This window comes from Pungitius pungitius, chromosome 21 (genome assembly GCF_949316345.1).
Source record: "Pungitius pungitius chromosome 21, fPunPun2.1, whole genome shotgun sequence".
In the NCBI taxonomy this organism is placed as follows: domain Eukaryota; kingdom Metazoa; phylum Chordata; class Actinopteri; order Perciformes; family Gasterosteidae; genus Pungitius; species Pungitius pungitius.
In genome coordinates, this window is record NC_084920.1 from 12,202,014 (window position 1) to 12,335,524 (window position 133,511).

The 133,511-nt window shown below is 45.4% G+C and overlaps 8 protein-coding genes across 8 annotated transcripts; 4 read left to right on the plus strand and 4 right to left on the minus strand.

Annotated features, from left to right (window-relative positions):
- Nucleotides 1–30,015: 30,015 nt before the first annotated feature.
- Nucleotides 30,016–33,582, minus strand: LOC119212767 (solute carrier family 2, facilitated glucose transporter member 11-like). The gene has a single exon (XM_037463508.2). The coding sequence runs from the start codon at nucleotides 33,175–33,177 to the stop codon at nucleotides 31,564–31,566; it is 1,614 nt and encodes a 537-aa protein (XP_037319405.2). The 5' UTR covers nucleotides 33,178–33,582; the 3' UTR covers nucleotides 30,016–31,563.
- Nucleotides 33,583–33,684: 102 nt separating this feature from the next.
- On the plus strand, nucleotides 33,685–36,582 carry LOC119212769 (RNA-binding protein with serine-rich domain 1-like). Its single transcript, XM_037463510.2, has 7 exons — nucleotides 33,685–33,762; nucleotides 34,526–34,672; nucleotides 34,868–35,026; nucleotides 35,155–35,257; nucleotides 35,857–36,010; nucleotides 36,197–36,338; nucleotides 36,440–36,582. Coding segments are annotated over exons 1-7 (807 nt in total). The 5' UTR covers nucleotides 33,685–33,760; the 3' UTR covers nucleotides 36,540–36,582.
- Nucleotides 36,583–37,804: 1,222 nt separating this feature from the next.
- Nucleotides 37,805–38,787, minus strand: LOC119212770 (cytochrome c oxidase assembly protein COX19). The gene is made up of 3 exons (XM_037463511.2): nucleotides 38,529–38,787; nucleotides 38,270–38,381; nucleotides 37,805–38,172 (listed from the first exon to the last, which is right to left on the minus strand). Exons 1-3 carry the CDS (start codon nucleotides 38,608–38,610, stop codon nucleotides 38,079–38,081), a joined length of 288 nt encoding a protein of 95 aa, XP_037319408.1. The 5' UTR covers nucleotides 38,611–38,787; the 3' UTR covers nucleotides 37,805–38,078.
- Nucleotides 38,788–39,207: 420 nt separating this feature from the next.
- On the plus strand, nucleotides 39,208–55,572 carry LOC119212768 (arf-GAP with dual PH domain-containing protein 1). Its single transcript, XM_037463509.2, has 12 exons — nucleotides 39,208–39,335; nucleotides 39,422–39,575; nucleotides 47,175–47,302; nucleotides 49,456–49,547; nucleotides 50,964–51,046; nucleotides 52,605–52,717; nucleotides 52,817–52,963; nucleotides 53,920–54,003; nucleotides 54,132–54,194; nucleotides 54,771–54,842; nucleotides 54,916–55,144; nucleotides 55,429–55,572. Exons 2-12 carry the CDS (start codon nucleotides 39,485–39,487, stop codon nucleotides 55,455–55,457), a joined length of 1,131 nt encoding a protein of 376 aa, XP_037319406.2. The 5' UTR covers nucleotides 39,208–39,335; nucleotides 39,422–39,484; the 3' UTR covers nucleotides 55,458–55,572.
- A 2,315-nt stretch (nucleotides 55,573–57,887) lies between these two features.
- Nucleotides 57,888–61,945, minus strand: LOC119212535 (transcription factor Sox-8-like). Its single transcript, XM_037463039.2, has 3 exons — nucleotides 60,766–61,945; nucleotides 59,762–60,042; nucleotides 57,888–59,674 (listed from the first exon to the last, which is right to left on the minus strand). Exons 1-3 carry the CDS (start codon nucleotides 61,173–61,175, stop codon nucleotides 58,950–58,952), a joined length of 1,416 nt encoding a protein of 471 aa, XP_037318936.2. The 5' UTR covers nucleotides 61,176–61,945; the 3' UTR covers nucleotides 57,888–58,949.
- A 78-nt stretch (nucleotides 61,946–62,023) lies between these two features.
- On the plus strand, nucleotides 62,024–71,941 carry lmf1 (lipase maturation factor 1). The gene is made up of 11 exons (XM_037463038.2): nucleotides 62,024–62,265; nucleotides 63,082–63,391; nucleotides 63,959–63,969; nucleotides 64,259–64,407; nucleotides 66,971–67,036; nucleotides 68,160–68,327; nucleotides 68,433–68,613; nucleotides 70,220–70,373; nucleotides 70,495–70,678; nucleotides 70,781–70,893; nucleotides 71,477–71,941. Exons 1-11 carry the CDS (start codon nucleotides 62,064–62,066, stop codon nucleotides 71,670–71,672), a joined length of 1,734 nt encoding a protein of 577 aa, XP_037318935.2. The 5' UTR covers nucleotides 62,024–62,063; the 3' UTR covers nucleotides 71,673–71,941.
- Nucleotides 71,942–73,904: 1,963 nt separating this feature from the next.
- LOC119212537 (ras-related protein Rab-26) lies at nucleotides 73,905–117,082 on the plus strand. The gene is made up of 9 exons (XM_037463041.2): nucleotides 73,905–74,684; nucleotides 75,853–75,963; nucleotides 91,028–91,069; nucleotides 92,390–92,456; nucleotides 99,061–99,113; nucleotides 112,196–112,261; nucleotides 112,767–112,823; nucleotides 113,490–113,566; nucleotides 115,328–117,082. Exons 1-9 carry the CDS (start codon nucleotides 74,508–74,510, stop codon nucleotides 115,428–115,430), a joined length of 753 nt encoding a protein of 250 aa, XP_037318938.1. The 5' UTR covers nucleotides 73,905–74,507; the 3' UTR covers nucleotides 115,431–117,082.
- On the minus strand, nucleotides 105,048–108,974 carry LOC119212536 (uncharacterized). Its single transcript, XM_037463040.2, has 3 exons — nucleotides 108,799–108,974; nucleotides 107,358–108,320; nucleotides 105,048–106,238 (listed from the first exon to the last, which is right to left on the minus strand). Exons 2-3 carry the CDS (start codon nucleotides 108,280–108,282, stop codon nucleotides 106,180–106,182), a joined length of 984 nt encoding a protein of 327 aa, XP_037318937.2. The 5' UTR covers nucleotides 108,283–108,320; nucleotides 108,799–108,974; the 3' UTR covers nucleotides 105,048–106,179.
- Nucleotides 117,083–133,511: the final 16,429 nt, after the last annotated feature.

Genomic DNA, 133,511 nt, shown 5'->3' on the forward strand with positions numbered 1-133,511 from the left:
CATACCCGGTCACGACTGTGTGTGTGTGTGTGTTCCCCTTGGTTTTCATCCGTGTCCTTTAGCAGTTAATGTGTTCACTTGGGTGTACACGTGCTTGTACGGAAATACTGTGTTTTTTTTTTGTAGACAGGGTATGATGAATAATATAGGTAACCTGGGAGTGTCTCCACCTTTCTGAAGTACCTCCAACAGAGTGTCTCATGAACATCCTTGCACAGACTATTTATATATTGTCTATTTTTTGTAGACGGAGCAACTTCAGGCACACAGCAGAGAGGTGTCTATTGGGATGCAGTTACCTAAGCTGCTGTTTTTATTTCTCCTTAAATAGCCTCCAGTTTGTAATGAATACATGTGTTTGGCCGTGAGTGTTACATTCCAAAATTAAGAATCTGCCAGATGAAGAAACCAACATTTTCCATTATGGTAAAAATCGAATTTATAGTCATTTTGAAGGATAAGAGCATGTTTTGATTTTCAAATTTCACAAAGATGTATTTTTTTTAGCCAAAGTTTAAAAATATGTCCATGGTTTTGGAGTGAAACAAAGTGCTTGTTGTCAATTGGCCTTGTGTTATTTGGCGTGTCCCTGCTTTCTCTGAGTGCCTTTTTTCTTGCAACAATCAATGTTTCCCTGTGCGGTGCAGTTGTTGTAACGCCTGCTGGCTGGTTAAAGAGCACCCAAGAATGGAAAAAATAGTTATGGTGTCCATGAAAATACCCTATGTCTAACTTTGATACAGATCTTTAACCAGAAATACCAAATATACTGATCAAGACGTTTATTTTTTTCCTCTTTTCAATGTTCCTTTTCTGTTTTTTCCTGTAAACTGCTGAAGCGATGAATTAAATACAAAAAGCCAGTTCCGGAAACAACCACTGCAGTAATTTATTCTTGCCATGCTGGGAAAACGCAGTTAAAATGCCGTTCTTCAGTGAGGTCAGTCCCACTATTTAGTTTGATCAGGTGATCAACATGTCGCCTAACTGTCCTTTATCCTCATTCTGCTGTAAACGCAGGCCACCGCCGGTACCATGACCTTTGTAGCTATATATTGATGGTCAAAAAATGGGTTAAAATTAGCACTGGGCAAGTGAATCCTCACACCTTGGGTCACAGGATATTGATCAGTATTGGCTTGGAAGGGGCGTGATCACACGTCTCAACTGCAGAGATTCATGTGATTACAAATTGTAATTTTTTCCTAGTCATTGACCCATTCACCCACATAACTTCTCATTCGTACGCTCCAGCTATTACTCAGCCCCTGTTATCCAGAACTCTCAGTAGCCGATGGCTCTATTTATTTCCAACGACGCAGCCGTGCCCATCGACGTCTCCCCATCTTTTGTGAACGCAGCTGTTTCTATGAATATTCAAATGGGCACCCATCCTCAATGCGCCCACGCTTCGCCGCCTCCCATTCACCCATTTATTAGGGATGGTGCCATTCTCTCTCCATCTCCCTCTCCCCTTGGATGGAGCTAAAAATAACCAGGGCTTCAGTTGAAAGCGGGAGAAACAGACAGCGAAAAGGGCGAGCTGCCGGTTAAGAGAATGATATGTGCGAGTGACAGAAGGGAATCAGTCCAACACATACCTCACATTTCTCTATTTGGGAGGTGGACACAGGACATATCAAAATGCAATTGACTATTGTTTCAGTCCTATATCAAACTGCTGGGATTGAAATCAGTGCTATTTACCTGAAGAAGCTATAGGTATCGGTTTCCACTTAAAGAGACAGCCGCTAAAACCGTTTGACACTAGGTGAGTGCTGTGATATTCAGACAATACGAGAAAAATGCTGCGCTTTTCTTACATCAAAGCATGCTAACGGGATGAGGTGGGAACCCCAAATACAAGTAAGAGTCTTTAAATGAGCATGATATGTCTCCTTTAACTTTACGGTACCATTGTCATGAGTAAAGGCTTACAGCTTATTTCAAACTTTTAGCTCCTTTATTTAGTATATAATTTAGTTTGCCTTGCCAAACAAGACGTGTCTAAATCCATGCTGCCAATAAAATATTTAAGAGCACAAACGTTAAGACATCAGGAAATTCGATTTCCAAAGCCTGTGAAGAGATAAATGTTCAATGAGACGCAATTTCAGTAAACACACTTCACATCACTTGCTAACAATTCATAGTTTCTGCATACACATCATTTCCCTGATCTCTGAAAATACTTGTTTGAAATGACACGTATATGGAAGTAAATCTGTGCCATCGGGGGTTGAAATAAAAAGTTGATTGAATTTCTAGCACTGAATATTTATGCATTGAAATTATGTACCTGAATGTTTTTCAACATTAAAACACCGCAAAAAAATTCAACCTAAAAAAAAAAAATGTTGAAATATTCGAAATGGAGGCTACAATATTCAACCGCAAAAAATTCAACCTTGGCACACCAATATGCGGAGGCTACAATATTCAACCCAAATAAATTCAACCTTGGCACACCAACATCCGGGACACTAAGGAGGAGCAATCGATTCTAGATTCAAGATCAGTAGCGTGCGTCAAGCTGAAGGAGGGAGCACCCAAAACACCTTCGGCTTCGGATTGTATCCATGTCCAATAATAACGGGACTTTAACTCTTCTTCATGCCATCAGTGTGGCAACGTATGAAGAAATACATAAAAGAACATATAATGTTCACCCTAAACCAAAACGTTTGCTTGCCACTGACGATATACAACTCTATTAAAATATACAAATCAACTGAAATCGATCAAGCTCGGTTGGCCGAGTGGGTAGCACAGCCGCTCTGTGGCACTACGTTATTTTGCGCGACACGGTTCGAATCCCGGTTGTGGCGGACTTTTAATAAATGTTCTTTTATGTATTTCTTCATACGTGGCAGTGACGTAGTGCTCACTTATACAATCGTAATCGCTGCAATGGATATGGGATGCATTTTTGAACATTTTCAGAACAATATGTTTGCAAATGTGTGACGACTCAAGTGACGGAGGCAGACAACACCTGCCTGCCGGGGGGAAACAAACACGCACCCGTAGCCAAACCAGTAGGTTCAAAAACCAGTAGGCACGTAACACCGGGGGAAACAAACACGCACCCGTAGCCAAACCAGTAGGTTCAAAAACCAGTAGGCACGTAACACCGGGGGAAAACAAACACGCACCCGTAGCCAAACCAGTAGTTCAAAAACCAGTAGGCACGTAACACCGTCACTGAAAAATGGGTTCTCGTTTCAGACTTTACGAGCAAATACAGGATCCCTTTGAGATAAATTCTAAAGCCTCGCATTAAGACGTACATCCCTTTATGTAAGACTCTGCGCTACTTGCAGGTCGCTGTGTTGTGCCAGATCCTCAATAAAGTTTACCCATGGTCATGAAGACTCATTTAACGTTACGTGGACTTTGAATGTCGCTTAATACCCAACTGAGATCGGCTTGTGCCGCTGTGAAAAAGGACCCTTCCACCGACGCTACTGCGGTTATTCCTGCATGTCCTGTCGGGTTTATGCGTCTGCGCGCTCCGTTAAAGCCGCTGCCGCTGCCCCCCCCCCCCCACACTACGATACAGCGGCTCATCTGCCTCTTCAAGCGCGTTCCTGGTTTTCAAAACTCCGCCAATCACTCCTAACAGCTTGTCCAAGGATCTCAGCATCATTAAATGAATTCAAAACTAGAAGAAGAGGCGTATTGTGAGCGGCTGTACGCTCTCGTTTAACTTCCGCTTAGTTCATGTCCAACACAGTCTGTTAATGTACAAATGTCAGCTGTCTATTACGGAATCTTACAGAAACAAACCACACTGATGACATGAAGAAGAGTTAAAGTCCCGTTATTATTGGACATGGATACAATCCGAAGCCGAAGGTGTTTTGGGTGCTCGCTCCTTTAGCTTGACGCACGCTACTGATCTTGAATCTAGAATCGATTGCTCCTCCTTAGTGTCCCGGATGTTGGTGTGCCAAGGTTGAATTTATTTGGGTTGAATATTGTAGCCTCCGCATATTGGTGTGCCAAGGTTGAATTTTTTGCGGTTGAATATTGTAGCCTCCATTTCGAATATTTCAACATTTTTTTTTTTTAGGTTGAATTTTTTTGCGGTGTTTTAATGTTGAAAAACATTCAGGTACATAATTTCAATGCATAAATATTCAGTGCTAGAAATTCAATCAACTTTTTATTTCAACCCCCGATGGCACAGATTTACTTCCATACACGTACTGCTTAAGAAAAACAAATACTCTATTTAAGGAGTTTGTTGTGCAACACCCTGACTTTGGGGAACATCCAGCTCAAAAAAGAGCTTCTAAAACATTTCAAATGTGTGTTTTTCTGCCTTTGTTGCAGTCATTGATCATTTTCTGTCAATAATAATTATCACATTGTAAGGGGGTTATGTTAATCATTTCTTGACTTAAAAAGAAGGTAATTTTCACAAGGCCAAAATGTGCCTTTTCAATGGATGTAAAAACTACAATTTTGCTGTTAATTACTTGATTGAGTTAAAATGGGATATAGAGATTAAGCAACAGATAGTAATTGTGACTGGGGTGACTAATAGAATTCAGTATTTATGCCGTGTGAGGTTTGTGTTTGGAAGCTTAGAGGAAGCTCCGTGGGGAAAACTTCACTTTCCATTCCAAAATCTCTGTCTCTCTGCTTTCTGTCTCTATTTTTCTATTAGTCTATTGATTGAACTGACACATGATTACCGAATTGCAGATCACCTCCTTTGCCTGTTTTTTCTTATTCGGCCCGCCATGGATTCCTTCTGGTCGGTCCAGTGTCAAAAGGTTTGGCTCGTTACTGTGGCGACCAAGTTGCAAGGTTCGTCCCTCCACTTGACTCTATTTTTTTAATAGAGCGTAAAAAGGAAAAGCCACCTCTCAAGGACCTCTTCCACAGATGGAGTTCATTTCATCTGAAGCCGCCATCGTCCCCTGAGGGTTTCTTTCTGATTAACTGTTTAAAATTAAATTCCCCTGTAAACACTGTACAGCCCTTTATGGCAGGGACACAGGTGGGCAACTGGGAGTGAGTGCAAATTGCATGCGAGGAAATGAGGCGGGCCTCTTTTGGCTCAACTTTTCAGATCACGAACCCGACAGCAGTGGAATAGGCTGGAATATGTTCAGAGGAAAAGACGACACAACAGAGTTGGTAAAATTGGATTTGTGCAACAGCCAGCAAAACGCAAATTGTACGTGATGAATTTGGGCAGAGCCAAGCGGGGTGAACCACACAAGTCTTTGCTGTTAGTTTGCAAAAGTTAAACTCCTCGAAGCTACCAATTAGCTTCAATCAATCGGAAGGACATCTTTTCACCCCTTCAGAGAGTACAGCATTGGAATAGTTGTTTTTTCAGAGCTTGATTGAACTCCAGGGACCCCGTTCCTGGTATGTGGTTCATCTAAGTCAATCAATGTTCTACAGGAAGTCATCGTGATGTGAAAACGGATCTCGATGAGCTCTCTCCCTAATAGAACTAAAATAACAAAACAAAAAAAACTAAACCAAAAAATAATATTGCTCCTTCATCAATGGGATCTCTGAGGATGGGATGTGCCGTTTGGTTCTAGGGGAGTGGCTAGCTTATCCAGGTGACTTAAATTAGCGTTGGAGCAGGTTCAAACATTTGGATGTGTTGCCATGGTGATTTTGCCAAGCTTGCCTCGTGGCACCAAAAACCCTGACTTATGTAATTTTAATAAATTATTTTTGCCTTTGTTCCCCTTATAGGAATTGAAAGGTTGTTCTTTAAATGATTCCCAGACTAAAGAAGCTAACATGCCTGCACAAAGTACAGTTAAACTGTATTATGTTTTAAATATGTGTATATATTGTTACCATAAACCAAGGCTGGTACAAAGAGGATGATAACATATTTGAACCCTGCTATTTTATTCTGCCTGAACATGACAACATCTTCCTCAAGGGAAGATGGGGACAGCTACAAAAGCTGATGTGACCACTCAATATCAGTCAAATGATTAACACTTGAAACTAAAGCAATTATATGGTGTTGAAAATATTGTTATTATCTTGTTTAGGTGGTGCCAAATCATGACTATATATATTTTTAATAATCTGTAAGTCCTTTTTCATTTTTTTTTTTGCTTAATTAGCAGTACGTGTAGAAAATTGCTCAGCGTCACCTTGTTAGCTGCGATTTTACTATTTGTCATATTTTGAAAAATCTAAATTTGCATGCAAGTAGATGGTGACTGACAGACCTGAATATCTATCCTCTCTATTCATATCCCTGTGTGTTATCAAAAGAATCTTCAGGATTTTCCACCAGCTCTTATTGTGTTTCCATGCAGGTCCATTCTTCTTTTGAATGTGTGTAACACGAGCGAGAGGAAAGCATTTGTTCCCCTCTCAGAGGATGACTGGCAGGAGCACAAATGGAATCTCCTATCTGGTTCTTCATCTGATCTGTGTGTGTGTGTGTGTGTTTCTTACTGTTAGGTAGTAAAAGTAAACTAGAAAATTCTGCAGTCATTTTTGACTGCCCCCCCCCCCCTCTCCCACCCCATGAATGTACTACAAGCAGTATAATCAACATTTTAATTTCTAGTAAATTTGGAACTTTAGAAACATCAACAACAAGTGAATTAGCTATCTGGCTTTATGTGCACCTTTATACATTTATACATTTATTCTGTGCTGTCTCTGCCAAATAAATACAAATACAATTTAAAAGCCTTTGACCTTTATCAAACTAGAATTTGAAATACTATAAAATGTAGGCATACAAGTGTGCTATGAGTGCAAAAGTGCAATAAACAAACTAAAAATAAACCGTTCAAATAGGTAAAAATAGTTGTGACGGCAACTTCGTCCATCCTGTCGATGGGGCAGATCAAATCTGGATTGGTATGATATGGTCCTCTACGGACTAATTCAGGTCCCACTGTGCCAGACAGGGTTGGCCAGTCAGCAGATCAATGGGTTCTTCTCTGATGGACTCGTGGACATCAGAACTTGTTGTGGGGGAGAACGTGTCTGCAGGCTGTAGTGCGGAATCAGGGCGGGTTGTGTCTGTTGCTCCTTCACCTGAAGACAAATACATACAATTGATGTACATCAGATACATTATGCCAATAGACAATACAATGACTGATTTTTTCTCTTGGTCATTGAGATTTATCACTGATCTTGTGAGTCATAATACGACGTCCAGTAAATGCATCTAAATCATTTTTTTTCTTTTAACATGATCAGTGGTGTTTTAATAGAGTAAACAAGTAATCAAACATTTGAATTAGGTGTAAATAAATCATTGTTTTGTCAAGTGTAAAGTAAAATAAAGAGTATTAAATAAACATACCTGCTGCATGCAAAAAAATGTTATCTTCTTATCAAGTGAAATGCAGGATTTCAGGTTATTAAATGTAGGTTAGATTTTGAACCTGCTAATTTGTTCTGAAGTAGGAACAGCTACTTTTCTCACAATTCCTTTTGCTTTCAGTGTTGCTTTAAAAAAAAAAAACAAGTGCTTTGATTTATATTCCCTCTTTAAAATAGACTTCATGCTAGAATATATATATATATATTATATATATATTCTATATATTATCCACATGAATGAATAAGTGGATATTGATATATGTATATTTATACGTCATGACCTAGGGGCATTAATCTGGACCGAAAAAGTCTAGATGGCCACAAGAATCAACAGAGATCAACAGAGCTTTTTTCATTTTCTACATCACCACCGTGTCACTGTTCCTCACCCTCATCTTCATCGCATGGACCACTTAGACATGCAAAATAATACCGTGCTTCGGTTTTTCATATTAAACCTTTAAGTCAACACACGCTGTATGTTTTTAATGTAGAATCTAGAAGTTGTGCCATGTTCGGAAGTTACAATGTCTCATTGTGAATCGATCTAATTTAGTTTAAATGAGATAATTTTATTTATATTGGATTTGTATTTACTCTATTTTAAAGTAAACAAAGTAAGATTTAGGGCGACGGTTGCAAAGCTGCAAACAACACTAACACCCTTTTTCTCTTCTCCCTTTTCTATTAACATGTTCAATTTCTCCACAGAGCCGACGAGTTTAGTGCTTCTACTCATCTCATTTCGAAAAAAGGTAAACAGCAGGCTGTTGTTTTAAAGCCGAATGCTGTACAGCTTATCGTGGAACATTTAGGTGTGAGTGGATGAAAGGAAAAATGGTTTGAGGTTAACTACATTTTAGCACGGAACTTTTTCAAGGGGAGTTGCGAAAAGAAGCACATTGTTTTGTTTTTGAATGTACCGACACCGTTCGGTTGTGTAACGTTAAGTGAATGGGTCAGTTTTAGAAGGAATGAATGGATGCCTAGTATAGGCCTCAACCAGTTGAGGGTCAATGTATAGCTAACGTATATATTAGATACATAATGCACGGTGCTAAAAGCTCTAGTGGAGTTAAGACCCTCTCCACAGTTGGAACTGTTATGTTCAAAATGAAGAACCTCCGGAACAAAGGACATGGAGCAGCCAGGGTTGGAACAGCCGACCTTCCGGCTCCCGGCGCACCCTCGCAACTCCATGCCACCGTTGCCCCTATTTAATTAAATTCATAATAATCAACAATAACAATGCCTGGGATTCACTGGATGGATGGAATTTTCTCCGTTGCGCCGAGTACGTAGTATGAACCCTTTCCTACTTCCTGTTTCAGTGCAAGTGGAGGAGACGCAACTTTTCCGCGCGACGGTTTAATCTGTGCATGCGCATGACCATCGGTTACACTGGGTTTAATGATCTGTTGTTTGCATGTAGCACATGTTTCTACGGTGGCCGGGAAGGTCAAAGCAACATTACAAAGAATGAAACACTTTTACAAAGCTCGAGACAAATTGACATTTTGGAAGACAAATGTACATTTTAGAAAACACATTTACATTTTAGAAATCAAATTAACAAGACGCAAAACCCTTTTACCAATCCAGAAACAAATGACAGATTCTTCACAGAAAGGGAATGTACCACATACCCGAAGTGACATGGAAGTGTTGAGCGCGGTGTTTGAGTTGTCGTTCATGGTGACCGTCCGAACATGGACTGCGGCCAAGGGATGTTTTGCCCGTTTTGTGGCAAGCACATGAACGGCTTAACGCGGTTTTGCTTCACGTGTGGTCGGTGTTTGGAGTTTGGAGTTTTTAAAAGGACGCGGACCAGACGGAAACACCAGACATACTGCATCATTGCGTTCAATATTTTAACGAGAGCCACTCGTACGCTGTAATCGTGGACATGATGTCAAGTCCACACGGTGTAAACATCAGCTTGAGGACTCTTAAAAGTAAACAGAACGAAGCCGGGTTGTACCGCAAAAAGGATTATTCCTCGCCAAACGCCGTTGTTACGTGCCTACTGGTTTTTGAACCTACTGGTTTGGCTACGCGTGCGTGTTTGTTTTGCCCCGACAGTGGCAAAATGTTAATTTGTCTCGAGCTTTGTGAAAGTGTTTCATTCTTTGTAATGTTGCTTAGCACTTTCCGGCCACCGTATGTTTTTCCATGCGGTAGACTTGCAAGTTAGCTAGCCAAGCTGTTCTTAGCTTGGTAAATACTTAAAACAATTGATTTAAATAATAATAGTAGTGTCTTTTCCCCAATAATGTTCACTTGTGAATTTTGCGGCCATGCATGTGTTACAAAATTCACCAAAATACCCCCCACATCAGATTCCAATGTGCTTTTAATAGTTGTAACCGTTCGTTTGGAAAAGTTTTGGCATTGAAATGTCATTTATTTAAAGATCATCCAGGTCATAGGGAGTCAAGATGAAGGATGCACCAGCACAAGGACATTCACGTTAGACGTTTTATTGTCATTATTGCCACTCTGATTTCTGTACTATAAAGTGTGTGGTTGCCAACCGTCACGTATTACCCGGGACATCCCGAATTATGGGCAATTTAGAATTTTGATAGCTCCAGTCCCGATTTCCAATCACAGCCTCCTAAGTCAAAGACGCGCGAAAAACTCCCGGTTGTTGTGAAGTTGTGCGCTGCTCATTGTGCCATACCGCTAGCACCCCCCCAGAAAGCACAGATGAGCCACTTTTCCTGAAGTACTTGGCTTTGTTTTACCTAAAACTTCAAGCTATGACCTGGCATTGTACATCAGCCAACTCATTGAACAGAAGGAGTTCACTTACTTGCAAATAAATCAACAAATAAATCACTTACAATATCTTGGCAATGATGCCAATAACGAACCATGTGTTGTTAATCCTGGAAGTGAAAAATTAGGTGGACATGCTGTCCAGAATTGGACGCTACTCAGAGTTGCCAGTCTTGATAGGAGACAAGATTAAAAGTCCAGTTGATAATGAAGTGTGGCAACTTGTATTGCAGCTCAGACAAATTGTCGAGCTAATTTGTGCACCTGCCATCACCAGGGTGGTACTTTTTTTACATATTATGCAATCACTTTTAAAAACAATTTGTATGTTTTGACAAAATATAACCTTGATGATGTAATTGCACTTAAAACTGGAAATGAATAACCATACTGTAAGTTTTGGAAGGTGTGTGGTAACTTGATACTGATGATTTTTGTTACAGCATGTAAATATATTATATATAAATACATTAAATACAATATTTGCAATAAATACGATAATGAATTGTTATTTTAGTGTTACTGGGCAGTCTTGAAACCAGTCTTTAACTGCTATAAATCATCTTAAAATGCTCCAATGCTGTCTCTAACAGTAATTCAGCTTGATTAAACATTAAAAGTAACTAACTTTAAGATATACTAACTAACTAAGAAAATAAAGGAAAAATATAAAATAATCTTACACAATCTGTTTTTGCAGTGCACAAGGGCACAATGCCTAATCATCACCAGGAACGTGATAAGACAATACCCAAAATCCTTTGCTGATACCATGGACGATGGAGGCTATCGACATAGAGCTTCAAAGAATGACACAGGAGCCACCTCATCTAGAGGACCGGCAGACAGCTATGGGTGCTGAACATAGCCTTGAAGGTTTGAGACAAAGGATGCAAGATATCTTTAGCCATGAAGGTTTGGCAGGTGCAGGAAGGAAAATACACAATTTGATGGAGAAAACATATTCTCTGCAATGCAAATTTATCAATCCAACACCATCCTCCCCTTTGGAGGACATTAAAAGTCAGTGGCCCTACCTTTTTCTGCCGAGGAGCATTTGTGCACACTTTGAACTGCTCACAGACATTAGCGTCCTGAGAAAAGTGTCACGGTTTGGGTCCTCGTCCGGTTTTATTGTGTAGTTTCTTGTCTCTCGTGTCTCTGGGTGAGCTTCACTTCCTGTCCTGTCCTGTGATTGCCTGAGTGTAACCACCTGTGTCCAATCACCTGCACCTCCCTTGTGCATTTAAGCCCCGTGTGCCTGTTGTCCCTTGTCGCGTCATTGTCTATGTTACCCGGCGTCGTTGGTGCACGGTCCTTTTGATTTGTGTGTTTGAATAAAGAGCACCTCTTGGAAACCTCGAAACTCTGCATATGAGTCCTGCCTTCAACCTGCACCAGCACCTCTACCTGACAAAAAGTGGAGACATTTCGTGAAGATCGAGGCAGAATCATCTTGGCATACTTCAAGGCAAATCCCAGCAACGATGATTTGAAAAAAGTCCTTTCCCACGAAAACAATAGAACCTTCCCCTATATTCTGGATCTACTAATGGCACACTTCAAAGACCAGAGAGATGCCCTCATCTTGCATGCATATGTGAGTATAACTGATCATTTCAGTTTAGTCTTGAAAGGTATTAAAATATAATGAGTGGTCCATAGTTTATATTGTTAAGTAATTTTACCAAAAGTGAAATTGATGGCAACAATATTAACAATTGAATTAACATAAACTTAAAACTGCAATAATGCAGTAAACTGCAGTAAAAAAAGAGGTGTACTTATGTGCAGCATTCTCACATATTTACTCTAATATACATTATAAACATAAAGTAGGAACAATAACAACTATGCCAACAATATGTGATTGCTATTAACAATGGTTTAGAAGTGGTGTGACTGGCATTTATATCTTTTTGTTTTACCTTTCCATATGCTGTCTTGGAATAAACCCAGAGAGAGGATCAAAGGCACGTCAGGGAAAGGTGACCAGTAAAAAGAGCGGGAAAATGGTCCAATACTGGCTTCCTTAAATCCCCATGTGTGCACCCTCTTGAGGCAGCTGATGGATTTTGAGTGGGGCTTTGTATAACTACTTTGACTCTGTCCATAGTGTTTAGAATCCCCTCACACAAACACACACACATTTTTATTCTTTGTTTATTATTGAAGTTACCTAATTAATGAGCACACAATTATGTTTAACAGCATGGATGCATCAGGTATAAATCCCTTGCGTATTGGGGGACTCTTCTTTTGAAACTGATTACAAATGATGTTTCTTAAGTACAAATGTCAGTCCATCACTCACTTACATGAACACACTCTCACACACGCAACTTATCCATTCCATTTCAATTTGTTATTTGGATGCTATGTTTTCTCAAACTTTTCAAACTATTCTAATAAACAAGAAAGTTGTAAATATGTCCTATTGTCATGTTTGTTGTTGGAAATTATTATTTTTAGTACTTGTTAGTTTTAGAGATGCTTCCAGAACAGTTAAGGTTTTGGCACTGAAATAGTCATTTTAGAATTAGTTTAGAAATATAATTCACATTTGAAGTCTGACTGTAAATTGTACAGTATACTACAAGAGAAACGGTTAACAGTAATGTGTTGTACCTGTTTAGAATTACACCAGTTTACTGTACATTTCCATTACAATAACATACTGTATTATTTTCACAGTAGGACTGTATATTTTACAGTAAAGTACAGTAATTGCAATACAGTAAGTTGCTGTATGCCCTTGATGAAGTGCAGGTACTGTAAATCATACAGTAACTCACTGGCAGCAGTTTCACCTGTAAGTTACTGTAATTTTACAGTGAAAAGTTTTACAGTGTGTATTTCTAATACCAAGACACCAGCTGATGTACATTTCTGCTAAAAATCAGTAGCATAGTATTCTATGTATTGTATGCATATATTCAGTAGATAAGCGCCATTAATACAAATACATTCTGCACACATTTACTCTAAATGCTCATTTACTTTATTCTAGAACGCTTCATTGGGATAGAACGCTTTACTGTTCTCCGAGTTCTTGTTCCATGTTCCCTTCCCTACAGTATAAGAACACACTCGGTGCCACATTCAGTCAGTTAGTTTCAAGCTTGAGAAATTACCCACACTGAAGTTTTAAAACATTGCAATGTGTAAGAAGTCTGAAAAGCCAATGATAATGTGTTCTGCGGCCCTAAGAAGAGCTCGGGGTGAGTGAGGAATCCAGACAGTTTGCATTTACTGGTTTTAATGTATTTATTGGACTTATCAGGTGGAGAAGGCTCTAATACAAAGTTTGTACTTTGAGATAAACCTCTGATTCCTGTTATCGGGACCTTTTTCCTACTGTTTCTCTGAGTCTGAACCGTGACATGATGAAAAAAATGACCGTCTTTTGCAGTTAGTGACTTTAGTTCCCAAAAAAATCAACGATTCATTTTGGTTTTGTCATCTGTAGATGACGATTAAAACTCATCGGACCATAGTGTCGGATTCTTGTAATCAACCGACTCGGAGGGATAGGGATAGGAAATCAACATCGGTCATATGTTTATCTTGTAGGTCACTCTGCGTCTCCTCAGAGAGGGTACACACTGCCACTCTGAATGACCGTATATTCTGATCAGTGACGGTTTCTGAACGTACACCTTTAGCTTTTTGTAGCTTTGTCGGGCTGAGCCTAAAGGAAACACCATGCCGGTCGTGTTCTGGTCGGGATCAGATACTCTTGGACTTTTGGGTTGGGTTCTTCAGGTTTATTCTTTCTACTCACTATTACCTGTTCTACATAAGAACACGTCTTAATTCCTGAAATCTGAACGCACGTGAGACTGGACTTAAGCCTTTGTTGGATTTTCATCAGGCTAAATGGATGAAAAGCAGAAGGCTTTCCTTGAATTAAATTTCAAAACCTCCCTCGCAGAATCAACATCAAGTTAATTTCATGTCATTTATTAAATGTTCTCACCAAATTAGAAATAGATTAGAAATGGATTGCACCACTTTCACATTCCCTTATCTGCATTAGTCTGACTTTCCTTCTTTGCACTACACACAACTTTCAGTTGTTGCACACACTGCTCAAGTAAAATCCCAACCTGCAATGCACAAATATTCAAATGCTGAATTTTGTGTACTGTTTTATGTTGCACTATGAAAAAAGTAGGCCTACAATGAGACATTTTACAGAAGTAGAAATGGCTCATTCTTCAGAGTCATTGTCATTCATATGGGGTTTTTCTATTTTTTACCATCTGAATGCTTGGTAGTGTGCAACAAATGCTTAGTTGTGTGTACTCAATGAAATGAAGTTCCCAAGAGATTTAATGGCAAAGAGTCATCTTGCAAAGGGAGTGTCAGGTTAAGAATTTTGAGGAATGTGTGTTAACAATTGTAAAAAACTACTAACTCAAAAATTCCCGACAGTGAAATACAGTCTTAACTTCTTTGTTGCTTGTGTTGTGGCCTGATGGTGATGCTGACTCGCGGCTATTTTGCAGCCAATTCTTTTTTTTTCCAGCATGAACATGGCCGCATTATCCTGCAGACCAAAAGGTTGCATCTTACAATATGTAGCTGGTATTTGACAACTAAAACCAAAGTAAATGAATTTCGTTGGCGAAAAATATGACGAACAATATTCGTTAACAACCTTTTTCCCATGACTAAGACGAGACAATAAAAACTATGACTAAATCTATGCTAACTTTCGTTAACGAGACAAGACAAAAATGTTGGTGATGACGAAGTCACAATACTTTTTTTTCTTTTTTAAATTCGCATGCTCCTAACAGACATGGTCAACGTTTGTTACTAAGCAACAATAAACGCGCAAGCACAAGTGACAGGTGGAGGCTTTTGATAGAACTGGACAGTGCAGGTGGAGGAAACCCAGAGGACAGACACAAGAGAAAAAGACTGGTCATAAAACCAAAAAATAAAAAGTGAGTTTCCAGTTAAGAAATGAATAGCTGGTTCATGATCCAGCCCCGAAAATAATGTAATGCACCGATTGTAGGACGTTAAGAGGTCTCTTTTGTTGGGACAAGCAATTTCACAGTGGAAACGATAAAGGACCATGACGTTTCCGTTGGTCGTGTCAAAATCATTGCAAGTAAACAGACAAAGATAACAAAGTTTTGCGTTTAGGTCCCTGGTTCTCATGAAGTCAGCGGAGCTTTACACTCTTGCAAATTTGTTAAATATCCTTGCAAATAAATGCTTTGCTACTTGTTAAAAGCCAAAACCTTCCATGTCATGATTTTTCACATGTCATTTATATTAGCTTTCACAAACACTTCCATCCATTTGTTCCTGGCCCCTCTGTAAAATTTTAGAACCCATTGTGGCCCGTGAGTCAAAAAGTCCCCCCCCCCCTGCTATAGACCCATCCTAGGAGGGATATCTAATGGACAACCTAAGTACTGTAAGCCAGACTATTAGGCAGTTGTAGACAGAACACAGGGGGTCCCTGGGCCTGAGAAGGGAAGAAAAGGAGTTAAATATGGCTATTAAATGTGACTAAAACAAGACTAAAATGTATTGGTCGACAAAAACTAGAATAAAACTAAGAAGGATTAAAATGACAAATGTGACAAAAACTAACTAATGCATTTTCGTCAAAAAGACTAAATCAAAAATAGCTGCCAAAATTAACACGGGTAGCCTGTTGAGGGAACGTGTTTATAACCTACAATTTCTGAAAGCGGTTCCAAATGGTTATTGACATCTTTACCTACAAAAAAAAGCTACGGAGCCGCAGCGCTCCGCCAGAAGGACGTCAGTGGAGGTGATGACGTATTTCTGTGTTGACCATCTGTTGCTTTTGTGTTTCACTGTTTGTTCCAAAGGCTGGTGTCGTCAGTGACTCAAGACTAACTTATTTTTATTCTGGTATTATCGTTTTAATACATAAATGTTTCTCCCCAAATGACTAAGAGGGCTTTCGCGCAGTGTCGCATCTGCTTCCATTTTCGTTCCTTGGGGAAGTAGCCCCCCCTCTGCCCTGCTGTGTCCTTCCTCTGACTTTCACTCCCAACTTCTGCTCCAGATACGACAGCCTAAGGAGATGGGGGAGGGGGGGAGATGTCTGCTCCTTGTGACCCACATGAACTTCTCTGCACACAGTGGTTTTGAGTGGATTGTTTACAAGGCACCAGATGCATGCATATGTCTGTGTAAATGTGCAATTAGAGGGTGAATACAAAAAATACGTATTTGCTTTGAGATTTTCATGGTATATACATGGTTTTGACTTTTTGTACTTTTTTGGGGAAAAAAGTGAAGCGAAATAAAAATGTTGAATTTTGAAACTTCTTTTTGAAACCAATGCATCATGGGTTAGACTTTTGTGGTGAAACTTTCTCTGATGTATCATACATTCAGTCGGCCCCTGCAGGCTTGCCAGCCCCGCTAGTGGGGAGGCTACTTGTCACTGTCACTACATTGGAATGAGTATAAAAAGAAGACACAGCAGTAATAGAACAAAGTCAAATGTCTTTTTCAGCCTCTCTATATCATTTTTAGCCCACAGGAAACATGTCAAAGTAACGTCTGATTCCGGCTCATATGACAGAATCCAAAACAGGCATGTTACTTTCCTGCCATTTTATTGCTTTGACACTTTTATAATTGCCTCCGGGACCCCTTACACACTCCAGCTCATGTGTGTGGGTGTGTTCGACGTGCATTCCTTGATTGACTGGTAGAATGTCAGCAGACAGGATGAGGAATGAGAAGGAGGGAAACCGAGCTGGGGGTTAAATCGATCAGCCTTTTTATATTGGTGTGTTCGGTGTGACTCACCCATGTGTAACAGCGTGGGCGTGCACGCGTCTCCGTGTCCATGTGGTCGTGTACTTCACTTGAACAGCAGCTGCCGCACTGTCTAATTTGGTTAGAAATACTTATTAGAAATAACACTGTTTTACTGTTTTCACTGTTTTTTTTTAATCACCTTCTTGCCTAATTGAGCTATGAGAATTGGTTTCTTTTTTCCCCTCACAGAAAAAAACAAGCCTTAAGGGTAATAAAAATAAAGCGTAGGTGTGTGACCTAAATGTTTGTGGAAAGCAAGCTTTATTTCACACTAACTCAATGAGACCTTTCCACACTTTGATCCGGAAAGCGAAATTGTGCTTATTGACACGCGACATGCATGTAGATGTGTGGAGGAAAGTGCTTCGCGCTTTGTGTAACGACATTTAGAAACAATAAGAACAGATTGAATCTCCTCCCTCCTTTGTCTATCATGATATGCCCTTCTCCGTTTGCACCTACGCTCTCTCTGCATCATCTCATGCCGCGGGGGGGAGCGGCTCTTCTCGTGGTCCTCCAGCCCTCTCAGATCCTTCACTGGTCCTTTGCCGCCCACAGCCGCTGAGAGGAAGGTGTGAATGAACATCTATGCACAGTCATTAGCACTCGGGCCCTTGTCTGCCTGGTCGGCATATGTGCCGCATGGATCCTCCATATGCGGAGGGGAGTAATATAGTGAATCAACAATTAATGTAACTAGTTGTTGCACATGGGGCAGCTGGGATTTGAACCACCAACCTTGCGGCCCCCAGCGCACTGCACTACTCAATGTGCCACCATCGCCCCACCTGGACCTGGAGTAGCTGTCATTAGGGCAGGATTAGGAGTTTTAACCTTCTCTGTGAGGTGCCGAGTCATGCCTCTTACTCTGCCCTAGGGACCCGTTCCCTGTCCCACTTCATTTCACGAAATATGGATTGTGTCAAAGAGCTCGTTGTGAGTGGCAAATAAAAAACAATACAATAGCTTGGTTCTCCCAGCATAACTCTTTTCAATCTACCAACATAAATAGTAGATCACAAGCTTCAGCACATTAGAGGGAAGGAGGGAGGACACAGCTGCTGTATGAGCCGTTGAAGATGAAATAAACATCTGATGTAACGTTACGGTCTCCTTATCTGGACATTTTTAGCTAATTATCTGGTAAAACTTTTGATAAAAATGATGGTGTAATGTTTTCAGGTGATGTAAACATTTTTGAAACTGGAGTCGGTAAAACAACGCTTACGCCGGGTGAATTAGCCGTGCGCTGGTACCTGGACAGACGTCCATCGCCATTGTAAACATCGAGAAGATTTAAACGGTCACCAAAATTACCATCGATGCTGAAAAAATATCAGGGAAACCAAATTCTGGCCTTCGACAATAAAAATGAAAGCTCTTTCACAGTCACCCGAGTGAGTCTTACTACTTTCTCTCATCGAAGTAACCTTCCCCGCAGTGTCACCCATATATTCATGAGATCTGACGCGTAGATTCATTGACACGTATGGGCTAACATCGCTTACGTTTCCCGGGGCGATTTACGATTTATTTTACAGAGAGTGTCGGGGTCAGGAGCCCGAGGCGGTAGGTGAGTCTACTTGCGCTGTAGCAGCATACTCCCTCCATTGGTATTTTGGTACGTTTTAACTCAACGCAATTCTGCGAATATAATTAGTGCGACAACACTTTCTGCATAGGACCCACAGCCAAACAGTCCTGTCGGCATTCCAGCAGAGGCTTACAGTTTTTCCTCGAGTGTTTAGACACATTTTCTTAAAGCCTGCCTCATACTCTCAGAACTCTACACACAAATCAAAAAACACACACACAATGGGCAAAACCCCTCAATATTTTTTCTAGGACCATGTTTAGGATTTCAGTTTCCTGTTCAGGAGACAGAAGACGTTTCCGACCACCTTGTGTTGGTAGTCAATACAAATAGTGAAATACTGTAAATAACGTGTAGGAATACATTTCAAATACTTGAAACATACTTTATTTTTACAGTCCTACAGAACAGTCCACAGGCAATACTGTATTGATATGCAGTACTGCAATTTTCTAGTGAGTAGATGTCTTACCTGTTCTCATTCCGGAAAGTCCGAATGATCGATCCTACAGTGTACCTGCTCAAATTTGGCTGTAATCGTTGCCCAGCCTCTCTCATTGTTAGACCATGCTTGATCACGTGGTCAACCAAAGTGGCTCGGATCTCATCGGAGATTACGATCCTTTGCCGTCCTCCTCTCACTCCTCTGGCTCTGCCTCTGTTGTTGTCATCCATCGCTCCAAAACAGAAGAGCTCACCTGTTGCCCTTTTATGCTGAAGCTCTGATTGCTAATTGTAACACTGTGTGACAGGTGTTTTCCCATGTGACGAGTCAGTGTGCTTAGTAGGGCAATTGACTTTAGAATTTTGAATGACAGTGTGTTCCTTGTGAAAACAAAATCTGCAGAGAATTGTGTGTAGTGTTTTGAAAAAAGTGTTTTATAGAACTGCAATTTGAGTGTAAAGCAAGAATTGTGCTTGTAGTTTAGCAGAATTGGTCCAGGGGGTTGGTGCATGAGTTACATGCTGTGGTCATTGTGTGTCAAGTACCCGTATTTGTGTGTAATCAATCGAGAAAAACTGTAAGCAGAGGAGGAGGTAGAGGGAGAAGCAGGTGGTGCTGTTGGTTACACCTCCTTTTCAGTGAGATGAATATATGTGAAGGAAGGCTCAGCGACTCTTGGGGTTTCCTCTCCAACAAAGCCGCCTCACGGCCGTCTGAGGCGCTTCTCTGCCCTCTGCAGCTGCCCTCGCGGGTCACCCGTGGGCCTTGTGACCCGCTGTCACTAACCACACACGGGAGGCCTCCAACCGGGCTCTCGCGCGGGCAGGTTTGTCGGCCTTTGGACGCAAAGTTCTGTGTAGCTTGTTTATTGGCAGCTGGCCAACAGAGCGCCATGAAAAATGCCAATACATGCGTTTTTTCTTTAAATAGGGATAGTCCCCAGCAATATTTGCAAAATATATCTGTGCCAAATGAAGGCTTTTCCTGGACATCCTCTCCACCTGTCTGCTTGTCTCAGCAGTGCTGCGGGTCACGAAGAAATGGTCCACAGGAGATTCATGAATGACTCATCATAGCGGTTGTGGTGTTTGTGCGTGTGAAAGAGAGAGGAAGAGAAGGAATGAGGATCCAGGGCGTGCGAATAGCTGCATATTCTTGGTTCGGGGTTCTGTGCACGTGCGCAGGATGTGATGAGCACCAAACCTCTGATTTGGGTCTCCATCTGAATTTAAGTGCCTGGAGTTGCAGCTGCAGGCGAGCACTAATAGATCTCCCGCTAGGATTTTGTCCACCTGTAAGCCAAGAAAACCTTTCTGGCACAGTCGCAACATTTCCAATGACAATGTATGCTAGACAGTCTTCACTCCCTCCTCTAATACCCTTGTGAGAAATCAAACGTATCTTGAACCTGTTCGTGATTAAATATTCATTACATATAGGAAAATCAAACAAGCCTTAAGACAGGACTTCAATGAGAACTTCTTCAGTTAGAGAAGCAGGAAGGTCTGGCCAGACTTCTTCTTCTAAAGTTTCAATAGACATCAGAGAGGTCTATGTGTGTCCAAACAACACTCTACAAGGAAAGGGACTGCTTACAGTCAGTGATCGGGGACAACTGCGTTGCCACTCGTGGTAACAAGGCGCCTGTGTGAATTATAGAAGTCGCAGAGAAACCAAGAGAACTCACAGTGTGCATCAGATACATTTCTTCCCCCCCAAAAACATTTCACAAGCAATAAACATGCCATTTAATGTGCAAAAGAGGCAGCAAAATGGACAGACCTTTTGTACTTAAAGTTCTGCATACTGTGAAGAATCTAAATTGTAAAAAGCCTTTTCAACGTATGTTCTGGGGATCAGGGAGTCGTGTGTCTGCTGTGGATTTACAAGTTCCCTATTTTTGTGGACAATACAAAAAAAACACCTTGACCAAGTGTGTTTAACTAATAAAGATAAAATGGCCAGAAGCAACAGCTCAAAAAGGTATTATTATTATTATTATTTGTCTTATTGACCTGTTATTGTTGCTGTCGGTGAATGAGCATTGTCCTTGTAAAAAAAAAAGAAGAAGAATTGACATTATGACAAAGAATCAGCAGTTTTAAGCTATGTTTTCCCTTTTCTGTGCCCTCATGTTACTCAATCGATACTTAATATGATTCAAACTGGCAGTGATTGCTCACACCGATGTAACGCCCACCGGCCCGCCAGCAGCTTGGTCACATCTCTGAACGCAGTCACAGCAAATTTCTCAAACCGACGGTTTTTCTTTGAAAAAAAAACAACCGCATATCGGACACGTGACGGCTCACTCGCAAGCGTGAAAACATGAAACTCAACTTGATTAAAACACCGACAGCTGGTGTCAAAGCACCCGTAAGCCATGCATCGTGAGGCAGTCAATCACTCACCACTTGACCCGCCTCACCTGCCTGCAATCAACTCCTCCGGCGCACCTGCCTCTCGTGAGCTCGTCCGTGCAGGGGAACCCGCTCGGGACTTTGACGCCACTCGCTGCCAGAGGTCACTTCTGTGCAGCCGGATGAATGCGGCTCGCTTCAGAATGTCTGTTTGAACGCTGGAAAGTGCTGCTCTTTCAAAGTACTCAGTGATAAAATACAGCCCTCTGGGTGTTATTGATTGAGTAAAAGTAGCTGTTTGTCTTTCTTTCTCTCCTCATATTAAATAGGACATTCAAAAGGACTCAACTTTTTATGCCGCTAAAAGGTTTCCCTCCTTTGGTGTATTATTAATATCAATAAAAACACACACTCCCATGTGTTTCAGATTTGGTTTGAGTCTCTATTCCCTGCGTCTGCAGGTTGTTATTTATTGACTTGGAGTGGCACTAAGCCTGGTTGGTAATGCCGACATGCTGTTTCCATTAGCTCAAATCAAAAAGAACAGCGGGTCAACGCAAGCGTTCAAGATTCATTTCTTTTCATTGCCGTTGAGTGCAGTTTGGATTGGTGTGTTGGCCCCTTTTCAAGCCGCACATTTTGTTTTTGCCAATTTACATGAGGTGCAGATAACTAAAGTTGCACCTACAGTGGCTGATTCAAACCAAGCGGCAATCTCTCGGTTTGAAAAGTGAAGACAATTCAGAGGAGCCTTAAACTTGTACCCAGAAGGGTGGGGAATCGGGGCCTCAATATTCTCTCCCGACATTTAAAACCCTGCAAAGTAATAGCGCTTCTTCCTCAACAGGATTGTCCAGAAAGGGACGTGCCATGTTCCATAAAACACTTTTGTGTTTAACAGAACAGGATCTTATTTTGTTCATATGTGGAAACCGCGCTAAAATCTGCCTGATTCAGAGTGTGAATGAATGAGGAAGTGAAAGCGAGCTGTGTCATTGGCTGACTGCTGTCAGAGGGAGGAGCCTGTGAAAGAAACTCAAGGTTTCTTGAAGAAAACCTGCTCCCGACCAGGTTGGGTTCACGGGCTCAGTTACCATAGCGACTGACCCTCATCTCAGAGTTTCCACTAAACCCGCTTCTTAAAACGGACCCCAGGCCTACCAATGCTCCTTGCTTACCAAGTTGGCTCTATACTGCTAGCATTATCTTCTCATTTGCTTTTCAAATAGCACCTGTTTTTTAAAAGGAAAAACAAATCAGACCAGGATTCCCAGGAACAATGTTGCTGCTCCTTTTTAACCATGAACATCTGAACATTAACTGCAAGTTAGGGCGCTTATTCGTGGACCCCGCGTGAAATCTTAAATTATACATGTCCATCCACCACCAGCCAAGCTGCAGAATCATCAAATATGCGTGGCATGCCTCAAATATTGTTTAATTGTTGATCCAACCTCAATTGCCACACCTTTGTAATAGTGTTTGCAACTACAATTCAATTCTGAATTTAAGGTCTCATTCCACTGTGTGATTAGATTGTTTTTGTTTTGCTGCTGTATTCACCTTGCAGCATCTTATCATGACTGTTGTTTATCTTTATGCTACGATATGTTATACCAAGACAGCTGCGGTATCTCTGCTTATTAAAAAAACTCATTTCTATCAAATACCTAATTGCCTCTGTGGAGAAGCTAAAGAATGACATTGCAGATTGAAGACAATGAAGGCCTTTCAGATGACTCACACCCGTACCGCTTATCCCCCTCCTTTTGGTTTCTACATCAATGCCCAACAGAACTAGCTAATTTCTCCTCCTTTGTCATTGCCCTCATCAGTCCCCTCCTCGCTTTGCCTGCTCTGTCGAGCCGCCCCCCTTTCGCTTCACCATCTGCTGCCGGAGTCTGTCCACGCAGGATAAATGATTTCAAGCGGGTGCAGAATGACTGGGCACTTGAGGTTAATGCATACCAATAGTAAACGGGCCAGATGGCTGGTCACCGAGGGGAACACAAGGGCAAGCGGCTTCGAAGAAAAACAGACGCTTGGCTTCAACCGCCGACAGTAAGGGCAGACAGAAATCACACCGGGATTTAAAGAGTGGGAGCAAGAGTGAATACAATTACTACGAAGTGAGACATTTATACAATGCCTTATTTATTCATAACCCTTGTATGGCTAAAAATGAGTTTTTTACTAGTTCATGTTCCAGTGTGATCACTTGTTTTCACTTGGCAGTCACCTACCTGGCTGGTGTGAACCTCTAAGAAGGTCTCAATTGTTTTCACACAACGCGTCCCATCCACCATCGAGTTATGTTCACACTCTGTCCTCCATGAACCTGCATATAATTTGGTGTGAAATAAAAAAATTAAAAAAAGACCATGAGGACAAATTGGACTACGAATGTCAAGTGGGCTTCCTATCTCTGTATACCCTCGACCCCTTTGCTCGGACCACATCCACCTTCAGCCTTTGTTTCTAAACCTCCCACCTGTAAAGTTTCGTGACTGCATCTTGCAAAACCGTGACGCTGTTGCAATCGAAAGAATCTGTCCCCAGCAAAGTACACCCACGCTTCTGTGGCATCTCCCACGAAAGTGGGTGCCTCGGTGACCACGTTTTGCCATGGTTACTCACAGAAAGAGGCACAAGGTGACAACGAAACCAGCCACAGGCTGTCACAGCTGGTGATCACAGAGTCTCTGCAGTATCGCGGCCTCTGCGCTCGCATCCCTTGTTATGCGTGGCAGGCCTGCTTGTGAGTGACCCGGACAGGCAAGTGGAAATGGGAGTGGAACACTAAGCCACTCCAAAACCCACCAGAGGAAAAAAAAAAAGAAACGAGGCAACACAACTAACACAACCATCCCGCTCGGTTTGTTCGACCCCAACTACTGTCGGTGCCTCTCTGGCGCAGGGCGGGGGTTCCCGGACCGAGACGCCCCGTGTCTCCCAGCAGCCGCAGAGCGCGTCACCCTGCCGGGCAGACCTCCCCGGCTGGCGCGGCACACCTTTTCGGGTGGTCACGTTTTCTCGAACCCCACCGCGATCCACTGAGCTGGATACTTCGCCCTCTCCGTGTTTATTCAGGATAGATTTTTTTCGCCTTCCGATTCTAACGTCAAAATATTCTGAAGAATCAAACATTCTTTGTTCTTTTGAAGAGCGTACTTGCATGATTATGCTATTGTCATGTTGTCACAATGTAATCAGTGGCGTAAAATGATCTGCAAATCACCATCAATATTGTTCATCGAAATTCATTTTGGTGCAATAATGGCACAACAAAAACGAGTTATGGTGAGAGCTCTTTCTGTAGGACCCAATATTTCATCAGTGGTTTAATACACGTAAGACTGGTTCTTCGGTCCCAGCAAGCCATTAGCCCTTCTCTGAAATTAAAAACAGTGAGCGAGCGCAGCTCCAAAACTGATCAAAAGTATTTTTATCTCGCTCTCGCAAGACACTCTGTATTCAACAGAAACCAAATTCCACCACAATGAGCCTTGATTAGCTATATCGCCTACGACGCATCTACTTTCTTATTGATTAGATTGTGCAGTGATTTTTAATCATCTCATATGTGACATTTAGAGCTGCCGTGATTTAAAGTGTCTGGTCATGTGTTGACCATAATCCCTATTATTATTATCCCCAGAACTGTTAGCGCTGTTAGCTGTTAGCACAGCTGCCTGTTAGCCGTAGGCTCAGCCGTGACCACGTCGACCAGCAATGAAAAATCTCTTTTCCTGCCCCTTTTCCAGCTGCAACTCCTGTAAAAAGGGGTCTGACATTTACGCTTCAAGGTTATAGATCATGATAATAAATCAAGGCTAAAGCTGCGTAACGCTGGTAGAGAGTTAGCATCCTTGCTACGACTGATTTAGAGCTCATTAATTAGATGGGTCAATCACGTTGACCTCGTCAACATTTTGTCTCTTCACTCCGACCCCGGTCATGTGCCGGCACATTCTGCAATAAATGCTATGCGAACTGCTTCAGCTGGTGAAAGATTGTGAATTGGTTTTGAAGCTTACTGTGGGTTTATAAATGAACATCATCCATCCCATCTATTCCTCGTTGTGGGTCATTTGCTGTTACGGAAACGATGACGGTGAGGATTTATTGTCATCATCTTCGATGGTGATGGTGTGATTTCAAGTGGGATTGCTTTTCCCCGACACCCAAAACCGATTACAGAAAGTAATTGTGACAAAAATTGTGATTAAAACTTTACATTGAATAATGCACCCGTCCTGGAAATCACACCCTTTTCCCATCATGTTGCTATCCTATGAACACCATGTCACTTTTTACAAGGTAGGAAAAACTGTTTTGATGTATTCAGGTCTGTATGTTTAACACAATTGATATATGTTATAGCTTTGTCATGAAGGAATATTAAAAAAAAATCCTGTAGTAGGGGCCTTAAATATAAGCATGTCAACATACATTAAGTGACTAAGGCTAAGGCGACATATCCTGGGCGAGAAGTTAGCATCCTTAAAGGTTAATCACATAAAATAAAGAAACAAACATTGTAATCCAATAATTGTTGGGGTTTTTTTTGCAATGAATTGGCTTTTAAATACATGTCTTTGAATGGTTGCTTTTGTTATGCGGGCTTTCATACAGAGACTCAAACATTACGTGCCGAAAAACTGCATTCTTTGAATTTTTCTGAGCTTTCACATTACCTGTAGCATGAGACGTACAAAGAAAGAATTGATTACTATTTTTGTCCTTACAACTAAATGTTATTACTCCTTTCAACCTTGACCAAGCCAGTATATACCAGATCCAATTCAGCCATCCTTTTCAGAATATAACACCTGGGTATACATCGAGTAATTACTTAACAGTATTTTTCTAAAAATGAACAGTAACTCATTCTATTATAATAAGTTCAGGCAGCAAAACCTGTTGTTTTTACTGTAAACTGGTTTGGTTTAGGAAAACCACACGAACCGAACCAAAAGTTTTTGATTTGAGAACTCCTTTGTTGTAGCCGACCATGTGTCCTCCTGCTCGCCACAAAAATGACCGTAACAGACTTTCCATTGGTGTTATTTTCCCCCTGAGTTACACAGGAAATACAAAATAAAAATTCAAGAAAGACCATTCTTGTGCATGATAACAAAACCAACACATGCCTTTTCGTGTCCATTTCACAGAGTGCCATGATACAGGCCTGTAATATCCCTGTGTCCCAACTCCAAAACAGCATTTTAGGTCCACCAGCAAACACATTTCCGACTCCGTATAGACTTTCCATTATGTTGAGCTGATAATAGCTACGGACAAATTGAATCGAAATCCGCTGTGCTGTATCCGAGTGCTCGCCATGTGCCTCGGTCTCTGCTAAAGGCCTTCTCGGTGATGTGTTTTATCTCCATCACTCTGTCCTGATACACGTGTGTGTGTGTGTGGGGGGGGGGGGGACCCACATCTGTCCTGGATCCAGCTGTATCTGCCCCTGGGTTCCTTGGCTGTCGGTCATGATGTGAGTGAGAGATAGTGTCCATTTGCCTGCCCTGCAAAGTATTCACATACAGGCGACATTTCGGGAAAGGGTTTGTTTGGTTATTTTTGGTAACACTGTTTTCCTCATTAATCTTCATTTACCCGTGGTAAATAAGACCATTAGAGTAATTTAAAATGAGGTCTTGTTTGCCCTAAAGTCCTTGAGTGATACCTGCTGACAAATTAGGGCCAAGTCTCTCTCTCAGTAGCCAAGTAGCTTTGCATTCACCCTGTTTCACCTGCATGGCTGTATTATGGGTAGAGACGATGCTTTTTCATTAGCTGGCAGGTGTCCACCAAAGTCAATTATCTACACAACACAGCTTCGGGCAGTTTTGTAAACACTCTTAATCCCACGACAGTTCTGCCTTTCGCATGATTAAATTAGCTACTCACTCTGCCACCGGAGATGTACAATCCATTATCTTTCAAGACACCAACATAATGAATCAAAATGAAACATCTGGATACCGCTTAGATTTACATATTTCTAAAAGGTACTAGTGGAATCTAAGATTGAAGATTCTATATTCCCTCAATGAGCTGAGTCGTAACGATCAATCACTCGTAGCTGATGGTTTCCCAGAGTACTGGGACCCCCCGTAGGAAGTGGTCCCATGGCGGGGAGGGGGCTGTGACAGGTTCTCTGTTACCGTGGGTTACCTGGCTGTTGGGCCCCAGTAGGCTGATCTCTTGTCGCTCCCAGCCCAACCTCTGGGTCTGCTGTTCATAGATCAAGGGGAGATGTCAGATTGGGAGCAGGGCCTCGCCGCCACAGGTGCCTGAACAGGATGACCTTCACAGCGGTGACCTCTCAGGGCGTCACCATCTGCCAATGACTCAGTCTGGACCGCCTTATTCACAATCTGCACGAATCGATTTCATGTTGAATGCACAGCCCATTGTGAAAGTTAGCTGGTTACCACCCAAATCATTTGGTCCATACCGTTAATTGTTACTTCTTTTTTTTTTTTTTTAAACACCATTTTCACACTCGTGTTTCATCTGCATTTGATTTACAGCCCAAAAACAACAAGTAACACAAAAAACAGGCAGCTGCAGTGCAAATCAATTCAATTGATTGCTTTAAACATTCAGAGTATATCACTCACAGCACACAGAGGGATGAGGGTCTAAAAACAGGAGAAATGCAAAGAACAAAACAAAAGAACACACAATTACGCTGGGGCCGTGATTTTGGAAGCAACCGTTCACAGTTTGAATTTGGATGAGTGAAAGAAAGAGAGATATGTTCGAGTAGCTTTAAAGTGAAGACAAGAGAGCAATTTCTCATCCTTTAACTCTCAGAATGCCAACAATCAAATGAACAGATCAGAAGGCGGACACGTTAATTATATGTGTTAAAGTTCACGCCGCCCCCCCCCCCCCCTCCCCCCCCTTTCTCGGGACAAACAGTCGAACGGCAACAAAGACTCCGTCGGCCCGTCTCTCTGCTCGTGTCAGACTGGCGAGGACGATGCGCAGCGTCATTAACGAAGACCACAGCTAGACAGCTCCTCTGATTCCAACTCTTTGGTGAGTGCGCGTCACAAAACTCGGCAACGGCCTCCGGTATTGTTTCTCTCGTAATCATGTCGCAGCTCAATTTCCCCGGCAACACCCTCACGTACCTTCACCAACAAGGCTGAGGCTTTTTACTCCTCCAGTATTTCTGTACTCAACCTCTGGTTGCCCGGGGAAACCTGCACTCCACGTATAAGAAGAACGAAGCAAACCTCCATCAAAAAAGAGAGAGCCACCTCTCAAAGCCCCCCCCCCCCCCATCCACCTTCAAGAGACGCCGAAGCACCACTGGGGAGCGGAAAACGCATGGAGCAGAGAGAAGGAGCACCTCTTTGAACTCGTGTGACTAAGGAAAATGAAAAGCATTAAAGAAGCTGGAAGCGGCTCCTTGTAGGACGTGGCTATGCTCTTCAGATCAAGCCGTCTGCCAAATGCAATACATAACGCCAACAAGTCCCGCCTCGAGAAATAGCGGCCATCCCATTGGATACTTTTGAGGAGTCTGAGCGCTCGGCTGAGTCAACCACCTCCCGGGCCGGCTTTATGTTTAACGGACTGCTGTGAGAGTGGGATGGATCTCCTCATCTAACACGAATAACACTATTTCAAAATGCCAAACTGTACCCAACTGTGAGACCTACCACTGGGCTCAGTTTTCCCGTGCTTGGCGAGCGAGTGTGTTGGTAACAAATGTCACAGCGCCCCCCTCAGTTGGAAAGGTGAATTGTTTTTAACTTGTGAGTGAACCCCTAAATGCCCGGAGGACTCATTCTAAAAGATGTGGCGACGAGCACAGGCCTGGGATCAGTAGCCTGTGCTCGTCATGTAAATGAAGCTCCAGGCGTATTTTCTCATGCGTCCCTAAACCCGTGGATTATTTCTGATACATCGGCCTTTCTCTCTTCATTCTTCGTCATTGCTCGGGGCTTTGAATCCTGATATCGGCCGTTTAGATCAGCTGTGCTTCAACCAATGAAGCACAGAGTAACGATGACGTTGTTGGTCTGTCCTCTTTCTGCTGTGTCTATAATATAACACACATATGATACATAAGATGGCCGCTCTGCCTTATATATTCAGGCCCCTCCCCCCCAGTCTTCATCAATTCATTTGTTGTCGAACGTTATGTAAATGAACAATTATCTTTTCTTCATGTGACTTTTCTCTCCTGATTGAACTTTTTCTCACAAAAGAAACCCCTTCAAGTGGCTAAATTGGAGGCCAGCGAGAGAATAAATATGCAAATGCTACCTGCTGTGGTTGTAACAGAAACACAGTATTCTGTCCGACACTCGCGCACAACATGCACTTGTCCACGCGTGCACTTTTGTTATTAATCCAATTGTTCACTCGTCTCATTTTAAACTGGAGAGACATTACTCAATTATGCTGAAATGGTGCGATACAGTTCAGTGGAACAGCACACTTGACCCGTGGCCCCACTTAAGAGTGACATGTTCTATAAATAAACGGCATTGTTTGAATAGTTTTAATAGGAGGGAGAGTGAGCAGTTGGACTGAGGTGCATAGGAGCTAGAGTAATGTGAGTTAATGTCATTTGAATCACAGGACACAATGGTTTAGGTTCAGCACTTTGATTATTGTTGTTGCATTCATACAGTTTTCATTGAATAAATATCATAAATAGTTGCAATTTGCAAAATGTATTTTCCTACAGAAATAAGTAAAAACACAGGAAGTCATTGCACCGAACCCTTAAAATCAGAGAATTGTCATCACATGCTTTTCTCTTCAATTCATCGCTTTTTGACCGATGCAGGCATATGCGGACCGAGAGGCCGACCCTGGAGATCAGGAGGACAAGTCGTCTGCGAGCTGCTCTCGGTGTGAGAGGTGCTCAGCCGCAATACTACGAAGGAGCCTTTTTGGAGGGGAAAGGCGTCAAGGATGCGTCATACAACACCAATAATTTGGGTAGTGCAAAGATTGCAGCGCGCTACAGCAGTGACACCCAGCAAGCAAGGGGGAGTTCACAATACGTGGGACGCAAAGATTTGGATCATTCATTTTCAGAAGAAAAGCACCTTAAATAATAAATATGTGCAGCATCTTGATCAAGTCATCAACAAAAAAAAGAAAAAAAAAGGCAACACGTCGAGGCTGTGACAGATGGTCAACAGAAGGCCCGCGACAGCTGACAGCTGCTGAATCAAAACGTGTCATCGCGGCCTGGGTGTTACATCTGTGAGCCGTCTTTGATATCACGCATCTTCCTGTTGGGGCCCCGAGGGGACGGGACGAGCGATGACAACGGCGACATCTGCTGGCCGTCAGGAGGAGCTGCACCCGGGAGCAGGAGGACACTTCCACAATTGGAACCATGCGGTTCATGGCACTGATAACGTCTACAGTTTGGTTGATGCATAAATAACAACAGGATTGAAGAGGCTTGCAGTTCTGTGAAATTGACCGTCTGCCAGATTTAGAGAGGCAATGTTCCCACTCGGGTTGCTAAGCCTGGAAATGGCACGAGCCTGAACCAATGGGCTGGACAGAGGTGTATCATCAGATTACACAGTATACAAGCGCCGTTATCTACCCGGTGCAGACATGCTGAATTAGGACGGGGTCATCGTTAAATAAACACCATCTAAATCCTGGCCCGCTCTGCCTCGGTCTGGACCGCTGTAGGGATACTGGAAACAAAGTCTTATCTCAAACTCTCAGATAGTGCTGGACTTCAAAACGTTGAGCAAAACTCCAGCATAAAGTCACGTGTGAGAGGGCGAATCGAGGTATTACAAAGAGGGGATGGTTTTGGTGCAGGCATATACGGACCGAGAGGCCGACCTCCCGACTTCCCCTCTGGAGATCGGGAGGACACGTCGTCTGGGGAGCTGCTCTCGGTGAGAGAGGCGTTCAGCTGCTATGCTACGAAGGAGCCTTTTTGGAGGGGAAAGGTTGTCCTCTTTTTAACTGCCCAGATGCTTTTTCTGTGTGGCACACACTGTCGATAATTATTACCAGAAGGTCAGTCAACAAAAAAAAAAGCACCTTCTGCGTGAACAGAATACTTTGCATTGTCTTAACTCAACAAAAAAATTACAGAGGTCAATTTACGTAAACAGGACACAAGATTTCACATTTGGATTCACTTGCATTACGAGGCGAAGAAGGCACTTTGTCCTTTTTCACTTCTAACGTCAGTCCCCATCTTTGTGATCAGAGTCGAGCTCCTGCGTCAGCTGAGTGAAGGGGCAGGCTTGACCCAGCTGGTAGTGCTCACGAAGGGGCTCCGACTGCACGTCCGGCCTCTCCTCCATCGTCGTCGTCGTCCTCGCGCCGTTCATCCTGTCGAACTCCGCGGAGATCTCGGCCAGCGTCTTTCCCTTCGTCTCCGGTAAGGCGAGCCCAAAGAACACGGCCGACACCAGGCACACGGCCAGGAACGGCAGGAAGCAGTAGCTCCCCAGGGAGTTGACGATAAAGGGGAACAGCATCCCCACCAGGAACAGGCCGATCCACATGCACGAGCCGGCCACCATGTACGCCGCCGGCCGGGCCGCCTGGTCGAAGATCTCCGCCGGCAAGATGCCCGTCACCCCCGCGGGGCCCAACCCGAAGCTGAGGATGTAGCCGAACACGCACCCCATGCTGACGTAGGCCATGGCGCTCACGCCGCTGCTCTGGAGGATGAGCGCCGCGGTGAAAACCACGGACCAGAAACACATGAGGCCGTACCCTCCCACGAGGAGGCACTTGCGGCCCACGCGCTCAATCAGCAGATTGCTGAGGATGGACGCGGTCAGCTCCGACGCCCCCGTGCCTATCGTGATGTATTGGATCTTTTCTGGCGGGATCCCCGCTGCGAGGAAGATGTACGAGGCGTAGAAGTAGATGGAGTCATTGCCGCAGAGCATCATGGCGCTGCTGGCGGCCATGACGGTTCCGAGTTGACGTCGCAGGGCAGGATCCTTGAACAGAGACCAGGGCGTCTTGGCAGAAGCTGCACGTCCAGACTTTAAGGCAGCAGATTTCTGCAACTCCTGCTCCTGCAGCATCTCCTCCATCTCCAAGGCGGGGGCCTCCCCACCGCGAAGCCGGCCGAGCGCCCGGACACACGCTTCCCGGTCTCCCCGGTCGATGAGGAGGTACCTGGGGCTTTCGGGGAACCAGGGCAGGGCGAGGAGCTGGACTAACCCCGGCAACGCGTTGCTGGCCAGCAGGTAGGGCCACAGGGGCTCGGAGCCCAGAAGCCCGGTGAGTCCCACCACCTGGCCCAGGAAGATCCCGAAGGCGGTGAACACGGCGGAGGTGAAGGACACGGCGCCGCGGAGGTGCTTGGGGGCGCTCTCCCCAAAGTACATGGGCTGGACGTTCATGCTGACGCCCGAGTTCACCCCCACCAGGAGACGGGCCGCGAGGATCATCTCGAACGAGCGCGCCGCCCGGCAGGCCAGCACGAGCGCGGCGCCGACCAACAGGAAGGAATTGTTCAGAAGCAGCGAGTGCTTCCGGCCGAAGCGGACTGACAGGGGCCCCGCCAGCAGGGCCCCGAGCAGGCCGCCCAGCGAGAAGGCCGACACGATGAGGGTCCACGCCAGGGTCACCTGGGGCCCGTCCAGGCCGACCCCCCAGCGCTGCGTGTAGGTGTCGTTGATGAAGCTCTGGATGTAGGTGGTGGGGGCGTTGATGATGGAGATGTTGTAACCATACTGGAAGGTGCCACCGATGGCGGCGGAGCATACGGTCAGAGCCAGGGTCCTGGTCCAGCCGCGGGGTTTGCGGGTTTCATCTGGTTCGCTGGAGGAGTTCATCTAAATCAAAGAGACCCGCTGCTGTTCCGGAGGAGAAGCTAACGCGTGCGCCCTTTCCTCCTTGTCCCTGTGGCATTTAAAATGACCTCCGAATTGCTTCAAATGAGCGTAATAGATAACTTTCAGTGTTAATAATTGGGGGGCATGTTGGAGGCGCCTCGCTTTTACAGTAACCATGCTAATGTTGCTGCTGCAGTTCCGGGACCCTTCGAGGAAGAGGGAACTCACCTTCTCTTCTATAAGCCGGTTATGCGAGGCTATTTCTACGCCGCGTAAGATCTCTTAGGCGATAAACTGTCAACCGCCAAGCCAATGAAACCGTTCAAACAGTAAATTGCCAGCAGTGTTACCACGTTCAATATGGCTATTACGTATTAAATAGTGGCAACAACATCTACACATCATTCGGCAAAAAGAGAGATGTTACCCTGGCAGCCAGAATTGAGGGTTAATATTTTGGTCACCTCGCAGGTCTCGGTATCTGCCTCTTAATATCCAGTCATTTGATTGGTTTATGTCGACGTTAGCCTCTTACGTCATCTCTATGCGACAATTGGTGTCGGAGTGACAGGAAGGCTAAAATATGTGAGTAAACGCAACCATTTTCCATTGCTTCCTTTTAAATATTGTATGCCTGGCCAATAGATAGTACGACCCTTTAGTTATAGCGACGCTAAGTAAAAATATTTCTATCTTAACATTTTGGTTTAAATAGCAGCGCAGTATATGAAGCCAACATTAGCTCACTCCCGTTAGCTAATGCTAACATGGTCAAGTGTTTGGCGAGCTAAACGTTCGAACACCTTAATCATCGATAAAACGTAACGTGTTTTCAGTTTTCCGCTCCAAGTTAAATTATTGTAATCAACTTCAATTTCTTCTTTAGACTGACCACAAAAGCTAATTCATGAAATCACAATTTGCTATTCCCCTAGTGTACGTTCTGTACAAAGCGATGCATTAAGGTTTAATCTCCCGTAAGGATTTATTCATGACATGACACGAGTCAACTGAGCTGTCACATCTTGTTATCAATTGTGACGCAAATGTGTTATTGATTTGTTTGTTAAAGCTGCAATGGACCTTCACATTAGAAGCAGTATATCTGGGTTTTTTAAACCTAAAACACAAGCTATAAGAGGGATCATAAAAGTAAACACTCTGAAATATAATATCCTAATGTTTCAAAGTGGCAACATTGTCGCGTTACTTATGCACTGAAATCCGAGAAAATATCCTGCCACGTTACCCTCTAATAAACAGTTTAGAAATGATCATTTTACGGTTTTAACACATCAGATTACAACACAACGTTTTTGGTCTCTGATGTTTTCTTCTCCTTCGACAGGGCGCCATCCCCAACGAAGAGGAAGGAGGACGACAAGAGTAAGCCGCGAGGCAAGGACAAGTCAGGGGCCCCGAAGGAAGGAGCCGACAAGGACCGCGGCCGAGACAAGAACCGCACGAGGCGCAATGCTTCCAGCGGGAGCAGCAGGTCAGACGCTGTTCTCAAAAAAAATAACACCAGACGATTGCAGTGTCCCATATTTGATCTGTAAGAATGTTTCACTGGATGCAAGTGAATTGACTTTGACTCAAGGTCAAGCAAGTGTTTATCGTTCCTATTTACTTGCGGACAGCAAAGGATGAACGGACAAACCTTCCTCCCCTAAGCTGTGCTCTTGTTTAGCTCCAGCAGCAGCTCGAGCTCGAGCTCCTCCAGTGGCTCCAGTTCCTCTGCCTCCAGCCACTCGGGCTCATCCAGCTCCCGCTCCTCTTCCTCCTCCTCGTCATCCTCACCGAGCCCCAGCCGCCAGCGCCACAACAACAGACGGCGCTCCCGCTCAAAGTAGGGAATGTTGTACTTGATATTTGTGTAATTCTCTCACACTGTAGTCAGGGAGGCATCATATTGTTCTGGATGGGAGCATTTCATTGATGACTAAGATAGTAACTGAAATATTAATGTCCCTCTAGGTCCAAGTCCGCTAAGAAGGATGAAAGGGAGCGACGGCGTCGGAGCCCCACACCCAAACCCACCAAGGTCTACCTGGGCCGGCTGACCAGAAATGTTATCAAGGTGAAATCTTTAAGTCTGCTTCCCCTTATGGGTACATTTTAGCTTGTATAAAAGGCCAAAAGCCCCAAATAGATAAGGAAACTGTGTGTTCTTCCTCACACATAATTAAGGAAATAAAGCTAATAGTCAGAACAATTTTCTTCCGTTGCATGCAGTGACTAAAACATCCTCATTAACTAAGTTTGCAGGAAGTGATTATTAAGTGTTAAGTGTTATGTAAGGGAGCCACCAGGAAACAATTAGTGACGCAGTATAAGAAGGAATCCATGATTAGAGGTCTGCAGGCTCCATCAGCTTGCTTGAGCATAACCACACAATTATAAACTATTGAATTAAATTGAAATAGAAGATTAATACAACAACATAATAATTCAGTTTTGTAATAATATTAAGGTCTGGTTATGATACATTACTAAGCATGCCTGTAATTATTGTTATAAACCATAGCAGACAGTTTTGTGACAAAGTGTTTAGAGCATCAGGAAGCTGGACTTTTACTAGCCGCCCTCATGTGGTGTCCAGTCATTTCCTACTAGGGGCTGGAATGCTCCAAGCTTCAGAACGAGGCTCCTCTTCATACAAATGTGTCTGTTTTGAAGGAACACATCCAGGAGATTTTCTCCACTTACGGCAAGATCAAGATGATTGACATGCCAGTGAACCGCATCTACCCTCACCTGTCCAAAGGCTACGCCTACGTGGAGTTTGAGACCCACGGGGAGGCGGAGAAGGCCCTGAAACACATGGACGGAGGTAGGAGGGCGGGGAGGAGCAATGATTGGTACCCTGGATGAATGACTAACGCTGTGTAGAGGCGATGAGGGGCTGAGAGGTTGGTTCCGGGCCCTTTATGTCTCAAAGTAATCAGCCTGGTTTTAAATTATCTCCACACTCCAAAATGTTTGCTGTTCTTCATTTCTTGGAGGTTTTCTCTTTCAGGTCAGATCGACGGTCAGGAGATCACGGTCACAGCTGTGCTGACTCCCACAGTGCGCCCTCCCCCACGCAGGATGTCGCCTCCCCGCAGGATGCCCCCTCCGCCACCAATGTGGCGACGCACGCCACCTCGTATGAGGAGGAGGTAAACAGCTTCTCTGCCAACTGTGGTTCGCAAGACATTCACTGTATATATATATATATATATGCCATGTTCTTTGCAATCATTCTGTCTCTCTCTCCTAGATCTCGGTCTCCGCGGCGACGCTCTCCGGTCCGTCGCAGGTCCCGTTCGCCCGGCCGCCGCCGGCACCGCTCTCGCTCCAGTTCCAACTCCTCCCGCTAGTGAAAAGGAACCTCCCCCCCCCCCCCCCCCCCCCCCCCCCCCCCCCCCCAGCCTTCTTCCCCTCTGGATCTGCTCTTGCGATGTGTCCTCAGTGTGACCAAAAATGGTCAATCGTGAACCATTTCATGATGAGAGCATTGACACCAAAATCCATCACGTGTCGACCTCAGGTCATCATGGAGCCAAAGTTCTGCTGTGCTCTGATGGTTGACTCCGGCGTCTGTGTCCTCTGAACTAGTCTAGAGAAATCCTGCAGTACAATGTGGTGGTCAGTCATTTCCATCTGGCAGGAGCCAGAAGTTAACCGTTGGAGCTGTCTAGTGCAATAGAAGACTATAACTAAATTGCAGATTTGAAATGGTGCTATTGGTCATATTTTAATTTGAAATCAGTATTTGTGTTTTTAAAAACCGCCCCTCCTCTATTCTTCCTCAAATTATTTTCCTTTTTATTACTGGTTATGGTCAATTCCAAGCGCAGCTAACAGTTAGAGCCATGTGTCTGGCCCAATAGAAACCTGAAATGGCGCAGTCATATATCTTTAGTAGATTCGGAGGGTTATTGCGTCATCACTGGCAAATCAGGTCACAGACCTTCTGATTCAGATTTTGGGGGTTTTTAGTGTGACTTTGTCCGTTTTTCCCACACATCATGTCTTGTATAGCTGGCTTATGGAGTGACAATAAAGTTCATGTTTTGGACAGTCAATGACTTGATTTCATTACACCATAGTTCAATTTCTTAAACTTTTAACTGTTTTTAGGAAGGCTTATGAGCATGTGTTGCATTGAAGGGAAACTTTAGCAGGCCACACCTCTTCCCCAAAATAAACACGTATTCCACGACAGAATCAATCAATGGTCGAAACCAGGATATGGGACTAAGCCGATATTAAAGCACTACTTTCTTTAAAATGTTTGTTAAAGTTGTGGTTAAGGTTACATTTCTTTGCAAAATGTTTAGTTTCTATAGTGACTCCAGCCGACCCGTTTGAAGATGGATGGATAGTTTCTATAGTGTAACAAAAGAGACGCAAACTAGTGGTGTGTTTCATGAGTTATTGACCGGTTAGATAAAAATCCAAGATTCTAAAAATGATGAAAACATGACATTGTTCTTGGGTTTTTAATTCCACTGATGTCTATACCAGAGTCATACAACCACCCACTTGTATCCCTGCTAACAGAATCATCATGAAAAAAATCTGCCAGCAGGTGCCACTATTTTGATCGTGTCAAATGATAGGAGTCCATCTACACACCCACTTTACCTCAAATACAAAATATTTATTCAGCATCTCCATATATTACATCTTATATACAAACACACGCAAAGGACTGATGCAATTAGTCGGTTGTCTGTAACAAACGGAGCCAAATGAAAACCACAAAATGCTCTTGAAAGCCCACCATCGTCTCAGCTCCGCTCACAGAAGTCTTTGGCGGCCATCTCATCAAACAAAGGCTATAGCAAGGTGAACATCCCCTCTTCCTCTTCTTCTTCTTCTTCTTTGGACCCCGGTCGTGGAGGAGCAGCAGGTCAGGATTTAGCGTCTCCATCTGCTTGGCTGGGAGGAGGCTCCATCAGGTCTTTGAACCCCAGTTTGGTCAGAGGCTCCCTGGCCATCAGCTGACTGCAACATCACAAAGCAGAAAGGACATCGGCGTGATGAAAACTGCCCCCGAGTCGCCAGTGGTGCGGATTATAAGGAGGCGTGTGACGCTTCTCACTTCTCCATGCGGCATTCCAGGTAGTCTTTGGACTGCAGGCGGCACTGGGAGTTGTCAAAGTCTTTGTCCCTCAAGCATTTCATGAACGTCTCCTTAAAGGCCTTACACTCGCCTGAAACGGACACGGACCACGACGTTTGATATTATTCCTTGACACGAAAGCAAGCTATCTTAGATAGATTTAAAACCCAAAGAACAACAAGCTAATATGCATCAATGAGCCCACGGACGAAACACGACAGTCGGTGTCGTGGCTTACCGAAATGATCCAGAGGGAACGCGCCTTTATCGGGAGCCCGAGGTTTAAAACTCTTCGACCCGAAATTCATGGCGGTGGACATGTTTTGTTGTGTATATTTTTTTCTCTTAAATCGCTTTTAAAAAGAATGTAGCCCAAATACAAGGTCCGCAGCAAGCACAGTTTCACGACCCCCCTGTCGCGTATATATGACGTAAGGATGCGTTTCAGTAAACAGACATCAACAGTCGATTGAATCGCATCGACCATCGATTGATTCTGTTTTCTTATACATTACACACATTCTTATAAGAAAGAAGAACAGAAAAATAATCAATAACCCTGTGTAAATCAAGAGAAAGCCTGCTAACAATGCACTATATGACACAACGTCATAATTATAAAAATATTTTAAAAAGGAACATACTCACATGCACCTTAATACTGTCTCGAGAAATATGACAGAAATGAATTGCACTAGAACATGTTTTAAATTTAAAATATTTAAAAGAAAAGGTCATTATACTGTTAGAGATGGCTTTTTCAAAGTCATTTTCAGGGGTGCGGAATTAAACGTGTTCTTATTGTCTACCGCAAGATGTCTCACTTTCATATAATATGAGGGGCGGAGAGGAAGGAAAACGAGGTGGGCAGGTGGGGGGAGGATGGAGGGAGGGAGAGGGTGACGGGAACGTGTTTTATTATTATTCAGCGAGAGCGAGCGAGAGAGAGAGAGAGAGAGAGAGAGAGAGAGAGCGCGCAAGAGAGCACCGGATCGGATCCTCCTGTATTGTCCCGTCTTCCCTCTGCTTAACTCTGAGGTGACAGGTGAGCAAGTCAGTCAGTCACTCTGTCTGCCTGCCTGTCTGTCTGCCTGTCTGCCTGTCAGTCTCTGTCTGTCTTTCTGTCTCCAGCAGCGGATGTTCTTGCTCGGGCTTCTTCCCGCTGCAGCGAGGCTGGACGCATAAGCGCTGACCATGTCCCTGGAACCGGAGGGGAGCAACCGGCTCCTGCAAGACGTGCTGGCGAGACTGGGCAACGGAACGTGCGCGGACTGCGGCAATCCAGGTAGGCAACTCCCCCAAGCCCTCGCCTCCGGGAGCCGATCCGAGCCCGGTGGTGATGCCGGCGTAACCCGACGCATGCAGACGCGGTTCCACTGATGCGTGTAAGATGGGTGGACAAGGCGGAGGAGAGGAGGAGGGTGGGGGGGTGGGGGGGGGGGGGGGGGCAACTGGTGCTGCAGAAAGCCAAGCAAAAAGGCTCGAGGGATGATTTCTAAGGCTTCATCTACACCCATTTTCTGCAGGTATTTTACGGCCTAAAGAGACTGGACTCTGGACTCAGTCAGAGGCATAAAGACACCAAACACTCCCCTGTGTGTGTGTGTGTGGCTGTCATTGTGTGTAAGGGTGTGCACAGACACGTCAACTTTCCCCTCCATGGTTAATGTGTGTGTCAGTGTTGTGGTCTGGTGTCATCATGTTCTAAACTGTCAGCAATACTAGGCATTAATTACTAGTGGTGTGTGTGTTTGTCTGTGTGTGTGTGTGTGTGTGTTTGTGTGTGCGCACGTTTGTTTTTCGTTCAAATGGCCCTATTTTATATATTTTATACCAGAGCCATGCTGTTCTCCATCAAGCCGCTTCATTCCTTTCTTCATCTCTCCATCCTCTACCTCGCTCTCTATTCTCTCCCCATGCGCCTCCCCTCACCCCCTCTTCCCACCCTCCTCTTTCCCTTCCTTTTTCTTCTCACTGAAATGGCAATACACCAGTGAGTGGCCACAGAGGCTCCAGTACGAGCAGTACACCCAGCGTTTGGAGCCGAGCCCGCCCAGGATTCTTGTCCCTCGGCCCTAGTCAAGGCTCCTCTAAGGGCCCGGCTCCTTGGGGGCAGCTTTCGGGGCCAGAGGATAGAAATAAGGATAGAAATGGCTTTCGCCGTGGTGGATGCTGTGTGTGTATCTACAAATGGTAAATGGCCTTTTGATTGTCGGTACCATCATATTACATAGCACAGTTATACCCAGTTCATTCACACCTGGTCTAAAGTATCTTCAGAACTATTGCATCTTAAACTGCCTTGGAACTTGTACATTTTGGGGATCGCCTCACTTTCCTTTCAGCACCACCAACAGCTAATAGTATATCCTACAAAATGTCTGAATGGATTAGCACAAGAGTTTTTCCAGAAATTCGAGGGTTTTATATCGCAATGTCTCAGCAACATATGGATGGATTGCTGTGACATTTGGTGCAGATGTTCAGGCACCTCGCAGGAGGAAATTATAATAATTTAATGATCCCTTCATTTTTCCTCCATCAGGTTAAAATAAACCAATTTGCTTATTACCCAAATGCTGCAAAGTGATGACACTAATTAAAGGTTCTCTTTACAATATTCTCAACATTAATATAACAGCTAATTATAACATCACAATGTTGTGAAGCAGGGAATGAGGTCTCTCTCTCTCTCTCTCTCCGTGTTAGCAAGCGTGCCATTCAGTGCATGCGAGCGCACCCAGCTGGTTCACTCATGGACATCGCTCTGCACAGCGCTGTTATGGCTGTTACCGCTTGTGGCGGCCGGCAGTGTAGTCACGGAGGCTCAGCGCCCGTTCTTTGGTTCCCTGCCAGGTGAACAACGTCCGCTCTGTTAGCACTCAGGCCCAAGTTCGCGCCGTTAGCTTCGGGCCGTTGGCACATACGTCGCTATGTCGAGGGCCATTTGGAGACACTAGATATACTTTGAATTTCTTATTAAGCATGCTTAGTTGCTACTAAGTATGGTGAACATGGTTAACATTACACTAATCAAACATTGGCATGTGAAGATTATGCAACTAATACTTTGCTAGCGTTAGCATTTGGCTAAAAGCACTTTACACTATACACATGGCTGCAGACTCTCAGCCCTGTTAGGGTCAAATTAGCGCAACTAGCGATATGGCCACAAGGCTTTTGTTTGACCGAAACTGTTGTGCAACGATCCAAAGTGCCTAAAGGAAGCATTGGCTTTAATTATTCATCAGGTTGTGAAAAGCAGGCATGCCATTTTTGCTTTTATAATTACAACGTGATGAAATTTAGCCTTGGTGAAGCAAAGGCCGGACAGCTGTCCCTGTGGTGGGCAACAGCTGGAAGGTAATTGGTAACTTAAAGGGGACTGATCACAGCTCATCTCCGCTTACTGGCCGACTAGTGCCACTTTGCATCCAAAAGCTGCTTTTAGCGCATATTTGCATTTGATCGGCTGCAGTGTCACAAAAAACGAGAAATAGGGAACAGGACCGTATCTCAGTAAATTCTTCAGAAAGAAAACCATCACAGTTTCATTACAGCTCAAAACACCACATATCATCTCAACAGAGCTAAGTTAACAGACATGCAGTGTACTTAGGAGAAAGCTAAGGATACTTGGGAGGATGTGAGGAGGAAAGTTAAGTTGTGTGACTGGCAGTACCGACTTATAGATGTATCCTTTAACATATGAGCTATAGGGTAATGTTATTTGATTGATAAAGGTTAATAATACAGTATTAACATTGTGCAAAAATCTGGTAACGTCTTGACTCAAGGATCACGTCTATTACTCTCTAAAAATTTGATTTACCTTTAATAGGAACTAGTGGTAATCTGATTTTATGTTTAATACGGTAACAGCTTTTATTGTCAGCTTCTAAAATATTTATTGGCAAAAATATTAATAACACATATGTAACACTTTTAATGGATGGGTCACTCCTCAGAGACATTTGGTTTAGACTATGTAATTTAATGTGAATATCCAGGCTTACAGAGCAAAAACTTTGTTAAAAGTGACATGACTATCATCCTTCCACCTTGTGACCTTCCGGTCACAGATACAACTTCCATTGACTTCACAGAAAACCAAACTACCCCCCCCCCACCCTTTTTTTTCCCCCTGCATAGTCATTCTCACTCTGCCCTTCCTTACCTTTGCGGGTCCCCACCCCCCTATCTTTTCTCTGCGGGTGTGCTAATATGTATCCGTAAGGCTTATACGTCACAGTTTCTCCGTAGCTCAGCATCGTTGTAGTTCTGCCCTTCGCTAAGGACACACAAACGAGCAACTCCCCCCCGGAGAGGAGCCTCAGCGGTCCTCTGAGGTGTGAAACAGCAGGAGCTACCATTAGATAGGAGGGGGTACGTTAGTCTATTCAATGTTTTTCAAAAGAAACTAACAAATATGTTTCTCAGCCATAGCAAATCTGCAGCACTCAACCTTTTTTTACCCCCCAATGCAGTAAATTGATGGATAGACCTCATGCTCAAATCCCTTTGATACTTGTAGCAAAAAATGCTACCGTACGTTTTCCCAAAGCAACTTCAAGTTGCACTCCTCCCCTAATGAAAATGGCAGAGTTAGGATTGTGTTGTCCTGTTTACGGTGTGGTCGGCTCTGTTCCTGCAATATTTCTTTCACAATAAGAATAAGAATATTTCACAGAAGTTGTCACGGTGTGGGTTTGTTCCCTGTGGGGGAATGAAAAATTGTTTTAAAGTTCACATAAATGCCAGAATAGAGTAGTTGCTTTTTTAAAGAAGCTGCATAACCCCTGACAGGGTTTTAATGGCAACCTTAGTCTGGAATACCAGACCCATTCCCTCCACACATACTTTAAGGCCCCCAGTGAGGCCAAACCCCCCCCGAAAAGACATGGCGGATCTGTCTAGGCTGTTCAAGGATGTTTACCGACCTACCTGGACCCACCCATGTGATCGAACCAGGAAAGGTGAAGCTTTGACCATATTGCATCGCAAAGGGAAAAAAGGGAAACCAAGAGGTGAGATAATGGGAATGGGGGTAATTGAGGAGTCCCATAGTGCGTGTTGCAGATCGATTGTTCTCACACCGACGACACAGGGATTCTGCAATGATTTTAGTTAAATTAAATCTCAAAATGTGATGCCCGAGTTGCTCAAACTAAATTAGATCCAGCCTGGTTTGTGTTTGTCTCAACAAGGGTTACTGGCAGTTTCCCCTCCCTAAGAGGGAATAACTACAAAGTCCTGCCCTTCGGAGTCTGTGGCGCGCCAAATCAACATTCGATGGTTGATGGATCAGGCGCTCCGCCCTCATCCGGAGTATGCAGCGTCCTACTTAGACTGATCACGTAGACCCCCTGAGACCCCATATCTTGGGATGCTTGTTTTTACAGTACGCTCATTCAAAAGCTTAAGCATAAAAGTCACCTCTCATGCAGGTGACACTCAGTTTTACAACATTGTAATAGGCCAGTCAAACTGATCAGTCAACGCTAGCTCAGATTCTACTCGAATGACAGACGTTACCCTGATGAAGATGCAGTAGAAGTGTTATGTTGAAAGATTGATATGGTACATATGGTTTGTGTTGTCCCAGGTTGTCTCGCCTTGTAGTTAACTTGTTGGTTTGGTGAGTACTGGGTTTCCGTACAGGCTTCATCAGATGCTGGCCCGGAATAGTCTTTGTGTACTGTAATGCCCCAAGTATCTGGTCCGGCTGTGTATGAGTGTCTGTCCACTGTAGCACTGCTTGTGTCTCTCTCAGCGTACCTATTTCATTCGGAATCTTTAAGCGACGGATCACCGCACCCACATTCCCCACCAAGTGTGGCAACCCAGGCGAACGTTTCTAGAATAAGAGGCCGTAATCCTCCAACAAATAGTGTCCTTTAATAGGTTGAATCGGGTTACCTCCTGTTCAATGTTGCTCCAGCCCATTGGCTTGGCTCCTCCCCCTGGTTTGCTGCAACAGCCATTGCTGCTGAAAAACATAGCCTGTGGTGCTGAGCCAAGAGATAAGGGGGTCACAACCTCTGCTGGCCCCCACTGTCTGGTTATTAACCCCCCACCACAAATGAGCCACAGTCACACTGATGTGTACACATCCAGACGCACAAACAAAAAGGCTGTAGGTGCAGGAAAGTGTCTGCGTATGCTCACAGGCACAGGGGCAGCCATTGTATAAATTTCCCCCCCGTTGTTCATTTGTCCTGCATCGTCCCTGCAGTAACGCCACAGGGCCTTCTTTCTCTTCAGACTCATGCAGTCGGAATCAAAAGCTCTGTTGTTTCTCCAACAAACGAGCCGTCTGACTCTTTTTGAATCCACTTTCTTCCAACAGTTCCTCGGAGACGGAGCAGCAGCTCTTTAACAAACAGCATATGCACCGAAAAAACAAACAGCGGAGTCACGCCACACCACGAGTTCCCCCGGCTCCTGTTCACTATGACAGCCGTAATCCTGATGTGAAACATCTCCAATGAACATGTAAAGGAGGGGAACCCTGTGTGTGTGTGTGTGTGTGTGTGTGTGTGTGTGTGTGTGTGTGTGTGTGTGTGTGTGTGTGTGTGTGTGTGTGTGCATCGTTAGTCATCCATTGCGGGCACAGTAATCTCCATGAGTGCTGTCTGCTTCTCCATAAGGCCTGACTCAGAGAACGATGACCTCACCTCCGAATGACTGGTTGTGTGTTTTTGTGTCAGCGGCGGTTGTGTGCATTGGTGTGTGTGTGTGTGTGTGTGTGTGTGTTGCTGGCAAGATGTAAGGAATAAAAAAAAGCAAGTGGTTTGATATTTGTTCGCATCAAAGCGCCATCTACTGTGCTTTGTACTTGATCGCAAGCCAGAGGGATTAAAAGTCGAGTTGACATTTACATTAAAAAAGAATAATTAGCAGTTGTCATGGATTAAGAGAGATAAATCAAGGAGAGATTATTGTGGATGCCAGCAACGCCCCCCACGGGGATCTTGTGTACCTCTCCCTCCTTCATGGCTCCTACTTCCTCCTCCTCATCTCCTCGCCCCCGCCGCTCTCCGCTCTCCGTCTCCGCTTTTCTCCAGCCCCTAGAGGAAAGAGAAACGCAGAGTTGTATTGCCCCCCCCCCCCCCTCCCTCTCTCTTTTGACTCTCAAATGAGGAGATCCCCCATGAGTATCACACCCTCTCTCTGCTCATGTACTCACGTGGCGTGAGGAAGGACGGCTGCAGAGAGGAATTGAGGAGGAGAGACAATGTGGTGGCTTCTGAGCGCCGCCCTCTTGCCCCTTGAGCCACGCACACGCGACACATGCCAGCACGTGCTAAACATACGTGCAGGCAATCCAACGTGCTGGATGGAGTCCGCCTGATACGGCAGCATGGCAAGACCACGTCGCGTGCAAGGCGTTGGCCTACAACCAGAGAGCTCATCCTTTGCAGCTGGCAAGGCCCCAATGAATGTTACGCTTGTAAACTGAAATAATTTTTTTGCTCATACTCGTATGTCTGAGCAACAGTTTTGCTCGTCAATCAATCAATCTGGATTTATTGAGCAAGGGGGGGTTTGGCAGCGCTAGCAGCTCTGCAGGCCTTGCTTCCTTTTTCTTTTAGATGTTGAGACAGATAAGTGAAAGCGTCAACTTCTGCTAAATGTCGAGGCGGCACATCCGACAGTGGTTGAGATATTTTCACCCGACCCAAAGCAAGGGGGTCGACATATTCCGATATCCGACCTCATAAAGCAGCCTGTTCCCCATTGTGCTGTTTGTTCCCTTGCAGCCTTGCTGCAGGAGCTGCAGGCGGGCGGGCCTGTTACCGACGCCATGTGGGCGTGCCGTGAAGCGCTTGCGTGAAGTTGGGTCATCTAACGAAGACCTCCACCCTGAGCTGAGCATCGTCCGGTCCAGCAGGCTGCTGCTCAGGCTGCTGGAGGAGGTCTGTGTTCCCTGCCAGAAGTCAGAGCAATATCTGACCAATGGGACGTTGTGCACATTTGGCGGCTGATAGACGTTCTGTGTGTTCATTCAGAGAGGATGCTCTGGTTCTTCTGCTTTTATCTGATCTTTTTCATACTGTATGTATGTTTTGGGTTTGTTTTATAGTTATATGATAAACAGTAAAGCTGAACTATGAATAAGGAAACTGGACTCTCTCTCTCTCTCTAATTTTCTGCTAATTTTTAGCTCTCACTGCACCCTGTCTTTGCCTCTTGGCTTCATTTGCACGGACAGAATCAGAGTCTGCGTGTGACACCTTTGCTCAACACTCACGGATGCTGCTGCTGCTCTACCAAGACGTTCATCCTTGTTTTTTGTTGTTGTATTTTTGTCTGTTGCTGATGAAGCTGTAGAGCTGCAATGCAAAGTGTGCGTTTAGTTACATGCACGCGTTGGCAGAAAGCACATGGCGTGTTTGTGTGCGTGCATCAAACCACGTGTTTGTCCTTTTCCATTGCCTTCTTTTAAAGCCACACACACACACACGCACACACACACAGCTGTGAGCGTGTCTGCAGGGATCAGTGTGTGTTTTGGATTATGGAGATGTAACAAACCCGATAACTTGGCTGAGTTTTGATCAGATCTCACGCTGCCAGTAAACTGAAAAAGGATTTCCCCACAATCCCATTTTGGTGCCCTGCTCTCTTTTATTACTCTTTGTTGCAGCACTCTTATGACTAAGATTTTCTCACCCCTCCTCCTTTTTATCTCTTCCAACCCCACCGCCGCCCTCTCTGTCGTCCTTTTGTCCCACTTTGCCCGTTTTAATTTCCTCCCCTGTTTTTCTCGCTCTGCCAACCTCACCCCCCCCCCTCTCCTTCACCTCCGTGCGTCTTCTCTCTACGGCCTCTCTCTCTCTCTCTCTCTCTCTCTCTCTCTCTCTCTCTCTCTCTCCTGCAGAGCCGGACTGGGCGTCGCTGACTTTGGGTGTGTTTGTTTGCCAGGCCTGCTCGCTCCTTCACCGGAGCATCCCCCACATCAGCAGGGTCAAGTCCGTGCAGGACACGTGGGACGCCAGCGAGGTCGAGGTAGGGCAGTGGTGCATGCATCCCAAAAAACTCTATCCAAAACAGGTACACGGCTTAAATGAAAGGGAGCTTTCTCTTTGTTCAAATCCATTGAGTTTAAGGGATTAAAAATCTCAAGTCGTTGCGTTTTTGCCTTAAATCAGCCGAGAACCCATTATATTTTGTTTTCTTCATTCAAAAAAAAGGTTTTTGTGCTCGATCGCTTCTTGGTTAAAGACCAACATAAAATGTTGGAACTATTTCGTTCAAAATTAGTTCTGGCAAACACAATGAAAAAAAAAAATACTTCACATCACATCACAGTCAAACGCTTCACATTTGAAACAATCTTTTGGTGTTTAATATGTGCGTCTCTGATGCGTTATCCACATTGCACACGCCTTTAATGACATTTTATCGGCTTGTAAAAATCTGGATTCCTCAGGTAGTAACAGTGGTGATTCCTGCTTCCTGTCAGCTCAAGAGCCTGGTGATATGAAAAGAAAATGAGGCATGGACTCAATGGTTACAGTCTTAAGCTGAAGTATTATTTTTTTTTTGTTTCCATGGAAACAAACTAGTCAGGGTACATTTGAAACATGTCTCTGATTTAAAGCCGGAGTAGTTTTAAAGCCGGAACGGCTTGGCTTTGTGACACACGTTTTTTTACAACAATTGGTTATAACAAAGAATGAAATATCTAATTTGACTAATTATGACCATTACAAAGAAATGTGCTTTAGATCTTGCTCTTCAGCTGACAACCTTTGGGAGGACAGCTCTCCTTCGCAGGGTTCAATGCAGCGCCATTACATGAGTCAGACTGTTTACTTTCTTTTGTTGTTTTTTGTTGCATCCTTGCACACTGCGGTGTGCCCGGCGAGGATGCTTCCTTCAGAAATCGGCACGAAATACAAGCTCTGTGAGCAAATTCGTAAAAAATGAACACTCTCAGGTTGTCGTTTGTTAAGACTATGGCTCTACATGTCGCTATTGAAGTGGTCCCTGTAGTGAATCATGTCAGCGGTTTGACACCAACAACACTCGGTGACAAAAAGGACGTGGGGGAGGCGATGCTGGCATGAGTCACAGTTGAAAAAAAAAAAAAAAAAAACAGAAGTTGGAGACGAAGGCGGACAGTAAGTGTGATTTTAAAGGGGAGTTGAACGGGGGTCCAAACGTGAGAGCAATGCATTGGAGTGGTGGCTGATTAAATATGAGAGCACAACACAAGAGTCCTAGTCGACGCGTCGAAGGGAAAACGACAAACGGGACGTCTCTGTGTTGAATCACCCCCTTTCTTAATGGCAGTTCTAGGCTTTTTTTTTGTTGAGGCCACCGCAGCTGCACAACTACACTCATGGGAGACAATTTAGTGAAAAGGCCACGGTTGTATTCACTGTTATTCTTCCGTCTGTACATGGGCCTGCATGTGGACAAGCATATGGCTGTGGAGCAAATTGGATTAGTTATAGTTATTACTGGGGTTATGTTTTGATTAATGAGGCCCCAGCTTTTTGGTTTTGAAATGAGAGAATAAGGAGCTGGACTTTAGTGGTACCATTTGTTGTTGCCATGTGAAACACGTCCTCTTGAACACTGGTTTGATTTGTTGAAGAATATTTGTACCCTAATTCTCCATCACAAGCATCTCGCAGTCCCTGTGGAAGCAGAGGTAACCTTGAATGGTGCCTGATCTTTTGCCCTGATGAAATCAATATCCCGTTCAAATTGTCACATCCGAGGTTAACTCCTTTAGAGACTTGAGTTTTGGTTGACATTTCTGCTGCTGCTGACCGTCACAATAAAAGTCCCATTCATGCATCCCTTCCCAGCGCCCCTCTGAGCCGGATTGGGCTCATGGATTATATCTGGATGAAACATTTTGGGGAGTACGAGGAAAGAGAGTGGACGCGCCCCAACGCAGTGTCGCCAATTCCCCAATTAATCCTGGTTCTGAAGATGTTCTGTCGTACCTAATATTGTGTATGATTAAGCACATTTGTCAACATTCTCCAGGGGTTATTTCATTGAAACGGTGCTGTTAGTTCAAATTGTTTCTGGACATAATAAATGCTGCATGGCGGAATCTACTCTATATTCCAATAAGCTGAATAATACCACTTTAAACAGTATTCAGTGTTAAATGACAGTGTTTCTGTCCCCTTTTTCAGTTGATGGCTACTACAGGAAACAATGCTGCCAAGGCCAAGCACGAGCAGACGGTCCCTGCTTTCTACTACAGACCAACACACACCGACTGCAAGTAAGCGCTAGTTCTCTCTCTCTCTCTGCGGGACTTACAAACACCAACACTCGAGGTGAAGCCAGTATGAAAACCCTCCAAGCTGTTTTCTGAAAGAAGAGAAATGCGTGCTAACAAAATTAGCCTGCTCGCTAGTTAGCCAACATTTAACCCCTCTGGTAGGCTAACTGCATAGCTCAACCATTCTCTAATGAGCTTCCATTATGGCACCAGTATAACCTAAAGGTCGCGTGGCAATGTGCCATTGAACTTTCATTTGACGGAATATCAAAGGCGACTTGTAAGTTCACCTACATTTGGGGATTTGGTTGTTATTGTCTGCACGAGTGCCCTTTTTTTAAATGAAAGACATCTTGACATTTTCTTCACATGAAAAGCGCAGGTGTAAGCAATAATACGAATGATGCATGAAGAGAACGGTACCGTCGTTAATGTTATTAGTAACACCTGCGCTCTTGTACCATGACAAAGTCAAATATATATACAGAGAGACAACACCATACGACAGTCTGTTTGTGTCCTTTTGCGTCTCTATGCAAAGTTTATATGAGCTTTATTTCAGTCAGTTGACTGGCCGACATCTTGGAGTCCAGTATCCACTTCTTTGTGTATATAATATTCATGCTACAGATACGGATTTGAAGTCCCATTTCTCTCTATAATTGGCCCTCGCCGAGCTCCCCTCCGCTGCATGCTGATTAGTGCTAAAGCGATGTACACCACGTTGTGCAGTGGCTTGTTGTGGTTACTGTTAATGAAGATATATTAAACCGTTAGATCTCTCTATATAGTGTTTTTTTACTTTTTATTGTTTTGTAACTTTGAATCCCAGTTTCTGGTTCGTGAAGCGGCCAATTAGCACGGAACCAACAAACAGGATGTACTATCTTTTGTTGCTCAACCTTTTTCCTACCTCGTGCCCCGAGGTAGTGAAACAGATCGTCTCGGGACATCTTGGCCTCGTCCATCCGTCTCTCTCTCTCTCTCTCATGTATCCGCTTCCCTTTGAACAGAATCCGATTCAAAGAGACACAAAGAGAACAAAGAAAGCGGTGTCTTCTTCCTCAGCCTGTGTCTCTGCGCGTTCCCTCACTCGACTCCCCCGAGATGGGCGATCGGGAGGGTTTTAGTTCCAATCCAGTGTCACCAGAAGGTGTCACTCAAAGAGTTGATGGAATGGTTGTTTGGAGCCTGAAGGGGAGACTGGAAGGTGGAGGCAGAAACAGGATGAGAGAGATTGTTGGCATGGTGATTCTCCTCACACTGAAATGAAGAGCGAGGTGGCTTCCATTGTCGGCTGCATCGCTACGCTAGCAAAGTGCTGAAGAACGTGAACATAACGACCTAAAAAAGCAATAGAAAAACAATTACTGAACGCTAACTGTGTGGGTGTGTGTGTGTTTCCTCTGTCTCCAGGATGCTGAGAGAGCAGTGGATCAGAGCCAAATACGAGAGGAATGAGTTTGAGTTTATCGAAAAACAGGAGCCTTACTCTGCAGGTACCTTTTTCATTACTCTTCCTCTGAAGACCCTCATGAGATGTGCGTTAAAACCATTCACCCCGATGTAAAAACACTATGAAAGGAATCCCAAGCACCTCGGCGTACCAGGCTTCTTTGGAAGAGGATGAAAAATGGACGGCCTGTTGTCGATCAGGCGTTTTTAACAGTTGGCTAAACAGAACCTTGAAAACCTCTCGGACAAACATTTCCCAGCGGATTCAGTGAGCTGCAATGAATTTACCCTGAAACATCCATCGAGGACTTTCAAACGTTATTTTACTTCTACGGGTTTTGTGTGTCAACTCGTATGCATTTCACGCGGTTAAAGATGCAGCTTTCTGATTGGCTCGCGGTGACCTCATTCGCTCATTGTTACGATGGAAAACCAAGCACACTCACAGGCGGGCAGATTGTAATAATACAAGTCCTTCTGTCATCTCTGTTTCTGCATTCATTCTTTCTTCATTACTCATTTTGGGGCAGGTGGCATATATGTGAATGTGTGTGTGTGTGTGTGTGTGAATGTGTGTGTGAGTGAGATTGACCACTGGCAGCAACCTGGCCTCCGCAGCGGCCAATGTTGATATTGATCCGGTATGCAAAAGATAGGATGAAGAAAATGTGTCGGGGAAGGAGCCGAGGGTGGGGACAAGGAGGGCTATTGATCGATGAGGTAATGCTAATGTACCTCGGTGAATGTTTCATGTTAGTACATCACAGCCGCAAAGACACACACGCACACACACACACATGCAGAGAGGGCGTCCATGGCAGTGGGCATGGAGAACGTCGCAGTAGAGGAAGCAGTGTTCTGGATTAGATTACGATACTTGTAAGTGCCTGTTACTTTACATATGCCCCGCCCCCCTTTCTCTCATTGCTTCCTTTTTTACACACACATACAAAACATATCGTTTTATTCTCTGCTTTTTCCACAAAACTATTCAGCATGAACAAACTTGTCTCTGATCTTTTTGAAGTTTTTTTTTTTTTTCTGACATATGTTCTCATCATAAATCACTCTGGATAATCACAGTTTAATTACCAGTCACATGGCAAGAATGTAAATCAGTCCCCTGGTTATATACCGAGGCATCTCCCGCCCATTAAGCCACCAAAATAGATCCGGATTAGAAAGAAAACACGTCAGAAAAAGATGAAAGACAGAAAAGGAGGCAGTGTGGGCGGAGCCTGTTACCAAAAATAGACGGCATTGAAGGCTATGAATAGAACAGCGTCTCATTAATTTAAAAAATGGAGGTTCTTTGGTCTTTGGAGGCAAATAAAATCTCTGTTTTGCTGTCTCATGCTGCATTTCCTGCTAAAGTCTCTTATCTGTTTGGCTCTTGTATTTTCTCTTTTTCTCCCCCTTATTTTGAATGCAGTTCCAAATTATATTAGATTTCTGCTTGGCGGTTTCCCTCAACCACAAACCAGTCACTCACAACATCTCACCGTTGTTTCAGCTCTTCTCTGATGTCCTTTTTTATTAAAAAGCCTCCAAACCGCAAACACCTTTTGGTTTTTTTTTCACCCCCCTTCACTCTCTTCCCAGGCTACAGAGAAGGGTTTCTATGGAAACGAGGACGAGACAACGGTCAGTTTCTCAGCCGAAAGTTCATCCTGTCAGAGAGGGAGGGTGCGCTGAAGTACTTCAACAAGCAGGATGTAAGTGAGGTGATTCAGCTGATTTTAAGCGGTGTTTAAAAACCAGCGGCATGGAGGAAAACAAGTCCCATTGGTTGTCCTTGTGTCCCTCCGCCTTAGGCCAGGGATCCCAAAGCGCTGATGAAAATCGAGACCCTCAACGCCACCTTCCAGCCGGCCAAGATCGGCAACCCCTGCGGCCTCCAGATCACCTACTTGAAAGACAACAGCACAAGGAACATCTTTGTCTACCACAGTGACGCTAAGGTACGCCCTTAAAACGCCGCGGTGACACATTGACCTTCGTTGGCCTTGATCCATTTCAAAGCCCGAAGCCCGTCACAAATAGCAGTCGCAGTCCTGCTTCATTGAGACCGCTCTGCATCGCCCCCCCCCCCCCCCCCCCCCCAACGTGAAGTAACTTTTCTTTTATTATTCTGCCTTTTTGTTTTTGTTAAATGGATTTGAATTTAATCATGAAAACCCTGGAGGGGAGGGGGGAGTGGGGGGGATTGGGGTTGTCGTCATCACTTCCCACTCCCCGCTGTGCTCAGCTCGGTGCCCCCCTGGGGAACCTGGATGGGGTTACTGAAGTATTTTACGTGGTTTCATTCGGAGGGTCAAATTGAATTATTTTGTAAACGCCTCTGCAGCATCATTTCCTGCAAAGAATCATTTCTGTTGAATGAAAGGGGATTTCAGACCTTTTCTGAGCCTGTAACTGGCAACATTTATTCAGATTTTTCAGTAAATTTTATGAAATGTTTTATATGTGTGTTTAATATGTGTGTATATATATATATATATATATATATATATATATATTATAATTTTCCTTTTTATTTTGAAAGCAAGCGAGACAGAGGGTTTGAGTGGATGAGAAAGGGAAATGAAGAGCAACTGGAGCCGGGAAACACAAGCAGCGCTGCTCCCCCAGCTGGTGGAGTAGTGTGACTGCAGGTGGTCACCTGGAGGGGGGGGGGGGGGGGGGGGAGAGTTCACGGGGTTTGTTCGGTGTCACTGTGCCTCAGCTTCTGCAGTATCCACCCGGGCACAAGATGCCTCCGACCACACCGCGCCGCTGCCTTCGCTGTCGCGGCGGAAAAGCACATCTCACCTCATCTGAGCCCAGAGTGCAGACCGCGGGGACCCAACCGGCGAGGGGGGGGGGGGGGTCAAGCATGACACGGCGCCACTGAGGGGGTTTGTTTTGTTTGGTGCAGGAGATGGTCGACTGGTTCAACGCTATCAGGGCGGCAAGGTTCCACTACCTGCAGGTGGCCTTCCCCGGAGCGAGTGACGAGGAGGTGAGGAATGGTTGGGAAGGAAAGTGATGGTTAAAGGTGACGCGTCGCCAATCACAAGGTTAGTACTAGTAAACACATGCGTTTATTTCACGTGGCCCTTCACGCCCCGTTTGTCTCTTCCCTTCCAGCTGGTGCCCAAACTGACCCGAAACTTCACGAAGGAAGGATTCATGGAGAAAACGGGTCCAAAGGTCTGTGCTGCATGCAACTCGCTGAAGACTTTGCATTTAAATCATTGTTGATGTAGTTATTTGAGCTGCTAAGGCTTGAATAAGTCAAATTATCTGGTATTTTACTCAAACAAATTCAAAGTTTAGAGATTAGTTAGAAAAGGTGTCTAATTTTGAATACCAGACTAATTGTGAATTAGTACATCTTTCGCCGTAAAGTAAAGACACACCTCTTCAGACTACACCTCGACTAAAAACACTAAAGCCTCCAATTAATCTTATGTTTGTGCCCAGATTGGAATCCATTGCATGATACTAAACACAATACATTTATTCATTTCAATTCAAATTTGAGTTCACAATCTGTTGCTTGGAAGAACTGAATCCACTTTCATTTCATACGACGTGTTTCAAACTATAGATCACGCATGGCCAAAATTATTTATGAGGAGCACTCTTCACTTTTAAAGGAATACTAACTAGCTAAAACTGTACCTGGCAACCGCACCCACAAAAAGCTGGAAGCACGGATGTGTTGTGATTGTCCCGGTGTAGTGGCGTCACTTCCACTGAATGCCTCTGTCGCTCTGCCCGCAGCACACCGAGGGCTTCAAGAAGCGCTGGTTCACCATGGACGACAGGAGGCTCATGTATTTCAAAGACCCCCTGGTAAGATGCGCCCCCCCCCCCCCCCCGTCGCCAAGCCCGTCCCCCGCGTCACTCTCTCCGCCTGTCTCCCAAGGACGCCTACGCCCGCGGCGAGGTCTTCATCGGCAGCAAGGAGAACAGCTACACCGTCCTGTCCGGCTTGCCCTCCTCCACCCAGGGCTACCACTGGCACCACGGCATCACCATCGTCACGCCGGACCGCAAGTTCCTGTTCGCCTGCGAGACCGAGGCCGAGCAACGGGATTGGATCTCCGCCTTCCAGCGGGTCATCAACCGACCAATGAGGCCGCAGGAATACGCAGGTGCGGGACGTTGGCGCACTGAGCGTATTTCTTTGCGGGAGGGCGAGAACCTCCTTTCTTTTAGTTGTTTAAATACAAACCTTTTTAGTAGTGATCTCTGCTGCGTAACCAGATTTTTCCTTTTGTGTCAAGATGCCTACTACGTTTCAAGCTTTAGGGATTCTCCTCCGGCTCCACCCGAGTGCGCAGTGGGAGAGTAACATTTAGCAAGGGGGGGGGTGTAAGGGGCGGGGACAGCGGTGGCTCTGGCTGACGACGGCGTTGTTCTGTGTCTCTCTCTCCAGTGGAGGCCCATTTCAAACACAAGCCTTGAAGACGGCGGGACGCCACGACTCAGCCGGACCGGCCCAGTCTCATTCAGATCCGAGACAACCCCTGTGCGTCAGCGGACACCCGCGGCTGGGGGGGGGGTGGGGGCGGGGCGGGGGAGGGGCGAGAGACAGAGGGGCTCGAAACCCATCTGTGTGCGCGGAGGAGTTGGGACTCTAAGCGGGGCCCGGGGGCCCGTGGAGGGGGCCCCAAACGTCGGGAGACGTGGAGCCGAAGGGTCGACGATGTCATCACGATTGCGCCTGCCAAACGTTGTGCTTTACATCATCACGTCTGCCATGTGGACCCCCCCCCCCCCCTCCATGTAATCTAATGTAATTATGTAATCTAGAGTCATTTCACTGGTCGCGTAACGATTGTCAATTGATTGAATGTACAGTTTTGATGACAGTGGCGTTATGTGTGTGTGTGTGTGTGTGTGTGTGTGTGTGTGCGTGCGTGCGTGTGTGTGTGTGTGGGTGGAATGGTGATGTTTTCCGTTGAGGACCCTATGACGTTTTTGAACCTCTGGCACTGAGACCCTGTTAAACCTGAAATCTACAAAGTGCTGTTAAACAACAAATATGCATTAAACACACACACACACACACACAAGCTCCGAGTGCAGGGGGCCGATCTGCACCCGGGCGGGGTTCTTCAACGACCTCAGTCTGACAGCTGTTCTCTTATTTATTCGTACCGTCGACAGTTACCGCTGCTTTAGAGGATTGTGATTTATACAACACTTTGACTCTACAACTGTTTTTTTTTGGGGGGGGGGGGGGGGGGGTTTGCATTGTGCATCTTGTTTTAAAGACACGTGGTTGTGTTGACGCTTGGATCACAGTGGCAGGTTGTCTCATCGTGAACATGAATACAGATGAATCTGAAATGAAGCGGCATCTATTGTTTTCATTTTTCTGCCGAGCGCGTCACTTTTACTGAGCAAATATGATGCTTGTCAAACTCTCATTATTCAGGTTATTCAGATCTAATTTTCATATCTTCGGCCCTTGAGTTCATTTGGCTCAACACCCGAGTTTAAATAATTAAAAAAAATCCTTTAAACCGGATGCTGAAAGTCTAGTTTCGTCCATTTTTCCAGGATTCTCTGACGTTTCCTTTAATCGGGAGCTCGCTCATCGGACAATGTTGATAGAGACAGGTGACAGGATTATTTTGGCATGTTGGTCCGGTCAGAGGGTGTCTGCAATAAATCATTGAGTGCGACGATGGCGCTGCTACAACATTGTCACACGAGCAATAAAAATAAATGCATATTTAAATCGACGCAGCAAAACCCGGCGGGGTCATCTGTCTGAGGATGACCCCGAGGAGATGAGGAGATGAGGAGCAGGTCTGCTAAGACCATTCCTCTCTGAAGCCAGCGGGTTCTAGTCTAATTCTCCAGTAAGTCACCTTTCAAGGAACAATAGGCTCATCAGGCTTCGGTTGATTAATTACTATTACTACATGATAACAAGTTAAACTGTTCAGTTTTAGAAAAGACAAAGCAAAGCTGAGGAGCTCGTTGCTCCAGGTGCTCCAGGTGCTGCGCGCCGTGTTCACTTACTTCCTGTCCCCGTAGATGGCGCCCATCAGTCACCTTGCTAAAGGAGAACTGGCCCGGGGGCTGTACATGTCGCCCGATGATCTCGCCACGCTGACACTAACCTTCCACATGCTGGCTTCCTGGGCACACCCCCCCCCCCCCCCACTGAACTCTGGGGTAAAAAAAAAAAAAAAAAAACTCAATGTGGCCTCTGTCTGGCCCCTCGTTGTTGCCGTTGGCGAGCCAGGTCGTCGCGGTGGGAGCCGCTTGGACAGTGAGCCACTGAGCTGACGCAGGCCGGCGGGAAGTGGTTCAAATTCGGCTCAGCGGCCACCTTGTTTGTGCTGAAGATAATATTAAGAGCAGCTAAAAATGCTGCTTCGATTTTTTTCTTCTTTTATTTCTGGGATTCCTATGTTTTGAACCTTTTGGGGACTACACGTTACTGTGGTGTTAACCGGTGTGACCCCTGAGGATCGGATTTTAAAACCCATTTAAAGTCAGGCGGGATTTGTGCGTACAAGTACACTCCTTTTTCCCATGTGTCATAAATCAAGTGAGCATTTCTGCGCTACAATGCGTGAAAAAACCCCAATCCAGCTGTCCCGTCCATCAGGGCCCTGCTCCCGACACCCCCCCCCCACCCCCCCGATCCGGGGCCCGGGACTGTGAAATCGTCTAATCTCCGCACAGGAAACGCAGCGGGAGCAGCTGCTGGCTTGGAAAGCAACTGGAGAGAGGGACGTGTCAGCAGCAGGAGCGAGAACATCTGATCTGAGACGTCCGCTGTCCGCCCGAGTGCCGTCCACTCGCATTCCTTCGTTTTAGCGCCGTGTAATGTGGAGATCGACACGTTTTTTTTTACGATACGACATGCAAAGCACGTGGTCCCAGTACGGGACATGGTGGTCCCGTAGTTACAGAAGTGGTACATTATTGATCATATGATACCTATTAGATAAGGTTTGAGGGATTGTACTATTTAAACTCCAAAGAGGATTTAGAAAGCCCAAATTGATAAATCCGGCCCCCAGAAATAACACCCCACATTTTTTTTTTGGTGAATGGATTGATATGTGATCTTAAAGCGGCTATAACCTCATTTATGTAATTGAATGTATCAAATGACAACGTGAACACAAAGTAAAGGGGTCCTTGTAGGATTCAACCTGTCAATGGCAGCTCAAACCTTTGTATTCAGTGAGCAGACATGCCAGTGCTATCAATCTTTCCATTGAAATCTTGGCACAAAAAGCATATATACAGTGTTTTGCAGAGTTTAAAACCGTTACAATCACTTTCTTTAATCAGATTATTTAGAAGGAGAAACCATCTCTCGGCTTGGATGCGGTTTGGAAATCCTCACAGAACAATGCAGACCCTTCATATAATTCTGCCCCCCGAAAAAGGGAAAAAAAAACAAGAAACTCCTTTGGATTCAGTAGACTGAAAGTAACACTTTTGAGTCTGAACCCCATCAATGTGAAGGTGAAGGTAAAGAAATACTGTGTTTTTTCCGTGGAAAAGAAAATGTTATTTGACGTGAAACGGCCCGTCTTGAATAGGTGCTGCTCACATAGCGAAATCTCATTAGTGGGGAGTTCGAGTGGAATCTTTTCATGTCCAGTGCAGGTTTGAGCTTCACGTCCCGTAGACCGTGTGTCCTTTTCACTCACAAAAAAAGAGAAACCTTTCATAATCTCATCCTTTTCTTTCCATGGAAATGATCAAATGTAACTACTTCTATCGACGGAGAATGTGAGACTCTGGGCCAACAGATATCAGCGGATTCCTTCAGAAATCCACATTCAAAACCTCCGGAATGAACTATTCTAAGTCGTTAGAATCTCTCAAAAGTCATTAAAGCTGGCTACTGCTTGAGAAGTCACTAATGGATTTTTTCCTTTTGGGTTCTTTGGGGGGGGTGCTGTAGTTTCCTCTTCTTCAAGGCCGGCTCAGTGGCGTGTAGGTGGGCTGCTGCTCCCAGCCGGGGGGAGGGCTGTGTGGAGGTGGCGCCAAGGTCAGGCTGTTGATAAGAGGTGTGGAGTAAGGCCTGCGAGATGAGTGGAAGTACGGGTACTGGTACAGGCTGCCAGGGTACCCGGAGAAGGCGCCGTACATAGCGGAGCTCTGGAGGTCGCTGTAGTCGGCCTGGCCGGCGGAGGACGGGGGGGGGGAGGTGGAGGAGCCGAGGGACAAGTACTTGGGCGGCGGCGGCGGCGAAGTGGAGGAGGAGGAGGAGGAGGAGGAGCTGCTGCAGTGACCCGGGCTCATCTGCTCGGTTTTAATCTGAAGTTTGTCACGACCGGACGAGGACGCCGGCGTCCCAGTGGGACCCGCGCCCTTGGCCGTCCAAGCGGGGGCGCCGGGGCAGTGAGAGTGGATGGCGGGCGGCAGCGGGAGGGAGCCGTGGGGGTTGCCGTCTGGCGGGGTCAAAAGGGCCGGGCCGTGGCTGTTGGGGGGGAGGTACTGGTCGAACTCGTGGACGTCGAATCCGCCGATGGCGGCGATGACGTCGGTGCTGAGCTCGGAGATGTCCACGTTGCTGAAGTCAATGTTGTGGCGCCCAACGGGGGGGGCGGAGCCGGCGCTGCTGTCCCCGTGTTTGCTCCCCGCGTGGGGGTCGGTTTTAGGGGTCGTGGGAGGCGTCGGAGGTCCGTGAGACTGACCTGGGAACCAAAAGCAATCAATATTTTCATACTCAAGCAATTCCATCATTATAAGTGGAAACACAGGCACCTAAAGCGTTATCTAACCTGTCCTGTCTGGGTGGTAATGATGGTGCACTTCCCCCATGTTGGCCAGCCTGCCCCCTCCTGGTTCTGTCTTATACAAGCCCTGCTGCAGCTGCTGCTGCTGCTGCTGCTGGGCCGCTCCGGGTCTACAGTCCCCCTGCAGGTCGGTTCTAGGGGCCGTGGGCTTGGTGGCCTTGCGTCTCCGCGGCTGGTACTTGTAGTCCGGATAGTCTTTCTTGTGCTGCATCCTCAACCTCTCTGCCTCCTCAACGAAGGGACGCTTCTCGGTTTCAGAGAGGAGTCTGAGGAAGAAGGTCAGGGGTCATTGGATCAGGGGGCACTTTGAAACAGCAGCGAGAGCATAGAACACAGTACACATGTTGCCATGTTCTGTGTTCACTGTGTGGAATTCTCAAAAGGAGTGTCTTAATGTCTTATTACCTTTTGACATTTTGTGCTATTTACTCCTCCATAATTCATCCTTTAGAGTTACTTTACAGACCATGAAATAACACACAACACGTGTGTTGAGATAATAAGGTTGATGTTTTGTTGTAGTTTAAACCACCCATAAAAATAGAAAAATATTACGTACATATTAATGCAACAATAATGCTAATGCAAACATATATGATATATTTGTATATATATTATTTATGTGTATATTTCGTTTATTTGATAAAGTATATAACCAGTATGAGTACTGTTACTTTTGATACACTGAGCTAATAATTCGCAAATTCAGATATTTTATTGCACAAGCTTTTTATTGAAGTTGTTCGAAAATGTCAGTCAATTAGCAGCTTCATTTTCAATGCTTAATAACTTAACCAGCACCTTTACTTTGTACATCCAATTTTATCAGGAGTCAAGGTCCGCCAAAAAGGTAAAATTCCCATTTGGGATGATAAAAAAGAAACTGGGGGACGAACCAGGATTCATCAGTGGTGCTCTTCGAACGGGATGAAATACAATGGCCCTTTGGTCAAAGCTGAGACTTGAGATGTTGTAGATGTTGTACCCACCGCCACAGTTTGCCCAGCGTCTTGCTGAGCTCGGCGTTGTGCAGGTGAGGATACTGGTCCGCCAGCTTCCTCCGCGCCGCTTGCGCCCACACCATGAACGCGTTCATGGGCCGTTTCACCCGAGGTTTGCTCTTCAGCCCTCTCTCCCCTTGAGAGTGCACCGGCACCAGAGACCAGTCGTAGCCCTTCAGCACATGGGACACCGCGTCGCGGATACACGCGGGGAAGCGCTCGGACTCCACGCTGCCCTCCGTTTTGGGCGCGACCCCGAGGTGGCGCGCTGCCTCCCGCGCGACGGACCCCGCTGGAGAGGTCGGGGACGCCAGGTCGGCCCCACGCTGGGACACGGAGCTGTCGCTGCCCGATGGACTGCACGGATGGTCTGTGAAGGACATGCTCTCGTCTGTCATTGCTGGCGGGTAAAACGTTGCTCGGTGGCTCGACTCCCGAGGAACTCTCCGAGTGCGTAAATGCGCACGGCTCCGCCGGAGCTCCCGGTTCACCCGCGAAATTACGTAATATCCCAAATGTCTTGTCTTGAACTTTTCCCTTCTGCGTGCTCTGCCACAACCGGGAAAACTTTGACCAGTTTAGATTTTCCTTTTAGTACTTGTTTTACTAGTCCACTTGCATCTCTCCGCCCCTCGCGTCCTATTGGCTTTTGCAACATTTTACAACCACAGTTCCTCCTATTTTGTAAGAATGGAGCAGGCAGTTGCATTGCAACTTTAAAACAACATTGCATGGTGGTTCTGATAGCAACTCGACCCGGGTTGTATTTTTTTGTCCACATTCAAAGAGAGAAATTATTATTTTTGCTTACGTTTCCATTGTAAGGACAACATTTTTAGGGATATCTAAATACATAAAATATAAATTAAATACATCATTCTTCCAGACAAATAATAGGCCTTTATAGTGAGTATGAATCATTTTTATGCACAAGATTGGCGCAAAGTATATTGTACATTGTTAGATACATTGTCAGACACCAGATACTGCAACAGTATGAATGTGTAGTGTTACCTCCATCTTGAGAAAGAATGACATTACAATGCTGCTTAATATTACTTTAAATAAGTTATTTATTTGTAAAATATACAAAAAAAGAGGAAGCCCCAACATGTTTTTCCATTTTTATTACCTTACTTTATAGTTACTTTATTCAGTAACCTTTTAAAGTCAAACAATAATAAAAATAATACTATTAATAATAATGTTATTTTATTAATAATATAATTATTTTAAAGAAGAACTTCCGTGTCCCTTTAGTCACGTGACCATGCGGCCCCGTCAACATGGCAGCCACCGCTGACAGTTGGGAGAGCTCGGTGCGGAGGAGACGCGTTGACGGCAGAAAGACGCAGTCAGAGTGTGCCGACAGCAGCGAGGAGCATGGAGCCGAGGACCCGCAGGAAAAAACGGCACCTCGGACGTTACGGACCGGGACTCACTGGCTCACTCGCATCGTGCTGCTGCGCTCCGTCGCCTTTATTTACCGTAAGCACGGTGTAGCGCTGCTGGTGAGGCGTTCACTGGCAGCGGGTCCTTTTCTGCTAACGGATATGTCGTTGTTTTATTCATAGCTAGTTAACTGGTTAAGTTAGTTGGTTAGCGTAGTTAGTTAACTTAGTTAGCTTGCTCGTATTGTCCCTTGTGCTGATGTTTAAATATCAGATGACTATATTCATTTGAAGATTTAACGCGACTCTTTACAATCTGTTTTCACCCCCTTAGGTCGGAGTTATGTTAGCTATCACCTGACCCACTGCTCTGTAATTCTACAAATAATTCATTTAAAACGTCCCAAAACATCTCTGAATGGGTTTGACATGTTGGGGACACTCTGTTACAAGTGGTCATTTAGATAGTGATGGAAGTGTTGATTTTGTTTTGCCATTAAACATACTTTTCAGTTGTTTCTGTAAAGTAGTAAAACATCGGTGCAGAAATCCTGCATTTTATTGAAATGAAATGGTGTGAAGATGTTGTCCACCTCCTCATCAGGGGCATTCCGGTGCTCCCGTGGGCAGCTAGAGATGCAAATCCCTCCATGGTTTCCAAGATTTGTCCACCCATTCAAAGGGACCAGGGATCCCTCAACAATATATCTGACCAAGATCGCAAGAATGCAAGATCGTTAGTCAGAATGATGGCATTGTCTACAAATCACATCTCATTGTCTCATTATTTGACCCTCCTCTGACCTCAGATTTCCCTCAATACAGGACAGGTGCATGCATGAATTAAATGATTCACTTACTTGTTTGTGTCCCCCCCCCCCCCCCCCCCCCTCCGGCTGTTTTCTCTCTACAGTTGTGGCTTTCAGTGTCGCGTACAACCAAAACAAGCAGCTGATAGGCGAGCGAGGCTTAATGCCCTGCAAGAGCTACCTCAACAGCGTGAAGCGCTATGTGGGCGGGCGGATAGGCATGGCCGCCTTCGCCTACACGCCGTCCATCCTCTGGCTCCTGGACTGGAGCGACATGGATGCCAACCTGGACGGCATTGCGCTGGTGGGGATGGCGCTCTCTGCATTCGTCCTGGTGACGGGAATGGCCAACATGGTTGTCATGGTTACTCTGTGGGTGCTCTACCACTCCCTGGTCAGCGTGGGACAGCTGTGGTGAGTTTGATAAACGAGGATTAACAAGAACTCTCTATACGTACAATTTACCCCATTTAATGTCCCTGATATTGTGATTATGATTTACAATTCATACACTAACAAGCATTAATTAAACAGTTTTTTTTCTCTTTTTCTGGCCTGCAACTCTGCTGTCCTCAATATTTTTTGCGTCTTCACTGCCAGATGTGGAAAAATGCATTTTACTGCTTGTCCCCAAAGTGGGCAAAATATAAATAAATGAATACAAATAATCTTCAGTTTTGTCAACTTAAGTTAATTTCCCCGCCACTCCATTCTAACACTTAGTTTGTTGGATCAAGGAATGCATCACAAGTGTTCATTTATACCAGACACTCTGACCATAATTATATTGCATGTGACCACCCTTATTTGTCAAAGTCTGCTGCCCACATTGAGGCCTAGTCCTATCGAAAAGCAGTATGATAAGTTGCTTTAATTGCTGTATATAAATGTGAATATTAGAGAGGACTGTTTATTTATTAGTTAAAAAAATGTCATTTAATATTGCTGTGTCCTTTTTGTTTTGTTTTCTCCTCTCACTAGGTACTCCTTCGGTAAGTGAGCTTTGCGGTTTTTAAGCTTAACGCCGATTACGGACTGCCCCATTTCGTCTTCCTCATCTAATAGAAGTTCTGAAATTAAGGGGAAGTATTTACCTGAGTGTTAAAAAGTCCTGCCTACCGTTGTTTATCACAAAGTCAACCTGTTTACTGTAGCAGCCACCCATAGCCCCACAAAATATGTGTTCTGTGTGCAGCTAATATCATCAAGCATCATTTCCTCCCCTGTGACAAATGTCTTTGTTTACAAGACCTTAACTTAACGTATTGTTTACTTTTCCAGGTTGGGAGAGTCAGCTGCTGGAGACGGGCTTTCTAGCCATTTTCCTGTGTCCGCTGTGGACTCTGTCCCAGGTCCCCCGCCGCTGTCCCCCCTCCCTCGTCTCCATCTGGACTTTCAGATGGCTCATCGTCCGCATCATGCTGGGAGCTGTGAGTAACAGTTAGCAATTACATGCACAGGTTTGCTGCACGGACATAATGGTATTCCACTCAAAGGAGGCATGTACTACACACACACACACACACACACACACACACACACACACACACACACACACACACACACACACACACACACACACACACACACACACACACACACACACACACACACACACACACACACACACACACACACACACACACACACACACACACACACACACACACACACACACACACACACACACACACACACACACACACACACACACACACACACACGAACGAGTATCCAACATGGAGAAATAAAGCAACAGTTTAATTCCTTTGGGTACTTCAGTGTTTGTGCTCCTGACTTTGGAACGTTTCTTTTGGAGCAGTCCTTTGCTATAAAACACTGCCAGCATTTAGGAATCCAACCCAAATATATGCGCGGCTAAACAACATGTCTGGTTGTTTGACAGTTTCCATGGTGAATTTTAGACCACCGACTCTGTTTGATCTGCCAATCACTGCAGTCGCCACACATCCAGCAGGGTTTTTTCCTACGAGAACCACTGAAATACAAGGGGAACCAACCTGTTTGATTCTAGAACCTGATCTTATTTTTAATTTTAGTAATAGAGTTAGAAAGCCGTCCTCTTTAATCCCCTCGTCTGCATTTACTAATATCTGTTGAACATTATACTTTGTTTTTCACCAGTTCTGCTTGTGTTAAATAATGGTTGATCTCCATTGACAGCATCAGAATTCACCCTGATATTTTAGATCACCCAGTAAAGTTTCTGCCCAATTGGATCCGAACGTTACATTTAAGAAATAATCTAGATCTGGCAATCTCACGTTGAGATTAAAACGCTTATTTGTAATAATGGCAAACCCGACTGCAACCTTCCTAGAAACAGCTTATCCCATCTACAAATCCACTCCAGATCACAGGATGATTGGTTGGGGGAGGGGGGGGGGGGGGGGGACGAGGGGACGAGATGGAGCTGAGCCTTGGTCACAGTGAATGAGCAGCTCAGCAGCGTGAAGTACAGCGCAGCCCCTCACTGTTTGATCCGCCCTGGTCTCAGTCGGGGGGTCACCAACCATCCGTCAGCATCGCACAGTCTCTGCCTGTGAGGACAACATGGCTCCGCGCACAATTCAAAGGACCCCCCCCCCCCCCCCCCCTCGCAGGAAACGGGAGGTAGATGGCGTGTATGAGCACACCCATCAGGTCCGTTGAGTTTTTTTTTAAGTGGCTCTATGAAATGTCACAAATTGTCCCACTCTAGTTTTTTTGATCTCTAATCTGTGAAGGGATGCTCCTTCTTTGCCCACATCCGGGGGTACTGGTTGTCATGGTGCCATCTGTCACGTGGATATTTTGTAACAGCATTTCCATTTGTAACTAACGTAAGCACTGAATCAGCTCAACTGCGGAAATAAACCTGAGGGAGTTGCTGTGGGAAAGTGTCCCATTGGTATTAAAGGAATTCAATGGTCCCGTTCCCTTGGTTACCTTTTGATAATAAGCCGCTAACGTAGATAAATCCCCACCTCTAAGGAGGATTCATCAGTTCTTACACACACACTCACGCTGAGGGCATTGGTACAACATCATTTCATTATAAATTGCTTCTGGATTTTCCTTCCCGAAGTCTGCTTTTAACTGGAGGACGAACTCGAGCTCTTTACCTCACTTGTTTTGAAAGGCCAAAGTTCCCTTTTTAGCCAAAGTGCAATTCAATTCTTACCGTGACTTATTGGTACGTCATGCTGATGCCTGTCACGGCCTCTTTTAGTGCTACACATTGAGAATTCACCTTTCTATCCTTCTTTTAGCCACCGGTTCACATGTATTTAGATGCATGTAGGTTTTTGATACTCTCTCCATTAAATCTCAACGTTCTTCCTGTTAAATCGACATCACTGTCTCTGGTCCGGACTCCTGTCAGGTCAGAGACCCGTCATCTTGCAACCGTTGACATTTCAGGGTCTCATGACCGAATTGGATTACCAGCAGCATCTATTGCAACAAGCCAGCAGCTGCAGTCAACAGCGACGCTCACAATCAAGAGAGAAATGTCCTGGCTTGTGTAAATCTGGTTAGAGAAGTTAGCAGACGATTTATTCTGCATTCCATGCGGCCGGCTCATGTGTCAATATTGACAGTCTGGTGCCCTGGATGGCTTTATTTGGTTCACTTGGTGAAAAACAAGCTCGGTACCAGGGATACATTCAGTATTTTCCAAAGTATGGGAGCAATTTTTGTGTGTGTGTGTGTGTGTCCATTTTGCTTTTCACATTTGGTCTTAAGTCACCTGTCCTCTTTGTATTGAGCTTTCTACAAAGGGCCATGCATAGTTGGGAATGAAGTGGCAGAGGTCAATGCATTCATAGCACCAGCACCAGCTGGGCGAGGTTGAATCCTAATCCTTTGCGTAAGAAAGGGATTCTAGTGGAAGCAATGCGATCTTCTGATAGGTTGGTAATGGTTGCTTATTTGACGTGATTTGCAACAGGACTCGTGAACCGTAAACCGTGTGTTTTCTGTCTTTTTCAGGGTCTCATAAAAATCCGAGGCGACAAATGCTGGAGGGATCTCACCTGCATGGACTACCACTACGAGGTGCGTGCACACTATTACAGGGAACAACATTATATTTGACTGTATATTAACTACTGTAGGTGTTTGCAACTATTTCATGGTTCAATTTGAATTGACTGAGCCTGTTTTAGGAGTGAAGTTGGGAGGTGTCCACTGAGAACTTGTGCTCAGGGTGCTGGTTGTTACGCAACCAGGAACTTTCCCCGGGATTTCACTCCTAACCTGACCCCCGGGCGTATTTTGATGGGATGGCCGAGTAGTGTATCCACTGTACTCTGAAAATGGCGGCGGTGTGGGGGGGGGCGCGCGATTGTTCTGATTGCGCCGCCGACAGGTGTACAGAAACGTTGTCGCCTGCATGTCGTCTTTCATTCTGGACGCGTTCCATGCCGGGTCGTTTTTTTTTCCTCTGACCTGCTCCAACTGTCAACGGCCAAGGGGGCGAGGCAGATTTACACACACACACACACACACACACGGCGCCGGAAGCCTCTGGCGCCATTAACCCCCTTCTGACCACACTGCTCTCATTCAGAACGCCTCCTGCACACGCGCGTGTGTGCTCCGGTACAGGCGGCGTTTTGTTTGTTGTACTGCAGCCAGGTGGGGGGGGGGAGGGAGGAGGAGGGGGTTGTTTGGTCATCTGAGGTTGATGGCTCCTTGCGCCCCCCTCCCCCCTTCCCCCCTCCCCCCCCAACCTTCATTTATTTTTCTTCCATTCCAGAAAAAACAACAAGAGTGTAGACTAGCGCTCCAGTGTCTTGTTTTCTTTCCCTCACCACCTATTTCTGTGCTGCATTTATTTTCACCAGCTCACCTGAAACTAATTGCATGTCCAGCTATTACACCTCTCACACACACACACACACACACACACACACACACTCAATCATACCTACACACTGCACAGCTCTGTGTGAGTGTTTTGAGGTCGATGTTGCCTTCATTTAAATAAAGTCCCACCTTTTATTGACGGATGGAAATGTTTCCTCTTTCACTGCGACTACATGCGGCAAAGTGAAGCTCAGAGAGTCTCCGTTATTAGAAGAAGTCTAAAAAAAATAAAAATAATAATTCATCGCTCAAAGGACGTGATGTTAACAAAAAACCGCCCATTCAGATCTGTGTTTTTTGTGTCTCCCAGACGCAGCCAGTTCCCAACCCCATGTCCTACTACATGCATCGCTCGCCCTGGTGGTTCCACCGCCTGGAGACGCTCTCCAACCACCTCGTCGAGCTCATCTTCCCGTTCTTCACCTTCTTGGGCCGGCGGATGCGCACGTTCAACGGAGCCACCCAGATCCTGTTCCAGGCAAGCGCCCCTCGTGCCTGAAACCCGTCGACTCCAGCTGATTTTAGCATGACTGAAAGTAGGTCTGTGCTTTTGTTGTAATGTCTCCCGTGTGTGTGTGTCCAGGTGGTTCTGATAGTGAGTGGGAACCTCAGTTTCCTCAACTGGCTGACCATCGTTCCCAGCCTGGCCTGTTTTGATGACGCGTCGCTGGCCTTCTTGTTTTCCTCTCGCGGTGGAGCCAAGGAGGCGGCGCTCCAGATCCAGAACGAGGAGTCAGCCGGACGCACGGACAAACCCACCAAAGGTATTTTCAAAAAACTCTGAAGCCTGAGTGGCCGAATGAAGGGATAGCTCGGGGGGGGGTAGTGTGTTACCTGCAGTGCATGCCGGTCATCAACCTCCCACCAGCACGGAAATTGAGCCCTGTATTATTGCAGGAAAACATAATCAAACAACCGAAAAATCGACATAAATGGTTGTTAATGATATCTCCACAGCGGTACCTTGCCATCTGACAGCAGATATCCATGCTCTGTCATCACTAGAGCCTCTAGACTCCTCCGACAATAACAGTGATTTTGCTGCTCTGTGGCTGCATCCAGTGTTTTTAAACGGTTTAATTAGGTCAAATTCAGCAAAGTCACACGAGGACACAAACCAACTGACCGATCACCAGGAGGAACTGACCGGCAAGGAGGGAAAGCTGTGTAAAAGGTGGCTGGACTTCATTGTTCTGCCCCCTGTCTACTGCACTACAGGGCTGCCCCCCCCCCAAGCTGGTACTCCGGTCAGTTTGGATAAGTGTCGATACAACACTACATGAGAAAATCTGATTCCATAGACTCCCCAACGAGAAGGGGCCATGTGACCTGGTATGAACGTTCATTCACTCTTGAAACATGGCGTCTTCCATATTGTCAGACCTGGCAGCTATAGGGGGAATATTTTATTGCCATTCGGGAGGTAAGATAAGATCTGTTTGTTACTGTCACGTGACCCCAGATTCAGAAATCAACTCAATGGCATACGTAAAAAGGGTCCAGAGGCTCTTGTTCTCTTGTAGAGCACGTTGGTATTGATGCTAATCTGTAAATCATCCATTTTTACAATACTGACGCTTTAAAATGTGTAAAAAAGAAAATCGCTAATTGATCTGATAGGACCCATGAGTGTCTTTGCTCCATTGTAGGGCACGAATATAAAATGGGCTTCTATCTGGAGCGCAAGCGTTCCACCATTTAGTGAAAGGGTTTTAGTTTGATTATGTATGTATTTATTTAACATGCTTAGACCGACTGGTGGAACCACTTCCACCCGTACACACACTGCAGGAGCGGCCAGTAAAATCAACGTGCATTTTCGTACTGTCACTTCAATATTTGTTTCGTTCAGCGAAAGAAACATAAACAATACTCATTATAAACTGAAAATGTAATGCGAAATTCACTGACCGCTCCTACAAGAAGTCGAAAATAGTTTCTCCTTCCGCCTTAAAAAATAAAACACACCTGGCTTTATACAGGTGACATTTAAATAGTAACGCCCCCTGACGTCACCATCACGTCATCACAGGTATTTCAGCCATACATCGACAAAAAGGCGGGTTCATTATGCACAATGGAAGTTAATGGAATGGCTTCTACACACACACACACACACACACACACAGCCACCAGCCAGACAAAAACAAATACGTCACCTTGGTGTCAGCTGTAATTGCTGTTTTTGTGGAAACACAAGATGCCATATTTCCCAAAACGTTGAACAAGGAAACAAAATGCTGTTCCACATTCTAAAGGTAAAAGAAGACCTGCAGCACCTGTGACAGGCTGAAGATCATACATACAATTCCACTCTTTGTATGTGTGCACAATGTGTGTGTGTGTGCTGACGTAATGTTTGCATTGCAGGTATGTTGATGCGCCGGGCAGTGAACATTTCTCTGGGCCTCCTGATTGGCTGCCTGAGCGTTCCCGTGGTGATGAACCTGCTCAGTTCCAGGCAGGTGATGAACACCTCTTTCGACCCGCTGCGCATCGTCAACACCTACGGGGCCTTTGGCAGGTACAGCAGCTGAGACCACGTCTCACTGGGAGGCCTTAAGATGTGCTCAGAATGCTCTTGAAAGGAACGGAAAGTTGACCTCAACTCCCCCCCCCCCCCCCCCCCCCTGACCTCTGTCCAGCATTACCAAGGAGCGTACCGAGGTGATTTTCCAGGGCACGCTGAGCCGGGATCCCAAGGACCCGCAGGCGCTGTGGGAGGAGTACCAGTTCCTGTGTAAGCCGGGGGACCCCCACCGAAGGCCCTGCCTCATCTCACCGTACCACTACCGGCTGGACTGGCTCATGTGGTTTGCTGCCTTCCAGGTGAGAGACATGGTGCAATAAAACAAGGGGGCGTGTGGTAGAGTCTGTCTGCACCTTTGTCTGATTTCCGCCACCTTTTTAACGTGTCGCGTTCCCCCACAGACCTACGAGCAGAGCGAGTGGGTGATCCACATAGCGGGGCGTCTGCTGTCCAACGACAGCGCCGTCCTCTCGCTGCTCGACCACAACCCCTTCCAGGGCGGGGAGACTCCCAGGTAAAGATCCCCCCCCCCCCCCCCCACCACCCCCTTTTTAGGAGCACGAGGCACTCTACAACGATTAATGATCTGGTTAAATGTTGGCTGGAATCAAGTGACAAACCCACGAGCACTCACTCTGTGCTCCGGGGACAGCAATGGAGACAAAGTCATCTGTGAGGACAATAGTTTCAAATATAATAATAAGCAGAAAGTTTGGTTGAAGTCCTTTTCTCGACTGTGCCATGATCCTTTTCCAAAAGTTTTACCAGGTTAAAAAAGAACTTTTTTCTATATCTGTGAAAACATTGTATAATTGGGGCATTTCGCTGTGGTTGTGGGACTTATTTTGTCCACAAGAGGCCGTAGTGCACCACTGTTCACAGAGTCAGAATCAGAATAAATGGCCATTTCCTTATTTCAATTAAAAAAAACTTGCCTCAACACTTATGTTTGTAGATTTATCTACCGTCCAAAGCGGTAAACGGATATGGCTGCAAGCATATCAGGTCCAAAACTGCTCACCATGACAAAGAGGCTGATTCTGGGCTTTTATGATCAGATGCACACACTTCCTCCTCCTCCTCCTCTTCCTCCTCAGGTGGGTTCGAGGGGAACATTTTGTGTACAAGTTCAGCCAGCCGGGCAGCGCCAGCGCCGCTCAGGGGAAGTGGTGGCTGAGGAAACGCATCGGGGCCTACTTCCCCCCCGTGGACCTGGAAGGACTGCGGGGCTACTTCAAGTCCCGGAGCTGGCCCCACCCACACATAGCGGGGAGCGGGCGCCAGGCGCCGTGACGCCCGACTGAGAGAAAGAGGTCAGGTCCGCTTCGGAGCGATGCGGAACACGGCTTCACAGGACCAAGGATGCCGCCATGGTGCTTTTTTTTTTTTTTTTTTTTTTTTACAGAGAACTGCTTCATAAACACTGATGTACTCTGAAGCGATGTGATGCTTCTTCTTGTGTCTCACAACACAATGTCTGTTTTCATATTTCGATGACGCAGAATAAAAAAAAAGACGAGATCTTTTCTTGAATGAAAGGAACGTTCTTTTGATGGAACGTCCCAGTCGTCCACTTTCTTCTCACCTTCTCACCATCTAATCAATCATCGACTCAAGTAATATTTTCTTGAAACACAGCAGGTGTGTATATTTGTCAAAAAGATCAATTAAATTAGGACTTGAGAAATTAGATATGTATTAACTTGTCAACAACTTGATATGAAGAAAAAAAAATGTGTACAAAACGTTGAGCCGATCTACCCATATCGTCCTCATTAGCATGACGTAGCAATAGTAGGCGGCCACTAGATGGTGCTGTTGTCCAGATAATTCACGCTACGTGGGCACGCTACGTGCTTCACATGTGCATCCAAATTCTTTCCTAAAGTTGGAGTTGGGTCGCGTGTCCATTCCAGTAGCAGCCTTACATCTTTGTCTGTGTATGCAAATTAAATGAAGCACAATTGTCTTCTTAATTCAACAAAACCTTCCCGGACCCTCGTCTGTCAAGCCGGTTTGGGGCTTTGAATTCTTCCCACCTAAAGAAGATGTTTATCGAAGCGTAGCCTCAATCGTGTCCATCTAGTTCAGTATGTGCGGTGCAGCTCAAATGTGGATGCTTCTACTTCCTGTCATGTGTCACATCATCCTCACAGTAGATTCACAATTACTTTGATGTTGTCGTTGCTCCACATAAAACCGCGTGCAGCAACAAACGTTTTTCTTGCCGTTTGACAAATGGTCACATGGCAAGTCCACGGACCGACGGGACGGGCGCCTGTCTCCTCCTGTGATGTAATGTGGAAACGTGTGGGCTGCGGCAGTGCTCAAAGACGGGTTAAGACCGAAAAAGGGTGGAGGTTTGAGATTTGATTTCCCCCCTTAGTGAGTAAATGAATCCCATCAGAAGCCTTCCAGACTACTCAACGATGGCTACTGGTTGGGCAGCTCTCAGGTGTGGAGGCTTCTAAGTAAAAGAGGGATGTTGCAGGATAGGAAGAGTCAGCAGGCCATCCCCCGTGTTCATGGTCACAGTGGATGCAGAACCAGGACAGGTTATTAGAGCACACGCCCCTCTGTATGCTGCTCTGGGTTTGGTTTATAGCCAGAAAACGCCGTCCGGGCGGACAGCGCCCACCTTCTCCATCACGGTCACGTCTGAGGGCATCTCAAGCATCAAGCTTGTTTACTACCTATGCTGAGCTCTACATTTCTTATTGAGGATTTAGAACATTTCACATCCGACCAGGATTCACCCTATAGTGCCACAGCTAGCGAACAAGGTGAAGGTTGGGATGCAGAACCGTGTGTGAAGCGTTGCTGGTAACAGATGCTACCTATTGATGTGAAGTCTGGAATTTGCCATGAGAGATGTTAATATGCAACAGCTGCGTGGGTGTTCTCTGGGTACTCCAGTTTCCCATCCTGCAAATGCTTGCAGACTCGGATAGTAGTGTGCTTTTTGATCAATGTCGTTTTTTTGGGGCAATTTAATGAATTTTACACTGGTTAAAATATGGAAAATACGAAGGACAATGCAAATTTAGCTTGACAAGAGAAGCGATGCCGCAGATTGGCCCGATCATTATTCCTGTTTTTCTCCAGCACATCAGGTGACACGCTCTTATGTTTCAACGCCGCCCAGTTACCAGTGTACCTTCCCACAGTGCTGTTGAACGTTGCCATCAGTGTGTGAATGGGTGAATGTGTTAAAATCCCGCTGAGGAGTCTGCAGACTAGATGAGCGCTACAAGTACGTGTCCATTTGAGGTGTGTAACACATAAACCTGCAGGCCGAACTGTCAAAAGGGTCCTCGTTTTACAGCACGCCTTGCCTACTGGACGTCTGGTGGACTTGTGCAGCGTCACCCAGACGGCCGAGGGAGCGGTCTGAAACATTCTGGGGACCAGAGTAATGCATCAGTTCATTTGAGAATGTCAGTTTCCCAATACTGAGCCTTCACAAGAAAAATCCACCCTAAAAGTACAATTTACTTTTGATATTACACTGTATGACTGACGAGTGATTGGTTTGATGAGCTTTGACTGATGAGTTTTTACATAATGGATTAAGCAGTGATGGGGATCTAAATACCAGAAGCAGACATGTCATTATAAAACCATTATGGTGATTCGATCAAGAGTTATTCTACCAATCGTTGATCATCAGCACAACAGTGGCATCACAAATGTCACGTCATCCGTCTAGTAGTTGTCGTCCTAAGCTTAGAGGGGACAGCGTGTCTTTTTTTGGGAGTCAACATTGTTAGAAAAAGTAGCTCATTTCCGCTTTAGGGTGGACTTTCCCATAGAAACCCACTGAAACCAGCGTGCCTCCACGCGCTCCCAGCATCACAGCACGAGGGAGGGAGGGAGGGAAAAGAGGAAGGGGTGAGGGCTGTTTACGTTGTCATCCATCTGCACCACGGGGGACAACAGCTGTTTCGCGCTCGAGCCAGAGTCCGCCCGTTCAGACCGTCTCCGCTTTACGCACAGCCATGACTTTGACGCACAGGTGAACTTATTTCCGCCTCGGAAACACAACTCCGAAAGGAAAGGAGCCCTCGCGTGCGTTTGTCAAACTGTTCCCGTCTGAGCAGCTCGGAGCACGAACGGGTCCCCGCAGCCATGTCCAGGAAGAAGGCAGCGAAAGGCAAAGGGAGCTCCAGGAGCCCCAAGCCGTCGCCGGGCGGCGGGAGGACGGCCAGAGGTCTGGCCGCCGCCGCCGCGCCGTCCTCCGGGCTGGTTTATCCCAGCAGACCGTCCATCAGCAACAGCGGGGAGTTCTACGACGTCGCCTTCAAGGTGAGCGCGGACACCGCGTGCTTAATTGAGCGCGCGCGTGCGTTCAATTAAGTGGTCAATTAGGGGACGACCTCGGGTGCGACGACGTCTACTCCCTTCAGGTTGCGCTTTGAAAGGTTTCCTCGTTTGAAATGATTCAAGCAAGGGGCGTTAGTTTTGTGAACACTTGGTGCACGTTTGAGACCAAGTGCAGATAGATAATGCCTAAGTTTGATGTGATAACAAATAAAAGTAACACGAAGTAGCTATCTGGTAATATTGCTTTGTTGCACTGTATATTTTACATTCACGTTCAAATTGGACTCATTCTAATAATTGGGTCATAATGTGGCATGCATGTTTTTATTCTCTATTATGCATATATTTAAATCTCTGCTCTTCTTGGTGAAGATTTTTTCCCATAAATGTGCCTGTGCCTGTGTATGATTTCACCACTTTTTCTCACTGATTGCATTGTCCTAACATGAATGATGAAGCAGATCATTTTGTGTCTTCACAAAACTGAAGACACCAAATATGAGTCGTATGCAAACGCAAACCTCTGGAAACAACAGCTTTATTCCAACAGGAACTAGTGCAGCATTAAGTGACCCACAACTACAATCCAGCAAAATAACACAATTAGATGGAGGGCGGTTTCTGTTATTTATGAGATGAATTATCAGCAGCACAGTAGGTGGGCTTTTTGTGTTTATCATTGGACATAATGACAAAACATCTGGCTGCTTTTCCACATTTCCAAAATAGATTTTCAGTTGTTTTTTTTAACCAAATCAATACATTTGCAGAACTTAAAATAGCCAAGTACAACTAAAATATTTTAGTAGAATGCTAAAGAAAAATATCCACCTTTCATCTTTTTATAAAATCTAACATTGAATTCCAAAATGAAAAATATTTACTTGCATGTTCTCTTGCAAACCTCATGGTTTATGTCCAGACATGATGAAACTCAACAAATAATTGACAAATGAGCCCATAAATGAATCATGAGTTGCAGCCCTATTGGCCTATTTATTAGAGCGACACAAAGAATTCCAAAAAGTGTCACAACACCGGTGCTAATCTGCACAGATCATATGCTAATGATCATCATGCGCACAAAAGAGAGTTTTCTCTCGACAGACACCCACGTCTGACCCTGTTCTCGGCCGTCCGTCCGTCACAGGTGATGCTGGTGGGGGATTCAGGTGTTGGGAAGACCTGTCTGCTGGTCCGCTTCAAAGATGGCGCCTTTCTAGCCGGCAGCTTCATCTCCACCGTGGGCATCGACTTCAGGGTAAGCCAACGCAAACCCCAAAACAATGCAGTACTGCGTGACAACTGGATTCAGAGATGACACCCAATTGTGTGATGAGTTGATCAACGTTTTTACTTTACTTTGGTAGCATGCTTCTCTAAAGTGTTATTCAAACAATATCAGGACAGCCCTCCAAAATGTCTCCATATGAGCTGTGGTTCCTCATCCACACTGTTTATTTACCCCTTTTTCAGGGCATTAGTGCCAGATACAATTGGCTATGGTTGCACAAAGGGAGCGTTGTGTTGGGGCATTCACACAGCACACTCGTATTTCACAACATGCGCAGACACCCGTCTGATAATTCCTAATAAAAGAAGAAAGATGGTACTCGATGTATACGGATGGAGGCCAACCGGGTATACTTCCAAAGACGTGTCACGCTACCGTAACAGCTGAGCTTCAAGTCCGTGTGCTGCAAAACGCGCTCTCGCCGCCAGTGGCTTTCCCGCTCTCTGCTTATCGGGCCCTGTGGGGAAATTCGAGCCAACATCTGCGCTTTTAATGTCACAGCCGTGGAGCCGAGGCAGCGATCCACTCTGTCGCCGGATGTAAAGCCGTCCAGCAGGACGCGTGTGTGTGTGTGTTTACTGACAGCCGGAGAACAAACCGAGCCCCTCACCTGGGAAGCCAGTCCCATGAGCGGCACATCAGCGAAAGGTCAAGGGGTCAAGTACAAGAAGCAGGATGTACAAAGCAAGGGAGCTTTTTCGTCTATAGATTCCAATATATATTTAATACTTGGCGAGCTCAGTGGAAGTGTGTGAGATGCGTCTTCCTTGAATGCGTTGGAAGTATGTCGTGGGGCTGCCTCGCCTTGTTTCTTCGCCGCGCAGCCCTCTGCCCTGGTACCGCACCGAAAGGTGACACTATCAGCAGATCTGTGCTAAATGAATAATTGATTTGGTCATTTCCCAGGCACGTCGCACACAACCGTAATCACAAGCCTTCTTTGGCATTTTCTCTGTCATTTAGTGTAGACGAGGATGGCTTTTTAAATGAATGTTTTACTCACTGAGACAATTCCTGCCTGTTTCATGTCTGTATGACGAAGATGAAACTGTTGGACTGAAAATGCATCTCAGCGTGAAAGAAGCTAACGAGTGTCTGACCCCAATAGGTACAGAGATATCGGGTATTTAATCCACACAATAACTCAAGTGTACAAATGGAATATTTGGTGAATGCCCCTCCACAAGGGGGACAATAATGGTGTCTTTCTAAAAATGCGCTGAGCTCGTGTGTTTTCACTCCCTTGGCTTATCAGCAGCAAATGAAGTTGTTCCCAATCTGAGCCCAAAGCACTTGGGGGCAGTTCTTCGCTCCTCTCTCATTTGACTCTCTCGGCCTTGTGTTTCACAACGATATAAAAGTCCCGCAATGCTGGGGAGGCAAATGGATCTTGGCTGGATAGAGAGAACTTCGTGAAACACAATCGCCATGCCATGGATCATAGAAAGTTGACAGGAATTGGATAACAATGGAGTAAAAATGATTCCATTGATCTATCACATCTCAAACCTTTTTTTCTGATGGAGGTGTTTGACCTCTGTTGGAACGACGACTCGATGCGTGCGGGTTTTTGGAGATTGTTTAAAAGAAAACCGGCTTTTCATTGTGGCCTGGCGGGTTTTGATGGTAAATTGAGGCGTGGTCGTTTGTGCTCCCTCTGCCCTCGTTCAAATAGGGCCTCATCCATTCTGTATACAAAGCTAAGCCCTTTTTTAGAAAGATATAAATGAGAAACACAGACAATGTGCTTCCTCTTTAATCTCCTGCTTTGTGTATATATATATATATATATTTATTTATTTATTAATATCTAGAGCACTTTGCAACCGATCCGTTGGTTGAAAGAGTTCTATTTTTAGAAACTCTTGGGTTGTTCAGACTGCAGAACACTCTCGGAGTCTTTTTTTGAAATGGCGACGCTTCGCCGGCTCACTTAAATCATGAAAATGACGAGCACGGTCAACACTTTGTTTTAGTTCTAAAGATTTTGCAGACGTGGATTCAGTGCCAAACCTGCGAGTTGGATGTTCTATTTTTACTGCGTGTGTCTTTAAAGAAGCGAAGTCGGGTGTGGGGTTAAATCACCAGTGTTGCATGTGGATATATTCACATATTGTTGTTGCCATGTGATTGCAATGTGGCGTGCTGCAACAAGCCTCGCGGGGCCTCATCCACAGGGCAAAGAACCGCAAAGTGCGTTGTGTTCATTCATTCGGTGCAGCGATACTTGAAGAGATGTAATTCATTGTTGGCAGTGAGTTTGCAGCCTGCAGCCCACACGCTTTAGCAGAGGGCATCTTTGTGATTAATTATAGCAGAAATGGAGGGGAAGAAAAAAACCAGTCTTTGTCTGAATTGCAATGTTCATATAGAAAATGTTTGAAAGTCGGCGTCATCTCTCACACACTGGATATGAGGTCAAACTAATTTGCCGGAGCTTTTGTGTCCGTAGGGTGGTGGTGTTAAACGTTCTTCACGATAGCAGCTGATGTTCTGATATCTGCAGAGATATGCTGCTCCTTTGCTGAAAGTGCTCGTGTTTCTTTTGTTCAGCTCTCGGGGCTCTAGAGTTCGGATGGCGGGTCCGACATCTCTGCGTCTGCACGCCACGCGCGGTACAACAGCACGCCGCGTTTCTGCTTCTCGTCCCCGCGGTTCGATGGCGCGTGCTCCGTGTTTATCTAATTATGCGTGCTGCCACTCATCCTCCACAGTGGAGCCTTTTCTCCCCTTTCATCACCTTTTCAGCCTGCTCGCCAGGATGCAGCACGGCACCGCGCCGCTTGATCATTAAACAACAGCCTGCAATGACGCAGATGGTTTCTGTGCGTGTGTGTGTGTGTGGCCTGTTAGAGCATGACAGGAGGATCATATTGACCACATTCCCCGCCCTTTAAAGCTAATTGGCATGTGGCTCGTTGTGTTTGTGACAACTTGAACCCTATTCTGTCAGGAGTAACAGCACTGGGAAAGGGGAAGCATTGATGAATAGCCTTTCGGCACAAAACCCCAAAGAATTCATTGTTGTTCTGGAGTTCAGGTTTTGTATTTTCTGTTGAAAAGAAAGAGGATGGAAGAATTGAACATAAACTGGAGAAATCCCCTTTTTTATACAGTTTTGACTAAACTAACAGACCCTTTGAAGCAACAGCACTTTACATCCAGTGAAATAATAATATCTTATTGTTAAATAATATCTATACTCCGTGCTTCGGTCATTTATTTCCCCTCACATCAACAGCAATGTGTGCGTTTCTGTTAGAACGCGGCAGACGCCCATCAGTCAGCCGAGGACTGATGATGATGATGATGATTTCAGTCCCTCGGAGGCCCTTCAGGCTCCCAGATGTCGCCCATCGATCCCGGAACGCCTTTTTTGTAGTGGTTGTGAATCTCAATTGTCACGCTAATGACTGTAGCTACCCTCAGATTGCCGGGATAATCTAATAGTTTCCTTTTAAAAAACTCTGTCTGCTTCCTAATCTGCCGCTGGATGACCTCACCGGACAACATTGGTTGCTATGGTCACGATGCAGAGGTAATCCCGAAAAGGCAGTTGGAAGTCAGTTTTTTAATACATCATCATTTCCTTCAAATGAATTTGACCAATATGAATAGAAAAGGTCAATGCACATTGCATCGTCAGCAATCATAGATGTCAAAACGCCTCCCGCGGTGTCGGCTGGAAGTTAAGCCCTGTGCAGATGCGCTTCAGTATTCAAGCAAAATGATGGAACACGCTCGCGCTAATAAAGTTGCCACGGGGCAAAAACAACACCAGGAACAGTCCAAAGTCCAAGCGACGCGTCCTCTACTCTCCCACCTGCGATCCCGATCCCCTTTGCTGCAGGGTTTCATGAACGTTGCTTGGTGAAATATTCTTTTTTTATGTACTATGATGCGGTGGAGTGGCCCCCGAAGACCTGGCGGCAGATCCACATTGGACGAAAGGCCACTCACTAAGGCAGACCTATTGGTCAGTCTGTCTGTCTCGCGTTTTTTCTTTTCTTTTTTCTTTTTTTTTGCGTCACACAACTCCTCAAGTCCTCGTTGGGTTCCCAGGAAACCGTTGTTATGGAGCAGGAGCCATGACGACGATGCAAAGCAACGAATGCGTGGAAACGACTCCCGCCAGATTCCGGCATTTCGGAGGGCCGCGGGGGGGGGTTGACTGACCGCTGAATTTGGGTGATGAATTGAATTCTCGTTTTTTAGCCCGCGTTCGTTGGTGGGGCAGCTCTCTCTTTTTTTGGGGGGGGGGGGGCTCGGCGTCGCTTCGCTTCACGCCCTCTCAGTTCAGTGCGCTCAGGACAGGAAGCTTTCCAGTTCAATCACAGCCCTGAGCTCTGAAGGCCACGCGACGGCTCCACTGGAGCAAGGCAGGGTTAAAGTGTTGATCCGTGACTTCTTGGGAGGGGGCGCGTGGGGGTTTGAATCCGCCCCAAATGCTACACATTTGAACATGAAACAAAGGTGAGCATATTCATTCTTTCGGAGTATCCACCTGAAGGAGATATCTGTTCTACGGCTAGCTGCTCATTGAATCTGTGCTGAGCAGCGAGGTCACCAGAGGTCGCGATGTCATTCAGCGCTTCCTCATAGATTTGGAAGGAATAAAAAAACTAATTTAGTAGCTTCCCAATTCAATTAATCACATCCATGCCTGGTTAAAGCGCACAACATTTGAATTGTTAAAGCAGAGCACCACACTGCTCCTTTGCTACCTTTTCCCTCCGGTTGCACCGATCCAAACCCGCCCATGTGGGTTTATATTTGTTTTGCTTCATTCAGTGTTTGATGTCTTTTTTTTTTATAAATGCATCTGAATTCGACTTGCCCCGCGGGTTACTGTTGTTGCCGGTGAAGATTACATTTATAATTAGAAAGTTGAAAGCAAGGAGACGGTGATAAAATAAATCAAAATAAAGGCTTTCCAATTTTAACGACGACGGCAGCGTGTCATGTGCAACTTGCTCTGAGATGACGGATGACGTCTGTGTGTCTGAGCTTGAGTTTCCTTTTGTGTGTGTGTGTGTGTGAATTTGCAAAAGATGGATAGACGGAAGAAGGTTGTTAACAAACTCTCAATTCAAAACGGTGTAAAAAAAAGAGTAAGTCTCAGTCTGTACTGAAGAATGTGAACACAGTGTCCCTCATGGTCCGTCTCCTCTGAAGCACACCAGTGCACAGCTTCACACTGCGATGGTTTCAACCAATGATTTACACGGACGCAACACTTTGAGGTGGCCCGGAATATTTGTATGACACTTCCCTCTTCCTAAAAAAAAAAAATACAAATAATTACACCCTAATCTGGTCTCATTATATATGCAAACCTCAGTCTGCACAGAAGGAAGACAGAATGTACATCAAAATGTCTCTTTGTCCCCCTGATGATACACCATTCCCTTTTGAAAGAGGAAATATGGTCACATTGAGTCATCCTATTGTCTGGTTTAGCTTGAGGAGAGCAGCTAAAATCTGAGATGATCTTATTCCTTCAAGAAAGATTTAAAAGAGGGAATGCAGGCTACATGTTTCCATTGAAAGACCTCGGATATGTACAATAGTTGAGTGAAAGTGACAACAGCATTTACTCCGACCATAAATGTCAGCATGCGGTGGTTTTGTGTTTTGTAGAATAAAATTGATGTCCTTTTATTATCCTTTGGGAACATGGAAGGAGACGATTAACAGCTCTACACTGATCCGGAGTTCAGAACAACCACCAGACAAATTTTAGAGGCCCCCCGAAGTAAGTGCATCACAATGATGCATATTCATGGCTGTCTCAGGCATTAAAATAAGTAAGAGCAGGTATGTGGCTCGATCAATCAAAGCAACCCTGTGCTGATTCATTGGACACAAAGTAGAGGGTACTTGGACTGGAAGTCGTCGCCATTAAGTGCTTATGCTGAGAAAGGGAGCAGACAAAGCACGACCGACGTGTATTATTTCCACACTGCCCTTATTTACATGAGGAGCGAGGTGGAGGCGGGGGTGTGCGTTGTCTGTCACTCCCACGCGTTTCGTGCCATAGATCAAACTCCTTAGTGCTTTGATTTAAAGCGCTCGTAGGGCGCAGGTTAGAAATGATATGTGCAACAATCTCATCCCACTACTCGCACATTCACCAGCGGCGGCTGGAGTTGTACTTCAGTTTTTCTTTTTTTTTTGCTTATATATTATAGCCTTTAAACAGATTTTTTTACTTTTTATTAAAATATATTTTGAAACAGAGTACTTTTACTCTATAGTAAGTAAATAGTAAACAATTTAGTCCCAAAAAATGGGTTGAGATCTAACAAACACACGCACATACGTTTGCCTAAGCGTATGTCCCAGTTTCCATGGACTGAGTTTACAGAATATTGAATTAGTGTCATAGCATTCTTCTTATTTACAGCTGTATTATAGTATTACCTTTTAATAGAATATCAAGGTGTTTTTCATTGAGCTTCTTTGTTTCTTATAACATGGAGCTCCATGTCATATGATGTTCTCGATGGTTATGATCCCAAAATGAAAGCTTCACGAAACAGGAAGTAGCCTCTCACAGAATATTTGAGTAGTTGACAATTGACTAAAAGGACTTTTTTTTTTTTATTGCCTCTTACTCTGTGACGTCGGAAGCCGTTCTAAAGTCTGTTTGGTTTAAGATGTGGTATTACGTAACACTATCCTCTTCCCCACGTTACGATCAAATAACCATGTGACACTTAACACTTTACGCTCTGTTTGCACAATCAGAAAAAGGCATACATTTTATCTCATTTTTACCTCATTAACATTGTTATTACTTCTGTGTATTTTAATCTTGTACATTGTTGTTGTGCGCTGCTAATGGCTGGCTTGGGGCTGACGTTTCATCTTCATCTCAAAACCAGTCTCCCAGCACAGAAATCAACGACCAATCCATGTAACCTTAAATTCGAAGATGGTAGCATGGTCTTGTAAACAAAATTCTACAGACCTCAAATGGAGACAAGCTGTGGTTGAGTATAACTCAGGGGCTCGGGAAGAAGAAAGTGGAAAAGGAATTTTTGACAAGCACATCAACATAGATCCAGAAATAGTTTCTCTGTGTTGTAGCTATTTCAAGGGTAATCCATCGCACAACTCTGCCCTCGGTGACAACAGCGCCATGGTTACTCTGCCAATCACCCCTCTCAAGTTATCTCCATCATTGGCTCCCAGTAGAGCCATGAGGTCCACTGCTGGAGCCCCAAGCAGGACTCAGGCTTCAGGGCCTCCAAAAGCATCTGCTGCCCAGGTCCGGTCCGTCTTGACACCCCACTATAACCACTACAACTGCCACCCATGTAACCCCTTGAGAGATCAGGGGTTCAGCGTCACTCATCCGGGCAGCCAGGCCCGCCCACCAGAAGCTTGGCTTCGAGCCCGCCTTCTGGGCCGGGGTCCAGGTTCTATCCTCCTGAGCACCAACTGCAGTATCATTTCTGCCAAAATATACTTATTATTATTATTATTATTATAAATAGGATGCAATGTTATTAGTTGTAGTAGTACAAGATGTATGTATTCCACTGTAATAATTTGATTGAATTTAATTTTTATTTAATATTGAAACCAAGAGTTCATTTTATTCCCAGTTTGAGATTGTCTGATACTAGAACAACATTGGATAATAATTATAATAATTAAAGATTCTTTTTTGTATGCTTCTAACTGTAGTCCAGTTACTCCCTGGATTTTTGGCTTGTTGGCAGTCAACAAATCCCAGTAAAAGCGTCTGGACCAGAACCTCCTGGTAAATAAATTTGATTTATTTCACTTTCATATACAGAAATAGAAAAGATATTCAAAAGTTGACAAAATGTGTCCAAGCCTTTGACTGGTTCTGTATCACCACACATTGAATGAGAGCGTATTAGTATACACACTCACACAGTGAGGTCATTCTGGATTAGTTATTAAGTCCAGAACGGACTGAAATGAACAGACCTCGGGGAACTTCTCTATAAACGCTTTAGAAATCCTTGTGGCTTTGCAAATAACACTCCACACACTTTTCGAGCTTAACTCACAGTGTGTGGTGACTGTGTAATGCTGTTCTGTCCACTGACCCTGGAGAGTGAGGCCCGAAACCGAGTTAGGATGCTGTGACGCCGTCCGCTGTCCTTTCACAGCTTCACGTCCTTCAGCCCGCTTTCCTCTGTACGCAACCTCGGCGTCTCTCTCTCTCTCTCTCTCTGAATAATCAAACTCCCGTAAAAAGGAACCGCAATAACGAGAAATCATGAACTACAACAACTCCCGAGATGTACTAGTTGGCAATCCAATTTGCTCTCTGCTTTTTGCTTATACAGCGCTTTATCCCTTTCACGTACCAGAAAGCAGAACGGCCTCTACGAAACCCCCCCCCCCCACACCCCTCATCGTTGTTAAAACACAGAGACACACAATGGATGTCCATCAAGCTGCTTCATACTCTACAATGCCAAAGCCTCGACACAGTGTGACAGCACAGTGTGGTAATAATACCACACTGTGCTGTCACACTGTGTCCTTAAAGTAGGGCAGAGATAACACTTTAAAACCCAGTACGACTCATTGGCAGAGTGCGACTCCCTGCCTGTTGTTTGGATCACAATTGGTCTTATTGAGTGTATTATACTGAGATCCAGGTGTCTTACAGAAGAGTGGACTAGAGGAAGCAGTATTCTGTCAGGATGACCGGGGGAACGCTACGGTTCAAGTACACATCGTGACTTTTCAAAATGGCCAAATTTCTATGTGAAAGAGGGATTGTCCGCGGCAATGAACCCTCAGGTAATTGTCCCCTGACTGTAGTTGCCTGCAGCTCGTGGAGCGATTTAGAGCCATTAAGCCCATTTTGGGGGTTTTACAGCCTGCTTTTTCAACAAAAAGCTCTGATGAACTGACTAATCGCTAACTGCAGATTGGCAAGAATGAAAAGTAGGTGAAAAAAGCCTGACTTGTTTGCCGTGGGGCTGTGAAGGTGCTCTACACAGGAGGCGGAGGCAGCTCCCATGTTTTCATGCTCTTTAATTTCATGGAATTCAAGTCACGTAAAAAAAACAACTCTTGATATGGGATGATTTTCTTTAGAATTGACCGTGATAACCGTGAATTGTTGCAACTGAGGCCTACAAAAGTACAGCTCTGCTTGCTGATAGGGTTAGCATGGATGGAATATCGCTATGCAATTACCCAGACATCACAGAGGTAAGGCAAAAGCAGCATGCAGGACCTGGGGAGGAAGAAAAGGGGGCTGAGGAGGGAAGATGACGTTTTTTAAAAGAAAGCCGGAGGGGATGAGACAAAAACAGAGGAGAGGTTGATGGAAAAGGAGAAACAGAGCGGCAGAGGGTGACAAATCCAGGATTATCTGGTTTTATTTCAAGATGCAGGGTGTAAACCATTGTGCGACGTAAGCGGAGTGGAGGACACGGGTCGGGGGAGAGTTTTCTATACATTTGGAACCGGCCATTTCATCTTTTATTGAAGTCATTTTGATCATCAGTCCGTTAAATAAACACTCTGTTTAATCCACAGCAATTATAACCGATGACAAGGCTTTCATTTGGAGTTGTCCTCAAAGTTTAAGGCCTTCCCAACAAGAACTGGATGTCATCACAAAGTGGAAGGGAACAATGCTATTTATGAGCTAAATGCTCAAATGTGTTCAATACTCTTGTGAGCTATTTGGGTCTGGATCCAATTGGATGAGCAGCAACATGTTTCCCTGCCTCCTAAATTGCCAATAACAAAGTAAACGAATCCTGTTAAATGAGTGGGGATACTGTGCTTCTTTCCATTTTAGGTCGGATATCTCGTCTCACACCTCATTTTGCAGCTGTTACTTCTGATTGAAGGTCTGACCCTTTGTGTTTGGATCGCGAAAGAACTGACGGCACGTAATGATATGATTATATAAAAAGCTTTGTATGATCACAGATCCTAATCAAAATGAGCTGAGCAAACCGGGGATTTATCGATTTTAATTTTTCTCTCGACAGTTCCTTCAGACCAGTCTCTTCGACAGAGTGTGCGTCCATGCTACAGTGCTTCATTTGAAGCCGAGGCCAGCGAGAGGAAATAACTTTCTGAACTTTAGATCTCAGTGACATCACTGTCCCACGGCTTCCCTGCAGTGGTTTCTGTGCTCTGGTCCCGTCCAACCCCCTCAGGGTTTGCTCTTCATTTGTCTCCATTTGCCTGAGCCATCATTTCCTTTCGCCCCTAAAACTTGAAGAGCCAGCATGCTGGAATAACGAACCCTCATTAAATCAGCACTAATTAGACGGTGCAGTGTTGACACATGCATGGGTGGTGTGTAGGTGTTTTGTTGTGGTAAATGCTTTTTGATGGGAGAACACAAAGGGCCAGTGGAAGCCAGACGTCGACAGTTTTTGCTTTCTGTAAAGTTAGTCCGATCTGCCGCTGAGGCACCCGGGAGGACAAAAAATGTATTTGACTGCTTAATGTTCCAGTTTTACCCGTCTTCCTGAGCTCATTAGAGTGCGCGGCTATTTTGAGATATAAAAAAACGGAGCTTACAAAGTAACAATCGAGGTCAGGACACATGAAAAGGCAGAAGGCCTGCAGAGTGGAAACAGCCAGCGTCATGTGACACAACCTCATACCAGCAGCTCTGAAGCTCTCTGATCAACACACCGTCGTTCCATTCAATGGATAAGCACTTCATACCTTTAATCACTGCCCCTGAAATGTAGTTGTAACTTGAAGTTGGCATCATCATTGGACTAATCATTCATCATTGGAAATGTGACATGTATCCAAGTTCAATTGTCGTCTTCGTTCACTTATTTACTTTCTGAAGCAGGTGGCTGCCTCGGTGAGCTGCGATCCTCAATGAATCCTGATTATTTTAACGAGCTGTCTCGCTTTGACCCACCTCCCAGTGATCCAGTTTGGGATGTGGCTCAAGGTGTGTAGGCTGGACTGCAGTCGTCCCTGAGCTCCCACTTTTCGTCTTTCTTTTTTTCGTCAGCTCATAATCATCAATTATGTAAGGCTACAGCTCGGAGCCGTAACAGATGGCCGTCGATGTATAACGGGGGAGAAAAAGAAAGACGAGCTCTCCTAATCCCCACTCCGCGTAAACTCCTTATTTTCAACCTTTAATGCTTTCGAACCCCTTTTTGCTTCTTTCTCCGTTGTCGCTTCTCTCCCGCTGGTCTCCACTTTTATTGCTGTGTTTATTGAGCATCTCAGGCAGACCTCAACATTAACGTAAGGGCATGGAAACCAGAGGCACAGCGTAAGCAGACAGAGTAAGTGACCTTGGGTCACTGGGAAGTGATCAAGTCGGTGTGCTGAATCCAGCTGGAGTCTTTGTAATGAGGGGGGATTCTTCAGCATGAATGCGTGAATGTTAGTTTCCGTTGCGAGTGCATGCAAAGATGCAACTCGGCCATCTTCGGAGGCACTGAGCGGCGACGGTGGCACCTGGGGTCGTAAATCCTGGGGAAACACTGCTAAGAAAGGTCATTTAGGGCTATTTAGGACTGGATTCCTGCTTTGAGACACACATTGTTGTTTTGTGTGTGTGTGTGTGTGTGTGTGGGGGGGGGGGTTATGTCTACATGAGTACAGGTGTGTTGGTTCCCAAATGCGTCCCTGTATGTAAAACCAAAAAGCCCGGCCTGTTTGTTTTTTCCAGGTCAGCAACACAGTAGGTATGAGCACAGCCTGCCTATAATAAACACAGGTCATGTGACAGAGCTCCATGCCTCGCGTCTGTTATCTGCTTGTCTGAGTATGACCAGAAATCTGCAACACGGGGACCAAGCAACTATTTCCTGCAGGTCTTCTCTCATCTCCGTCTGCTCGCCGACAGATTTCCCACCAAAGCTGAAACGTCGTGCCGCATGGCGTCGTGGGCTCGTGGTCATATAAACAGCCAGCCCACACACAGCGGCGCTCACGCGCAACGCACAACACTCGTAACGCCTTAGTGCCGCCGTAGCACTCCGTCATCGACACGCGCGACCCCTGCCTCCATCAGACATTAACACAGACAACACCCCCCAGACCGCATATTGTACCAAACCTTCAGTGACTCACAATAACTGTTTGTGGCTACTTATAATAGCCCTGAAGTATAAGCTCCTAACAGCTGGTAAAGGGATTGGCAATGGCTGCACATGCACATCTCCCATGTTGTGTGCAGTTGTGTTCCCTTAAGCGCTTTGTCCTTTAATCAGAAACAAGTCATTTTGGGGCACCTGCTGGATTGATCTCTTTTTTTGGTGAAGACAGTGACCTGTTTTAGCAAAAGTCCACATTTCTGCCGGAGGAGCCTTCTATTCTATGCCGTTGCACTCTGCTGCTTCCGTAGTCTCATGGAGACATGGAGCATAGGTCGCGTATTGTCATTTCTCAGTTCAGGTGCTGGGTGAGGGTACAAAAGCCCTCTTTAGGAGCCTTCCAGTGAGTTTACCGTAATGAATGAAAGTTTTCTATAACTCTCTCTCAACAGCCTCCTGAGCTTCGAAAGGCATCGAACGTTTCTGTGCCGCAAAACTTAAAATTGTTTTGTTTCCAGAAGCGGTTGCGCTGCCCATGCCTCGACTGCAGCAAACATGCAGCAAATGCTTCTCCCGAGTTAAGTGTTCACTATTTGTAAAAGTAAACTATCATTCACAATACCGCATGTATTATGGATGAAATGCATTATGAAGCAAACCGCCCAACGCGCAGCCTCCGGATCCACGGCCCTCACTCGCAGGCAGAGAACTGGGTGTGAACCAGGAGGAGGGTGAATCATTGAGCCCAGTGACCAAATAAATAAAGGCTTTATTTGCTCATGTGATTACCTTATTTCCTACCGAACTCCGTGGCTGCTGGGTGGCTGCAGTCTGTGATTTGTTCCCTCGCTTTGATGCAGTCCGCTTCAACCTAGCCCGGCCCTTAGTCACTTCAGTTTGATGGAAGGCGTGTATATACTGACGTATATAAACATCAATTCCCTCCGAAACGAGCCTTACTACCATATTCAGCGGCTGTCTTTCATGAGTCCGACCTGCCGACCTTTTGGGTTAGTCGTGTAGGAAGAAGAGATGCCGCTTCAATACGAATAAAAAAAAAAAAACATTGGCTGCTTTCCCCTCTCTCCCCGGAGCCCAGAGGTTTTTCCTGTTGGATTGCGACGCAGTAGTCTGACCCCGATCTATAAACTACTAATCCTGTCATGTGTCTTGTTGTGACAGGGGAAAAAAAACGACTATCCATCCATCCTTAAAAGGTAACTGCTTAACGTATTCAGGGTGTCTGGCTTAAGCCGATCCCACCTGACATGACCACAGAGGGAGGCGAGTTCAGGTGGAAATGACCTGAACGTGCATTCTTTGGAAAGCCCATTGGGGGCGACTCCTCTGCTATGGGTTAACAGTGTCGGGGCCTCATACACGTACACCCGGCCAACACGCAGATAGCGCTCGCTGTAATACTTCAGGCAACCTGCAGCTCATCAGCTAATCGCCGCCTTTGTCCGCCCACCGAAGCAAAGTCCAGACTGCGATGTTCCCCCTGCTGCTGCTGTGACTGTTTGATACAATCAAAGGATTCGCGGGCGGCTTCTGTCGATACCGTGGAACACACACTCCCACTCCCACTCCCCCCTTGGCCCTCCCGTGAATGCACACGCATGACACGGAAAGTGCAATGGGCTTTTTTTTTGGGGGGCGCTTTCACCTCAGTGCGGCCTGATGGTGCCTCGCGCTTTCACGCCCATGATGAATAAAGCATGATGTTTACATTCGTCCAATTTAGAGTCAAATAGGCCAAAAAACGGGAGGATGTCTATAAGGCATGTGACTCACGGGTGTTGCAGGTCATTTGGTTGCAGAGAAAGGTCTTCATTCCCTTCCAGTTGTACTGGGCTCCACCCTCTGGTGTCACCTCTGGTTGCAAGAAGGAAAGTTGGCGATCGACGTCACTTGTATTACATCCACCTCTTCTATCCAGTCTGTGTGATGTAGCGTAGATTTGTTGTGTGTCTTTATAGTTGTAAATGTAAAAGCTACCAATACAAGGAAGAAATGGCGGTTCCTTCACTAGATCCATACAATTCAGCAGAAACGCACTTTGTTGAATAAATTACTTCCACCTGTGCTCTTCCTAATCAGAATGAAAGCACCCTTCAGCATGGAGGCAGCTAGCCTTTTAACTAGGACCTGATTCTGCAGTATGACCTCCTTAAGATCCTCACCGTTGGCCCAACCAAGACTTTCGAGCATGTGACTGAATTGCAAATCTCTGCTCCAATCCTCCAAGGGACCAGAGACCAGAGCAAATGCAGCCTCAATCTTCATGCAGGAATTCTGCCATCCCGCTTCGCTTCATCCTAAAAGGCGGCTATCGGATGACAGTCAGAACTGAGCGTCCGTGTGCCGTGTTCAAGGGATCATCATCATCATCCTCATCGAGGCACGGGGCGCAACAGCAAGCCATCGCTGGGCCGAGGGATAACGAGATAAAATGAACGCGCAGAGACGCGAAGCGTGTTCAAACCCGTCTCTGTATGAAACACGGGGGCTATTGATATTCTCACCGGGTCCCGTTTGCCGAGTGGATCACATCCCGCAGGTCGTGATGGATGGCAAAGTTAGATCCGCTCTGTGTGTAGTCAAAGAGATTAGAAGTAATGCATTGGTGTCATGTGAAACGATCCGTACAGCCAATTACTTTCCCCATGAAAAGATATCGCTGAGCTATTGGACAGCTAGTGTGTGTGTGTGTGTGTGTGTGTGTGTGTGTCTGCTATCCTTAACTAATGTTTTGGTAAGTGACGCAACTCCATGAAACAAAGGTCTTGATCAAAACAAGGTGTGTGTGTCTACATAGTTCAGTATGCAGTTCTAATTCTAAATTCTAAATGAGTTTCCCTTCTTAAAAGAGTGTTCTTCTCTGGCCGCCATTGAAAGTGTGAGTTTTTCTTATCAAGTTCTGTTGTTTTCTTGCTTGCTTTTGTTGTTCCCGTCCCCTTGCTTTCTGCTCTATCATGTTTTTTTTCTTTCAGAATAAAGTAATGAGCATTGACGCGGTGAAGGTCAAACTCCAGGTAAGAGCAGTGCATCTCTTTGTGTCTGAAGGCTTAAGAGTGGGCTTTCCTGTAGTCAAAGTTCTGATATTTTCATGCATGCTTTTTAGCCACGTACCTTCTATACGGCCTCGCGGCCCGCTGTGGGAGGGTGGAGACTTAATGAGGCCTGAGCTAATCTCCATCAGTCAATTAGCCCGTCGCTCTGCCTGACTGGAGACACTAGGGGCAATAACAGTTTTTTCCATCGGCTTATCCGGCCTGGAAGCTATCAGCGAGAGACAGAGAGGGAATCCTCGCGGTGGAAAAACAGCCTCAGATGCTATCTGATGAGTTCTTCACGTCATTTGCACAACACTCACGCCCTCGCTGCCTCTGTCTTCCTCATCTTTAATGGATCTGTGTTCCTATCTGTAAAATGATTTCACGGGAATGAGTTTAATGCAAGTGGCAGGCATGTTTACACATTTGAACTTCTCAGAACTTGTTAAATTAAAAATAAATTCAGACATCTCTGCAGAGTCCTGCACAGGTCCAGTTTCTAAACCAGCAGATGTTTTCATGATGTTTTTCGTTAGTAGCTAAACGCTCCACTATGTCCACCAGATAACCGCCAACGGGGCAGGAAGCACTCAGTGAAGCTTCCTTTGGAAACCGAGGGTGTTAAATGTTAAATTTGAGAGCCGTGAAACCAAAACAATGAGCTGAAAGATACTTTGAATGTCCAAAGAGCAAAGGGGACCCTGCTTTAAGGCGCATTCCCTTCGGCTGATTTCATTTCTTGTAAATGAACTGGACTTCTTAAATATTTTTCCAAGTAGAAAAAAATTAAGCTGACAAAGAAATCTGAAAGAAACCAATAAAGGAATATAAAGGTGGCTGCAGATAAATGTCTAAATGCTGTTTAAACAATGAGTGATCGGTGTCATGGACAATAAGACTGTTCAATTTACAATTAAAATGTACAATATAATATAGAATAATATAAACCAGAGGAATATAAAAAATAAAGTGCACAGGCAGATACTCTACACAACTAGATTGAGTGTATGAGATCAGGTGTCTGTGCATGTGGAGTGAGAAAGTCCTACAATGCAGTATAAAGCACAGCTCTCTTAAATAAACAACAATCTATGAGAACAAGAAACAGTATCTTGAAAAATAGCTAAAATATTTTCAAGCCCAATGCTGCTGACTTATCGCTGCTGTATTTGATGAGTCGGCTCTAGAAAGGACTCGTGGTTACTTAACCGTTGTAACAAAGGAAGTAGCTGCTCTGTCCCCCGGTGACTGACAGCGATTACAAGAATGAAAAGTCCTCTTGTTTTTTTTATCTTTCAGATCTGGGACACCGCCGGACAGGAGCGATTCCGCAGCGTCACACATGCTTACTACCGCGACGCCAACGGTAGGAATCCTCCATGTTCAATACCGGTGCTTAAACAATACTTTAAAACCATACCATACCTCTGCCTGAAACTATGATCAATATATTAGTTAATAGGAATTTGGGGAATATTAGTGATTTCATTCCAGTTGCATGCTCATTGTGCAGGAACTATATTCAAAAGCCTTCATGTGAGATTGACGCTCCTTGTCCTCGACCTCTTGACGTCATGATTACGTTACCTGCTGCCAGGACGTAGTCAGCCCTAGTACAGTGAGCCTGTGTGATGATGACGGACATCCTCGCCTCTACCTGCCGTTTCCTCCTGAGCCAGCCGAGCTGTCTCACAACCCTCGTCCCCTTCAAGCGTGTGATTGATCGAACCGTCTCCCTGTGGCTGCCTCCTTCCCGTTGGGATAGCAAAATACACACTCAAGTTGCTGATTTGATGGAATTATTTGTGTGTGTGTGTGTGTGTGTGTGTGTCTGTGTCTGTATGTGCAGGCCTCCGCTGGCTCTGTGCAGGTTGCCTTCAGAGAGAAAGGCTAACCACTGGGTTAGAGATGAGCCTGGCTCTCACACATGGGGGCGGTGATACAGCTATGAGCTATTCCCATGTGTCTTTCTCACTTTTTTTCCTGTGTGTGTGTGTGTGTGTGTGTGCTTGTGTCAGTAATATAAAAAAAACAACCCCACCGAGCGCAGATAGCAGTGTGCCTCGGGGCCGCCCTCAACGAGCAGGTGTTGTGGAACACTCACACACACACACACACACACACACAGCTGTACACCTTTTATCCGAAACACGAAAATCATTCGGCTGCATACAAACCGGCACCTCAACGGTCTCATTATGTACGACTGTGTCTGCATGTTTGCGTTCAAATGGGTATGCCCTTGTATGGAGTTGCATGTGTTATCACATGATCTGTAACTGCCGCCCCTCCGTTCCGCCAGCGGTACAGTTCGCCCTCGCTGATCTAGGTTGCCCCCCCCCCTCCCCATCTGCAGCCCGGGTCCTCATCCAGCAAAACGCTCCCCCGTCATCTGCTATCAGTTGAGAAAAAAGATTTGAGCACATAAGGTCCCAGTGACTGTGCCGTGGGAGCATCTCCAGGCTGCCTGTGATGTCACCGCTATCTAATCTGCATATTCTACAGCAAACGAGTCCGAACTCTCCTCTGTTGGAGGCGGATGCGTGTATCCGCCGTCACCCTGTAGACGGGAAGTCAGATCTGGTGTGAATCATCTGACGCAGTGAGCCAGGATGGTACAAACACTGCAGCGCTGAAAGCAATTCCAAAATATGATGGTCTTGTTATTGGATGTTTGTGATATCGCCGCTTCACAGGTGCTAGTTTTGATTAAAAAACATGAACTATATCCCTTATATATTGAGAGGATATTGTGAGTAGGAGTGCAACAAGGTAATAGGTGAAGGAAATATTTGGTAAGATCAATTTTGATTTATCAAATAAAGAAAGGATAAACTTTCATGTCTTTAGCGCTACAGGATGAAAAAAAACCCCAAAATAAACTGCAGGGACAAAGGGCAGAAAAGGGGAAGAGAAGAGCTTTCAATAGAAGCTTGCACAGACACCCTATCAAGAGTGCAGAGAATAATTTAATAAAAGAATAATTGAATCCAAGGTTGTCGAGAGTTCTATCAGTGAAAATACGCGAGGGAGCAGCTTTAAATGCACTTCTCCCTCATGGCAGATAGCGTGTAACTTTTGGGCTGTTTTCCTTAAGGAATCACCAAATGCAGAGCATTGCGATGTCACTCACTTTCTGACATAGATCTGAGATGATGGACCTTTCAGCAAAGGCCTTTTACCATCACCTTATCGCAGGGAAAGAATCACAGCATGATGAATGGTGGGAAACAGCATGACAGAGATGATGCATTTCACGGCACGAGTAACGGCCGCCAAGGGAATACTTTAAATGGCGGTAAAACGAATAAAAGGTTCGCTCGGTATGAAGCGCTTTGTCTTCTTCGATTCCTTCTTAGCGGGTTCCGTCTTCTGATTGGCTTCGGTCGGCCCGTAACTCAGTGGATGTCCTCACAGAGGGTTTATTTCATCCTCTTTCTTAAATGATGAGCCATATTCCTTGGGTTTTCCTCTGTCTTTATTCGAAACACAGATTAGGCGATTACCTTTGGTGCTCGTTGAGCTCATAGACCAAGATGAGACAACAGCAACGATTCTACAACTCCACCCCCCCCCCCCCCCCCCCCCTGTCTTTCTGTAGGACTCGAGGGCCACAGCGTGAGGCGGTAACGGTGTGTGTTGTGTAAACCGATAGATTGAAGCAACATGTGGCCAAAAATCCCCGGCAGCTATGCACCTTGTTCCCGAATGCACTCTAGCAGCAGCAGCCCCCCCCCCCCCCCCCCCCCCCCCCCCAGTACACAGTCAAGCTGAGCCCCGGGCGGCCCGTACGAAACTCCCACCCACCACGTGCTTGGACCACGTGGAGAAGTGGTGACCAAAACGCAGCGACCTCATCAATACACCAAATCAGTGTCATTAGCTCATCGCGTGAGCGCCTCCGCCTTGCCCCGCCCCGCCCGCGTCATCTTTTGTTACCGTGCCCTCGAGTCACTGTATCCATGGCTAATGAGCGACTGGGAGCCTCAGTGGATGTCAGAGTCATGGGGGGGGGGTGAGGAGGACCTGTCCAATCTGAGGCGAGCGGATGGAGTTAAGTGGAGAATGTGCGGAGGGGTCGGCAATAGAAAAGAAGAGGTGGAGGCAAAGAGAAAAGGGGAAGGGGGGGGGAGGCGGATGGAGAAGGGGGTTGAAAACAATACATTGAAGTAAGACTGCTCCACTGCAGGAGAGGCGTGAGCTGTGCAGGATCCATCACCACGCCCTCGGTGTGTGTCTTTTTCATGCCTGCACGCACACACACACACACACACACACACACACACCTACCGGCTTCCTGCATATTAAGAAGCAGACGTGAAAGGACAAAGTCAAGGGCATTTATTAAGCTTTATTAAGCTTTATACTTATAAATATAAATTTATACTAATTTATATCTGTTTGAAGTGAACGGAGAGGAAGCTGTAAAGAGTGTGTGTGTGTGTGTGTGTTTGTGTGTCTGTCCATGCTTAAACTCTCAATGAGCTAATTGTTCACACAGTTTAATATCCGCCTCAATGAGTGGCCTTCAAATATTGACCCAGCTCTCCTATTCCGCACGCTTGGCCTGTGCATTTCTCTTTAACGTTTATCCAAAAACAACGGCTTCCAACAGTCATGGATTCAGCCGTCAGTACGGCGCCGTCAATCTAGTGATTGCTCTTCTGTGTGATGGATTCGGCCTTTTCTAAGATGGACCGTGCTCCGCTTGAAGAACAGGTCGAACAACCAGGTGGCAGGAGTAATACAGGTGATGGGAGGAGGGGACGCAGAAGGAATAAAGTCCAACTCATCCGTCAGATATCTCACTCATAGATACAAGCTTTTCACTAAGCAGGGGTGCTTTGGAGCAAGGTGTGCTTTGGAGAGGGCGGGGCCACTTTTGGTAGCGCTGAACCCCGACTTTAGCTTCTCTCAAACTGCAGAGGAAGCACTCAGAGGCTTTACTTAAGGTTACTGTAGAAAACTAAGTTACAGTGGAGATACTATCAGTAAGATAGTACGAGTTAAAGTACTGCAAATAGAGTTTTATTGAAGTGAAAGTACAATGTATTGTCAACGTTATTTCTAAAAAGGATGAATTAGGAATGGTAAGGAAACTACAAGTATACTAAACTAAATACTTCCATGCTTTCTTTATTAAAGTTACCAGGTGGAGGTGGAGTAACACGCAAATCTAACTCATATCTTTTTGCTTTTTTTGCTGATTTAAAAAAAAATATTTGCTTTGATTGAAAAAAGCAGTCATTTATTGTCAGCTGCTTATAAGCTCAGTTTATAAATCTGATTACGTTAGCGGTTCCAAATGTTCAGATCAAAGAAATGGTTCCCCACGTAAGTCTCCGTGAACACGTGCTTTTTACACATGTTCCCCTCATCCAGTCATCCATATTTCCAAGAATATGGAGATGTTCATAGTTTTTTCACCCTCACATAACCCCCCTGCCAACCTCTCTCTCTCCATCATCTAAAAAAGAAGAAACTGGCTGACGCTGTGTGTTGTAGTGAAGTAGCCATGTACCACCTGATTTTAGCGTCAATATTTAGTAAATCCACAAAACAAGCCTTGGTGTTTGGCCGGCCTGTGTGCATTTTATTCATATGTGTATGCGTGCTTGCCGTGATATTTCATTGTCTCGTATAAAATGAAAGCGGAGCAGCGAGTGATTTACTCGGATGATCCTCTGTGAGATGATGGATAGCAGCGCACTATGGGTCACCTCGCTCCATCCGACCCCTCCCTGCGAGGTGCACTTCGTATTGTCCTTTGGCCCTCGTTCATCAGAAAATTGGCTCCTGCCTGTTTCTCGTGAGGTTAAAGGTCAATCCATCAACATGCCCACCTGCCTTTGCCCACGGGTTAATCTTACTCACCGTCCCGTCTCCGCCTGTGTGCACCTCCTAGGGTGCATCACCATCTCCTAGGTTTGTTGTGTCTCTTCATCTGCCCTCGAGCTTTCCTACTTCCTACTTCCCTAAGTACTTTGTGTCCGTCCGGTACATTAGGCTCCAACCGCAATACAACTGCCGTCTTCTTCGATGTAATTGGACGAGAGCAGGGTGAAAGAGAGCATCTCCTCGCCGTTCACTCCCATTTTCTGGTGGCGGATGAACTGCAGGAGCCACTGCGGGGAGGAAGTGAACTCACGGGGGAAGGTTATCGCTCTCCCTCCCGCCGTATTTCCTTTTACACCTCCCGCTGGTCTCCTCACTCCATGTGTTTTTTTTTTTTTTTTTTTTCAGCTTGACACAGCTGGGTCACGCTCAGGGGTGATAACAGCTCATTAAACACCCTTCACAGACTCGTCCGGCTGGAAAACACAAAGAAATGGAGGGCTTAATCCAAAATAGATTGGTGAAACTGGGGGAAGAGGAGGCGCACGCAGGGGTCGGAAAAAGTGTGTTGTGAATGAGGGAGAAGGAGAAGATGGAGCCGTGGATGTAATAAGTACGAACTGATCATCCCAAGTGCACGTTGATCCGGCTGAGAAAATGGGTTCACAATTGTCCTCGTAGGTGTAATGAGCTTTTTTTGTCTGATGGAGCTTTATGATGCACGAATTCCAGCTCGCGCTCAAAAAAAAGCCCCTCCCGAGTTCATCCTGCACGGCAGCGCGGTGCACTGGGAGGTAATTAAAACTCACACATCTGGTTAAGGTGCGATACTAATGCTGGTTTTCGATGCTCGCAGTGGAGGAAGTGTTTTTTCCGTCAACAGGACGGGGCGTCCTTTCTGTTGATTTAACTCGGGGATGACGTTGATGGCAAATGTACCACTAAGGAGTGACCCGGGTTCTGAGCAAATAAACATTTACGAAATAATCAGAGCGCAAAGTACCAGTCAAAGTTCGTAAACACTCTGCAAGCTCTAAATCCGCAGTGGTAGAAAAAGATTTCTCATAATAACAGGTTTCCCATCATGTTAATACATCTCGGAGCTGCAGCGGGATCATGAACTGATCCAAGAGACCACATCTAAATTCCAAAACCTATTTGTCAGTGCCTTCCTAATCCTTCATAAGATAAGCATTACGGCAAAGATTCTGATCTGCCACCTCGGCGCTTACTGGCTCGGTCACGTTTAAACAACTAAAAGTACCTCAACAGTCGTCATGCAGTCGTTGTTTCCGCAGCTTTCTGTTGTATCTGGTGACATTTGTCCTTTTGATTTGTCGTAGCTCCGATTTTTCAGTTGTCTGAGCACCATAAAGGACTTTTGAAAATTTGAAGTAAATTCTTGAACTTTGAAACAACATTTGACAAAACAAGCCCCAACCCCAAGCTGATTGGTTGTGTTTAACTATGGCAGGAAGGGAAGTGGTTCAAAGATGGAGACAGAATGAATTTAGATGCTTCACCAGACCTCAGCAGCTCTTCATCTCTGCCTAATCAGGCTACATTTCCCTGAGTTTGACAAACAAAGCCTAATTCAGTGAATAAAAAATACCATTTTTATCTCCAGTTAAATCAATTTTCATCAGTTTTTCTTTAAAAAAAAATGTCCATTATGACCAAGTTGTTTGATGCAATCAACAACATGTCTGATCGTGTTCTTTCTGGTGAGCAGAGTTGCTCAAGCCTAACTTACTTATCTTTGCTTTGTGATTATTGTAATGCGTTGTCTTTTGTTTTCATGGGAATACTGGCCTCCTTGCTGTGTCCAGCATGTCTGCATTTGACACCCAACTCCCAGTACCGCAGTGTTTACCATGAGTAACTAACATAACTACTAATTCTAAGCAAAATCTGGTGTTGTAGAAAACTGGAGAGGCAAGACTGAGGCTGTAGGCTTGAAACCATCTCCGCTGTTTATCATTGCAAATAGGAAATGGATGGAAAGCTTGTCTTGGACTGTGACTCCGCTCCACTTGTTTTGTTGTGTCATGCTATGACTCGTCACAACCTTCAGCCGCGCTCAGTCCGTGATGCTCTCATGTCCTCACGCCGTTCCCCACTCTTTGTCTCCTCAGCTCTCCTCCTTCTCTACGACGTCACCAACAAAGCGTCCTTCGACAACATCCGGGTAAGAACAAGCCCACTCTGACTCCTCTGTTCACCGCTCACCGTTCTTTTACACCACAGCATCATTGTCTTTGTTCCCAAAAAGCAGTTCCTGGGAAAGGTGGTCTTTATTCAACGGCGATTCATTTTATTCCACACCTCCAGGGTTGGGAGTGAGTTCCTGCTCCTATTCAAGGCGTTGAAGGGTTGTGTTCATTTCCACGTAGGCTGAAAATGAAGCATGAGGTCGACAGATGGGTGCGAAAACCTCCCCAATGGTCACAAGCTTTGGGTTGAGGCCCGAGCTGCCAACATTATTTTCCCTCCCTGGTGTTGGCGAGGCTGAGCGATGGGAACTGCTTCTCCTTGGCCCTCAAAAAGGCAACGAGCTGAGGTGGTCCTCACCTGGGATGAGGGGGCGCTGTAGGGGGTTGCCACCTGGTTTGGGTAAGCCTTGGGATGAGCTGGAAGGCGTTGGTGGGGAGAGGGATGTCTTGGCTGGATATGCACCAAGTCAGCTGTTTTTAGCTTTTGGGTGTGGCTGATACGGACTACCCCTGTGATACCAGTGTTTATTAACAAGCTGCACCTTGATCATTCTACTCTGATTGGCCCTTTCTCACTGACCAGATCCAGCTATTTTGGTCAGAATCAGTCCATCTCCTGTCTGGAATATCAGATAAGAAGGGGGGAAATGTGATGTTGTGGCTATTCTGTGTATTAACCATGTTCAGGAGGTTGTTACCCCCCTGATTTTAACTCCTTATACCAGCAATAGGTTTCCCAATGGACTGAACTGAGGATTCTGGTGGACTGAATGAACACATTCAGCGTGTAGCATGTAGGTGACTGAGTGGGTGATGATGATGCTTCCCGTTTGAGAGCTCCGTTGATTCCTGTTGTCCCGTTTAGAAATTGTGGTTTAGTATAATGCTATGATCAAAAGCTGCATATAAGGTTGACTATAAATTAGTTTGGATGGCGCAAAGTGAAGGTCTTTCTCCCACCGAGAGCGATGTGTAAACGTTACTGCTCTGCACTCACAGCGGGGTCCGGATGATGAACGATGTGGCCACTAATGATCAAACATTAGAGCTCACCCCCCCCCCCCCCACCCTCCCATAATGGAGCCGTCTCTTTGTAGTCGCAGCCTGTCTCTGCTCCCGTGTGATTTTCTGGCCATCTCCTGCCCCATTTGGTGCCTTTCCTGCGTCCCTTGTCGGTGCATTACTCTCCTTTAATCAATTCAGAGTGAAGCCAAAGGCTTTTGGAGACTGTGTGTGTGTGGCATAATTCCTCCCGTTACACCCCCTCATCAAGCTGTTTTCGTAAATACTTTCATGATCGAGAAAATGCAAAAGACGGGAAGAAATGACCATCAATCCAAAATGAACCTTTGAAGATATTCTCTACCGTGTCTTTCATCTTCAAACCTCAAAGGCTGAAGACGTTTCGGCAATACAAAGCAGAAAAGTCTGCACTTTTTTCTACCAAATCTTTCAGAACTCATATTCTGTAATTATTGGCCCAATGCAAACCTCAAGACTAGTAGGTGAGTCTTAAAATGCTGCATGTCTATGCTCAAAACGCAGCGCAAATTTGGGAAGATTTTGGGAAGGATTTAGTCTAGAAATATCCACCATGTGATTTACACACAAGCTTGCCTACCTTTTCTTAAGTTGCATTAGTTGCCCAGATTTGAGTTAGTTCCATGTTTCTCACCTTTTGTGACCTCTCTAAATGGTTATCATGTCATAAATGGCTGCTAGGGTGGCATGCTCTGTCCCACAGCCACGATCAGCCCATGGTCTCGGCTTGTTGGTGTTGCCCAAAGGAGCGTTATGAGCATCTCGGATCACACTGCCAGGTGGAGCAATCGGTGAACCCAGGAGGAACAGGGGTGTTGCGATTTCAGATTTTCGAATCCAAAAATGGGTTCAAACTGGAACAGAGGAAGGAACTAAATGAGGTGATGTATAGCGCAAGGTCCGCTCATCAATCTTTTTCATTTGGTTGCTTGATTTGAATTTATGAAGCTATAGCATTGGCTGTACTCTCTGTACTGCCTGTGTATTACTTTGTGTGTCAAATATCAGAATCGGGCTTGGCTAATAAATCTTCCTTTATCCAACACAGGATTTATTTTTTTTTTTTCAAAGTCCCTTTGATCATTTATCTTGGTTAAATGTCATATTCATCATGTCCTCTATATGTACTGACCTGCACTAGCCATGGCTTACTATAACATACGTGAAAGCTACAGAAAGAGCATAAATACATTGTATAATGTAATTAAATAAAAAGGGTTCCACATTAACCCAGTTTGGTGTAAAGGCTCATGTGCATTCAAGGCCATCTGCGCAGTGAAAGTCCATTAGCGTGTGTGTGTGTGTGTGGGGGGGGGGGGGGGGGTCGGAGAGCATCTGGATGATAAAAAGATGGACTCATGCTACCTTCCTGTTTCCCTGCCCATACTCTCTGTGACCACAGCTGCTTTCAATCCTCCATGTTGCTTTCCTCGGGTCCAGTTTCTGTCTTCGATTCACATTTGATTCCTTTTTTTGATCGATTGATTTGCACGGACTCTGATCGACGCAGGGTCATTGTTGTCAAAGCATAGAGGTCACAGAAACAAGTCAATCATCGTTCAGGCATGTACCTTGTTACATACAAGTGCTGCTTCTTTAACATGCAGGTGCTCTGTATGGATGAGCCTGGAGTCACTGCTACGTGGCCACAAAGACAATTTCATTATGCTGGAGGAGAATACCGGGAGAATAACGCAACGGCTGCTTCACCGCAGAGGGAGGTTGGCCTTTTTTTTTAAGAGCACTTCAAGAAAATCTATTCTCCCGGTGCTCCAATTGCGTTCAGATGCATTTGCAACATTGCTGAGAGTAAAAGGGACGAGTTGGGTCTGTTCAATACAAGGAGCCGAGGCCTTAAGGGGGACGTCTTCATCCCTGCTGCTTTCCATGGGACAGTTGTGTTGTCCGGGCATAAGAGAGAACAAAGCGAACACTGTCTATGGAGCAGCACACTGGAAACACAAGACACACACACACACACACTCGATCATTACTGAAGTAAAACATAACCCCCTGAGTGACAACCCCCGGGTTCCTAAATAGCGAGGGACCCGCTGATCAAAACTTAGGGTTTTTTTCTGGTTGTCACGACGACCTGTTGATTGCAAATGTCTTTTTTCTTTGTGTTTTTTTTTCCACTTCCACCAACCGTTGTGATTACACTGTGATGCTTTGCCATTGTGACGACCGATGTGGTCGGGTTACAATTAAGGTCTCGTAGAGACCATTTTAATTGGGAAAAACTGTCATAATCAGCTTAAGCATATTGTCATTCAAGTGGGGTGGCGGGGTGGACAGTTTAAAGTTGAACGCCTCATACAGACAGCACCTTGTCTCTTCATACAGTCACCTGCACAGTGCTAGTTCATTCAAAACTTAGCCCCGACAGCGGTTGTGATACAGATGCAGAAGCTACGCCGCTTCAATTCTATGGGACTTATTTCCCTTTGAAATGACATCATGTGATGAAGGGCTCCTAAGAGCTTAAGAGCTGCAAAATATGGACAGCCGGCCGTAGCCGTCGTAGCTGTGCAGTAGCGATGAGCTCACGGATGAGGCCAACCTGTAGCAGAGGAAGATAAAAATGCTGAAATAGTTTTTCATGTATTCTTCCTTCTTAAAAACCGCTGTAATTTCTCTCAAGAGCCCCTTGTATACACAAGAACCTCATGTTAGGCCTTTACAGCTGTTACTTTGGCTCCATGTTGGCCTTAGACAACTCTCTCACCTGACAAGCATCGACACACACACACACACACGCGCACACACACGCACACACACAGACAGATGGGGCTTTTAATGGTATCGACCGGTATGAAGAGAGCTGAAGCTACGGAGCAAAATGATAAAATCATTAAATTACTGAAGGCCTTCTCACACCAGGGAGGCTTTTTTGTTCAAAAGATTCCCACAACAAGTAAAGGCTTAATCAATTGGACGAAACCCTCGGGGTCAGCTGGTGTTTGGACGGTGAGCGGAATGTAGATTTCACTGCAGACTGCGTCTGACGGCCACCAAACGACCTTTTGTTGCATCACCACGATGACAATAAAAAAAAACCTTCTTCACTTATCTCTACCCGTCTCTGGTTCGGATAACTGGGGTTAGTCAGCGTCGCTTTGCATCGATGTATTACACGTGTATCACAATAAATTAGAATAACTGAACAAGAAAGAATGTGGCTTCCCAAAAAAAACAATCCTATTCCAGCAGAGCTTCTCTGGCACAAACACAGGCGATGAATCTCAGCGGCAGTTTGCGTTTATTGAGCTGCAGGAACATCAGAAAAGGTTTGAGGTGAACCATGAAAAACAATTTCCCAAAAAAAAAAACACTCTCCAGCTTCCGCCCGATTTAGTGAACTAAATGGAATATTTGTCCTTCCTGCTCCCTCTCTCTCTCTCTCTCTCTCTGAATGTCTCACTTTTCTACTCACACAATCTAACCAGCATGTCCGTTACTTTTATCCTCCTTCCTTTGGTCCACCCTTTGGTCTCACTTTCTTCCCCTGCATCTCCCCTCTGCCAAGGCTCTCAATCCAAGACGGCCTTTCCCTCTCTCTTCAATCGACACCATTTCCTTCTCAATTGTTTTAGCCAGTTTACCTGAAATCATGAAAAGGGTTGAAGGGTGTTTCATGAATATGTGGAAGACAAGGAGCGGGAGATTAGGATGTGGCTGGCGGTCGCTGGACCGCTAATTGGTTATTAAGACTTTCAGGGGGGGGAACCTTAATGGCTCCATCTGCAGTTGAGTTTTTGCAGTGGGCCAAGTACTGGAGAAGAGTCCACACACATTGACACCGGTGCTCCTGCATGTGCTACCGCTCTAAACCAAAGCGCGTCGGGAACATTTCATTTGTCCTCTGGGACACATGCAGCCCAATTTGGACCGAAGTCTGCAGGATCAGTGAACCCAAAACATAATACCCTTGTTCGCCATTGTTCAACGTTCATCAGTGGGGTCTAGTGTGTGTCTGTTAAACCTAATCGTTCAGGAACAAGAATGGTCTGTGATGCTATTTTGTTATCAGGGCCACATTTGGACCTGCATGATCGTGTGTTGCACACTGCCCCCTAAAAAAACCCACAAACCAAGGCTTCACAACAAACCTGAATACTGATGTTCACCCAACGTCCAGAGATCCCGCGCAAGGCTTTCCTGGGCTTGAAGCGTTTGGGTTCAGTAAACCAAGTCAGGGACCAATCGGCCTCCTGTGGGCGGGGCTTACGTGCCCCCGGTACTTGAGAAGAAGGCAACCAAGTGAAGGCTGGATTGTGTGTGATTCTGCAAGGACTCTCCGGTGACCCGACTCCTCCTCGCCGTCCCGTCTCGACGGAGGGAGGTCTCGGCGTTGAACGCGCTGTTCAGACTGCAGTGACACAGCCAGGTGGTTTTGGACTGGAAGCAGTCGATGTTCAGAGCAGTGGTTCCCCCTTTTGAGACGCAGCAGCGTGCTACAGAGTGTGTGTTTGTGTGTGTGTGTGTGTGTGTGTGTGTGTGTGTGTGTGTGTGTGTGTGGATGATGTTCTGTGCCGTAGTCCCAGCGCTCACCTGCCTGCGGCGCTGCCTCCATCTCTCTGCGCTCGGCTCATCTCAGCGGACCAAGCCCACATTCACCATGTTGACTGCACGCAAACTTCTACACTTCTAGCTGACTTTGTACCACACTGAATATGACTACTTATTACACTATGGAAGTACTAAAAAGAACCATGACGTTGTATGTTAGTATTAATGTAATGCTTTCTTGGCCAGGGCTTGAGAATATGAATTAAAATGCATTTTAAACTTGAAATATACTATTTAATGGAATTAAATTGATTTATTTATTTTGGCTTTACCACAAAAGTCAGATTGCATCTGTACAAAGTCAAATACTCTTTATAAGGTACATTATACAGGATTGGGAACATTTCTATTGCTTGAGCGGGTGCCTTTGCAACAACGGCGTCGTCGGGATAGTTATTTGCATCGTTGAGTTCTGTTTGAACGTATTGGTACATGCAAGGTGTTGGTAGGGCGAATGCGTGCTCTGGGAAGAGGAAACGAGGGAGGGGGGGGCGAAGCAAGTGTTGTCGTTGGGCTGCTACTTCCTGGAATCAGGCCCGTGGTTTCTCCTTTCACGTTGTCTTTGGGAGCCTTTCAATGGTTTTAATTGCAAATGCGCCCCCGGTGTTGCTGTAAAAGCACCCCATTTGCCTTACATGCCCCTCTGTAAGGCTGTTATTGTTTAAGGTTTTTGACTAGTATTTTCACAGTGAAAACACATTGTGTTATTTTGTTGTTGTTGTTGTTGCTGCAGTCCCAGCAGTTTGCCTGCAAGCAGCTGTTCCTTTTGTGATTCCACAGGTCTGTGTAAACCAGTCGTGAGCCCGTTTCTCTGTGCAGATAAGCAGCAACGACTCTGAGCACCGTGCCAGTCACATTGCAGCCTCGGGCAGGTTGGACCTATGCGTGTCTGTCCGTCGGGCCGAAGGGATTTGTAGGTAAAGGTCTGCCCCGCCCGAACCAGGGCAAGGCTAAATGAATTCATCTGGAGGCCGACTGTCGGAGGCGTCGGACCGCGGGGGATGGCCGATGAAAGCAAGCAAAAGAAGAAAAGCCCATTCCTACACTCACATGGCCCCAATCATTTCAGGTCAAGTCAATAGGTCAAGTCATCTGTATGACATCACAAAAAACACCACATAGCATTCATACTCGATCAGAGACCCAGGTAATGGATTAAAAGGATTTGGTTTGACCATCAGTTTAAAATTGATCGTCACGTAACTCACGTTACCGGAACATAACATAAGTGATTTATTTTTTACTTTGAGGAAATATTTAATTGAGGGGGCAGTTGTATGGGAAGCAAACATCACCTTTAGGAGACAACACTCACAAAGGAGACGTCAGGCAAAGATTCCCGGCAGATATTTAAGGGCAATGCACATCACAACAGTGGTCTCCGAGGAACGCGCAGCGCGCCGACTGCTCCTGGTGGAGGAGGCGTCCTCAGCCGGGGAAGCGCGGCGTTGACCTCTCCCGGTCGCCGATGGCGTCCACGCGGAGGCCTGTTGGAAACAAAGAGGGTGGAGTTACCGTCGACTGGCACTGGAGCGACCTCTCTGCTCTCAGCGCACGATACAGGGAACCAACCAGAAGAACAAATGAGGCCCAAAGCCGGTCGGGCATCTGCAATTAGATCTGCTGCAAACTTTGAAGACAGTGTTTGCGCGCCACCTTCATATGCAGTACAATGTATTTCTCATAAACGCGTATGTGTACCCGCACCACCAGGAGAAGTAGGACTCATTGCGGTTAGAGCTGTATGCTGTGACATGATCCACGGTTTCACTTTCAGGGTCGGTGGGGATCTGAGATTTCAGATTAAAAGCGCCCAGGGTGTTAGAAAGCGCTAGAAAGCTGGCCTTGTGAAAAACCCTCAGCTGCATTCGTATTTTGGATACAGAGAAGAGTGATTTAACAGCAAAATCTGCACATGAAGAGTTTAAGACCGTGTGTTTGTGTCTAAAGAGTTGAGCTTCGGAAAGTATTCAGACCCCTTTACATTTTTCACTCTTTGTGTCATTGCAGCCATTTGCTAAAATCAAAAAAGTTCATTTTATTTCTCATTAATGTACGCTCAGCACCCCATCTTGACAGAAAAAAAACCAGAAATGTAGAAATTTTTGGAAATTTATTAAAAAAGAAAAACTGAAATATCACATAGTCATAAGTATTCAGACCCTTTGCTGTGACACTCACTTGCTGTCCATTTCTTCTTGAGATGGTTCTACTCCTTCACTGGAGTCCTGCTGTGTTTAATTAAACTGATTGGACTTGATTAGGAAAAGGCCAACACACCTGTCTATATAAGACCTTACAGCTCACAGTGCACGGCACAGCAAACGAGAATCACGAGGTCGAAGGAACTTCCCAAGGAGCTCAGAGACAGAATGGTGGCAAGGCACAGATCTGGCCACGGTTACGAGTGCTTCGTGGCAGAGTGGCCCGACGGAAGCCTCTTCAGTGCAAGACTCATGAAAGCCCGCGTAGAGTTTACCAAAAAAACACATGAATTTATTTTGATTTTAGCAAATGGCTGCAATGAAGCAAAGAGTGAAAAATGCAAAGGGGTCTGAATACTTTCCGTACCGACTGCGTACAGTCTCTCTTCCCCCAGTGCTTACCAGTGATTCTGGCGCTCAGGCCGCTGTGGTCCTCGGCCCGGTGTGAACCTGGAACTTTTGGCTTCACGACGCTGCTGTAGATGACTTCCTCTTTAGCCAGGAGAGGCCCGCGGCGTCGGTGCGAACAACTCATCAGCTGTGCGATCTGCCTCGCCATGGACGTCTTCTCCGGCACCGGCGGGGGGATGCTGCGTGCCCGAGCGGTGGGCGCCGCCCCCTCTTTGGCCCCCGTGCCGAAGACGTCGTCAGGCTCGTCCTGCAGGGCGAGCTGGCGGAGGCGTACGTCCCGGAGCTCCTCGAGGGTCACCACGGGAAGAGACCTGAGGAAGGCCGAGGAGTCGGAGTGGCGCCGGCGGAGTGGTTTGGGTCTGAGGGGGGGTTTGTTCTCACCACAGGGGTCCGGGCAAGCAGCGTCCCCCGGCCCGGAGCTCACCGCAGGGACGGCGACTGGGAGGGGAATCTGCAGGGACAGCCTGTTGGTGCGAGCCCTGAGGGGCGCGCAGCCGGACTTGGGACGCAGCTTCCAGCCGAGAGGGTCGCTGCCCGTGATGACGGAAGTCTGGACGGGGGGGGGGGAGGCGCACGAAGAAGTGTTGGAGGAGGAAGGTGAGCCGAAGACCCCGACGGGGGGGCAGGAGTAGCGCTTGGACGCGTGATGGGACGCGGCGCGGGGTCGGAGGAGGGACACTCCGCGCCGAGGAGGCTGCGGCTCCTTCTTGTCCCTCTTCACAACGATGATGGGCGAGGCGCCGCACCTGCAGAAGTCGCCCGACCACCGGCGCTGTGGAGAGCACGGCGCCGCGCTCGAGGCGGGGCCGGCGGAGGGCCGCTCTGTGGCCCCCTGGCCGCGCGCTGGGACGCGAGCCGGCTCTCGTCTCACCGGAGCATCGGCCGGGTCGCTAATGGCGACGGAACGTTTGTTCATCTTCTGTCAAAGTACCGGTCAGGCAGGCATTAATCAGCCTGCGGAGAGAAACATGCGTGAGCGTGAGAAGAGGAAGAGGAGGAGGAGGAGGAGGAGGAGGGAGGGTCAGGATACTTCAACTGTGAAAAGAGGAACAGGAAACGCCCATCTTGACATCTCAAATGAAGTTTCACAACCCAGAGGTAGTAGCCACTGGGAGTTGTTGTTGAAAATAATCCTCTATGAATTTGAAAAAAATATTAAGGACATTTATACACCTATAATAATATAATCTACAACCTATACACAACAAATGCAGATTGTTGCTTAAAACTACGAATAAAGTTGGTAGTATAACAAAAACGTCACTGTACTGCAAAAACCATTAAACACTACAACCACCAGGACACCAGCTAACTTTAAACGTAGTCCTTTAAAACCTTCACATTGTTTCACGACGTTCTATCAACACACAGAGTGAAATGTGAAAAGCTCGGTGTTCGAGAAGTGAGGGTAAAAAGCTGAAACGTGCTTTACCTGCAGAGCGCCGCTGGATCCTTCTGCTCATCCAATTGGCACCAATATCTCTCTCATCTCTGTCTTAATGTGACTCTCTCTCTCTCTCTGCATTTCCACACCCAGCGACCAAATTGCATCTGACCACAGCTTCCTCAAACCAACACCCAGAAGAAAGTCAACACACACACACACACACACACACACACACACACACACACACACACACACACTCGCCAAGGTTGATTGATTAACAGCTGTTTTCACAACTGCAGGAAGTTAGAGCAGCATGGGAAAGTAGATACTGGTTCGTGAGGAACACAGTAGGGGTTTCCCCTGGGGCCAGTTCACTAGCAGGGTTAGGAGTGAATTGTTGATACAGACACTATTTGATCCATATATGTGCAAAACTAATCCCTGTCCCATGAGCTGTATTTTTGGTTTTGTGCTAATTAGCATAAGCTAGCAGGCTGGCCTGGATGTCTATTGGCTCTTCTGACTGTTCCATTGAGTGCAGGATTTTTATTGTGATGTATGATGGTCCATTCATATGAAACGGTAGTAACGGAGCAGTAATGGCTGATGGACACATCATGCTGAAACTTAATGGAAGAAGGGAGGGAGGGGGGGAGAGGCATTTCAGGAATCAGGAAACGTTTATTGCCATTGTATCAGACATACTAGGAATTTGACTCGGCGGTTGGTGCATGACAGCAGAGAGTACGACGATGGAATAGACAACATAGTGCAGAAAATAATACTGTGTGGCGCGCAAATGGTCCAGCCAACAGTAACTGTAATTCTCACAATAGCAACGTCATCCGCACTGGACCCTCCCTCCCCCCCCCCCCCGGCGGGCCGGATTCTTGAGTTTGACCCCTGCGACGCTACCACACACCGTGGGACTTCTGATGCTCTGCGGAGCCGTTGGACGCTTGATTTCCACCTCTTTCGTCCCTGTAATCCCGCGCCCCCACGGGAGCCTTTCAAGGCCCGGGTGGGGGCGATTTGCAGGTGTGCGTGTTGTTGAAAGTGGCGCTTGTAGGTGAGAGCTGCGGTACATTGATCCACGTGTAATGAAGTGGTGTAAACCTGCAGACGAGAGAGGAGGGATTACAGCTGATCCTCCCCCCCCCCGTCTCACAAGTGAGAAGCGATCAATATGTACTCATGATGCCTTACATGTTAACACCAGCTGTTGCCAGTTTGGGGTTTTCATTTCTTCTGTGGATGACGTCATAGTTGTAACCCACGCTGGGATCTATAGGTTCACTTTGCTTACTTAATGATTTACTTGCTTGCCCCAGTCTTGGACGAAAAGTGACGCTTTTTAAATTTGCACTGGAATGATATTTGTATTGATTTTAATGTATTTTTTGCTGGCTACCTGTATATATAGTTGTAGTACTGATGAAATGTCCCTCTGTCCTCTGCCTTAACCTTCCTGTTCTCCTCCCTCTAAAATTAGCGGCGCTTTGCTGCATAAACCGTCCATCTTCTCCACCCTTTCATCCAGGCTTAGATGCTTGAACCATCCCTTGAACCAAAAAAAATAAGGCAGACTGGAAAGTTAACACAAATCCTGTGATCCTTTGCGGCTCATTATTTAGTATCTTCGTTGTCTGAAAAATGTGAAATTGATTTAAGAGCCCCAAAAGAAAAAAGAACTTTCGAAAGTGAGATTGAATCACACACAAAAGCACACTCGCACAATGCAGTGTCTTCTTGGAGAACATTAGGAGAGAGTAATTACCATAACGGAATTGATTTCCATAATTAAACTGGGTTTATTAAAGATCTGAAAGTGCGAAAGCTTCTCGGCCTCAATGCGAATGATTTGCAGCCTGCGTTTACAATCCTCTCCTCATATTGGCTCATGGTCATCCTAATGAGACATGAGCACAGTGACAAGCTGCATGTTTGGGATTCTGTGGAGGATCGGAGCAAAATAAATATATAAATCGAAAAAACGCTGTTTGCGTTAGACATAATATGAATGGATTGTATGAGTCTGGATTACGGTCAAGAGTCGGAGCTTTGATGCTGCTGTCGCTGTTTTTCATGGTCTATAAATTTCTTTCCCATACAACAACAAAATAAAGCAAAATGTTGTAAGCCAAGTGACGGTTGTTTTTGACACATCACAAATCCGCTTGTGATCAGAAGCGCCCAGAAGTCACCGATGGCAATGAAACACAGGAAGACCCAGATGTTGCGTCATCCTGATCTCCATCCGTATGCATGCTGGGACACGATGTTCTGCTGCCTGATGTTCGGTCCATATGAAGCGGAGGGATTTGACCTCAGGACCTTTTGAAGTGCCAAACACTTAACCTTCTGTATCCTGCTGAATCTTTCTGCATCAACGTGTGGTGGAATTGCTTTTATTCCTCTTTTTACTTGTCGAATGTAATGCAGTAACTCTCCCGACTTTCTTTATTGCGTTGAAATGTGTGTTCTTGTTTAAGTTTTGTCATTTTCCTTTTATTCCTCATCACACGTGGACATGTTTTACACTTTAAATATTCGCACGGCCCCTTATTAAACTAAATGATACCTTGATTGATTTGTATTCCTTTGTGAACATTTGGACTTAAAAAAGCTCAAAGGTGCTTCTGTGACATTGCATTTCTGCTAATGTTGTTTAGATTAGAGCCCTCATATCTTTTTTCTGTGAGAAGTCATATTATTTGGAGGGAAAAGGTTATATTACTAGAATAAAGTTGGAATTTAAGGATTTGGTAGCACAGAAGGAACTGCGCACCAGTCAAAATAACCAAACTCTAAAATACTGTACAGAGGAAATGTAATTCAATCACCTTGCTGAATTTAAAAAGTGATTTGTGTCTTATATTTGTGCTTATAAATGTTGGAACAGGCACAAGGTCAGCAGAAAATGCACTTTTTCTAGTATTTGATGGAATAATATGAAACATAAGCTGACGGTTAAGACTGACCTCTACGATACTAATCCAATCTGGAAGGTCTGCAACCATTCTTCACAGCATACAAAGCAGTTGTGTCAAAGTGGAATCGAAAAGCTCTCCGTCTCAACTTTTGTCTTCACCCGCTCCACGCAAAGTGAGCCGAGCGATGGGACCTCTGAGGAGAGTGCGCAGTAGTGGAGCATCAGAGCGTCGGGAGTCCCACGGAGACGTAGAGAGCTCTTTGACCGAGCCCGGGAGAGAACCAACACGCTCCTGGGCTGTAATGAGAGGAAGACGGATGGGTGTGGGATGCAGGAGGAGAGGACCGCAATGGAGACGAGACCCTGAGGGAGGCGAGGAGGACGAGATGGTCCGCAGCCACTGATCAATCAAATGTATCTTCTGTCTCCATCTCCCCTCCTCTGGATCCCTCCCTCTCATCCCTCACCAGGATCCATCTCACCACTCTGTGCTCCTCTCTCCGTCTCCAGGCCTGGCTGACTGAGATCCACGAGTACGCCCAGCAGGACGTGGTCGTCATGCTGCTGGGCAACAAGGTGAGACCTCGTAGCCAACACCGGGACACGGATTGGACAGATGGGCTTATTATAGGGGTGGGGGGGGGAGCGTGGATGTCTCTGGAAGGAGGGAAAGCGATGTATTTCACAAAAAGGCCGTCCTGTGAGAGGTGACAGATCAAATGACCTTAGCTTAACTCGTCAATGTACGAAGTTTTATGCTAACAGTACATTCGATGGCGGTGTGTGTGACGCCACCAGAGCCCAAAGGGATGTTTTCCCCAGTTCTGTAGTTCCACTCAGGTCCACGCAGCTTAGCTTTCCTCCATCGGGCTGTTTGATTCCACACTGTGCTGCTAAGCTAAAAAGCTAGCTAAAGCTTCAATGAAGGGTGTGTGTGTGTGTGTGTGTGTGTGTGTGTGTGTGTGTGTGTGTGTGTGTGTGTGTGTGTGTGTGTGTGTGTGTGTGTGTGTGTGTGTGTGTGTGTGTGTGTGTGTGAGGATGACCATTTCTAACTTGATACTGTGCGTCCAATGTTTTCCAGGTTGACTCCACACATGACAGGATGGTGAAGCGAGAGGAGGGAGAGAAACTGGCCAGGGTAAGCTTCCTGTCACACACACACACACACACACACACACACACACACACACACACACACACACACACCCAGGCACGCGAGGATAACAGACATGCTGTGCCCTCGCTGCCAAGTGGACTCTAAAATTCCCCCCCCAAGTCGCCGGTGTCTCTTGAGCAGTGTGTGCAATTACGTATGCATAGAGGCACACAATGTTGTTATTGATGGGAATAAATGACAAGGGCTTGCTAACTTAATTTTCCACATCATTTCTCTCGGATATGCTCTGAGAGGCGTGCTAGAGCAAATATGAAGAGAAGTTGTGCAGCTGTCAAGCTGTGTGCGTACACAGCGATATTGACATGTATACACACACACACACACACACACTCAGACAAAATGAGATTGCTCTACCTGAGAGCGTCTTTCATCGAGTATGCACTGTGTTCATTTACTTGATAAATTACAAAAGGGGGGACAAAATGTGTTTTTCAAAGCCATAAATATCATCCCTCTTATTTGGTATTGATTTGCAACCGTCTCATCTTCCTTGTGTTACTTTAAATCGAAATGAATCCCCATATCTCATTATTCTTTTGGCATCATAAAGACAAAAGTGCCACACACACACACACACACACACACACACTCCCAGAGATCCCTAATAACAGAAGCTTCTCCGTGCAGGAGTTCGGCGTGCCCTTCATGGAGACCAGTTCTAAATCTGGACTGAATGTGGATCTGGCCTTCACTGCAGTGGCCAAGTGAGTCACACACTAACACAACGCACCCCAGCATGGAGGAGACCCGTCCCTGTGGCTCAGCAGCTCTGGTGGACAGCGGGCCGCATAGATGACTGACACACTCTATCCTTACGGGATCCGGTCTGACACCGTCTAACACCCGGTTATATGCCGCCGGCTGTGTGTAAAACCTCCACTTTTAGCACGCCACGGGTACACGTTGCAATGGAAATGGCCTTTGCTGTGCCACTACCTCAACGAAATCCACCCGTCAGATGGGAGCACACTGCTTTGTTTGTGAGAAATGTTGAGAATTGGAGTCGTTGTGGCCACTGTTCGTGGTTATTCACCATGTGATACCACGCATGGTTAAACCTGTCTGTAGGTGAATCCATATGTGTTGAGGGACAGGTGTGTTGGTTAGTAGAAGAAGAAGTTCTCCTACTTGTTGTGACCTCGAACAAGGGTTGCACTGACTTTGGTTTGGTGCCAGGAAGCGTCGGCTTGGAGAGGCCGAACCGCTGAAGAGAGCTGGAGAGCCTGAATCCTCAATCCTGTCCAATCGAAAAGTGGATTTGAGGAGGCCCCGTCGTCTTAACCTTACATCGACGTGAGCCGATTTGAGGAGATACTGTCTTTAACCTTACATTGACCAGGGTCAGTATGGGAAGATTGGTTTAGAGGAGGAGCTACAGGGACAGTAGAGGGACCCCTGTGGTGTTGACCAATCAGATCTTGGCAAGAGTGTGACCTTGCGGGGTTTTATGTCCTGTAGCAGCAATGCATCCGAGTCATGGTCTGTGAAACTACAACTGAGGAGCAAGTCATGTGACTGGGTGTGAAGAGCGATAGTACCAGCAGGAGAAGCTGCTTCGAGGCCCGTGTGAAACCCAAAGGAAAACCGTGCCTTCGTTTGAACGATGTAGCAACCCTAGTAACCAGTCCAGCCTCCCAGACCAAAGGTTCACATTGACAGTGAGACGTCCAGTAGTTCTCTTCATTTTTTTTTCTTTTTTCTTTATAACGAGGATGCTGTTCCAACTCGCCGTCTCACTTAAATGTGTCCTGTCAGACAGTCTGTGTGGGAGTAGCTTTACATTAATAGCCTCGTTCTGGCAACACGCTGACATTGTGACAGTCTACCACACAACGCCAGACACACACACAGATAATGGAGGCTCTCTCCAATCACACCCCCCAACCTGCTTTTAGTCTGTTTCACTTTTTGAGTGCTTTATTTGCATGTAACAAAAACCTGGAAGCTGTTCCAATGATGCTTCACTATTCAGCGAGTGACTACGATGATGTAAGCACCGCAGTCACCGTTAGCGCTAAGACTGGAAAATTGAGTTTTCCCTTAAGGAGATTGAAAGAAACCCTTCCAACTGCTGCTTTCAAGTTAATGGACTGATATATATATACATATGTATATATATTTATATATATGTATGTATGTCAGTGCTATATCTCAGGAACAGCATGAGGGTATTTCTCCATTTGGAGACTAAACTCATTAGATGTTAAAGGTCACTGTGACTTCTAGTCCGACTGACTGATGGTACCAAACAACCGCTCTGAGGTAATTCTAGGACCACATGTTGGCAAACACCAACCGGAAAATGATGATGGTGAAACTAATGTGAAGAAAAATAATGGTAATTGAGGACATTCTTGTCCTCTATTACCATTAGTTGGTGTCGGAGCATCCTGATATGCGTCAACAATGCGTGGGGGAAATGTGCAGGGGTTAGGGTTCATGCTTGCTCTCTCTCTTTCCTTCAGAGAACTGAAGCACAGGACCATGAAGGAGCCCGATGAGCCAAAGTTTCAGCTGCAGCAGTACGTCGACAAGGAAATGAGGACGGCTGGCTGCTGTCGCTCGTAGACGAGAGAGAGAGAGAGAGAGAGAGAGAGAGAGAGAGAGAGAGAGAGAGAGAGAGAGAGAGAGAGAGAGAGAGAGAGAGAGAGAGAGAGAGAGAGAGAGAGAGAGAGAGAGAGAGAGAGAGAGAGAGAGAGAGAGAGAGAGAGAGAGAGAGAGAGAGAGAGAGAACGATTCCTCTCTCCTGACCCACCTATCCTCTGCTACTGTGATTGTAATATAACTTGGACACATGCTTGCACACTCACACACACACACACACACATGCATGTACACACACGTGGTTCTGTTTTACGTTCAGTTCCTTTGTTTCCATGAGCGTGATGTACATATTTGAAATGTGATTTGTCATTTTGTGCCCTGCAGCTTTGTAGTTTGTAAATGGCTGTCTTGTTGGAGACACAAACATGTTGGATATAAAATCAATCGGGAAGGAAGTAGAAACGAAAAGCTCATATCTGTACAGATAAACTATTGCACCTAATGTAAGCGACCAAATGGCCCCCGTGTGGTGTTTGTGTACAGGATGCAGCAAGCTGTTTTTAACACACAAATGGAATTTATTTAGAGCTCTTTACCTTTTATACACTGATTGTTACGATCAAATTGGGAACTTTCATGTGAAGCATTTTGACATTAGGATCCTCCCTCGGCCATTTTCGACGACATTAAAATGCAAAGCGATGGACCGACTTGTACAGATTCCCCCTTTTTCATTGTTAGCAGCCCGTGACGTCACCACGAGCAGCTGTTATCACGAGCAGTGCTTCAGACGGACTCAGTGAGTAACTAACGTCTGCGCTTAGATTTGAGCCGACCTTGAGAAGGTGACATACCTAAAGTATTACACGTGAGAGAAGTCCATTTGTAAAATATGTATATTACATAAATGCCACCTTACTCCTCCGCCTGCTTCTTTAGGGGCAGGTAACATTCAAAGTGGATCCATTGCAAGAAACAAAAGGGAGCTTTTGTTGCATAGAAATCACTTCTAGCATGGTCATGAAAAAGGGCGATTTAAGTACAGGAGACAAATAATTTGATTTTGGAGTCTGTTTCCAACCGGGCTTAACAAAAATAAAAATAAATTGTAATTGTTTTAGGTTCATTCTTGAATTTGGAAAAAGAAGCCTGGTGGAACAATTCTGGATTAAAGGGCCATTTCCAGCATTATCTTTTATGGAGCTCTGCATCACATTCGAATGCTGACAAAATAAAGACATACCAGAAAAATATGCAAAGTGCCAGTCTTGTACATTTCAATCGAGATCACAAACAGTGTGGATTGTAGAAGTGTTTAGAAGCATTGAAAGCGAGAGGAAGGGTTGAATGCGTTACCGTGGTGATAGCTTGTTGTTTAGAGACGTACCCATCCTTCTCGGCTCTTTGCTGTATTGCGGCATTCCACAGGCTTTTTCATCCTCTTCTTTAGTGGGACATGTTTTATTTCATGCTTATATTGAAAACATAGATTGCATTAAGAAATATTCAAAATACAACCAAATTTGATTTTAGGAAGTGGTTACACTGAATCATGATATCCAGATTTCAACTAGTAGTTATTGATTAGAGTAAACTTGTTATGCGTATCTTGTATCTTCACTGAAATGATTTGTATCAATCCTGTGTTCACAAATAAAGAATCAGTGAACTGCGAACGACTGGTTCTTGCCTGAGGACGGGCAGCACTGAGGATCTACACTGCCCCCCTGTGGCACTGTGTTGTCATGACAACATGGGGACAGTGGCTGGCTTGGATCGGTGCAGCACAGTGATGTTTGATGTGGCCTCATGCAGACGTGTCAAAAGTATTCACATTCATTACGCAAGTAGAAGTATAGATACTAGGGTTTAAAATACTTTTGTAGAAGTATCAACTTAAACGTTTTACTTAAGTAAAAGTATAAAAGTACTGTTTTCAAAACTACTTAAAGTAAAAAAGTCATGGGATGGCGCGATTTATCCGGACAGGTTTTTTTGTGTGTGTGTGTGTGTTTTGAACGATGACAAGCCGCAAAACAAGCCAAAATGAGGCTATTTTTAAAATGTAAGAAGTAGAAGTAAAAAATACTCCAGTAAAGTATAGATACCCAAAATGTCTACTTAAGTAAGCCTCTGGCGTCATGTATATATCGACATACGTGTCTTCTTTGGTTTTTGGTCCAAGTTCTGCTTCCCCTCAGTCTCAGGTCAAGAGGACTCTCAACCTGGAAATATCTGTGTATTTAAATGAAAGGAAGTAGTCAAATGTTTGTCTTCCTTTCTTTTTTTACAGCTTCACACCGTGTTAATTCATTTAATGTGTCACTTGCATCCAGCTTTCTGTGGGCCCTTTGAATAACATCAATGCCATCATAGATGTGCTTAGGGGTGCTTTCTATTATGTGAGTGGATGCAGAGTGCTCTCCAGTTTGTCTTCAAAGGGACAGTGTGAAGGATTTAGGGACATCTAGTGGCCAGGTTGCATTGCTCAAAACATTAAAGGAACCCTTCGAAGACAATGTGAAAACAATTATGTTGGATATCTCTTCTGATATGGACAGTTTAATGTCTTAGGAACCATAGGATACCACATCTTTTGATGGAAATAAAAGTTTCAGCCAACAGAGGGCTTAACTATAGACACAACCCCGAAAATCAAAGTGAAAAAATGATGTGGCAGGCTTGCCAAAATTCAATTATCTGTAACTCAAAATGCTTATCTTGTGTGGCCCCCACGTGCTTGATTGACAGCGTTGCCGGATGCTCCTAATGAGACGACGGATGGTGTCTTGTGGAATGTTCTCCCAGGTCAGTCTGAGGGCATCAGTGAGTTTCCCTAAAGTCTGAGGGGCAACCTTTCAGCGTCTGATGGACCGAAACACATGGTCCCAGATGGTGTTCTATGGGGTTTAGGTCATGTGATTGTGAGGGACATTCAATTGGGTCAGTTCCTTCATCCTCCAGGTGAGCCGGGCATTGTCGTCCCATCAGGAGGAACCCAGGAGGGTCTGACCATTGCTTCAGGGATTTCACCAGGTGTGGTCTAGCCTGTGAAGGGTCTGTGTGTCCCTCAGTGGGTACGCCCCCCTAGACATCACTGACCCACCACCAAAGCGGTCATGCTGAACCGCGTTGCAGGCAGCATAGCCTTCCCATTGACTTCTCCAGACCCGTTCACGTCTATCACAGGTGCTTAGGATATTTGAGCAGTGTATTATATTCCATTTCTTCCAGAAGACCCTGTTCCATTGTAAATATCTCCATTGATTTGATGGTTTTCACCTCTATAATAAAGCAAATAGATATCGTTGTATTTGACGGGCCCATTAATAAAGTGTTCAGTGTTACTTGGTCCTGTAATATCATGTCTTCCTACAGAGGTGTTTATGATACCTGAAACTCCGTCGTGGGAGGAGGTGGGCGGGACCGTGGCGACTGCGAGGCCAGGCCGAACTAACCTCCGGGGGCACGATGCGTAACAGTGTGGGTGTGGAACATTGGGATGGAAGAAAATACAAAAATATGTTTTTGTCAAACTGCAGGTGCAGGAACATTTTAACCTGAGGGCTTCTCTTTATCAGTCAAGAACTAATCCACCGTGATGTTCCGTTAAAGGGCAGAAGAAGAGTGAAGGGGGGGGGGGGGGGGCGGGACAAAGAGCGGAGAAAACAGCTGGTCAACACAGCAGATGTCAGACAGGTCAGCAAGAGACCACCATGACCCGCAGCAGGAAGTGAGGATGGTCTTCTTAAACACTGAAGTCATCCCATTGAAAGCAGTTTCATACCTTAACTGCCTTAAACAAAACTAAAGGAGTTATTCCCATGTCTCAACGGACTCGTGTGTCCTGTAGAGAATGTGTCCTGATGCATAGATTGTGGTTTTTGGATGCGAAGTAATTCCAGGAAATGGCAGCGGATCACAAATGACTCTTTCAAAGTACAAAGTCCCATGTATCCCCGTCCCTGTTTGACAGTGTTGTCCTCTTTGCAGTTTGCGCCGTGTTTTGTTTTGAACAATTTGGTTCTGCTTTTGGAAAAGTGGCCCAGAGTCTCACGAGGACCCATTCTACGCCGCCGCCTTTGGATTTTTGAGTTGACGAATCTTCGTAGCGTTCTGTCTGCTTTGTGTTGATCTCTCTCTCTCTCTCTCTCTCTCTCTCTCTGATTGGGCGTCCCTGTATTTCAGTGCATGAGTGATCGCCACCGTGACACAGTCTGTGACTAATAGTTATTCCAAATGTCCCAGTCCGGAACAGAACGACCATGACATGCCCCCCCCCCCCCCCCCACCTCTCTCTCTGTCCCTACTACACTGGAAGGTGGGCCTGACCTGGAGCACTGTTTTCCTTTCATGGAACAATGGCTTGGATCAGAATGGCAGGCACGAATGGAGTGTGACCCGTTTGTTATTTTATTTCCCCGAGCTGTTATAAAGCTCATAGTTTGTGTTCAGAGGCGTAATACACTTTACTCACCAATATGGCGTTTTCTTAATTTAATCATAATCTCACGCAATTAGCAGTAATGCATTTTCTCACTTGTTGATCAGACTGTGGTGGTTGGTAACCAAATACATGTACAAGTACACATTTGTGGTACATGTTACATTGCAGAAGGAAATATTGTTCCCATCCACCGCATTAATCTGACAGCTTTAGTTGCTAAGTTAGTTTTTTATTTTAGTCACATTTAATATAAATCACTATCACCATCTTTGGTGAATAATTTTTCACACAAAACATTTCTTCAAAAATAATGAATTACTATAAAATAAACCACGCAACAATACACATGCATGCAAATGCCAGAACGTTTAGTGTTTACTGATTCCTTTCACTATAGTAAGTTTAAACATGTTCACTTAGTATTTCATCCATTGGGATACAGTGTGATCATCAGCGGCCCCCTGCAGTCAAAGCTGCGATGCCTTGAAGGCTCAGCAGGGGCCACATTTGTATCACAGATCAGCTCTGGAGCCACAGGCATCACTTGTTGCTCATGTACAAAAATAAGGAGAGAAATAGACCACCCGAACAAGGAAATTCAACTTTCTCTCATACATTGTTGAGATCAACACCATTTGACGCATCCTACAGCATGTTAATGTTGTTGTATGTGTTCATAAACGTGACTGACTGAACAGCGTTAGCTCGCTGTTCACTACAGACAGGGAGGGGAAAAGTGCATTGGTAGCAGGTGAGAGTGGGAGTGAGCTTTGTTTTCTGTGTTTATACTGGTGCATATACAAACAGCATAGGAATATTGGTGGGTCCATTCTATTGGTTCGTCTCTCAGTTACGGGCAAACAATGAAGCTGCCATGTGGAGTCCTCTGTGTGCACGGTACATTTACAGTTTTCAGAGGAGGCCATCATCAGGGGAGATTGATAGGAGGAACTTGTGGCCTGGTGATAATCTCTCCCTGAACACAGACAGGACCAAGGAGATGAATATCGACCCCAGGAGGGAGTACTTCCTAAGAAGGCTGAGGAACCTCGCCATGCAAACCCAAGTTCTCAGCAACTTCTACAGAGGTCTCTCAAGAGCGCCCTTACCACGTCAATCACAGTGTGGTATGGACACTGCCCGGGACAGGACGGCACAGTTCATCTCAAGAGCAGCCTTCCCCTCACCCCGGGACATTTACTCCACCCAGGGACACCAGGAGAGCCCACAGCACCATCAGGGACAGAACACACCCCAGCACAGGCTCTTCTCCTGCCATCAAGGGAGTCGCCACAGGAGCCTGAAGTCCAGAACCAAGAGACCACCCGCAGACCGTCAGGCTGGTGAACAGTTCCCTCACACCCCTGATAACACCCCACTACACACAGACATGCACATACTGTACTTTGACTGACTGTTGCTGTGACCTTGTGTCACCAACTTGCATCAACGCAAGGTGCACGTTGGCCTTAGGCCTAATCATGTGTATGTATTCATATATTTTCTCTTTTCTGTGTGCATTTAAGAATTCCATTGTGCAGAGTAACTTCGTATACTGCATGACAATAAATACCAAATTCTTGAATTTTGAATCAATTTATTGCTATTTGGATCCTAATCGTTTTCTATTGTCATCCACAGAACCAAAGAGGCAAGCGGCAGATACAGAGTGAATCCAGGAGTGACCTTGCTGCCCGAACATGTGTGAACGTGTGCAACGGTGTGAATAAGTCAACAATATCCAGGTCATAGCTGCTAAAAGAGGCCCTTGTATGACTTAGGGCCATCTGTTACATGTGTCATTAACCCTACCTGAGGGCAGCATAACCCTGATGGCTCTCCTGGAGTCTCATCCATCACGAGTTGCCAAGCAGTCCACTCTACTGCACTAAAGGGACGAGGGACCCCAAACAAAGCCATGTGGTGCATGTGGGTGTGCGTGTGTGTGTGTGTGTGTGTTCGTGTAGAAATGCTGGTTTCTGCAGCCCACCTGGAAAAAACTCTTCCGAGTTGCCATATTGGGAGACGTTTGATTGCCTCTCAGCGCCTCATGGCGACAAGGCGGGGGGGCCGCGGTTAATATTGCCGATGGCGCTAACAGCGCAGACTTATCCGACCGGTGTGTACACCACTCGGTTCAGCTACAAACGCCGTGTGGGCGCGTGGACCGCTGGCACACACTCACGTGCACGGAAAGCACACACGGGCCACCCCGGATGTAAGTGAAGTGATGAAGAGATGAAGAGTGACTTTGCTCTCTGCCCAGTTGTTCCTCATGTCTTAACATAGACAAAAGTTGACTTCTTTATTAATGCTCAGAATCTTTCATACAGCTCCTGCTGTGCTCACAGCGTGTGAAGTAGCTTGGAGCAGCAGCATGTGTAACACCACCAGACAGAGATCTGGGCTATTTGCAGGATGAGACTGGGATGAACGTGTGATCTATTTGGTCTCTTTGTGCCGTCTAGTCTGTGTCTGTCTGTCTCCTCGTGAGTCACAGCCTAGTTGCAATGCCAGGCGGTGAAGTTAGCAGCATGAGCACCGTCTGATGTGACAATCATAGAAGGCAATGCATCACTTGAGGATTCAACTGGCAAAAGACGTGGCTCATTGTCATTGTTCTTAATATCTCTATCATGTTTTGAATAGTGATTTGCTGTCATATCACAATATACCAGATGACAACTGCCGTGCATGGATTTCAATTGTGAGAACTACAGATTCAATTTCCAAAGTGTCATTTTCTGTACCTACCATGTTTTTAATTGAAGTAGGTCTTGTCCCATCATATTATAAATCGGATCAGAATGCAAGGCACTAAATTGGCTGGATTGGATTGAACTGTAATTGATTTGATTCGAACAGGAGTCAACTGGACGGGAAAAGACTGAATTGGTTTGGGATGAATTTGAATGGCTTGGACTACTAAATGAACCAGCCTAGAACTCACTGGTGGACTTGACCGAAATTGGAGAGATTGGAAAGTTCCTAAATGAACAGGACGTAATGTTCAATTAGACTTGAATGTTGTACAAGAATACACAAAATTGGACGAGAGTAGATTGGACCAGACTGAATTGTACTGCAATGAACCAAATGTGATTTTGCTGGACTTTACCAGACATATTTGAGTATAAAGGACTGAGCTAAACAGGATTGTGGTGAATTTTGTGGTGGATTTTCTAGATCTAGCGGTACATTTTAGTGGACTGCAATTGGGTTGGGTTGGGAGTGGTTCCCAATTTTTACCTGTTAGGCGACCCCCCTGTCAGCACACCTCGCCCCCAACTGGAGGACCGGGCCCCCAGTTTGGGAACCACTGGAAAAGAGGACTAAAGGGAGCTAGAAGGGATTAGGCCCGGACTGGATTGGACCATATAAGCCTGTAAATGATTGGAATAGATTGTGAATGGGAATTGATTGGACCGCATTCACGGAGCAAACAGACCGTCCAAGGCAGAGTGACAAGAGCAAAAAGACAACAGAGGTTGCTGAACCAATATAAAAAATAAATGAGGTGCTATTTGATCAGGGATACTTTATGGATAATAAGTCCTGTGGCTCGCCGTAATGTTGGCGATGTGGGAAACGTGTTCCAATATTTGTGCACAAGACCTAATGGCCTCATTTAGATGGATTGATTAGCAATACTGGAAATGAACCCGTTCCTGGTGTTTGATTGGGCTGACAGCAATGTGTTTGTTGTGTTTTTTTTTGCATTTGGGCCTTCCAGCAATAAGATAAGGCTCCTTTCCACGTGGCCAAAGTACGTCAACAAACCGTGCCGAGAACCCTCGCGCTGTGACACTGACACACTACACACACACACACAGGCTGTGCACGGTTTGTGGTTTCATGCAGAGTAGTCCGGATGGCCCATGTGTATTCTCTCTATTGTGTTCACCCACGTTCAACTGAAAAGATGAGACAACCAGCGGAGGAGGAGGAAGGAAATGAAGTCAATGCTGTAGTAAGTATTTATTCAGAGTGTGTTTAGTCATTTAGTGGATTCACAGGGATTGATGGGGATGCAAGGCGTGGATGGAGAGCAAGGTGAGAGTTAAAGGAAATCGGAAAAACAAAATCTGCTCTTTCCCAACCTCTGTTTCCATTCACGTGCCACTGAATCCCTGATAACTCACAACACACCAATGATGGAAGAGACATTACCTCACTGTACACACACACACTCAAAGCCACCGAAAATGCCATTGAAAAAAGCATTATCGTTTTAGCACAGTTTATTAAAAAGCCATACCGTCTCATTGCAGTCGACAAACCACGTCTCCTCTGCTCACTCAGGGCAGTGTTGTTCTGAATCGGATTGTGGAACATAACTAATGAGCAATGAAAGCTTGCTCAGTTAGGGACCGATATCCCTCATAATAGATCACTACTGTCACAACAGGTTGATCTCAGCGGACTCAGCAAGCCTTACTGTGTGTTTGTTTTTACCGCGTCCAGTCTCTACTGTTCCTACCACTTCTAGTTAAACAGTTCCCCAGTGACCCAGTGAAAGGGCTTCTCTGAAGCAGGGTAGCAGGACTTTCGGCTGCACATACTAAAATGAAATTGGCCACCGTGGGCCCTCCATCCCACAGTAATTCCAAAAAGGGGAAGCACACTGTGTGAGATGATGGAGGATATACTTGCACTGTGCATCTTTGTCCGTAGCGGATGATGGAGGAGGTGAAGGAGTGATTGCTGCTGGTGTATCTCCTGGAATAGCTTTTGTAAATATGAAACATATTTTAAAGGGTGTCAGAATCATATTCCTTTTTTGCATTCCCCGAATTCCCTCAAATGTTAGGAAACACATGTTTTGGAACTTTTGGCGCAAACAAATGATATCATAATTTTCCTTTGTTTTCTTCTAAAAATTGATTGGCCCAACTCTTGAAATTTCGTTCAAACGTCTGTACTAAAATGAAGCCAACTGACTAACGACAATCCCCTTGGCCTGAGCTGCGCTTTGTGTTACGTGCTAATGTTAGCATGCTAAAGTACCTAGCACTAAGCACCGGGTAATCCCCAAGATCTGCCCGTTAGCATCGTCATGATTAAGGGTTTTGCAACGTAGCATTTAGCTGAATTTATAGTCACACATAGCTGTAGACTCACACTAAAACGGGAAATGTGTTAAATTGTTGCAACCCTCGTAGGCCTCCGTAACCTTGCTCTTATACTCTGTGAATCCAGTCCAATTTACTCAGACAATATGACGATGTAATGACACCGTGCGAGCTGTCTTATTTAAATCTCCAATCTGGATTCAGTTGCAGGTATGATGATACTCATTTGTCATGTGAACAGGCGGTTGATGATTATGGAGATTGAGTGTTTATGTTTGGGAGCGTGTGTGTGTGTGTGTGTGTGTGTGTGTTCCTCAGGATTCGGACTCTCACAAAATGTTGATTCAATAAAAATTCAAATTCAAACTCAGTTCATGTACAATTTTTGGGGGGCATGAACATTCTTCTGTACCAACGGATGAATGTGTGTGTGTGTGTGTGTGTGCGTCTGTTGTAACAACCCTCCCACTGTCTCAGAGTCTTGGCCAACGTCAGCAGGCAGTCGGCTGGGGGTGTCGTCAGCGTGATTATGCTCACCTGGGCCTTCCAGACTAGAACAGCTGGAGCTCATCTTCCAGCAGCTTTACGTTCACCCTTCTATTGGTCTTGCATCACCACAGAGCACGTGCCAAACACGCACGTGCTCTGCTGTTTGGCTGGGTTTACTGTAATTGAACAAATTGTGTTGTTTTCTGAAGCGGTGCCTTGTTTGGCTGTTGGACCTGCTGTGCACGACGCAGGCCGTCCAAGCAGGAGGGGAAGCATTCGGAGAGCGCCACGTGGTGCCTAGACAAAAAAAACAATGGTGATGTAATATTTTAAAACGATTATAATTATAAAATGATTTATTTATTATTATAAAAACGAGGTTCAGAACCGCTTAGACCTGAGTTTACCATCAGCTGCATGGTTGAAGCTCCTGACTCCTTAGATCAGGGGTGTCAAATTCATTTCAGGTAAAGGGCCACATACCACCCACTTGATCAAATTTAGACGATGGTCAGGCCAATTGAGGGGGGGGCACACGGCGCTATCGAAAAGTGGCAGCTGGTAAGTACCAATCTCAGTTTTTCCCATCAGAGGCCCTGTGTTTGACACCCTTGCCTTAGAGAATCACGGGGGGGTGGGGTTGGAGTCAATTCCAGCCCCCAACATCGAGCTCATGACTTAGTGGACTAATTAGATCAGAAATTGCCACTTTGTGCACAGAGAGGATGCAAATATTAAGATTGCAGTTGTGTAAAAAAAAAAAAAAGTTTGAAGAAGTGTTTGAACTGGAAGACGGTTTGAATTTTGAACATTGCCAGATGTAGAAATGTTAAGAGGCATTGATTGAAGGATAAAGCACGGCGTACAGAGTCTCCTAGAATCCCTGTACTATGTGTTCTTACTGGAGATTAACGCAACTGTTTGTATGAATTTGTAGTAAGCGCACACACGCACACACACACACACACACACACTCTCACATTCACACAGAGTGATGGATGTCAAAGTGTTCCACAGTAACCCGAGTCAGAGTGGGATTACCCTGTGAGAACACAGTAACCCTGTTAACCAAGAGCACAGCGCCGCAGTGGTTCATGTATCCATCGCTCCGCTGAATATACAGCCTCGCGGCCGAGGGTCGGTCGGAGGGGTCACCGGGGCCGGAGCACTCGAAGAAGAAAGCGATAGTTTCCCTCCATCTGTTTCTGGCTGCTGTCACTCAGCATCTGCTCTCTTTTGATTATAAAGAATATTGTTCCTGATCGGAGACTGGATTTACATTTGACACAAAACCACCGACCGATTACACACAATAAATCATAAAAATCATTCTCAGTGAAATATTGAATACTGTATACATTTTTAAGGGAGTGAAAGGAATTGATGAAATTAACTAGCTTTGGTATTTATTTTTTAAGCATTCAAACACATTTTAAAATGAAAATAAATTAAATCCTTAGATTAAGGCATGATATCTAAAAAACAAGTTTTTAGTTTTACTTGGGAAACAAAATATCTTCAAAATACTATAAATACTCTTAAGTAACTGGCGTTAGTACAAAAGTTATAAGACAAAACTAGGAAAAAAACAAGTCAACGTTGTTAACAATATTTAAGCCTTTAAGAAGAAAAGTAATTTCCTCAAAGATTGCTTTGATGAAAATGTAAGCTTTTCAATAATACATTCTATGTTTATTCCAGGTGAGCTCATGCTTGAAGACGGGTAAAAGTGACATTAAAAAGTTGTATTATAATGTCAGTCAAGGCTTTTGCACTGAATATCGAATCACAACAAATGACTTTGTCTTCCCTTTGTTTGTCTGTCAGCAGATGACAGGATTGGAACTCACTCGGGTTTGTATTTTTACATTCTGTCACTGCCACGCAACCACTGGTTAGAAAAGCCTCTGAAACAAAACAACCTCATTATTCTGTGGTCTGTGACAGAACAGGACTCCGCTGTCGTCGCCATTGTCCCCTGCTTCCATGGCAACGGGGTGCGTATGTCAAAAGCAGCATGGTGCGACATCATTAAAAATGAAAACTAAATGTGGGCTTGTTGATCTGTACTGACCACTCTCTCTCTCTCTCTCTCCACCCTGCACACTGTAACTCACTGAGAATATTAAGTAATGATTGGCTGGATGGACGTCTCTTTCTGTGCCCATTATCTTTTATGTATTTTATTTTTTTCCCGAACTGCCAGTTCTAAATCATAATATCTCTTCCACCCTCGGGCCAAATCAATAATAACGCTTTTCCAACCACGTACTTTCATGCAAATGAGGCTTATCTTATCTTATCTAAACACATGCTACGAGCTGCCAGTGGGCAGGCCTTGAAAACTGATGTGTCTTTTGCATCTATCCATCCTGTACGGACGGACACTCAATCAAATATGGGGGGGCGGGGGGGAAGCAATTTTAGCTTGGGAGCATGATCCTATGATCCGTACGTGCTGTCCTCGCTGCGATGGCGAGACAAACAACATCACATCCACCTGCAGCTTAGTGCCTTTGTGTGTGTGTGTGTGTGTGTGTGTGTGTGTGTCTGCCCGCTCGCTGTCACCCCCAAGTTGTGTGTGTGTGTGTGTGTGTGTGTGAGAGAGAATTAATGGGGGAACAAGAAGGAATTTGTAAAGCACAATGAAGTGTTTATAACATAAAAAATATTCTAAAGGATCAAAACATTTTCTTTTCAGGCTGTAACTGCACTCTTAAAACCCAAGAAAATATTATTTGGCCGTCGATTTTCATGATGGTCAACTCTGAATGACATTAGAGTCAGGCACTTTGGCTATTGGTTATTGGATTATTAGCTGAATGAACTATAATGTATAACAGCACAAGTAGAGAAGAATCCTAAAGTTATATCATGCAGCAGTGTAGCAAGTGAGCTATCATTAGTTACCATAACAACACCAGAGAACAGCTGGAGCAGCAGAACCCAGAAGTTACTTGAATTGTAATGTACGGGTGCATAAGTGATACATCAAGGAGCTGTAATGCTGTCAAAGTATATTTTCCCTGCCAAGGTTTCAGGTCTTTAAAAACCATGAAGGCCAAAGACAGTTTCAGAACACATCCTGCTCCTCTTCACTGTCAATCACCACTAACGAGCTAAAGTTGTTGAATGAAGACGTGAGAACGAAAGATGTAAGATCGAACATATACATACACATATGACTTTCCCCGGGATTTGTGCAAACTACAAAGGGAGAGAAATGAAAAGAAAAGGACGAATATTGGACAGAAGGGATATATTGATTTTGGATCTTTCAAATGCCAAAACAGTTACGTCAAACTGAGTTATCATAGTCTCGCTGAGGCAGTAGAGAAAAAAAATTAGAATATCGTGCAAAAGCTCATTACTTTCAGTAATTCAACGTAAAACGTGAAACTAATATATTATATAGACTCGTTACATGCAAAGTGAGATATTTCAAGCCTTTTTGATATAATTTTGATGATTATGGTTATATATATATATATATATACACTCACCGGCCACTTTATTAGGTACCCCATGCTAGTAACGGGTTGGACCCCCTTTTGCCTTCAGAACTGCCTCAATTCTTCGTGGCATAGATTCAACAAGGTGCTGGAAGCATTCCTCAGGGAGTTTGGTCCATATTGACATGATGGCATCACACAGTTGCCGCAGATTTGTCGGCTGCACATCCATGATGCGAATCTCCCGTTCCACCACATCCCAAAGATGCTCTATTGGTGTAGCCCATCTGCCTCAAAGTTGGACGTACTGTGCGTTCAGAGATGCTCTTATGCCCACCTTGGTTGTAACGGGTGGTTATTTGAGTCACTGTTGCCCTTCTATCAGCTCGAACCAGTCTGGCCATTCTCTTCTGACCTCTGGCATCAACAAGGCATTTCCGCCCACAGAACTGCCGCTCACTGGATGTTTTTTCTTTTTCGGACCATTCTCTGTAAACCCTAGAGATGGTTGTGCGTGAAAATCCCAGTAGATTAGCAGTTTCTGAAATACTCAGACCAGCCCTTCTGGCACCAACAATCATGCCACGTTCAAAGTCACTCAAATCACCTTTCTTCCCCATACTGATGCTCGGTTTGAACTGCAGGAGATTGTCTTGACAATGTCTACATGCCTAAATGCACTGAGTTGCCGCCATGTGATTGGCTGCTTAGAAATTAAGTGTTAACAAGCAGTTGGACAGGTGTACCTAATAAAGTGGCTGCATTTTCTCATTTTTTCTCTTGTTTCAGTGATCTGTTTTAAATGGGTTTACATTTCCTCCAGTGTGCTCTGCCTGAACAAAACATTAGAATAAATAGGAAAAAAATGACGAGGCTGATCACAAAAAGTCGACTCTTTGTTTGATTCTTTGTGCTTCGTTCACAATGAACGCGTTTGAGTCTTGTTTTGATCAAATCTTCAAGACAACCTCCCGAAGGTTATCTCACAGCATACACTGTTAACCCGGCAATGAGCTTGCACAAAACACCCCCCCGTAGCAGAAATGACCCCATTTGTCAAGTTGTAACCATAATCATCAAAATTATATCAAATAAAGGCTTGAAATATCTCACTTTGCATGTAACGAGTCTATATAATATATTATTTTCACCTTTTATGTTGAATTACTCCAAGTAATGAGCATTTGCACGATATTCTAATTTTTCGAGTTTCACCTGTACATGAACACAGATCTTTACAGATTGCATTGTTGCATTGTACTGACACCAAAGCACACCAGGATACTCACACAAATATATAAGCTGCACAGTGAAAGTGAAATTACAGGGCAGTGTGTAGGGCTCATGCAGCGCTGTATACACAGACGGTACGATGGGTGTGCGATGGTTGGATTTGGCGCCGTGGACTTCCATTGAAAACGATGGGCGGTGAGAAGGCGTCTGGTTGGGAAGCAGTGCTGCCGTCTGACCCCAACCCGTCTCCAATAGCTGAGTCCACCCGACTGAACACAGGACCACACCAAAGAATTGAAGCTCAGCTGCGTGCTTGTCGTCCTCAGCGGGGGGGGGGGGGGCGCGACTAGACAGTTGACAGTCTGATGGTGTCGCTGAGGAGAAAAGCTCTATTTGCGGCTGAATCCTGAGTGAACAAAAAAATAAAAAATCCATATCTGCCGTCTCTGTAATCCGAAGTGCCCAATAAATGTGTTTTCTTGTGATAGATTTCATTTCATTTCATTGTTAGCAGCCCCACACACACACACACATACGGGTCTAATAACCAGCATGTTGATGTGTCCCACCTGTCAGGAAGATGGACTCTCATGCTCACTAATGCATTTCATAACAAATTGCAAAACCAATGCGTCATGCTGAAACTTTTGTTCAGTATTTTCTAACCATTCTTAACACCAGTTTGTGTCACCTTGTATATTTCCTTAAAATGATCCCTATTATTTCAATGTGTCATGACTCATGGCTGCATTCCAGATCTCACCTGGAATGAGGTCAGCTCATTTTCTGCTGGTGTAGTAAACGCTGTTCAACTTTTTTTTCCCACAGTGTCAAACTATCCAGACCTTGAGTATCTGAAAAATGGACTCATGTGGTTTTCCATAGAATTCAGTCTCTATGGGTGAGGGAGAGGCTGGTTAAAGTTAAAATCCCAATGGTTTTGTTCCATTCTAAAACATCAGTCCGTGTTTGTGAAAGTTTGAGAAAAAAGGACCAAAAGTAACCCGAATATTGAGCAAACTGTTCATCGGTGTTGCTCGGTGTGTTCCAAACGTTTGCTATCACGCCCCCGCTACAACTCACGTAGTCCGATGCGAAAGAGACAAATCCACGGGACCTCATAGGTGCATTCTCCGCGCGGCCCAGTGTGTCTGCCCGCTCCTCTGAAGCGGAGCCGATGACGTGGGTGCGTTATCACACATTCTGCTCTCACCAGTCATGTGTTTACAGACAAAGTTGCCAGCGAGGTGCGGCACAGTTGGTGCACATTAAGCGGTTTGTGTGATGTCTTTGCATAATCCAGACAATGTGTACGTTTGTATGTGATCCGGGGCAAGAGTTGTGTGTGTGTGTGTGTGTGTCAGGTCACATGCAGGTCCATAGGAGCCAGTGGGTTTCATTTGTAGTGTGCGCTAGAAAAGTAGATGAGGAGGAGGAGGAGGAGGAGGAGGAAGAGGAGGAGGAGAAATGCTTTAGGCAAGTCACCAGCTGCTGGAGAGTGTGTGTGTGACTGGAAACAGGAAAATGATAGCAAGGACTAAACTATATTCAGTGTGTTCATTTTGGTATGCGTTTGTTCATCAAAGCCCCCCCCCCCCCCCCGCACTGATGGAGTACCTCCCCTCTGTGCCGCCAGTGACTCATTCTCTCTTTTTCTACTCCGCCCGCCACCCAGGCTGAAAGGCCTCTCTGCGCCGAAGCCTCCGTCACGGCGGCAGCGGAATGGCTGTGATAAAAATGACTGTGATTGAATTAGAAATCCAACATGAATCCCTTCCAACGGGATGGGGGGGGGGGGGGGGGGGGCTGGAGAGATGACGCATGCTTCTGGGTGGCGAGGGAAAGATGAGGAAGTTTGAAGCCTCTAGTTCTCACATTCAGAACATCTGGGAACTTTTAGTTTTTGTTTTTAAACAGGGACTGCAGCAAGAATGACTTCTAAAAATCTGAAATGCATAGGTAGTTCATTTGAGTCGGGATTCCGGCTAATTGGACGCTGTGTTCGTGATCGGATGCGTTACTGATCTCACATTCTGGTCATTTGCCATCAATCTGCTTCTCCAATCAGCCTTCAGCGGGATCGATCCACTGCAACTCCCTGTTTACACAGGAGCCTAATGACGGAAGAGAGGGGACCGTTTATGGAAGGTAAGATGGAAAGAGGTCGGGGGGTGGGGGGTGGAGGGGGGGGGAGTGTGTGATGAATGAGCAGGAAAACGAGAGGGTAGGTGTAGGAGAGAGATGATTAAAAAAAATGTATCAGTGTAAAGTAACAACTGGAGTTGGTCCTAGATTGTTGCAGCATTTTAAAATAAAATGAAAAGTCTGGAGGGCACACGCCTGCAGGCGGTGCCTTTGTTATTCGGGTTTGCATGGGATTTGAAAGTGTAAAGACAAGACAAATAGCATTATCACCTTGATTGATTTAGATTTATTCTTCCCCCCGCTGCTGTTGTTGTCATCACTTCAATGTTCCATTCTTGCCTCTTTAAATCAAATGATGTCCGTTTTCTTTGTTGTCCTCTTCTTGCAGTTCACTGTGACTTCCTGTGACTTTCATGTGCTTTTGCTCTCTGTTTACGGTGGGAAAGGGGTCACCTAAATATAGATAAATAAATGCATTTAGCCCCAACCACATGACCTTTTGTTTACCCACAAAGTTTGCTGCTTGTGGACCCTACTAAAACAACAACATCCGTTACACCCGGTGATGCTCCCCAAATGCGCACACTGTATATATACAGTATCACACCATCGGGTGTGTAAATATTACATGAGCACTATTACTGTAAGATACAGTGACTAGTATGCAGGGATAAATGTGTCTCTTGGGTAGGATAACTGTTGGACAGCTGGACTGAGAGCAAACCGGAGGACAGGTTGCACAGTACCAAATATTGGGGACATTTAGGAACATCGGCCGTGCCGGCTGACGTCGACTCTGCCGCTTTCTAAACAAGAGGCTGATCTCCACTGTTTCCTTTGTTTAACACGCTGCACTTATCCATTTCCTGTCCCGAATGGTTTGACTCATCGCTATTGTAAAGAGAAGAAGAAATGAGCTGCAGCTCGGATCAGTTTTCCCGACTGGCTGCAGACGGGAGGATGGATGGATGGATGGATGGATGGATGGATGGACACGTAGCTGGACGATTTGGATTCATGGTGCTAAATTTGGATGAAGGGGCTAATTTCCTTCTTTACAGCACAGTTCTTCTGTGTAGAGAGGAAGCCTGGAAAGGTCGATGTCTTGCTGCGTTGGAGGGTGTAAATGATCTCGGGGATCACTGCCAAACCTCCAATGAGATCCAATGACCTGCCGTTTCATTCAGCATATTAGACTGAATGCAATGGAAACTTTGAGGGACATTTACATTTGCTTTGGCTTTATTTCAATCCACTGATGGGGCAG

Excerpts from the sequence above, each read along its gene's own strand:
- LOC119212769 (XM_037463510.2), top strand. Across the intron at positions 35,027-35,154 it reads AGACGGCGCTCCCGCTCAAA|GTCCAAGTCCGCTAAGAAGG; the intron begins GTAGGGAATGTT and ends ATGTCCCTCTAG. Across the intron at positions 36,011-36,196 it reads CCTGAAACACATGGACGGAG|GTCAGATCGACGGTCAGGAG; the intron begins GTAGGAGGGCGG and ends TTTCTCTTTCAG.
- LOC119212535 (XM_037463039.2), bottom strand. The coding sequence starts at position 61,175 with ATGACAGACGAGAGCATGTCCTTCACAGACCATCCGTGCAGTCCATCG. Across the intron at positions 60,043-60,765 it reads ACGCTGGGCAAACTGTGGCG|ACTCCTCTCTGAAACCGAGA; the intron begins GTGGGTACAACA and ends CTTCTTCCTCAG. Across the intron at positions 59,675-59,761 it reads TTACCACCCAGACAGGACAG|GTCAGTCTCACGGACCTCCG; the intron begins GTTAGATAACGC and ends TTTGGTTCCCAG.
- LOC119212768 (XM_037463509.2), top strand. The coding sequence starts at position 39,485 with ATGTCCCTGGAACCGGAGGGGAGCAACCGGCTCCTGCAAGACGTGCTG. Across the intron at positions 51,047-52,604 it reads ACAGGAGCCTTACTCTGCAG|GCTACAGAGAAGGGTTTCTA; the intron begins GTACCTTTTTCA and ends CTCTCTTCCCAG. Across the intron at positions 52,718-52,816 it reads AGTACTTCAACAAGCAGGAT|GCCAGGGATCCCAAAGCGCT; the intron begins GTAAGTGAGGTG and ends CCTCCGCCTTAG.
- lmf1 (XM_037463038.2), top strand. The coding sequence starts at position 62,064 with ATGGCAGCCACCGCTGACAGTTGGGAGAGCTCGGTGCGGAGGAGACGC. Across the intron at positions 62,266-63,081 it reads CTCCGTCGCCTTTATTTACC|TTGTGGCTTTCAGTGTCGCG; the intron begins GTAAGCACGGTG and ends TTCTCTCTACAG. Across the intron at positions 70,894-71,476 it reads CAGGGCGGGGAGACTCCCAG|GTGGGTTCGAGGGGAACATT; the intron begins GTAAAGATCCCC and ends CTTCCTCCTCAG.
- LOC119212770 (XM_037463511.2), bottom strand. The coding sequence starts at position 38,610 with ATGTCCACCGCCATGAATTTCGGGTCGAAGAGTTTTAAACCTCGGGCT. Across the intron at positions 38,382-38,528 it reads GTTCCCTCTGGATCATTTCG|GCGAGTGTAAGGCCTTTAAG; the intron begins GTAAGCCACGAC and ends TGTCCGTTTCAG. Across the intron at positions 38,173-38,269 it reads CTGGAATGCCGCATGGAGAA|TCAGCTGATGGCCAGGGAGC; the intron begins GTGAGAAGCGTC and ends GTGATGTTGCAG.
- LOC119212536 (XM_037463040.2), bottom strand. The coding sequence starts at position 108,282 with ATGAACAAACGTTCCGTCGCCATTAGCGACCCGGCCGATGCTCCGGTG. Across the intron at positions 106,239-107,357 it reads CCTGAGCGCCAGAATCACTG|GCCTCCGCGTGGACGCCATC; the intron begins GTAAGCACTGGG and ends TGTTTCCAACAG.
- LOC119212537 (XM_037463041.2), top strand. The coding sequence starts at position 74,508 with ATGTCCAGGAAGAAGGCAGCGAAAGGCAAAGGGAGCTCCAGGAGCCCC. Across the intron at positions 74,685-75,852 it reads TCTACGACGTCGCCTTCAAG|GTGATGCTGGTGGGGGATTC; the intron begins GTGAGCGCGGAC and ends CGTCCGTCACAG. Across the intron at positions 112,262-112,766 it reads TCATGCTGCTGGGCAACAAG|GTTGACTCCACACATGACAG; the intron begins GTGAGACCTCGT and ends AATGTTTTCCAG.
- LOC119212767 (XM_037463508.2), bottom strand. The coding sequence starts at position 33,177 with ATGAACTCCTCCAGCGAACCAGATGAAACCCGCAAACCCCGCGGCTGG.